Here is a 138,380-nt window from a genome sequence, read left to right as displayed (position 1 = left end):
TTGGATTGCCTGGTTAGCATCCTTATTACTTGTTTACCAGATAAAAATAAAGAATTGATTTTTGATTTTATGCTCGACAGTTACTCTTTAAAGAGACTCAGAGACGAGTCATCCTGCCGTTTTTTTACTTACCTGGGGCTTCCTCCAGCCCCATAAGCATGGATGTGTCCCTCGCCGTCCTCCCGCAATCTTCCATTCAGCCGCAGTCAGCCGCAGCCGCAGCTCAGTTGGGTTCAGTCTGACTGAGAGACGTCAGCCGGTGCCTTCGGCGCTTGCATAGAAGGTCCGCGCATGCGCAGAAGGCCCCCTGCTGACGTCACTGAGCCGCTTACCTGAGCAGATTGCGGCTTAACGGAGGCGCTAAAGAAAAGGTCCCCAACACCATTACACCCCCCGCAGCCTGAACCATTGACACAAGGCAGGCTGGATACATGCTTTTATGTTGTTTATGCCAAATGCAGGTAAAAGCGAGCGTGTCAGACCAGGCAACATTTTTCAGTTACACAAACAGAAAAATAAAAATCTGGGACTGAAAAAGTGGCCACTAACAGTCCAATTTCTAGCGAAAAATCGTTAGAGCGATAAAAAATTCTGATCGGATTAGTTGTAAATAATCTATATTGATGAGCACAGTCTATTACAAATGATTATGAAAAAAAGGTTGGCCGATTGAATTTTCGTCAAACGAAAATTTGGATTTTCTTGTCTGTTGTGATAGATAAGCAAACATTGGTTCGTTGATGGTGTAGTAACAATTTTACCTCCGATAAAAAATTATCTGATCGCTAGTACAATTTTTCACTAGAAATTGGATCGTTAGTGGCCACCTTAACAGACTGTTAGCGTGTTTGTAAAGCAGCATTAATTTACTTGCTCTGTATAGCAGGCAGGGACGGATCTAGGGGGGAGCAAGCGGGTCTCTTGCCCCAGGCGCAGTTTGTTGAATTCTTAAAAAGGCGGAAAAATTTGGATGGGGAATGGCAGTTTAGGCGCCAAAACCTGACCTTGCCCCAGGCGCAACTTGGGGCAACTTGCTCTAGATCCGTCCCTGATAGCAGGCTGAAATAGAAAGGTAGCATTAAACTATAAATAGCCTGTCTTTCAATGATGTTATCTCATAGATGGAAGCGTTGTTACATTTGAATGCATGCATTTGTAGATCAGCTTTCATCCATAGCTTTTCAATTCAAAGCTTTAGTATTGGCTTGATAAAGTACCCATGGAATGAAGGAGGCCAGATTACTGTACAGTGAAAAAAAACAAAACAATCTTTTTACTAAAATACCCATTAAGTTGGGTACAGTCATAGTAGCTAGAAGTTGGTTACCATGGTAATACTGCTTTGTCCCCGTGTCACCCTGGGCTGCATAAACAAGATTAAATAGGTTTTCTGAACTGCATAAATCAAATAAGGGAGCCTGGAAAATAGCCCTTAGTGAGGTATAGACAAAATTTTAAGATAGATTATAATAAGATGTTCATTGTTTCTTCATCTTTAGCTAACATACAATAATATGTAAAAATGACGGCAATAAAATCGCAAAATATCATCTATAACAATGAAAACAAAAATATAGTTACAGTCGTAATAAGCATAGTAAAACATTGGTAATAGAGATGGCCCGAACCTCCGATTTTCGGTTCGCAAACCTCCCGCGAAAGTGCGGTTCACACGAACTTTCGCGAACCGCAATAGACTTCAATGGGGAGGCGAACTTGGAAAACTAGAAAAATGTATGCTGGCCACAAAAGTGATGGAAAAGATGTTTCAAGGGGTCTAACACCTGGAGGGGGGCATGACGGAGTGGGATAGATGCCAAAAGTCCCAGGGAAAAATCTGGATTTGACGCAAAGCAGCGTTTTAAGGGCCGAAATCACATTGAATGCTAAATTGGAGGCCTAGAGTGCTTTAAAACATCTTGCATGTGTAAACATCAATCAGGGAGTGTAGAGTACTTCTTCACACTGACACACCAAACTCACCGTGTAACGCACCGCAAACAGCTGTTTGTGTAGTGACGGCTGTGCTGGACTGGTGCGCACCATGGCCAGAGTGCAGGCCGTGGCGGTTTTCAAGCCCATATGGTCGCCAGGATGAGGTAGCTGAATGACAGAACAGTGACTGTCCACCTGATCAAATTTGGTCTGTCCACAATGAGGCAACAACCTTATTATCTTGGGTGTGCCAAACCGAAAATTCAGGAATCCGCCTGGAGTCCTGGACCCTGTTGGTGGTGGAGGTGAAGGCAGTCAAGCGGCCTGCAGGCAGAGATTCTGTGTGGGGAGTGACTTAGTTTTTAGGCAGGCAGTCACACGGCGTGCAGGCAGATATGCTGTGTGTAGGGACTGACTTAGTCTTCGGGCAGGCCTGAGCGTGCTTTGCAGACCACGTGGTCAGATGGTCCCTTGACCCAACGCTTTGTGCCAGAGATGACACCACTTTCCTTTCAACATCGCGGTACAGTTTGGGTATTGCCTTTTTTGAGAAATAATTGCATATCTTCCACTGCGGTGTGTGGATATGCTTTTGTGTGCCGCTTTACATCAGGTGGTCATCCCATTACAGTTTGTGCTTTGTACTCATGTGCCTTCGTAAGGTAGTTATCCCTAGGCGGGTCTTAGTCTTTCCACAGCTCAATTTTCGGTGGCAGAGAGTACAGATGGCATTGCTCTCATCTGAGGCAGACACACACAAAAATTTCCACACCGCTGAGCCCTGGGGTGATGGCACTTTGTTGGTGGCAGCCGACTGAGTGTTAAGTGGGGTGCCAGAATCAGAGAAGGAGGAAGATATGTCACGCTTCCGTGTGGAACTGAGAAAGATGAGGTGTTCTGTGTTAAATAGTCAACTACATCCTGACAATATTGGGGGTTGATGGCACGTGCCTTCTTCTGAACACTGTACTTTGGTTGCGGGACACACAAAATCACGACAGCGTGACCTCGAACAGGTATGCACTGACTTGACTAATACAATGTGCAGTCAGTCACACAGGTGCAGTTAACAGGTATGCACGGAGTGGTATATCACACTGCGTGCGCTCATGTAGGTAGGTGGGTGCACTGAAGCGAACAACAGGTAGTAGGTATATGCAGGGATGAGTATTACATGTGCACCTGTCACACACAGACAGGTACCGGATAGGCACAGTGACACTACGTGCGCTCACGTAGGTAGGTGGGTGCACTGAAGTGAACACAACAGGTAGTAGGTATATGCAGTGATGGGTATTACATGTGCACCTGTCACACACAGACAGGCACAGTGACACTGACTGACAGGGCTGTATATAATGCAAGTGGGCCACACACAAAAAAATAGATCACAAGAACAAGATTAGCTCTCAAAAGAGCTGTTGAGGGGTGCTTTTTTAACAATAACAATCAGCTAGGAGCAAGCCAACAAGCCTACAAGAGCCTAACTAAGCTTTCCCTATGACAGTCTGCAGCAGCTATCCCTTCATTAATTACTGCAGGCACACGAGTGAGTCCACTGCCTGACGCTGCCTGCCTTTTATAAGGGGGGGGCTCCAGGAGGGTGTGCAGCCTAATTGGCTACAATGTGCCTGCTGACTGTGATGTAGAGGGTCAAAGTTGACCCTCATGATGCACTATGGGGGCGAACCAAACTTTCGGAAAGTTCCCGGTTCGCAGCGATCGCGAACCATGGAAGTTCTCCGGGAACCGTTCACCGGTGAACCGTTCGGGCCATCTCTAATTGGAAATTATCACCAATATTTTACTACAACTACACCTAACCCTACTCTCACAAGGAGTGGTGGTGCCTATCCCTAAAACCCCATTTCTCCACTTCTTAACCCCTTGGCGGTATAATTCTTTCCGGATTTTAGGGTCTAAAAGCGGTACAAATCTTTTGCATGTTTTTAGACCCTAACACCGGGGAAAAAATCATGCTGCTAGGGAAATCAGCAGCCCAGCACTAACTCACCTCACTGGGATCCAACGCTGCAGTTTTCCCTCCGTCCTCCGGGTGGCACTGTAACCCTATAGTGAGATTGTCGGCTGTCATCATGACGACAGAATGCGATCTCACTAGGGGGAAGCAGAGCCTCAGAGGAGAGGATGAAGAATGGCGGCCGATGTCAGGATCCACCAGGAGGTGAGTGAAAAATGCCTGCTGCGTGGATTGCTCTGCATAGACCTCTGGCAGCTACCACGAGTTCAGCTCGGTGTTACCGCTCCTGGCATGTTTTTTCCACCCGGAGCTGCACTCGCGATTACCGCTAAGGAGGTTAAAGTTCAAAATGATAATTTTCAATATTATAATTCTCAAAACTCATTTCAAAATGATATTTATCGAAACATTCATTCTGAAAATGAAACATTTTGTTTGGATGGTTTTGGCAGACACTATTTATCGAAAGCCCAAATTTCTTCTTGGCAAATAAAGTTAATACAAAAAGCGATAACTGTAATATAATGCAGTTAAAATCGATAATTTACAATGTTGTAATTCTCAAAACGAATTTGAAAATGAGATGTATGGAAACACTAATTGTCAAAACTAAATATTTTGGTTGGATGGGCCTGGCACCCGCTATTTATCGGGCGCCGATTTCTTCTTTGGGCGCCCAATGCCCGATATTTTGCATTAGTGCCTATGGGGCACCCAAATAGTCTTTTAGCCCCAGGCACCCAAATTTCCTGTTCCCCTGAACTCTGCTGACAGCATGCCATTTTGGAGCATTTAAAAAGATACCTGAACTGAATCTAACCTTCAAAATAAAGTAATGGTGGGTGCTCATGTTACTTTGAGGAAGCACTTACAACCCGAATAAGCAGTGCCTTTGCCCGATATGGCAGCTGCCTTTACTCTATGGCCACCTTCATATTGGCCTCCTTGCTGTCATCCCCACATAACAACTGATGTCTCTGATGATATGGTGACACTATGAAACAGCTGTAATGTAGGGGGGACATGTCCCCTTTGTTGGACCATCTGTGTAATATAATAAAGGCCGGTAGCGTTGTTAAGAATAAATACATTGTATTTATTCTTTTCCGGGTCAAAGGGTTCACTTCCTGACTTGCGTCAGAGTGAGTGAGTTACAAAACCGCTCGGAAAAAACGCTTAGAAAACCGTGAAGCACAAAAAAGAATCGCCCACCCAAGCGCTGGGAATCGGGAAAAAAAAAGGATACCTAAAAAGAAAACAAAACAAAAAAAACAACGTGGATGGACTCGCGAACGGAACTCAATGTGAACAAGGCCTTAGTGCCGCCTCTATGCGCATCAATCAGCGTATCTCCGCCTCTCCCCCACCCCTCTCAGTGAAGGAAGACTGAGAGGGGCGGGGAAGAGGCGGCGATCCGCGCTGATAGACGCGCATAGAGGCAGAGCTATGCTGCCTCTATGCGGAAGGAGCCCGCAATGTACCCCCGTGAGTTTGGGGTGATTGAGGGGGTTTTCAGCCGCGGTTCTGCGGCGATTTAAGAGGGACAATAATGTTAATGAGGTTTTTAAAATAAAAATCTCATTTTCAGGAGACTTCAGAGACTCTTTAAGAAACTAGATAGGAAGGCTGCATGCAATCATATGCAGTTAAAGTGAAGAGGACCTATACATCATAATACAAGCTACAAAGACCATAATGAGGCCTGCTAACCCCAAAATAAAACTGATTACTATTCTGAGCCTTCCATGATGGGAAAATCATATTGGCCTCAATTGATAGAGCACAGTGCAGTAAATGTAAAGTGCTCGGTAAATCACTGCATTCGGTATTGTAGACTTTTGTCTGCTAATTCATAAAAATGTTCACAGGTGTGGTAGAAGTTCAGTTCAGTATTTACTGGCTTCACTAGACAAAAACTCTGTGCAGTGATGGCATTACAATAGTAAGAGTCATCCCTACATGCCTTTGGATGTACTGTATGTTTGTAATACTGTTTGTTGCACTGCCTCTGCTCCCTCTGGATCTGTCCATTAGTCTTTCTTAACATTTTCTTTTCCACAGCTTAGATGAACTTCCAAGACACTTTAAACGGCGAATCGTTTGGGCCATCTCTACTAAGCAGGGCATCTGCTTAGTAGAGATGGCCCAAACGGTTCGCCGGCGAACGGTTCCAGGCAAACTTCCGGTGGTTCGCGTTCGCCATGTAATGCAGACTTTTCCGGAAGTTCGGTTCGCCTCCATAGTGCGCCATTAGGGTCAACTGTGACCCTCTACATCACAGTCAGCAGGCACATTGTAGCCAATTAGGCTACACTCTCTCCTGGAGCCACTCCCCCCTTATAAAAGGCAGGCAGCACTGGCCATTACACTCACTCGTGTGCCTTCATTAATTAGTGAAGGGACAGCTGCTGGCAGACTCTCATAGGGAAAGATTAGTTAGGCTCTTCTAGGCTTGTTAGCTTGCTCCTGGCTGATTGTTATTGGTAAAATAGCACCCCTCAACAGCTCTTTTGAGAGCTAATGTTCTCCTGATGTGTTTTTTTTTTTGTGTTGCCCACTGACACTGCATTATACAGCCCTATCTGTTGCAGCTGGACTTTGGTAATTGCTATGGCCAGGCCCTGCCTAACTATCTATATTGGGATACCTACCTAACTACTGGGGCACCTACCTATACTAGGGCACCTACCTACCTATACTGGGACTCCTACCTATGCCTAGCTAACTACTGGGACACCTACCTATGCTTTCCTACCTATACTGGGACTCCTACCTATGCCTAGCTAACTACTATACTGGGACACCTACCTATGTCTACCTACCTATACTGGGGCACCTACCTATGCCTACCTACATACAAGAAGATAAAAAGGTAGTTGCTTCATTGTGGACAGACCAAATTTGATCAGCTGGACAGTCACTGTTGTTCTATCATTGAGCTACCACAGCCCGGCGACCATATGGGCTTTAAAACCGCCACGGCCTGCACTCTGGCCATGGTGCGCACCAGTCCAGCACGGCCGTCACTACGCAAACAGCTGTTTGCGGTGCGTTACACAGTGCGTTTGGTGTGTCAGTGTGAAGCAGTACTCTAATTACACTCCCTGATTGATGTATACACATGCAAGGTGTTTTAAAGCACTTTAGGCCTGCAATGTAGATTTCAATGTGATTTCTGCCCTTAAAACGCTGCTTTGCGTCAAATCCAGATTTTTCCCCGGGACTTTTGGCGTCTGTCCCACTCCGCCATGCCCCCTTCCAGGTGTTAGACCCCTTGAAACATCTTTTCCATCACTTTTGTGGCCAGCATAAGTGTTTCTAGTTTTCAAAGTTCGCCTCCCCATTGAAGTCTATTGTGGTTCGCGAAAGTTCGCGCGAAACGAACCTTTCGCTGAAGTTTCGCGAACCAAAAATCGGAGGTTCAGGCCATCTCTACTGCTTAGGTGATTTTCCCACAAGTTCCTCCGCATCTTCAAACAGGAACCTAAGAGGTTTAACTGTCAAAGGAAGGCAAGCAGAGCAGGGACAAGGTCCTCCAGTACCCAAGGCTGAGACACCAAAGTGCGCCCCTCCATCCCTACCACCCCAGCCGTCACACACTGATTGCTATTAGACTAAGAGGGCCACAGAGCCCACAACCTCCCCAACACCTTAATATCTAGTTATCTGGCTTGCAGTCACTGCTATGTATCCCCTTTTCTTATTTATTTCTGCTTCATACACAATTAGGAATGACAACTGAATTAATTGTGCGCCCCCTCCTACACTGCGCCCTGAGGCTGGAGCCTCTCCAGCCTATGCCTCGGCCTGGCCCTGAAGGCAAGGGATGCCTCTTTTGTTCAGGATTTCTCTGCTCGCTGCCTGGGGGGTAGAAAAGCTAAACCAGCCAGAGAAGTCTGGGGGTCCTATCAGATCGATCACAGGGACTTGCAGGAGACAGGCGTTGTTTATATTGTCTTCTGCTCCAGTCAGTCATAGCTTATCCCTCTCTGCTTGTGTGAGTCATGCTGGCTTCCCATAGGCTCGCACATTCTTCACTCTCAGTTCGCCTCACTAGAGATCAGGGACAGATCAAGACCGAGTTGCGCATGGGGCAAGGTCAGGTTTTGGCGCCTAAAGGTCAGGATTTGGCGCCTAAACTGCCATACATTTTGCCGCCTTTTTAAGAATTCAACAAACTGCGCCTGGGGCAAGATACCCGGGTGCCCCCCCCCCCCCCCCCCCCCCCTAGATCCATCCCTGCTAGAGATCCCGGTAAAATTTCAGGCTTTTATCACATGCTGTAGTCTTTAAGAAGTGACATTTACTGACGTGTTGAGGTATTTACCGCACAAGTCGGTAATTTACCTCACTGCTCGGTAATTTTTGCAATAACAGCTTTTATGAATTGAAGTTTTCCAAAGTGCTTGGTAAAGTCAGCTGTTTTCTGCATTACTGTATGCAGTAATGCTTTATGAATCGAGGCCACTCTTTTCACTGTTCCACTACGCTCCTCAGCCAGTGCCTGCATATATTACTAATTGTGTGTACACATTCATATTTTCTACTGCACTTTAGAGTACATTATTCATACCTATCCCTCTAGTAGGTATAGTCAATGAGAATCAAATAATTTTGAGTTGATGCAGGATTATGCAAATTTTGAATGCAAATTTATGCAGGTTCAAAATGGACCCTGACCATCCCTATTAAATAGTGCATACCGTATATTCCGGTGTGTAAGACTTTTTTTAACCCCTTAAAATCTTCTGAAAAGTTGGGGGTCATCTTATACGCCCGGTGTCACTACTTGAATCCAGAATTACAATAAATGACATACCAAATGCTGCAGCATCAGGGAAAGGTTCCAAATGAAAAGTCCGTTAGCCAAAGCTTCCCGGACAACCATTAGCATCATGCGAGCAGCTGCTTGCGTGGGTAACATAGCAGCTTCCTGGTTCGGGGATCAGCTGACTGATGACGTATGCGCTCATGATGGAGAGTGCCAGAGGAGGAACTCACCGAATTGTGGAGCACACCAGTCATGTGACCTAGAACCAGAAAGCTGCTCTGCTACTCACGCGAGCGGCTGCTCACATACGGTTGTGCAGGAAGCTTTGACTGGAAACTGAATTTCAGTGGCTGCAGCATCTGGTATGTAATTTAAAGCAATGTACTATGTGTAATAGCTAATGTGTAGGGATGACTGTGCCAGTTTTGAAAGCGAAGAGCACAGCCCTCTCCCTGGATGATGCAGCACCCAGTAATGCACGTATGTATCATTTTGATGTGAAGTGCAGAGGGTGTATACAGGGGTGGATCAGATGAATGGAGGGGGTAGTCTTATACGGCGAGTACATCTCAAACTCTATATTGTAACTTATGCACGAGAACAGAGGCGCCAAGAAGATAAAAGGAAGCTAAATGAGCTTAAAGTGAACCTCCGGACTAAAAATCGACTCAGCAGCACTGAAAAGGCATGGTGTTTCTTTAACAGTTTCACAGCATCAGAACTTTGTTTCTCTTATACAAGCCTCATTTTTAGCTGTGCAGAAGAAAACTTTTTCCCCTGATGCTGTGCAAAGCATGATGGGATTTTTGATTTTGTTGTTCTCGTTCTGCTGTTTTGGTGCAAAATTTTTTTTTTTTACATTTTGAATTTGACATTCTATTCTAATTAACATAACTAATGTAACTTGATGACAGTATGTTTGTTTAGGCTGAAGTTCCCCTTTAAAAAACAAATTCTTGGTAAATAGAGGAGGTAGTGGTGGACTTACCTCCTCCAAGTAGACACACAACGACTGTAGTAAAGACAGTCAATATATTTTATTTATGAACTCCAAATATGCAACGCGTTTCGCAGGTTTCACCCTGCCTCATCAGGCAATAACAACGGAGCAATAGCATATGTGGTCAGTAGAAGAGCCAGGCACCTCTGAGGAGTTCATAAATAAAATATATTGACTGTCTTTACTACAGTCGTTGTGTGTTTACTTGGAGGAGGTAAGTCCACCACTACCTCCTCTATTTACCAAGAATTTGTTTTTTTAAGCTCATTTAGCTTCCTTTTATCCTTTTGGCGCCTCTGTTCTCCTGCATAATATTGAGTCCACCCTGGGTGGAGGGTTGAACCCCTTTTTCTCATCTACAGAGAGCGACTTCTTCTTCCTCAGTGGGGTCAGGAAAATCTCCCCACCTGCCTTTACAGTGGTTGCCTAATGGTAGCCCTGGTTTGTGAGTATTAATATTTACTCTATCTAGTAACCATTTACCAGTACATATTACACTATTGGGGCTCTTGGTGTTCCTTGTTTTTATCTATATTTTAACTGGAAAAGTGTGTGTGTGTGTGTGTGTGTGGGGGGGGGGGGGGTCTTATACACCGTTACAGTTTGGGGGTGATGCCAGTTAACCTGCCAGTATGTTTTTGGGATCTGGGAAGAAACCAGCGTGACTAAAGAATATGCACATACCATGCAGAGTGTTTTTTCTGAGAATCAAATCTGAGATTCCAGCTTTACGGGGCCACTTTGCTACCAGAAAACTAATAAAACATGATACTGTGGCTTGACAAATGAATAGAGTTGGTGGTTTGAAAGCACTCTGTGTGCAGACTTGGAATAAAGGCCATTTTAAATAAGGATTCTGCAATGATTAAATATAGGTATTCCCCGAGTTGTCTGTTTTTGCAGTTTATTGTGAACACATATACTGTACCGTAGTCCACTCATTTTCATTTTGTTGTCTTGCCCCTAAAAAGTTTTTATAAGCCTGATCCAGAAAGCATCTGTGCGCTCCTGTTGTTCTAGATGGTGAGGAAGGTCCTCTTGCCACAGCCTAGCAATTCTATTGTTCCTCAAGGTGATTCTGTCATCTTTGCACATCAATCAAGCAATCTATCTCTCCCCAAATAACATTTCTTAAAGTGAACCTCCGGACTAAAAATCGACTCAGTAGCACTGAAAAGGCTTTGTGTTTCTTTAAGTTTCACAGCATCAGAACTTTGTTTCTCTTATACAAGCCTCATTTTTAGCTGCACAGAAGAAAACTGCCCGGGCGTTTTTCCCCTGATGCTGTGCAAAGCATGATGGGATTTCTGATTTTGTTGTTCTCGTTCTGCTGTTTTGGTGAAATTTTCATTTTTTTTTACATTTTGAATGTGACATTTGAAGCCTAGCGCATGCAGCTGGGAGGGGTTATCAGGACACAGGATAGTTGGAACTGTGTCTCCTGCTCCTTGTCACCTCCTTTCAACCAAAAAGATGGCTGCCCCCATGACAAAGATGGCAGCCCCCATGAATTACAAACATTTGCCTGTTCTTTTAAAACAAGGTGGGTAAGAGATTATATTACCTATCTATTCTAATTAACATAACTAATGTAACTTGATGACAGTATGTTTGTTTAGGCTGAAGTTCCCCTTTAAGGTGCCCATACACTACGATTTCCCATCAAAATACAGCAGATTGCATCACTATCGAATCTGCTGTGAAATCATTAACGCAAATGTTGACTGATCATTCGATTTCCACTGGAATTCGATTCAGTAGATCTGTCCAGGCGAAAAATGTAGCTAGATCGGGTCAGTAGCAGCATTTGATACGGTGACGACTGACGCAATACATCGCCTGTTCGACCGGCACAAGTTCCTGCACTCTCATTTCCTGTCCTGTGACAAGGCAAAGTTCAAACAGTAGAGGGCGCTGTACTGTTTGAACTTTCTGCTTGCCACAGGACAGGAAGCGAAGATGGAGTACACTGAAAGAAATGAGAGACTGAGGGGACCGGGGGACTCACGCAGGCGGACAGGTGATGCATCGCTGCTGGCCGGGGGAGGGGGTGGCGAGTCACCGTGGCAGCGGCAGTTCCACAGGTTGTGAATCAATTTCATGCTGAAATCGATTCAAAATCTGTGTGCAGTGTGTGGGCAGCCAATAGATCCCTCTGATCAGATTCGATCAGAGAGGGATCTGTTGGTCGATCTGGTGGCAATTGACCAGTGTGTGGCAGCCTTTGAGCACAGCTCCCACATGAGCAGATGCAAAATGGACATGGTAAGCGCTCCCTCCATTTTGCATCGGCTCTGCATCTGCCCATAGCGATTGCCACTCGCCTGTCCCGCCACAGATCGGTCCCTCTGTAGTCAGCCCAGAGGCTGGCAGGAGCACAGGGATCGCAATGGGAAGCAATAGACCAATCCTCCCTAGCAACAGGTAGAATATTCATTGGTCCATCACGAACCAATGAGCATTATGCTTGTTGCGAAGACTTCCCCATTGGTCTTTTGCAGCTCAATGGAGATTTTCCTGCTTCTGCTGGCCAAGCTGCATAAGGGCCCTTTCACACTAGAGCGCTTTTTCAGCGGTTTAACGCCACGGTCATAGTTGGCGGTTTCCCTCAGATCCATTGCAGTGACAACTGTGAAAAGCTCCTATGTATAAAATACAGCACTGTCAGTTTTACAGTGAGCAGAGACCCTGTACTGTCACCCAAGGCTTAATTATTTGTTAATATTTATAGTGCGCTAACATCTTCCACAGTGCTATAAATAGTATATATTGTCTTCTCACTTAACTGGTCCTCAGAGGGGCTCACAAACTAGTCCCTACCATAGTCATATGTCTATGTATGTATCAGTCTAGGGCCAATATTAGGGGGAAATCTAATTAACTTATCTGTATGTTTTTGGGATGTGAGAGGAAACCGGAGTGCCCAGAGGAAACTATTTAGACACAGGGAGAACATACAAACTCAGTGCAGATTGTGCCCTGGCTGGGATTCGAACTGGGGAACCAGCACTGCAAGGTGAGAGTATAGTTTCCTATCATCTGGAGTTCTTGATCGTCATTCCATGGCACAATTTGCTAATGTTTTGCAGATAAGTGGCATCTGAGCAAGAGAGAAAGCTGCAGAACGGTCTATCCAGGCATGGGCAAACTTAGCCCTCCAGCTGTTACAGAACTACAAGTCCCACAATGCATTTGCCTTTATGATTCATGACTGTGGCTGTCAGACTCCTGCAATGCATTGTGGGGCTTGTAGTTCCGTAACAGCTGGAGGGCCAAGTTTGCCCATGCTTGGTCTATCCTAATCTCCCACATCAAATATCCCTCTTTATCAAGGTCTATAGACAAAGAGTTTGTGTTCTGACAAAAAAAAACAAATGTTAAATAATAAAATTGCATGAAATTAAAATGAGTCTGAAGCAAAAAATAAAATAAAAAACAGATACTTACCTAAGGAGAGGGAAGGCTCTGGGTCCTATAGAACCTTCCTGGTCCCCTTCATCCAGCACTGGCTCCCTCGTTAGTCTCCAACAGATGGGCCAAACCTAACCAAAATGGTGTTGTTGGTTAATAAATCTGCACATTCATACCTACACATGCACACTTTGGCTCTGCGTACAACTCCATATGGAATCATCACTCCCAACTCACTAGGAGCTGAGAGCATTGGAAGGCAGTTTTCACAATGAAACATGGAGAGGTACCGTGGAGTGAGCAGTAATCACAGGTATACATACTGAGAGAACCTGAAGGGAGATGGATATGGAGGCTGCCATATTTCCTTCTAAAAAATATCAGTTGCCTGGCACTACTGCTGTTCCTCTGCCTCAAATACTTTTTGACAGTGACCCTGAACAAGCATGCAGATCAGGTTTCTGACAAAAATCTAGATTAGTCGCATGGTTGTTTCAGGTGTGTAATTCAGACACTACTGATGTGAGAATGGTCAGTAGGACTGCCAGGTAACCGTTATTGCTTAAAAGCAAATAAATATGGCAGCCTCTAGATACAGGTACTGATTACTTCAGGTTCCCTTTAGTGAGGTTTGTTTTTCTCTTTGGGAAAGGGGAGAACCAACTGAAACTCAAATAAATATTTGGACAGGGTCTACACTTAGTGGGGAAACTTATTTTTTCCACATGTGCATTTAGCAGTTATTTCAGGAGCACATTTTCAGAGTAGCTGATAAAAGTCAGTGAGAATTTGCATGCAGTGTACGAAGTTATGCTGAAAAAAGTACGTTATTTTCACACATGCACAAACGCGATTCAAACAGAAGTGGGAATCTCCATAGACATTCATTGTATGTGCAGCAAACGAGTTTTTGCAAATTTGCAATTCACAATTTTTTTTTTTTTTTTTTAGAAGTGTGAAAACTGCACTAACACTGTTATTCTATACGCACTGTGCCTAAAGGTCTATAAAGAAAACAGGACTGGCATTCTAGTTTAAATACCATTTGGTTTATTCTGTAAATTGATCACCAAACAGGTAAATGTAGACTTAGATTTTTACTTTACTCGCAATCTTTCACTGCCTTAAAGGAAACCCGAGACGTTTTAAACAGAATCATTTATACCTACCTGGGGCTTCCTCGCTGCCCTCCCCGGCCGCTTCAATGTTAGCTCCGGTAAACTGGCCAGTAGCACTCCACTGCCTATGCTTGGCCCTGTTGTTGTACACAATAGGGGGTAGGCTTGGATCCGAGCCGTGCATGTGCGACTTGCCACCTTACTGGAGCTGACCACAGGAAACCGGCGTAGCCATAAGGACAGCGTGGGAGGCCACAGCCGGCATGGGGCTGGAGGAAACCCAGGTAAGTATAAAGGATTCTGTTTATAACCTCTTAGGTATACTTTAAGATTCACATCCACAACTAAATCCACATGCTGTGTCTGTGCTGCATTACAGTGTCAATACATTAAAGGCTCTTTTCCCCACATGTATTCAGATTACATGGGTTAAAGGAAATGTAGTGATTATTCATTTTATTTAGGCGCTTTTAATCCTATGGGAGGAAAGTGCTTTTTTATGATCAGTATGCTATTAAAAATGAATGTTTTACATGTAATATTTCCAAGAAAAAAAAATGTGGCACTGCTGAAATTCTGCTTCATAATAATACCCCCCTCATCTCATACAACACACGTTCTCTCTTTAATGGTGGCCATACATGGTACAATTTTTTCATACAATCTTACCATGTCTATGTAGTAGAAGGGTAAAGTGAATATACTGAACGGATAATTTAGGCAGTTTCCTTCTATTACATAGAAATGGTAAAATTGTATGAAAAAATTGTACCATGTATGGCCACCATAATAGCGATTGTCAAGGAGACCATAATCTTCACCAGCTGATGTAAATGTTGTTGCAAACTGCATGCAGTTTAAAATTGGGCCAATTCAAATGGGTAGCAGCTGCATTAGATTGGGCAGATCAGCCGGCACTAAATTTGCATCAACTTGGACAATTAGGCAGCGGTCACACTTGAGTCTGCAGAAAAACAGAAGCTGACTGTCAGCGATAGCGAATTGCACACAATGTGCAGGGAAAAAAAGCAACAATGCAATTATTTTTTTTTTCACCGTTTGGGGGGGAGGGGGGCAGGGGTGTTTTCGGGGAAGACAGGTGATTTTTTTTTTTAGTAACCGTGACCCCTGCCTTAAGCGCGAATTATAGGTCGATCACGATCTACCGGTAGATCGCGACTGCCTTCTCGGTAGATCGCGGCGCCTCGTTAAATGTTGCAGCCAGCAGCTAATCATGTTCAGCCGCCGGCCAATAAGGATGCAGGGGAGGAGAGGCAGCGAGGAGAGGCGGCACGGCCGCTACGTCATGGCTGGGGGCAGCGGCAGGCAGTGTGCGACGTGCGTGCTTGTAACGTGCCCGGCACCACCCCCAGCCATGACGTAGTGGCCACGCCCCCTCTTCTCCCCTGCATCTTTATTGGCCAGCGGCCTGCCTACCAGAGCGTTCCAGGAGTCCAGAGGACCCTCAGCCACCAGATTGAGGTAGCCACTACCTCCTATACTGACACATACCTGGCTAACCTATACTGAGGGCACATATACCTGGCTAACCTATGCGCGGGGGGGGGGGGGGGGGGCATGCTTAGCATTAGGGGGTAGCACACCAATCATTCCTGATAGATCTGAAGACATTCCTATTTAAAAAAAAGGAATATATACCAGCGTTTGCAAAAAGAGGCTGGAGGGGAATATAGTGTTGAGCAGATACTTGCAACTGAGGACCTCAGAAGGGGGGGGGGGGGGAAATCACACTACCTTTAATACAAAAATATGTCTGACTTAAAACTAAACATAATACATGCAAGTACCACAACAAGTACACTTCAATCCCTCCCCCCCCCCCCCCCCCCCCCATTCCAACAAGAACTTTCCCTTCTCACCCACAGATACTGGAGGTTTACTGCTGAGTGTTTGCATTATTATTATGCATGTATTTTCTGAAGGCCACAGCATCTGCTATGGTGGGTAATAGCTCAGGATGAATGGGTGAGCACAAGTGCTGGTGAACACAGGCTGTGGCAGGAGGGGGTTAACTCCCCTATTTCACAGCCTCTGGCCACTGCACTCCACCTCCTGAGACTTCCTACCACAGAGAGGAACTGGCTGTGAAGCAGGCAGTATAGGGAGGATGCGGCCATCATGGAGCATAGCAACATAGTGAGTTTACTCTTCCTGCTGCAGCCAGCTTGCACCAGCACTTAGGTCTCAATTTCACCTCAGGTGAACCTGCAATTTACGTATGCCCGCTCATCCTCGGTAATAGTCACTCTATTCACAATGGAGAGGCTGTCTTAAACCCCATCTACACAATACGATTCTTTGTGCGATCTGATTACAATTCTATTTACGATCCGATTAAATCCGACATGTCAGATCGGGATTCTATTCGATATGCCATTGTTTTGCAATGGCAAATCAAATTAAATCTAATCCCGATCAGACATGTCGGATTTAATCGGATCGTAAATAGAATTGTAATCGAATCACACAAAGAATCGTATCTTGTAGGTGGGGGCGTAAATGATAGTAGGACGAGAGATAAAATGAGCCCAGGCTTCTGTACACTGTAGGCCACCAGTACCTCTCAATGAAGCGGGTGGCTGAGGATAGTCGCTAAATGAAATAGTGTAAGGCAGTAGGATTGCTGCAAGTTAAATGGTAATCAGCCTTCACTGCTTAGACTGCAAAAAAAGAAAACCTGAAAACCGATTGGTTGTCAGTTTGCCACTTTGTGTACTGCTTTATTGAACAAGCTGATTGTGTGTTCCAAGTTTCTTGATGGACAGGCTCTTGCCCAGTACCCTGATCCATATCAGTCTTCTATTTCAACCTACAAACTTAAATGTAGATGAAGAGCAAGTAAATAATGATAATAGGCTACACAGATTCCCTGATGATGATGAACCTGCTTTGCTTCCATAGCAGCTGAGATACATACAAGGGCGTTTATGACACTTTCATTACACATAAGACATCTCAGTTTTAAAACCATATTTACTCGTTACACATACATCCAGATCTTTAGCGACGTAATGAATACACACTTTATATTCCCTTAAATATCTAAAAACGGTATTAAAAAAAACCACAAAAGTGTTGCAAAGTTATGATAGGTGGAGTTCTATTCATAAAAAGCCTAATAATCATTACATCTACATGGAGGTCAATACTCTGTGGCATTGTTTTTCCCAACACAAGACTGATAAAGGCGTGATATACGCAATCACAATATATGGCATGATGAATGAAGCACACATACAAAAGCCACAAGGCCACTCCACATTTGAGGTCTTCGCGGTGCAGGTGGCGGCACCCACAATGCACGCTGCTATTTGTTCACAAAGTGCTTGTCATTGGCACTTCAGATATGTATATACACAAAAGTTTACCGCCAAGCCGACGGTATTTTTGCCATCGTATTAAGCAAACATCTTCACTTATAAAACAAGTAAATGCAGACAACCCTATACATCATGGTATATGGATATTTAAAAATAATTCAAAGATTGAACAAGACAGTCTTCTTCCTCCGAGAACAGGTATCCGAGACCGGGAGCCAGCAGCAAGGGTCCCTTCATGGTAACGGAAGGGAGTAACGTTCACACCGGATCCAGGAGGAACTGACCAAACACTGAACACATGGAACCATTCATTGTCAACCCTCACCCACAACTCATAACCGTATGTAACTGGAAATAGTGTGGCAGTGCACAATGTCTGCAATGCGGCCTGCCCAGGGCGGTCAGCATGCCGGCTCTTGGTGTTTATGGCAGTTAGATTTTGTGCAAATGCCAGTGTCACTACTGGAGTGTTTCATGGCAAAAGGGTTATATGAAACTAGAAAATGCCCCCCTCCCATCTTGATAATACTTGGATCAGGACAGTTTGAGACATGTGGGGTGATGGGGTATGTGTGTGTGAGGGGAGGTATGATACACACTTATAAAAAGAGCATATTAGCTTTTCACTGTTTCCTTTTCTTTGCTTTCCGTGTCCTCTGGGTAGGCGTGCCATGTCAGTCTCTCCTCATAAAATGCAATAACTATCTGTGGACATTTCACATTGGCCTCTTTCGCTAGCACCAGATCAGCTTCATCAGAATCTTTCCTATGAGAGAAAAAACAATGTGAGAGTCACTAACACTGTACCATAACAAAACATATCCCCACAGAACCGTATTGCAGGATAAAGCCTTTAGTTCTACAGAGTAGCACCACTAGTAGTGATTAGATGGATTCCAACAGCTATTGTCCCTCACCAAATTATGCCAGGAATCGGTCAACTCAGGCATATTGTCCTGGATCCAGTGGTGATCACATCATTCCAGTGAAGGCCCATATGCAATTAGTTTGTTTCCAAGTGATGTATTCTCTGCTTGTCAATAAAATGGCTTTTAAGCCACCAAGCATGCAGGAAAATACTAAGAATCATTTTGACAGCACTTCTTCACGTACGTTTTCATTTTCTAAGTGCTGAAAAGTTACTTGAAAGAAAAGGTGAAAAATGATCTCCTATGAGAAAACTCCGTAGAAGAAGTTAATTGCATATGGGCCATGAGGTGCGGCAACAGCACCCCGAGCACCTGCAGAATGTGGCTGTGTTTGCTGCAGCTTGAATGGGAACCAAATGGCTGCTTACAAAGTTCATGGGGCTGTGTTAGACATCTAAAGTTAAAATATATAAAAGGCATTGGGTTACTGCTGACTCATGCAGCACTAGCCCATTACTCTTAGGCCTCTATCACACAGAGGAGACTGGAACATGTATGTATGTATGTATGTATGTATTTGTCAGTTAGTTCAGTCTCCTGGCCACAAGCGTTATTATGGTACAATTTAATGTAGCCAAAGGGCAATGTTTGCAGCTCCAGGTGTGTCTGTGCTTGACACGCGGTAGTGTTACCCAGCAGCAGAAAATATCAACTTGTCGCATCTGAACACGGCCGCGCTTACATGCGATTCCATGGAGGGGTACCTAGCAGCACTGGCAAGTGCCGGCCAGCGCAAGGGAACAGCCGACAGGTAGTGTGTTCTCCCCAGGCTCTTTTAGGCGGGTGCTTCTCCCGGCTAATTTTGGTGAACACCCGGCTGTCATCGGCTCGCCTCCTCATCCTCCTATGTTGCAAGTAGAGTTGCACCAGCCCTGCATTCTCCCATCATGCACCACGCGGCTACTTTTTCATGTCACTCGGCTGGAAAAAAAAGTCTGGGGAGAACACTGCAGGTGAAATCACCACCTTCAGCCTGCCATTAGAAGGAGGTCTTAGCATCCTTGGTTCTCCTTTGCATAAGGCAGTAGCAGCATGTGCAGATTTATCTTCACCCCAGCAGCAACATTTGTAGGTGAAACTAGGACTGCAGCACTTCTACATTCACTGATCCTGCTTCCCTATAGACTGTCACTAGCCTAAGCACATGTGTACCTAACAGTCTAAACAAGCTAGGACCACCAGAAACAGCTGTCGGGAACATAGCACCATCTCTGAAGATCACACACACTTCACCAAGTTTGCAAAAGGAAGGCTGAGGGTGGTAAGCGTTATGGGCTATTTCTGAACTAGTAGGCTCAGGTAAACTGCTTTTCGCTGCCTTGTTTCATCTTTAGTTAGCGTACTATTCAATGTATACTGGTGTTTCTGAACTTTATGTAGACTGCCTGAGTAGAACCTTCTCTATTCAGCCAGCCCCACGAACATCACTGCAACACTGTTCAATTAACTATCAGCAGTCACTTGCTTCCCATTAAAGCAGCAGCAAGAACAACCACAGACAGATGACCCATAGCAACAGTTTAACCAATTTCGGACCGACGCAGTTTAAATCTACGTCGGGTGGCGCTGCGGTTCTGAGCGGACATAAATTATGTCCCATTCACTGCGTGTCCCGGCCACAATGTGCTGCCCTGCCTCCTCCATGATGGCAGAGCACTGTGAGCCGGGCAGGAGCAGTTTTCATTGGCTCCTGGCCCTGTCATTACTATAAGCCAATCTCATTGGCTTACATTGAGTGACAGGGTCAAGAGTCAATAAAAGCTGCTCCTGACCAGCGTACAGCGCTCTGCAGTCATCGGGACGGCAAAGAGAGCAGCCTGCGGTGGGGACAAAGCAGCGTGACCTGCGGGAGCGACGGATTATTGCGGTGATTCGTCGGAATGCGGCGTTTTAGCGTACCAGCAGCCTCTGGTCTTTAAGGGGGCAGAGGCTGCTGGTGCCGAAGTGGTTAAATACACTTATGCAGTGGACTTTATCATCTTTATTATGGCAGCTTCTACTGTATATACTTGAATGTAAACCAAGGTGCTTCGTTTTTCCTTCAGAGAAAAGTTTGAATTGAGTATAAACCTAAGGTGGAAACACAGGACTCTACTTTTAAAAATCCTCATATCGCTTCTCTGATGGTCTAGTGGTCCCCCCTCCTTACACTACATGTCCTTCCCTGGTGTATAGTGGTGCTCCATCCCCCATACAACGTTTACTGGTGTCTAGTGCAAACCCCCCCCCCCCCCCCCCCTCCCAACCACATTGGCGGATCTTTAGAGTGAAACACTGCCAGAGGCTCCTCATTCACAAAGGTACACACACATTTGCAACAAGATCTCAGCGCTGTAGCAATAACCGCAGTCTGAGATTCCACACCCAGAACATCTGTTTCATGCAGCCACTCAGTACACAACAAGACTTACATGGCCACCACCACTACAGATAAATAACTTAGTATCAGATAATACATTCCAAGGTCACAGTATTTATTTGTACCTATAAAGGAAATTCAGGAACACAGCTCACTTATATTGTGGGTCTTTGCAAACAGGGCCCTATTGCATGACTTCACATTAGTTTGGAGATTGGGCACAGGAGTCCCAAATGCTAGTTGCTCATCACGTAGGTTACCCAACCCTGGGCCTCTTCATAACCATCTATCCTCACTTTACACTTGTTGGGTAAAACATGCAGTCTACAGCCAGATGCAACTCCCCTAACCCTTGGCCTGGTTTCACTTACCTGGGGCTTCTGCCAGCCCCCTGCAGCCGCCTCGGGGGCCTGTGATGTTAGCAAACGATTCTCTGGTCCCCCACCACGGCTCCGTTACGTTACTGCCGACTTACAAGTCGACGGCTACTGTGCCTGTGCGGCCCTGGCTGCATGCATCCTCGCTCCTGCCGCCGGGAGTGTCCTCTGCACACGCAGTACAAGAAACTCTCAACTGCACCTACGCAGGACGCTTCCGGCGTTGGGAGCGCATACGAGGAGGGTCTGGCAGAAGCCCAGGTAAGTGACCTTTTTTTTAATACTTCAAGTTTCCTTTAAAGGGAATTTAAACTGAGAAGGACATGGATTTTACCTTTTAAAATAATACCAGTTGCCTGACTCTCCTGCTAATCCTGTGTCTCTAATACTTTCAGCTACAGCCCCTCAACAAGCATGCAGATCAGGTGCTCTGACTGAAGTCAGACTGGATTAGCTGCATGCTTGTTTCAGGTGTGTGATTCAGATACTACTGCAACCAAAGAGATTAGCAGGACTGCCAGGCAACTGGTATTGTTTAAAAGGAAACCTCCATATCCCTCTCAGTTTAGGTTCCCTTTAAGGCAACAACCAATTCTAAGATGGTGGCACCCATACAATATATTTTGTAAACTGTATCCCCACCATTGAAGTATAGAACATATAATGACTGGACTTATGTAAATGCATGAATAACCCAATGCACTTGTCTTCCATAGTCTGGGGAGACAATCACCTACGTACCATTTCATGAGGAACATAAGCTCTCCACAAGAATCTGTCGCTCCAATGATCTTTTCAGGCTCAAGACCCCTTTCGAAGCCCCGTGCTATATCATTGCTCTGAGAAAGGAAGAAGGGTCTTTATTACTCATTTATTATCTTTATTACTCAATGCCAGGCAACTGGGTCTTTTTACAGGATTTCAAACATATTTAATAAACAGGTACCCTGAAAAATACAAGCAGAGAAAGATCTCTAAAAGACCGTATTTCGCGCCGTATAGGACGCTCCGGAATATAAGACGCACCCAGGTTTAGAAAAAAAAAAAAATACTAATTATGGTGCGTCCATATTCCAGGAGCGTCTTGTACATGTCCTTTTGTGTGTCCTCCTGTGCCCCCCATATCCCCATGTGTCCTCATGTGCAGGGCTGTGGAGTCGGTACAAGAATCTTCCGACTCCAACTCCTCAGTTTCTGAAACCACGACTCCAACTCCAAGTGCCCAAAATTGCCCCGACTCCGACTCCACAGCCCTGCTCATGTGTGCTCCTGTGCCCGCCATATCCCCATGTGTCCTCATGTGCCCCCATGTGTCCTCCTGTGTGTTCTCATGTGCCCCCCATGTGTCCTCCTGTGCCCCCATGTGTCTTGCTGTGCCCCCTCATGTGTGCTCCGGGGCCCCCCATATGTCCTCCGGTGCCCCCCTGCCTGAGTCTCCTGGCCCCCCATGGAGTGTCAATAGCAGCGGCAACTTACCTTTGGCAGGCTCCTGCGCTGATCCTAGATCATTGCGTTGCCCCCCGCTAGCCTCCTCTGCCTCCCCCCTGCTTATCTGCCCCCCCCCCGGGTGTAGGAATAAGTATCGGTAGCTTACCTCCGCAGTGTGCCTGCGATGACTGCAGACATCCGTCTTCCAGGCACTTCTCGCTCTAGTGACCGGCTTGAACTGATGACGCGCAGTTCAAAGCCGGTCACTAGAGCGAGAAGTACCTGGAAGACGGACGTCTGCAGTCATCGTGGGCGCACTGCGGAGGTAAGCTACCGATGCTTATTCCTACACCCAGGGGGGCCAGATACGCAGGGGGGAGGCAGAGGAGGCTAGCGGGGGGCAGCGCAATGATCTAGGATCAGCGCGGGAGCCTGCCAAAGGTAAGTTGCCGCCGCTATTGACACACCATGGGGGGCCAGGAGACTCGGGGAGGTGGGAGGAAGGCAGGCACAGAAAGGCAGGGAATCCCCAACGTGGCGGCGGGTCGCGGTTCGTATCGGCGGGCGTTATTAAGTCGGTGATTCCTGCCTTTGCCGTACAAGACGCAGGGACTTTTTCTCCCCATTTGTGGGGTAGAAAAAGTGCGTCTTAACGTCCATACACACGCCGGACTGGAGGCAACGACAGATCTGTCGTCACCTCCCGCTGGGTGGGCGTTCCAGCGACAGTCCGGCGTGTGTACAGTCTGTTGGCGGACTGATACGGCTATTCCTGAGCGATCCGCTGGGCGGATCGCTCAGAAACAGCCGTATCAGTCTGCAGACAGACTGTACACACGCCGGACTGTCGCTGGAACGCCCACCCAGCGGGAGGTGACGACATACCCGTCGTTGCCTCCAGTCCGGCGTGTGTACGGACCTTAATACGGCGACAAATACGGTAAGTTCAGTTATAGATAAACCCCTTAATCTTATCTTTTGTGACTTTCTTTCAACTGGCAGAGTCCCAGTGGATTGGCGTACAGCCCACGTTTTCCCATTATTTAAGAAGGGCAAAAATCAGATCCAGGAAATTATAGACCTGTAAGCTTAACATCAGTTGTATGCAAACTATTTGAGGGGTTACTAAGAGATACTATACATAACTTCATAGTAGAAAATAATCTTATTTCTCAGCATCAACATGGGTTTACTAAAGACAGGTCCTGTTTGACTAACATGCTCAGCTTTTATGAGGTAGTGAACGCTAATGTGGATATTGGCAATGCTGTAGATGTGATATACTTGGACTTTGCAAAGGTGTTCGACACTGTTCCACACAAAAGTCTGGTGCAAAAGTTGAAGATGCAAGGACTGGATAGGGAACTGGCTAATGGACAGAAAACAAAGAGTTGTGGTCAATGGATCATACTCAAAATGGGAGACTGTTAGCAGTGGGGTCCCACAGGGGTCTGTTCTGGGTACAGTGCTCTTCAATTTATTTATTAATGACCTAGTAGATGCAGTAGTGAGCAATGTTGCTACTTTTGCAGATGATACAAAATTGGGCAGAATTATCAACTCTCGGGAAGATAGTGTCATATTGCAACAGGATCTGGATAGGATGGCTATATGGGCACATACATGGCAGATGAAATTCAATGTTAAAAATGTAAAGTCATGCATTTTGGTCGTACCAATGGTCTAGCACAATACAAAATAAATGGGATACAGTTGGGGACATCAAACTTGGAGAAGGACTTAGGAGCACTCATCGACAACAAGTTAAATAATCGTACTCCATGCCAAGCCGCTGCAGCTAAAGCTAACAAAATTTTAGGATGTATTAAAAAGGGAAATAAAAACTCAAGATGCTAGCATGATATTGCCCGTTTAACTCTCTAGTAAGGCCACATCTGGAATATGGAATTCAGTTCTGGGCACCACATTACAAAAAAGATATTGCAGTTTTAGAGCAGGTGCAGAGACGAGCAACAAAATTGATATGTGGGATGATTCAGAAACAGCCGCATCAGTCCGCCGACAGACTGTACACACGCCGGACTGTCGCTGGAACGCCCACCCAGCGGGAGGTGACGACGGACCCACCGGTGCCTCCAGTCCGGCGTGTGTACGGACCTTTAGAGGGGATCTAATTAACATGTATAAATACATCAGAGGGTAATATAATAGCTTGGCGGGTGAGCGTTTTGTCCGTAGGCCTCCTCAAAGGACTAGAGGACATGATCTGCGCATGGAGGAAAAACGTTTTAGACATTTAGGAAAGGGTTCTTTACAGTAAGAGTGATTAAGATTTGGAATGCATTGCCACAGGAAGTCGTTATGGCAAACTCTATACCTGCATTTAAAGGGGGCTTAGATGCTTTCCTTGCGTTGAAAGACATCCATGGCTACAATTACTAGGTAATGCCTAATGATGTTGATCCTGGGATTTTATCTGATTGCCATCGGGAGTCGGGAAGGAATTTTTTTTCCCTTTTGGGGCTAATTGGACCATGCCTTGTAAGGGCTCTTTCACATCAGACAACACGAGCAGGAGCCGTTCTCCTGCACGCGTTGTCTGCCTGCGGCGTGTCATCGGGTATCTGCGGTGCGACGCAATCAGCGGTGGTAACTGGTAATTAAACCCAACGGAAAACGCCGGCTCGCGGGTGCGTTGGACGAAAAACTGCGCCTGGGTGCGTCGGAATCTAAACGCAGCGTCGGGTGTGAAAGGTAAAATGAAAGTCTATGGACTTTCATTTTACCTTGGTTAACGGAAACGTTAGCCGTTTGCGTTAATGCAAAAAATCTGCCCTAATGTGAAAGAGCCCTCAGGGTTTTTTCGCCTTCTGGATCAACAGGGATATGTGAGGGAGCAGGCTGATGTTGTACTTTGTTCTCTGGTTGAACTCGATGGACGTATGTCTTTTTTCAACCAAAATAACTATGTAAGATAGAAGTACATTCACAAGAAAAGTTTACTGAATCAGGGCCTCAGTTTACGGTAATTCCCTTAGGACCCGAGGATGCATGCCATCCGGGCCAGGTGCCTTGTCTATTTTTAATTTATTTAGTCTTGCCTTTACTTCTTCCTGCGTTAAGTATTTAATATTACAGTTGGAAGATTGAGACTCTTCTGCCTCTGTAATTTGCAACAGTGATATTTCCTTTGTGAAGACAGAAGCAAAGAAAGCATTTAATATCTCTGCCTTACCTTGGTCATCCACCATTGAGTTCCCACCCTCATCCTTTAGGAGTCCTATACAGTCAACCTTACTTTTTTTTAGAGTTGATCTACTTGTAAAACTTTTTGGGGTTAGATTTGATATCCCTAGCGATTTGATTTCCAGTTTCAATCTTTGCCAGCCTAATTTATTTTTTACAATTTTTATTGCGCTCCTTACAATTGCTTAGTGCAGCCTCGGCCCCCTCCTGTTTTAGAACCTTATAGGCATTTTTTTTCCTCTTCATTTTATCTCTAACCTTTCTATTCATCCATAGAGGCCTTTTTTTATTCCTAGACATTTTGTTTCCATATGGGATATACATACTACAATATTGATTGAGAATAAGTTTAAAAGCTTGCCATTTCCCTTCAGTGTCCTCCCCTTGTAGTACATTATCCCAGTTCACCAAACTTAGTGCCTGCCTAAGTTGATTGAACTTTGCTTTTCTAAAATTCATAGTTTTAGTGGTCCTGCTGCCCCGTGGCCTATCAGTCACCAGATCAAACGTTATGTTGTGATCACTATTTCCCAAATGTTCTTGAACCTGCACATTTGATACATTATCTGGTCTATTAGAAATGATCAGATCCAGTAATGCATTCCCCCTAGTCGGTTCCGTTACCATTTGAGTCAAGTAATTGACCTGTAGTGCTGCCAGAAATCTGCTGCTTTTACCAGAATGGGTAGCCTCAATACTCCAGTCAATGTCTGGGAAGTTGAAGTCGCCCATAACTATGACCTCATTTTTACTTGCAGCTTTTTGAATGTGCTGTAGTAATCGCAGTTCTGTAGCTTCATTAATAAGAGGTGGCCTGTAGCACACCCCAATAAGCAATTGGAAACTTATTTCCACCATGAATATTTACCCAAACGGACTCCACATCTTCGCAATCTTCCTCCATCTCATCGTTGAGGACAGCTGTAAAATAATTCTTAAAGAGACAAACCCCTCCACCTTTTTTCCCTGTTCTATCCTTCCTAAACACATTGTATCCCTCTAAATTAGCTATCCAGTCATTGCTTTCAACCATCCATGTCTCAGTTATTCCCACAATGTCATAGCATTTGTCATTCAGAATGAACTCTAGTTCGTCTATTTTATTTGCAAGGCTCCGAGCATTGGTTACCATGCACTTTATATTTTTACCACCACATTTACCAATTTTTTTTTACATGAAATGGGCTACTTGAAGTATTACCAACCTCCTTACTCTTTACACTGTCCCCACCCCCCTCTCCACCCCCCATAATGTTAGGCTCCCACTGTCTTTTTACCTTATCTTGTCTACGTATTGAGACTTTATCCTCCCGCCAGATCCTAGTTTAAAATCTCCACCAACCGTTTAGCCATCTTCTCCCCCAATGCAGCTGCACCCTCCCCATTAAGGTGCAGCCCATCCCTGCTGTAGAACCTGTAGCCGACTGCAAAGTCTGCCCAGTTCTCCAGGAACCCAAACCCTTCCTTCCTACACCAATTTCTCAGCCACTTATTTAACTCCCCAAGCTCCCTCTGTCTCTCAGATGTAGCACGTGGCACTGGCAGTATTTCAGAGAACACCACCTTGGAGGTCCTTGCTTTAAGTAGCTGAAAATCATTTTTGAGGACCTTCTATCTCCCACTAACTTTGTCATTGGTGCCAATGTGCACCATGACAGCCGGGTCTTCCCCAGCCCCACCCTATAATCTGTCAATTCTTTCCGCTACATGCCGAACCCGAGCACCCGGGAGACAACAGACTGTACGGCATTCACGGTTTCTTCGACAGATTACCCTATCTGTGTGCCTAATACATCTTGTGAATGTACTTTCATCTTGTGAATGTACTTTCATTGTTTTTTCATCTTGCCTACGAAAATACTTTTTCTGCAATTAGATTAGATTTTTTTTTTTTTTACTAAATTCAGGTGTACTTTAATATTTTTTTTCTTTTAACAAAAAGATAATACATTATGTCCCCTGCCACCCAACAGCAATGCCCTTAGTCTTGGAGGATACTTACATAAGAACAATTAATAGTTCACCAACAGTTGATGATCACCAAACAAAGCGCATCCACCTGCATAAACCAGGGGGCCAGAAACTCATCAACCAGCTCGGTGTAAATTAACATCAATAAACCAGTATGAAGGTTCTATGAAGACTACTTCAGTCACATACCTGGGAGACCTAGCTAATGCATGTGATGTGTAGGGGTGGGTTCAGCATGGATGTGTACAAGAACGCTACCATTACAGGAGAGCCAGGCTTTAGCTGTAATTGCACTTGGTGCCATCTCTGGGCCATTGACACTTTATATTAAATTATGCCAGGACGATACTTAGACAAGGCTGCGGACAGAGGAAGTGATTCATAGCTGCGTTCTAGGAAGGTCATGTGCTGATGGTCTCCAGGCACAACTGATCATATGACCCTTACAGAAGGCAGTAGTGAAGATCTTGGGCTTGATTCACAAAGCGGTGCTAACAGTTAGCACGCTGGTGAAAAGCCCTTTATCACGCCTAAACTCAGTTTAGGCGTGATAACTATAGCACCAACTGGGTTTCGCTAACAAAGTCTGGTGCACTTCGCATAGAGTTTAATGACACTGCTTTGCGTGTGGGACTTTGCGCGTGATCTAAACTTATCACGCCTAAACTTATCATGCCTAAACTGGCTTGCCACCAGCGTGGTGCAGTGGTTATCACGCCTAAAGTCTTTTAGGCATGCTAACTTGGTTAGCACAGCTTTGTGAATCAGGCCCCTTGAGCTTCTGCAGGATGTCGCCGGGGAAACTGCTTGTACAGACACTGGAAGAAGCGGTTCACCTCACCTCTCTCCTTCTCTTTGCTTTAATGTCTTCACTTCCAGCTTTTCTTTTGGTGCTTTCAGTCTTGGGTTTGGTTTCACCTTCCTTGGGTTTCTTGTACTTCTTCATGAACTCAGAAATCAGCTCAGGGCAGTCCAGATTCCCCTCTGGCTCCCATGTGTTGTGCTCTCTTGAAGAGAGCAGAAAAAAAAATACCCATGTAATCATTATTATTGATTTATAAAGCACCAGCATAATCCGTGGCGCTGTACAAAGTAAGAAACAAACATGGGGTACATATTACAGACAACACTGTACACCAAATGTATCCATCATTTTGCATTTTGACAGACAGTACAGAGGACTGAAAACAGGTGGAGCGACGCCTGCAATGATCTTGTATGGGCCACTTAACATTTATCATTTTCATGTACTGAGAAAAAAACCTGCTGCGCACATTTTTCTGCACAGGCACCATTCTCAACTCTGGACTGGGACTGGTTACAGCAGCAGACCCTGCGAAGGACACGAGCCCTAGTCTACAGTGAGACCACAAGAAAAGATTTTCTGCAGTGAGGGGTTCATACATATAAGGAAAATTATATGGCCTATTTATAGAAAAAATGGTGGCAATTTAAAAACAGTTCACCACTTTCTTGTTCTAGACAAGACAAAACATTTATATTGCGATTTTCTCCTGGCGGACTCAAAGCGCCAGACCTGCAGCCACTGGGGGGCGCTCTATAAGCAGTGTCAGGGAGTCTTGCCCAATGTCTCCTATTGAATAGGTGCAGGCTTACTGAACAGTCAGAGCAGAGATTCAAACCCTGGTCTCCTGTGCAGAGGCAAAGCCCTTAAAGGACATCCGAGGTGAAAATAATCTAAAAACAAAAATTTAATCTGTCCTTCTAAAAATTACTTTTTTTTTAGATAGCCCACAATTTTATTTTATATTTAAATCTAGTTTTTAAGTTTTTACTGTTTCATTGTCGCTGCTCAATGACACCTTCATTAAAGTATGCCAGAGCTCAAATCTATGAATGATTGGCCATTTGTATCTCCTTCCTGCTCTCAGAAGCCAATTACTGACAGAAAAGCATTTTATGGCTGTAATTACTAATCATTGAGGGTTATGCTATAGTCTGACCCAGTCCGACCCAGACAGAAACTGTCACTTGCATACCTAATATTTAACTTTTTCTGTCAGAGAAAGAAAAAAAAAAGAAACACGGCCTAGTTACTTGTGTGCTAGGCACTGTACCTACCCATATCTATCATCATGTCACCTCGTGTGTCCTTTAACCATTACACTATCCAGCCACTTCCAAGTTGCAAAATATCACTGCGCTCCTATGAGGACAGATTACCAGGGGGGCGCAGCAATGAAAAGGTCACTTCACCCTTTAAACAATATATAGGCAAAATCACTGCGCATCAATACTCCTCTGCAGAAGTTATTACCCTGTAAAACAATAATAAAAAGTGCACATAGTGCCAAGTATTGCCTAAAACAAACTAAAACTTGCACCCCATGCTGCACTCCTGGGGGTAGTGCCACCACCTTGAGAAGGATGAGTCGGACTCCCCCCTATGTGGCCTCACTCAATAGAAGCACACCTTGTATCATAAAGAGCCGGTCAGCCAAGGATGTGCTTTGCTTCAATATGCGAATATCCAGATTTATTGTATAAAACCGCCAGACAGGGGATTGTTTGGTACATGGGACGCTCTGGCCGCGGAACACACAGTGCACGTTACCTCGATCACCCCACTTCCTAATATGGACACGGACACACTCTTTCTTCCCTTCCCTCCCTTTTTATGTGTTCCACCAAAGCTCCACCCCTTACCGCCAATATTGAAGGGGTAAGTATCGGTAAGCACACTATACTTCTTATGGGAGGATATGGATACTTTGTATAGGGCAGTGTTTCTTAAACCTGTCCTTGTGACTCCCCAATGGTGCAGGGTTTTCAGGCAACCTCACCTATGCACAGGAGGGGCAATTAGTGTCTCAGCTACTGTACATGGAATCCACCTAGCGGACACATTAATTATCCCACCTGTGCATAGATGAGGTTGCCTGGAAAACTTGCACCGTTAAGGAGTCAAGGACAGGTTTGAGAAACACTGGTATAGGGGCTAGAAGGGCATGGGTATTTTTTATGGGATGAAGGAAAGAACAAGGCCATATTTGTTATGTGCACAGTGCTGAACATGACTACAACTGTTATACAGAGGCAGACATACCTATGATTGTCTTGAGTGTGCTCGGTTCCAATATTATATCTGGCTCCTGCTGAAATCTGGTGTAATATATAGTGGTGTGAAGTAACATCAAGTAACATCAAGTAGATATCAACCATTTACCTGATCTACCATCAATCTATTTGTGTATAACCAGCATGAGCTGATCCGTATTCTCATTATCCTATATTTAAAGTAACACCTGAGACGACAGGACATAAAAGTTTTACACATACCTTGGGCTTCCTCCAGCCCCCTCAACGCAGATCCCTCCCTTGCAGCCACCCAAAGCCTCCTGGATCCCCCGGTAGAAGCTCTGTTATCTCCGCCAGTCAGGGCGTACTGCGCATGCGCGTTCAGGCTGCACACACCTGCGGCTGGGAGCGTTCTACACTTGCGCAGTACTACCCAGAACACTCCCGGCTGCAGGAGCGTGACGGGGAGCGCACGTGGGCAGACTGCACTGACTGGCCGAAGTTAGTGGAGCGTCTGCCGTAGGATCCAGGAGGCTTTGGACAGCTGTGAGGGGAGCAATCTGCGTGGAGGGGGCTGGAAGAAGCCCAAGGTTTGTATAAAACGTATGTCCTGTTGTCTCAGGTACACTTTAGTTATATTTTATGTATGTTTATTAGGCCTCTTTTACACTCGTTGAATTCACCGCCTGTCAGCTGCTCCCATCCACCGGCCAGGCACTTGCTAGCACTCAGCCCAGTTAACAAATAGGCAGCCCCCACTATGGAGTTGCATGTGAACATGGCATCTGCCATGCTCAGACGCGAAAATATATCTTTTTACCGCCGGGTAATGCCACCATGTGTCAAACGTGACATGCGTGGTTACCAAATTCTGCCGTTCGGCTGCATGTAATTGTGGTAGCCACGTGGCTGACCCGCTCGACAAACGATCCGTGAAACAGAGATCTTATGTTAATTTTTATCCCGTTTCTTCTAGTCCTATACACACAATTTATATTAACCTGTGACACACAATTCACAAAGGAAGGCAGAATGGAGCTCCCCGCCCTAAAGGGCTTACAGCTGTGGAAACTTACTCTGAGAAGCCTTTCCATTTGAGGAGGTATTCCACTTGCCCTTTCGCTACTCTGCGATCCAGGACTTTTTCTACCACATATTCTTCTTCCTCTGAGGAAGAGGACTCATCAGACGCCTTCTTGGTCTTCTTCCCCATTGCACCGATTCTATTCGGCCTTGGCGCTGCAAAATGTTACCCACGTCAAAGGACAAGTCACATGGCGTATTACATGACATGCACAAGAGATGTATATATTGCCCCCAAACATGCTGCACTGTAAAACTCACATTTAGATTTCAATGGATTGTAATGAAATCAATATAAATAATACAACTGCAAGTGAGAATGCACGTGCCATAATTTTGTTATGACACAAAGAAGACGTAAAATTCCATATAAAATAGCTGAGCTCTATGAATGTACACCAGTCAAGCACAGTTACGATTGTCTGGCTTCTTTTCTTTCAAATATCACCCTTTCCCAAAACCTAGTGCAGCCTCTCTCACACACTGCGGCCTTGCAGTACAGGTAGTCCCACAGTTAATGAACGAGATACGGACTAGGTTAGTTCTTAACCGGCTGAATTTTCATTGATCTGTGCTGGGTTGGTTCTTCATCAGACTCCCCCTCCCCCCCCATTTCCCCACTAGGGGGATGGCCTGCTGGGAAGGGGGGGGTCTGATCGCCGCCGATGCCTACTGCCGAGCGCGGGGCTCCTCAAAGCCCCCCTCTGCAGCGCTATTCCGCCCTCCCTCTCCTCCTTACTATGGGCTGTACAGGATGGCGATCCGTCCTGTACCGCCTCTGATAGGCTTCAGCTTCAGAGGCCGGTGTTTGCCGATCTCATTTACCGCCCTGCTGCAACAGCAACGTAAACACCGGGTGTTTACATTTCGCCTGCGAGCCGCGATCGGAGGCTCGCAGGCTGTTCACGGAGTCCCCGCAGTGAACTGACATGGAACTTTCCATGGAAATACCACTGCGACCAGCCGCCGTCGGCGTTGGCTGGTCGTTAAGTGGTTAAAGGACTGAGGAAACAAAAAAAAAAAAAAAAACTGATCTACTTACCCAGGGCTTCCTCCAGCCCCTGACAGCCGATATTTCCCTCACCGCAGCTCCGGTGTCCCCTCCGTTGCAGATGCTGACCTCACAAGGTCGGCATCTTCTGCACCTGCACAGAACGCTCCAGGCTACGACAGCACGATCTCGAGTGGTGTAGCCGTGCGCATGTGCAGGAGGGACATATCGGCTGCCAGGGGCTGGAGGAAGCCCGAGGTAAGTAGATCTTGTTTATTTTGTTTCTTTGGATGTGTTACAACACTGTACCTCTTCAATGTCCCCTTCTGTGTCACCTCTATTCCTCAGAGCAGCATCCTCACCTGTGCACCCCCCCCCCCCCCCCCGTCCCACTTCGGTGCCCCTGTGCCCTCTTAAAATCAATTTTCTCAAAACTTCGAGGTCTTGTTGATTTTTTTTTTTTTTTTTTTTTGGTCCCACAGAACTAAACTTCAAATTTTCTGGTCAGTTTATATCGGCGGGTGGTTTGTAAATCTGGTGTTCCCAAGTTGGGGTCGAACTATACTCCGCAAAAGCATACACTGGCAACTCACTAAATTGTCAGTAATCCATTTTTTCAAAAACTAAAAAGGAACATTCATGGATGTTTGCAAAAGAGAGATTTTGAACCAAGAAAACCAAGTGGTAAATGCTTGAATTTGTCTGCCTTGTAATTGCATTTCCTATCCTTGTAATCCTCATACAGGGGTTTGAAGAGCTACACCACCAAAACTGAACAGGTTTCACAGTATGAAAGTGCACAGGCACTGGCAATATGCGGAACAGCCACCTCTTCAATGTGTATTGGACTATTCAGTGGTCCCTTCAGCTTTTGTCTATCAGGACTACAATAAAGGCTTTCGGCCTAAAGCATGGTACCTTTTCTTTTCAGCAGGACAAAGACAAATGCTGACAATGCAGGAAACCCCTATGACACCCTGTGTGATAATATAACATCTGTTTAGCATATGTGTTATATACACATTGTTTTTACTATGAATTTGATTTAATCTTTTGTGATTGAGATTATATCAGAGCAAATGCAGAAATGATGTCAACTAAAAAGTGAAAAGGGCATGCAGAAACTGTACACAAAGTGTACCCTGATTTACAGTTACATTAACAGGCACAGATACAGGATGACAGAGCATAACAAAATTAACTTCAAATACACTATTATTAGAAATCCTCAACGAGATGCAAATAATTCTGACTTGTGTGCAAACTATGCAGCTTGCAACTCGGACAATCAAAACCTGGCCCAGTTTAAAGCAAGATCCAATCTGTATGAAAGCTTGAATTAAAGGCAGTATGGATACAGAGGCGCCAGAAGGATAAAAAGATTTAAAACGTTTAAAAATGAGGTGGTGGTGGACTTACCTCCTCCGAGCAGACAAGAAAATGCCGATCAATTTTCAGCAAAATAATTCATTTACACTCCCAAAAATACAACGCGTTTCACTGAACTGACCCGCTTCCTCAGGCAATAAGATGGAGCATATACAAAACAGGTCCAAGTGCCTATCATTAAAATTAAAAGTAGTCCCCTAATTAAAGAGATAGGTTCGTTCGTAACTTGAATTGGTTTTCAAGTCGGAACGATGTGCCAACTCTGCCCCCTGTACCTCCTCTGTGCCCTCCTGGTAATCCTAGTGGTGTTCATAATGTGCAAAATTTCACAATTACGATTATGCATAATTATGATTTGGACATTAAACGGATTTCACCTAATCCATGTAGCCTTCTAGAGAGTCCAAGCTGGATTACAGGTTTGCTTTAAAATGTATAAAATGTGTTTACAGAACTCACTATATAGTATAGCGTACCATAAACTATTTTACCAAGTTTACATTTTTTTTCCTATTCATTTTTTTTTTAAATAGATTCTTAAAAACTACATCTTTTAGGGCAATTTTAGTTATTTATTTTTTTACTCGTTCCCATTGTCAGGCTGCTCGTATTGGCGGATCGTTGGTAAGTCTGGGACTACCTTCATTTGACCATCATGGACCAGCATTGGATACCAATACTTTGTATTCATCCAGCTCTGTACATCATTATTGGCCCCGTTTCCACCAGGACTGAAATTTTAATATTTCCAGAAAGCAAAACTGCATTCTGCCTGATAGCAATATATTTTCTATGTACCATTTCCACTAAATCCACATTTTTGCATACTCGGAAAAAAAACGGACAGCCTGCAGCATTTCTTCGGACATCACTTTTCATTGTTAATGATTGTCTGCACTAGACGCATGCAAAAATTCGCAAAAGGCCATTATCACAGTGACCACTGCGTTCCCTGTGACAGCAAGAGCGCAATGGATCGGGAAAGCAGAGCCACATGTTATCCATGGGTTGTGTTGCAGGCAGTCCGTGAAAATAATGCTTCACTGTAACCGCTAACGTGTGCACTTTCCGGCAACAAACTGACAGCCTGCTGCATTTTTGTTTTCTCGTGCCGAACAATGATGATAATTCTCAATGACGCTGCATGTGAAATGGGAAAATGTGCATGTTTTACAGAGGAAACAAGGGGAGAGGAATGTGTCCTATGATCGGCCCATGTGAAAATTCACAGAAAATACATACATTTTTCTTGTATTTTGTGTAAAAAGTCATAGACTAATCCTCACACATTTAAAGCATGCCTGTAGTTGTAATGAGGCCTAAAAGAGGCATGAGGTACATGCAAGCCTGAGATTGAACGAGGCATGAGGAACACCTGAGGCCAGGTCACTATGATGAAGATCAAAAGCTTTGAATAGGTCAGTGGCTGACTCCCCACAAGTGCAATCCATACAATTTCAATTGATATCAGTTTATTGATCAAAAGTGTGACCGGGCGTAGTGATTAGGGATGCTCATTCGGATTCCGCGGAAATGCAATTTCCGAAATTCCGATAGGAAATTGCATTTCCGCATCGGATTGCGGAAATCGGTAATGCAAGTGCGTTAGGCGGATTTCCGCTGGAAATCGCGGAAATTTCCGCTGGAAATCGCGGAAAATCCGCCCAATTTAACATCGATTTTCTCAAAAACTATAAGGTCTTTATGAAAGCTTTTTTTGCATCTTGTTCAGAAGATTCTGTTTAATAAACCCCGAAAATTTGGTGTTTCTAGGACTTACGGGGGCTTTGCACTATTAACCGCTAAAGTTGGCGGATTTTTACTGTAATGTAAAATGCAGAAAATCTGCATCTGCCTATTTTCTGCATTTACATTACAGTAAAAATCCGCCGCCTTTAACGGTTAATAGCAAAGCTCCCGTAAGTCCTAGAAACACCAAATTTTCAGGGTTTATTAAACAGAATCTTCTGAACAAGATGCAAAAAAAGCTTTCATAAAGACCTTATAGTTTTTGAGAAAATCGATGTTAAATTGGGCGGAATTTCCGCGATTTCCGGCGGAAATTCTGCATTGGAATGCGGAAATTGGTAGCGGAAAGCGGAATCGGTATTTGGCAATGGCGGAATGCGGATTTACCGCAGAATCGGAAATTGGCATTTCCGACCATCCCTAGTAGTGATGGAAAGTGAAGTCCACATTGCTCTGTAAGCTGTACAATGCAGAAGTTCAATTGGTTCTCAATCAGATTTCTGCTTGCAACCAATAGATATCCAGCTTACATAGAAGGCAGAAAAGACTAGTGTGTCTAATCTCTAAAAGTATCAACTTACTCCACAGCACTTTTGTTCAACCCTTTTGGGACCGGCAGGCTCCAGTCTGGGGCATACTGCGCATACGTGGCCTGTGTGCATGCCTCCATCGCGTTTCGGTGGCCAGGAGCATTGTATGTCTGCACAGTATTATTATTTATTAGATTTATATAGCGCCAACATATTACGCAGCGCTGTACAATAAATAAGGTTACAGGCAATGATAACAGGGGTGACAGAACAATACAGGTAATAGACAATAGATACAACAATACAGGTAATAGCAAAAAGATACGCAACACAATGCAGACAGTAGTACAATGCCAGATCATAAACTGATGTGGTAGTGGTAACAAGTTCCAAATTCTGGGTAGAGTGCACACAGTCATGTATGATACACAAGGGGAGAGGGCCCTGCCAAAGGCTTACAATCTAGAGGGAGGGGTTGGTGACACAAAAGCAAGAAGTTACAGTACTACTGCACAGGTGCAGTATGCTCCTGGCGATAGGAGCGCGGACGCCTGTGCAGACTGGATGACTTTCTGGGGCCAATTGCGGAAGATCCAGGAGGCAGAGGAGGTTGCCGAGGGAGCGATCAGCCCAGAGGCTAAAGGAAGCCCCAGGTATCAATATCCCCCCCCTCCTCCCAGGTACCCTTTAGGAACAGGCTCAGGTACCCTACTGAGAGGGTTCCTTAAAGGGAACCTGAAGTGAGTAAAATTACTTAAAATAAACATGATGTAGCTGCAAATGAATATTACATACTTACCTCACCGTCAGTTCCTCTCAGAAGCTCACCATTTTCTTCTTAAAGTGATCCCTTCCAGTTCTGACAATATTTTGTCAGAACTGAAATATACCAGTTGCTGTCAGTTATACATCAGCAGCTGTCAGTTACAACTGAATGTGCAAGCTAATGTCCATGTTTCCCTATAGCACAAATGGGTGATATTACAGTTTAACAGTGTGCTGACCAGGAAGCGGTTATGGGGTAATGGCCATTTTCAAAATGGGGGACGGAGAAATCCAATGATCACAGTGGACAAACAGGACGCAGGAGAGGAGAAGGAGATTGAATGGCAGACTACACAGGAGGTAAGTATGACCTGTGTATGGTTATTTTGACTTTTTATTTTCAGTTCAGGCTCTCTTTAACCTTCCTGGTGGTAAGCCCGAGCTGAGCTCGGGCTATGCCGCGCAGGAGGCCATCTCAGCTTCTGGTGGGGCGATTTGCCCCATTTAAAGTGCTGTGCGCGCAGCTAGCACTTTGCTAGCCGCGCGCACAGTTTAATCGCCGCCGCTCTGCGGCGATCGTCCGCACGCAGCGGCGGAACAGAGCCCCCCCCCGCGCTGCCCGGACCAATGAGTTCCAGGCAGCGCTATGGGCTGGATCGGAGGTGTCTGACGTCAGGACGTCGGCTGACGTCCATGACGTCATTCCGATCGTCGCCATGGCGACAGGAGAAGCCAAACAGTTATATACGCGTTTCCCTGTTTGCTATTGATGCCGGCGACGATCGCACTAGAGGGACACATGCGCCCTTCAGTGTTTCATGTAGCTACCACTCTGGTAGCTTTACATGAAACAAAAAAAAAATAATAATAAAAAAAAAAAACGGATTTCTGCCTATTTGGCAGAAAAAAAAATCAGCCGCCAGGAGGGTTAAGCCTGCTTTAAAAAAAACAAAAACAAAACAGTTTTTACCACCTGGGGCTTCTACCAGCCCCCTGCAGCCGTCCTGTGCCCTCACAGTCACTGGCGCATCCTCCTGTCCCCCACCACCAGCTATTTAGTTTTCGGCTGACAGGCTCACTGTACCTGCGCAGGCCTGGCCACGTGTCTCTTCGCGTTCCCGTTTGCAAAACCGTCCTGCTCAGGACGCTATTGCGTACGGGAAGAAGACTACAGGTGGCCAGGCCTGACGGCGAAACAATACTAGCTGGCAGCATGGGACAGGAGGATCCGTGAGTGACTGCGAGGACACGGGATAGCTGCAGGGGGCTAGTAGAAGCCACAGATAAGTAAAACTGATTTATTTATTTTTTTGTAGGCTTAAGTGCTTCTTTAAGTAATGACATCGCTTTGGTTGGCTCACAGTGATCAGAGGGTACGGAGCTCAGCAGTGACAGAGGAGAGCACTTGGCTACAACTGATTGAAATGTTCGCCATGGTTTGCTGGGCCCACAGCTTTGTTGCGTTTAATAACCATAGATAGTTTAGTGGAAATTTTGACAGCAGAGTGCTTAGAAACATAAGCCAGGTGGAGCAACCAGCAAACCAGGATCTGGGGAGAACACTGTTCAGAAACCCATGATGAAAAGATGGCCGAGGGCTCAAATCCACTAGCAGCCTTTTCTAAGAGCTGGTGATCTGAAAAAGCTCTTGTTAATGCAATGCTATGGCGGATTTTTATAAATTCCCTTTATTCAAGTGGGATCACACCTATAGCATTACATTAGCAAGAGCTTTTCAAATCACAAGCACTTAGAAATGGCTCAGTAAGACCCAGTGCACACCAAAACTGCTAGCAGATCCACATAACGCTAGCGGTTTTTGGAGCCGATTTCAGAGTGAATCTAGGTATGTTTAGAGTGGATTTCTTAACATGCCTAGCGGTTTTGGGTGCATTTTTGTGTAGCAGATTACACATATTGTTACAGTAAAAGCTGTTACTGAACAGCTTCTGTAACTAAAACGCCTGGAAAACCGCTCTGATCTAGCGTTTTTCAGAGCAGTTTGCTTCTGAAAACTGCAAACGTGCAGCAGGAGGCACATTTGCGGTTTGCTACAAACCTCAAGCCGCCGGTGTTCACCATTCCATTGAAATACATTAGCCAAGCGGATTTACAGGCAGATGCGGCCGGCAGATCGCATCCAAAACCGCTCGGTGTGCACTGGGCCTAAGTGGGTTCCAGGCCCCAGAGACAGTTGGCAATCACTCAAGGAAATTGGCTCGGCTCACAACACAATGCAAAACACGTTTCGTCCGTTTTGACGGATGGAAAGAACTGATGACAGTCGAATTTTATTAATAGGTTCCGTTCACACTTGTCAGTCCACAATAGATCCAACCTCAATGTAAAAATCCAACATGCACAATTTTTCCTAGCAGATGTGTTTGCCACAAAAGCCTGTGGTGGAAAGGCATCTGCTCTGAACTCCAACCGGCCCATAATGCACCATCACAGTGGAAACTCTGGTTGACTGTTGGCTCTTACAACTAGAAAGCAGAGAAGGGCTGAGCCAGGGTGTCCCAACTTCATGCACTCTCCATTATACACCTCAACTACAGCAGCCAGGGTAGTCTTCCAAGTACAAATGAAATGGCCAACAAGATTTCATTAGTAATGCTGGAGTTTCTCGTCACCTTTCCTGATTAGGAGAAGCTGCTGTAATCAGTTTGCTGTGAGAGATCCTGCTACGCTCACTGCAGCTAGCTGGCTTCCAGACAAGTATGCAAAAATGTGGACTGACAACCCCTCCTGGCTGCACTTCTCTGTGATCGCAGTCAGAAGGTGACAACGTAAACACATACGCAGCAGCCATGTTACATCATTATCTGCATGACCTCTAAGCAGCAGAGGTAGTCAACGAGAGACTAATGCTAGGTACACACCATACAATTTTGTGTTAGATAGATGGTTCGATAGATAATTTCCCTCAGTTCCGATCTTATTTTTGATCGTTTTTCTGATCGATTTCTCAAAGAAATGAATGGAAATAGATAAGAGGTAACAGAATCGAACCGGAAATGGATCGGACGGAAAATCGACTGAAAAAACGCATCGTGTGTACCCAGCATTATATTGCCAGCTTGCGTACAAGTGTCATATAAATTGTATGCAGCCTGATATTGGCCCAATCCAATGCAGTTCCTGGTCATTTTGAGTTGCTCAATTCCAAGCTGCAAATTATTTAATATTTTCATGTCACTGACTATCTCTACTGAGCAAGGCTCCATACACTTTCAGAACACTGGTAGGACAGAATGTCAGCTTGCCTGAGCATGGATTTAAATATGCAGATTTGCACAATGTGGGAGCCAACAAGATACAGGTGTACATAGTAAAGATGCGTACCCACGCACATTGATTCTCGTCTGCAGTCATCGAGCCACTGTTCTGGGCTGAGCACTGTACAGACTCCTCTCTATGGTATACCAGGGAGATGTGGCATGTTACTATGGATGGATAACGCCACACCACACAATGGAGCAGTTTTCGTCCGGTGAGATTGGGAGGGCACTTGGCCAAGATGATGAGTTACTCCCGATCTCTTGGCGATGCATCAGGGCTGCGGTATTCACACTAGATTCTCAGCAGAGATGGCCTTTAGGCCAGTACACATTTAACTAAGGATCACAGTGGTGAGTTGCAGTGCAACAGCTGCTTTGTACCGCACTGTTATGCATCACTTATGTGACGTTCACTGTACAGTGTGTGCGTTGTTGTATAATGTCGTGCAGCAGTGTAGTAATCCTCTGCATGCAGCGTTACTGAAAACCGTGCAAGGTCAACAGTGAAGCATATTTTTAATTGACTGTATGCGACGCAACTAGCAGATAACATGCGACACAGCTTTCCCATTCCGTTGCGTTCCTGCTGTTACAGGGAATTAAAAAGTCACTGCAAAATTGCTTTTGAGAAGCGATTCAAGAGCAATGTTGTAGTACTCCAAAATTTTGCAATCGTTCCAAAAATGCTGCAGGACACGCGATTGCCATTTGGCCAAATTGCAATTGTGGTTGTGGGTTTATCTGCATTCACTTTCATCAGCAATGTACTTTCTGGGATCATGGAGGATCCCAAAATGCTGCTAAAATCGCTCAACTGGGTCCCAGGCCTTAAGGGGAACTTAAACTGAGAAAAACTTAGAAAGATGTGGATTTTTCCTTTTAAAAGAATACCAGTTGCCCGACTCTCCTGCTGATCCTGTGTCTCTAATACTTTTAGCCACAGCCCCTCAACAAGTATGCAGATCAGGTGCTCTGACTGAAGTCAGACTGGATTAGCTGCATGCTTGTTTCAGGTGTGTGATTCAGCCACTACTGCAGCCAAAGAGATCAGCAGGGCTGCCAGGCAACTGGTATTGTTTGAAAGGAAACATCCATATCCCTCTCAGTTAAGCTTCCTTTTAATAAGAATTTGCGCCTTTAAAAACACAGCAAAAATGAAATGACCAGTCACATATACATAGACTGCCCTAAACTCTGATAGTGACAAGCTTGAACTCAAGACACAGCTGCAAGTCATAACGGTTTCAAGATAATCCTCAACACCAATAAAATTGATCGGTGTGTCTTTTCAATCTGCGCAATAGAAAGGGTTAAGTCTGTGCTGCCTCCATCTGGCTAGAAAGCTGTGTAGACAATGGATAGAAGAGCTGTGAAGCAGGCCGGCATCCCATCCCCCGCACTACTGTGGGGGTGGGGAGGAAGAGGAAATGAGATGCAGCCTCCAGTTGAGCACAGAGGAGATAGAGAGAGCTGTAGTCAGCCTGGGTTCACATCTGCAGGAGGGGCTGTGTGCTCACTACTGTGCCATCAAAAATCAGTGAAAACTACCAAATCTGATATGGATGGGCAGGGGCAGACTGGAACCCCAGCCAAATAAAAAAAAATATATTTTCGGTACAGTGTACAATAGTTAAATAGATTTTGGATTTTTTTTTCAACACTCTGATATCATACAATGAGGGCCTGAACACGCTAGCACGCTTCTGTCCGCTTTTCAGCAACGCGCATCAGTCTGTAACATTAATGTGTTGTTCAAAAGCGGGCAGAAGTGCGCTAGCGTGTTCAGGCTCTAAGGATAAAGCTATGTAAAGATGTTAGAAAACGTCACCCCAAACAATCACTGAATTGTTTTGGGTAAGAAAATTAACAATCGTTCTATGGATGTGCTTTCTGACAGGGAGCGTAGGAGATCTCTTGCATAAAGCTACAGTGCCACCTACAATTAGTATTGTCTTTTATCCAACTTGGCAGATTGCTGAAGAATGGGTTATACCTGTACCAAAGCTAGACTGTCACAAGAACATGGCCAAAATCTACAAAAACTTAAAGCCCATCTACACTCCACTTTTTCTTTGTCCTCCTTCCTCCCATCAATAAGTATATGGGAACCTTTACTGCCATTTATGCTGTGTGAGGATCTAACTAAAAGCACTTACCGTAGAGGTTTCAATCCAGCTAATGCTAACACCATAGCTTTCGGTATAAACAGCTGTCCAAAGATGACTCATTTACACATATTTCATCTATAATAGTGCTGGTTTTTGCTTGGCAGTTCTCTGGGTGATGGGATTTTGCGCAGGTCAGATTTTCACTGGCTTTGAAACTGTTGTGTGGCAGAGCTAATGAAAGGACCCATTACTAGTATGTCACATGACCTACTAAAGTGACCACTAAAAACAAACAAACATGGTTAAACTGACATGATTTTTAGCCAATTTATTAATTTTAATCAAATACGACTGAACTCTTCGGCTGTATTCAGAATTGATGCGTGGCCTGAGTGAGGTTCAGATCAAACCAAGCGGCTATTGGGCAAGTTGAAAAAGTTCAAGCACACAGTACGGAACGGTAGAAAAAGGATGTAAGTTTAGCAGATTAAACTCATTCCCACCAGGTCAGTGTATCACTTCTCAGTGGTAGAATTTGAGTGAACCTATTCAACTTGACGAGTCAGTGTTCCCATCCTAGTTTGATTTCACAGAAATATTTTTTTTTCTTTTGAAACAAAATTGCCATATTTTTCAGCATATAAGACGCACCTAGGTTTAGAGGTCTACAACCATGGGGGGGGGGGGGGGGGGAAATATACTAAACCAGGCGCGTCCATGTTCCAGAACAGTCTTGTAAGTGTTCTCCCCCAATTATTGTGTCCCCCTTGTACTTCATGTGTCCTCCTGTGCCCCCATCTGTCCCACGTTTCCCCTTCACTCCACCCTTGTGCCCTCCTCTACTCCTTCGTGTATAGTTATTAGCAGCGGAAGCACGGCTCACCTAATCCATCGGAGACCGTGGTGATCAGAGACCTCTCCTCTCCCTCACCTCACTGCTCCTCTAGTGCTGGCTTCTGCTGATGACACAATCAGCAGAAGCCGGAACTAGGGGAACAGTGAGGGAGAGGTCTCTGATTGCCATGGGCTCCGATGGATTAGGTGATCCGTACTGATACCCCTCTGGCACGTTCTGTTTCTGTTCCGAACAAAGCAAAAAAAAAAAGGAGGTTCGCTTTTGAACGATCATCCCTATATCTGAAACCTCTGCGCTGAACTATAGAACACTACAGAACTGGACATGGCCCACAAAGAGTCTAAGAAGTTAGCCTTCACCACTGAGTACTGCTGGCGAGTTGTGCTGGTTGGTTGAGACTGCTGGTTAGTTGAGTTCTGGACAACCAGGACTCTACTGAATTTACTAATATCTTGCAGAGACAATAGCCCAATTGACATTTTCAGACACAGGACCCTGCACTATTGGTCTTTCTTGAAATATCAGATTGTGAACGCTTTCTTCCTAGTACCCTTCTTTTGTATCTCCCCAAAACTGAGGCCTACCACAATCAGCCCTCTCATGCTACATAGGCTTCAATTCATCAAAGGGTGTTCGATAACAAAATCCCAGTCCTTAAAATACCGCATTCGGTATTTTACACTTCACTGTGCTAATTCATCAATATTCTCACATGTGTGGTAGAGGTTCCTTAAGTTACCGAACTACTAGGCTTCAATTCATCAAAGGCTGTTTGATAACAGCAGAGTGGTGCAGAGCAGCTTGGAATGTCCATGTTGTTACAAGCCATTTACAATAGAAGGCATCCAGACATCCCTTTAGATGTAAACATGTGTTATATTTACTGTTATTTATACTGTCTCTGCTGCTCTGAGTATAAATCAGTCTTTCTTAACATTTTACTTATTTGCCACAACGTAGATGAACTTCCTGGAGACATTACAAATGCCATGCTTGGTGATTTCACCACCAGCATCTTTGCATTTTCAAACAGGGACTCAAAGGGTTACACCACCGCAGGGTATCTGGGGATATCTTTTGTCCTGTTCTCTCTGCTCACTGTCTGGGGGGTCTGGAAGCTTGTGTGAAGAAGCCTGTGACCTATCAGCACCTATCAGTGGCACTTGCAGGAGAACAGGGGCGGTTTCTATTGGCTGCCTGCTCCTGTTAATCATGAAAACATTCACACAAAAGGCTTTCGAAGCCTGTAATGACAGGGGAGAGCTGGAGATAAACACCCAATGTGTTAGCGAATGTGGTAACCTTGATGAATTAACATTTACTGACATTTGCTGACATGTGTTGAGCACATGTCGGTAATTTATCTCATTGCGCTGTCATTTCAGCTTCTCATTCGGTAACAGCTTTGATGAATTAACATTTTCTAAAGTGCTCCGTTAAGTCAGCTGTTTTCAGCATTACGGAATGCGGTAATGCTTGATGAATTGAAGCCATAGTCTCCTGGTTTGAGATTCAGTACCATACTCAGCCAACCTGCAGTCTCCCTACTTGCCACTTTTACCAACCCACTTTTCCCACCAGGTAGAGGCAACCCAGAGGCATTCTCTTGGTGGAGTAAAAGCTCTATCCAAGGTTACACATTTTTTTCCCTCCCAGTGGCATCTGTAAATGCTAAGACCTAAAAGAAAAAATGTCAGGCCCCACGGGGCAAAATCATTCACTATTTACAAATAATGAATTGGCTTTCAACCCGAACTAGGAACAAGGATACTTGGATACTACTTTATATCAAGACATCTGCCTCCGCCATCCCAATACCCTAGGTCCGATCTCAGTGATCTGCTCCTTCCTAACGCGCCCAGACAATCCATCCCTACATGCATGCGCTTCCAGATGGGAGTCTGACCGCCCATCTACCTAATCCCAGCTAGGGGTAGCCAAAGTTTTCCTTACCGCCAACCACTTTTGTTTTAGGGTATGTAGAGTGAAAGGTGACATGTTGCACATTTGGTGGTCCTGTCCTCGTCTCATCAGATTCTAGAGCCAGGTCTACAAACTACTATCCTCCCTTTTCCATATAGCTGTACTAATTAATGCTTAAACCTGTTGCACTGTTAACTTTTATTTGTAATGAATGTACAGTATATGATGATACTTGAATATGACATTTGTCATTGTATGTCACTTTTGTTATCAACCAATAAAACTTTTGAAACAGAATTTACTAAATCTTTCAACAACCCTATGTACTGCTGTGATAAAACGAGGTTGACAGACTAATAGCCAGTAAGTGGAATATAAAGCCCTGGTTTGCTGGCCCTCTTATGCTTTCCAGCTATAGTAATAATGGTAGCCTGTCAGTGTAAGATGCTCATCCTGAGACTCACTAAGGTCCCCAACGCTGATGAACCTTAAAGTGTACCTGAGACAATACCGTAACATACTTACTTGCTTGAGACTTTCTAAAGGGACCCTGGGCTCAGGACAAAAATCACAATTTGGACTTACCTGGGGCACCCCGTAGCCCATGAGGTTGTCCAGCGTACTCCTGGCTCCTCTCCCTGTCCCACAGGGCTCTGTTAATCAGTGACTTCGGCCTGAAGTCGCCTGTGTGCGCCTTCGGTGATGCCGCACACGCTACATCACCACACCGGCTGGTGTAAGTCCTGCGCATGCGCAGTTCAGTCAGAGAACCGTGCATGCATGCATAGGCGCACATGGGCGACATCAGGCTGAAGACTAATGGAGCCACCAGTGGGACCAGGAGAGGTGCCAGGAAGATGCAGGAGTACCTCGGGGGCTACTAGGTTGGAGGAAGCCCCAGGTAAGTCCAAATAGCGATTTTTAGACTGGGCTCATGACCCCTTTAAGCCCTCTTGAGGCCTACCTTGATGTCTCCCCGGGTAGCTCCTGTCCCTAGCTGGATGGCCCAGCCGAGTTGCGCATGCGTGATCTGGACACTCATCCCCGTTGCTGGGATCGTACTGCGCAGGCACAGAACATTCCCAGTCACCGGTGTGCGAGTCAGGCAGTGCGTGCACGTCGAAGCGTGACTAGGCTGAGCAACTGGCCAACAAGTAGGGGACAGGAACCATCGGGGGAGACAGCGAGGGACCAAGCAGCCTCTAGAGGGCTTAAGGAAGCCCCAGGTAAGTATGGGACTTCTTAGGTTCCCTTTAAAGCAAACCTGAACTTAGAACTTCCTCTCTGCTCTAAAAGCTAAGCAACAGCATAATGACCTTTAAAGATTTCTTTGTTAGAGCTGATACAGCTGATACAAATCCTACAATAAATCTGCAGTGTCTACTTTCTTCTTTCATAGAAGCAGATATAGGGTTAACATATTGTGTTTAAAAAATAGTTGCTCTGCTGTGGAAGGAAATTCCTGAGCTGACACAGCTGAAAATCAAATTACAGTGATGATTAAGCACAGATGAAGGGGAATTAGACTAAACTCTCTAAATACACACAGGCTGTATTTCTCTGATTTTTTTCTGTCCTGTGCAAGAGTTCAGGTCCACTCTAATTCTCTTGTCTTTTCACGGTTTGTGCTGAACATTCCAGTGACTCAACCTACACAGGTTACTCCATTATAGCACAAAAACATGCAACACGTCATCCCTACAAAAGTCAATCTGTAACAATGTCATTAAATATCTTTCCACGTCACTCTGCAGCTGCTATAACTTTTATATGGAACTTACTGAGAACCATGGCAACGGTATAAGACAGAGTAAAGGATACAAAGAATTATTTTTTTGTTTACACTACTGGTACATAAGACCCAGGGCTGTGGAGTCGGTACAAAAATACAACGACTCCGACTCAGTTTAGGATTCCACCGACCCCTCGACTCCGACTCCTCTAATTTGCATATTACAATCTTGTTGATTGAAAGTATGTAACATGAAATTCGTCTCATAACTGCCAACGCTTAGGAATTTTAAAAGACAACGGAAGTGAGAAGGATATGTAGACTACTATATTTATTCCCTTTAGTCATAGACTAAAACTAGTCCTTGGTAAGAGTACTTGTAAAAGTACAGACCGGAACAAAGAACATCTAACAGGCCCTAGGCAATGTAACTGTGGGTACAGGTACTCTGCAGGGGAATAAGGAGGTTTATCGGTGATAGACAACACTTCTATGTTCAATGTGCACAACATTCTCAGTGGATTCCCTGCAGCTCTGTGGAGAGTGCATATGTAGAGTGTAGTACTACTGTGTAACAAAGTAAACCTGAGACAGATGAAATTAAAGTTTTATACATACCTAAGGCTTCCTCCAGCCCCCTTCAGGCTAATCAGTCGCTCGCTGTCCTACGCCGCCACCTGGATACCTGGCTCAAGTCCAGGTACTTGAGCCAGTCTGGCGTAGTGCGCATGCATACACTCCGCCGCCGGGAGCGTACTACACCTGCGCAACAGACGGGGATAGAGAACACAGGCGCAGGTCCAAATTTGTAGCATTCGGACTATAAGACGCACTGACTCCCCCCCCCCCCCCCCACTTTTGGAGGAGAAAAAGTGCGTCTTATAGTCCGAAAAACACGGTAAATCTTTTCTTTTCATCCTTCTCAGGTACCATTTAATTCGTAGTCACCAAACCAAATGTTAGCAACCTAACAAATTATTTGATTTCATGAGCAAAGAGTGCGTATATTTGCATAAATCAGAATCAAAGCAGAATTATTTCCATCTCATTGACCATCTCTATTAAGGTGCATACACACAGACTATAGTCTTTGGAAAATGAAAGATCACAGACCAATCTTACCACCTTTCATGTAGTATGAGAGCCATACTCTACACAGTCTTTTCTATGGAGCTGAACTCCACATCAGAAAAAAATCTTTGCAAGATGCTGCACACACAGATGCTGTACAGACACAAAAGTTTAGTATCTGCAAAAGATCTGTTCCTGACAAAAATCCATTCCTGCAAATTGCAATGATAGTCTATAAGATCTGCAGATCAACATACACACATGATTTAACTGACATTCATCTGCAGATCAGATCCACCAGGATGGATTTTCAGATCTGCGGATGATTGCTTGATCTGCAGATGAATGTCAGTTAAATCATGTGTGTATGATGATCTGCATATCTCATAGACTATCATTGCAATTTGCAGGAATGGATTTTTGGCAGGAACAGATCTTTTGCAGATACTGATCTTTTGTGTCTGTACAGCATGTTTGTATGCAGCATCTTGCAAAGATTTTTTTCTGATGTGGAGTTCAGCTCCATAGAAAAGACTGTGTAGAGTATGGCTCTCATACTACATGAAGGGTGGTAAGATTGGTCTGTGATCTTTCATTTTCCAAAGACTATAGTCTGATGTGTGTATGAGCCTTTAGTGACACGGCTACACATCTGGCTTTATACTTACAGCATAGATGTTATTTAGTATATATAAGAGATTCCTGTGTACACATCATATATGAGCTGCTTGGTTACTCTGTTCTCGTCCAAGCCCTATTTCATACAGCCTTATCAATCCCTGCCATGTACTGATGAGGACCAAAAGTCCGAAACAGGCTGTCTACATGTGGGTTTGATATGGCTGTGTAAAACTTAAAGCTATAGGCTTGCTATAAACCAGCGGTTCTGGATGCTTGCTTGGCTTCACAAGGGTGAAAAGGGATAATTTGCATATTCAGTAGGGCATTGTGGGTAACCACAAATGTTCACTTATAACTGAATTATTGCAAATTTCCTTCTGTTTTAAGAAGGCAATTACACCAAGCTTTGCTTTTTTAGTAGGAGGGCTTTTTGGTCCCTTTTATCCCCCTATACATTCCTAGTAGTTTGGGTCACCCTGAGCTGCTTGGTTACTCTATATACAGTCACAATCAGATGTGTATATCTGACTTTAAAAATATGGGGATTGCTTTATTGAAGCAGCACAAGTAACTAATTTTGATTGGTTTATTTCATTTTTGTGGATTAAGCACAGCTATTACTGTATGTATAAATTATTTATGTTGACGATTATCTGAGAAATAGAACATTTTATCATATTTTCTATTTTAATTACAGTTTAAATTCATTAGGAGTCGGAGTCAGTGCATTTTTTCCCGACTCCAGGCACCCAAAATTGCCCCGACTCCACAGCCCTGATAAGACCCCTTTCACACTAGCAGGAACGTAGGTGCACTGGTGCTGCAATCTTTCCTGCAGCAGTATACATTCCCGTTTCACCTTTTATTAAATATAATGTGAGTGAACGCATGTTCATATAACAGCAAGTCTGAAAAACACACTACGGGAGACACAAAATTCCAAGTTGATGGAGACTAAAGGTGCGTACACACATGCGACTATAGTCGTTTGAAACAATCGTTCCTCGATCATTTCAAACGACGATCGTTTGAAAAAAAGCAGCCAACGACCATGAAGTCTAACGAAGGACGAGCTAGATCGTTCAAAACGAATTATCTAGCTTGGCGGATTTTTCCCAACGACGATCGTTTGCAAAAGTAGTATATCGTTGGAGACGATCATTCGTACTAAGCTTGATATGCGCATTTCACTATTTCTCCATGGAACTTTTCATTTTCATGCGCAAGCGCAATCGTTGCTTTATTTGTTGTAACGTTCGTTTTAACGATCAGATCGTTACACACCTTTTACAACTAACTTTACTTAGGTCGTTCTTTCTTCAATTAAAAGTTCGTTCGTCGTTCATAACGAACGATCGTTGTCGCATGTGTGTACGTAGCATTGGATTGGCCCAACTATAGACTGTATACAATTTGCATAATCCTGCAATTTGGAATTATTTGCATTTCTCATTGACAGTGCCAAATTGCCCATCTGTGTACAAAAATGTCCAAAAAGTGTGAAAATAAACCAAGCCAGCACAAAGCAGGAAGTATAATGGACTACATCCCTTAGCACCTTGAAAGCTCTGGTGGCCGATAGCAATAACACCTTACACAGGGTAGATATTTTCTATACATCTGGCAGCATGCTGACTCTGCATATACAGCATTAGAAGTAAGGCTCCTTTTCCCCTTGCAAGCGCAAATGCGTTTGTGCTTGCAAAAGCTTTTACCACTCGACGCAATTGCGACTTTCACCATCGGCAGCAAAATGCAATCACAGCAATAATCGTGCAAGCACTACAATTACCCTCAGGGAAAAAAATGAAACACTAATGGAAAAAGTGCATGGCGATTTACAAATAAATCATGGTGCACTAGTTATCCTCAAAGCGCCGGCGATCCGCTTGTTCTAAAGGAAAAGGGCTATTCAGCATGTCTACAGCTGGACATGCATTATACAGATGCAATAACCAATCACTATCTACCTGATATCAATAATTTACCACCATGGGCATCACAGACATGCAGCACTGGTTTTGAATCCCAGTTGGGCACTACCTGCACAGAGTTTGTATACTCTCCCTGTATCTATGTGGGTTTCCTCGAGGCACTCCGGTTTCCTCCCACATCTCAAAAACATACAAATAAGTTAACTAGTTTCCCCCTAAGCTGGCCCTAGACTACAATGGACATAGGACTATGGAAGGGATTATATCGTAAGCACCCTGGAGGGATATTTAGTTACAGGACTACATACTCTGTAAAGTGCTGCAAAAGATGTCAGTGCTATATAAATACAAAACACTAATTTACCACCTGATCACACTGCCCCCTTTAGATATCAGATCCTAGTAAGCACTTTAATTTAAAGGACCACTATCACAAAACAGAACTTAAAATCCATGTATAAAATGTGCTTTATATTGTAAGCTCGCAAGGGCAGGGTCATCCCACTAATGTTAACGGTTTTTGTTGCAATATTGGTGCTGCTTGAGACTCTGCTGTATATTTTGGTTGTTCCTATGTTCCCTGTGTTGTCTTACTGTGTTTTGTAAAACGCTGCAGAATATGTTGGCGCTATATAAATAATAATATGTTAAGTTTTGGAATAAAAAGCACCATAAATTACTTGTTCCTATGTTGCTGCCATCTCCAGGAGGCTGGAAAAATGACAGGTTTTGGAATATTTCTATCTCCTCATGGGGGATTCTCTGGGTTTTCTTTATTCCCAAAAACCCTTAAAGAGACTCCGTAACAAAAATTACATCCTGTTTTTTATCATCCTACAAGTTCCAAAAGCTATTCTAATGTGTTCTGGCTTACTGCAGCACTTTCTACTATCACCATCTCTGTAATAAATCAACTTATCTCTCTCTTGTCAGACTTGTCAGCCTGTGTCTGGAAGGCTGCCAAGTTCTTCAGTGTTGTGGTTCTGTGATGCATCTCCCCCCTCCTGGCCCCTCTATGCACACTGCCTGTGTATAATGATCTCTTGAGATACAAAAGGAAGGGTGTATACAGCCTGCTTGTGTATGGATGTATTTTCTATGTGTGAACATACTGTACATCAACCTACTTCCTGTTTTGGTGGCCATTTTGTTTGTTTATAAACAAACTTTTTAAAACTGTTTTTAACCACTTTTAATGCGGCGAGGAGCGGCGAAATTGTGACAGAGGGTAATAGGAGATGTCCCCTAACGCACTGGTATGTTTACTTTTCTGCGATTTTAACAATACAGATTCTCTTTAAAGTGAATGGGAACCGCATTTAAAAAAATGAGACAGATACTTACCCAAGGAGAGGGAAGGCTCTGGGTCCTATAGAGCCTTCCTGCTCCTCTCCTGGTCCCCTCGTTCCAGTGCTGGCTCCCCCGGTACCAGTATTTGACTAAATTAGTCAAATACTGCTTTATCCGGCCGAAGGAGGCTTCAGAAGTCTTCAGGGAGCCAGAGTGCTCCTGAAGAAGGGCGGCCCTGTACTGCGCCTGCGCAAGCACGCTCTCTTGCACGCTCACGCCTATGCAGTATGGAGCCCAGTGTTCTCCCCAGAGCCTATTACCCGGGCGGAGCGCCCGGCTGGTCTCAGCTTCCCGCCCGCCTGTGGTTACAGCGTGCATCAGATTTTCTTCCTCCACATTCAATGCAGTGAGCAGCGGCTGTGTTATTGGAGCAAGCCGCTGTCACTTACACTATCTCCGCCCTCCCCTCAGCTCCTGCATAGCCGTGATGTAGAGGGGCGGGGAGAGCCTGGTAACTGAAGTTACAAAGGCACCGCGGGAACTTCAAAGGAGCTGGAGCTAGTGAATCCCATCCCGATCTGCATGACTATTATGCAGAAGACGGGCTCTCTTTCTTCCTCCAGCAAGTCTTCACATCGCAGCAAACTTCCCAGCATGTGCTCCAGCCTCACCTCCAGCCTCGCAGGTCAGATGTCAGAGCACAGGGAAGAGTGTGGCGCAGCGCTCGCTCATGCCGGGGAGACAGCATTGCAGGGCAGATGGTTATCTGTTAATCCCTGGTAAGGTGGTGACTGATAGCCATTAGCTGCCTCTGCTGCTGTGCCTGGTGTAGCGTCACCTCTATGCCCCCCTTTCAGATGCACTTTGCTGGGAGGAGAGGAGACAGACATTTTTACAGCTCCTATTGCTGTCCTTCCCCCAACTGCTCTGCTCCGAGATGTTACATTGATGTAAACCTGTCTGCAGACCTGCAGTGTGCTGTGCAAGTTACAGGAGCTGTGAGAGTGCTGCATTCTTGTATTACATTCATATTTAGATGGTACTGCTTGCAATCCTCTCCTCTCTGACCCACACATTGTTTTTTTTATTGCCCCCCCTTCCTTTTCCACACTGATATACATAGGTTTTCTTCTACCTTTAGTCTGTCTCTCCCTCTCACACATTTCCCTTTGTCTCTCACACATTCCTCCTTGTTTTTTCTTTCCCAGTCCTTTTTTCCCCTCTGTAGTACACGCTGTTTAGCACATAGACAAGCAACAAGCATGTGTACATCATGCTTGTGTGCATGCGAGATCATCCAGTGTAACTTCTTATCAGTAGTTCCCAGTGTGTTTCCTCCTTACCCACTTCCTCATTCAAAAGCACCCAGCATGATCCACCTACACTCCTTCCTACCAAGTAGCACCCAACACGATCCACCCTGCCCCTCCCTACCTAGTAGTGGCACCCAGCATCACCCTCCAACTCCACCCAACGTGACCTTACTTCCCCACCCGGCTACTTTTTCATGCCACCCGGCTGGTTAGAAATTCTGGGGAGAACACTGGAGCCGCACGTCTTCGGGAGGACAGGGCTCCCGAAGACTTCCAAATACCCTTTCGGCGGGGGATTGAAACGGGGGGGGGGGGGTGTAGGGTATGCCAGCACAGGATAGAGAGCACCGAGAGAGGAGACGGAAGGCTCTATACGACCCAGAGCCTTCCCTCTCCTTAGGCAAGTATTTGCTTCATTTTTTTTTAAGATGCGGTTCCCATTCACTTTAACGGCAGTTGTTCACACCAACTGCAAACATAGCGTGCAAGCGAGTAGGGAGGCCAGCTGGCATGCTTATATAGATCCATCTATAGCACGTGTCGAACTCCAGGCCGGGAGGGCCAGATCCATGCCAGTGTTTAGGATGGACTGAGAAAGAAAGGAATGTGTTCTACCTGATGGACCACACCTTTCCTGATTCAGACCCATCAATTCATTTGAGCTGTATAAAAAATGTGTGAGGATCTCGGCCCTCGTAGGACCAGTTTGACATACCTGATCTATAGGGTGCTTTTCTAAAAAAAACAAAAACAAAAAAAACAACAACAAAAAAACAATACTGAGAATCTGTTATGATCGCTTCTGCAGCGTTTACTGCTGACTGCAGTGGTATTGCAAACCAAGCAGTTCTAATGTCATTACATGCATTTGCTTGCATAGTTTGGTTTGCACTTAAACTAGTTGCTGATTCCATCTGCAGTCGCTCTGAAGTTAATGACAGTTTAATATGCTTTTGTGTAAACAAACATTGTCTGCTGCAATGGAGGGGCAATCCCTTTCCTGCAGGCTGCATATCATTGTCTGCCTTTTCCTGCTATCAGCCTGTGATTAATTACCATTCACTTGTGTGGGAATCTGCAGGTCTGCTCCCATTGGATGACCTCAGTATAAAGAACTGCTTCCTGCAATGCCTCATGGGCTACCATAGTCTCAGATTCTGTCTGTTACTCTGCTCGTGCCCCATCTCGTTCCTGGTCCGTGTGGACTGCGCTGACTCCTGCGAAGGGGTCAGCGAGTCCTCCTAGTTCTGCTCTTGTTCTAGAAGTTGTTACTTGCTTGTCTTGTGTCATATATTGGTTCATCGCCAATATATACGCATACTTGCGCATTTTGTTATTTTCCTTGTATTCGTGTTACGTTGATACATCAGTGTCGCTGATATATACGTACACGAACTGATTATTTCCTGTGTTCAGTTAGTCAGCCTTCCAGCACGTTTTGGTAGTTTGCGCGTATCGTGAGCACCCGTGCTGAGCTAGTATCCTGCTCCTGGTCCTGTTTGTGGATTGCGTTCATCTCTGCGAGGAGATAACGAATCCTTCTGAATCCTGTTCCTGGTCCTGTTTGTGGATTGCGTTCATCTCTGCGAAGAGATAGCGAATCCTTCTGAGTCCTGTTCCCTGTATTACTCCGGTCTTAGTCAGAGTTCCTGCTTATGTCATATATCGGTTCCTTGCCGATATATACATATGTTAGTCAGACGTTACAAATAGTTTCATTGATAGCTGTAATTGTAATACGCTAGGAAATCATACTTATTGTATATTTATCTGTGTTACGTTCATCTATCTTGATCCTGCTATTTCCTGACTATCCTGTCCTGTCTTGGTGAGGCACGCCATTGCTGCAAACGCATTGGCTACCTCATTCCAGTCTGTTTTATTGTGGACGCTTGCTGTCACTAAGTAGTGGCTAGTTAAGCAAGCGTTCATTCTGTCTACCTGTCCTGATCTCCTCAGTCCTGGTTTATGCGCTCAGCGCTACTTTGCGCTGAGACGTTATTACGAAAGTGTTGTTTGTGGCTGTTCGGATCTGCACCGGCTCTGTGCACCACAATCTCCTATTGGAGTCAGTCCTCTCCTCCACTAAACTGGGGATATCCTGATTCCTTGTGCTGGTGTGTGTACCTCCTTCACGTCAGCTTATGTGTTGTATGCTGACTGTGGAGATTACACCTCCAAGCTTAACAGAATCTCCCGAGAGAAGATGGAGTAGTCCAAAACCTGTCAGATCTGGCAGTTTTACTGCCTACTGTAAGTAATATTTCAATTCCAACAAAGATGTTTTTTTTTTTTTTTTAGAACCAAAGTTCACTTTGGTTCTAAAAAAAACCCATCTTTGTTGTTTGTTGGAATTGAAACATAGGAGAAAAATAGTTTAAAGCAGTACTTTAAAGCGGGGGGAAAAGAGTTGAACGTACCTGGGGCTTCTAATGGCCCCCGCAGACGTCCTGTGCCTGCGCTGGGAAAAGAAAACAATTCTCCTGTCCCGTCCCCCTGCAGCTCACTTCCTGGTTTTTGTGACTTTAATCTTGCAAGCCACTGCACGCGTCCTCGCTCCTGCTGACATCACCGGGAACTCTAAAGGCCCGTACTCACGGGCTGCAAAACTCGCCTGTCGCCAGCACACGTGAGCGTGTGGGCGACAGGCCGGCGACAGCTTCTCGCCAGGTCCCTCCGCGTACACATGCGGAAGAGGGACCAGCGGCAAGGCGGAAGCTGTCGCTGACGTTCCTCCTCCCCCCGCCGGAAGCTCAGTGAACCTCAATGGAGGTTGCTGTCGCTAGTCCGCGTACTCACGCGGACTAGCGACAGTTGCGGCGGGGGGGCAGCGGCGACTGTCGCCATGCGATTGAAAGTTTCAATCGCATGGCGACATAGCGACGGGCGACAGTTCGGGGGCGCGCGCGCGTGCGACGGCCCATACTCACGGGCGACCTGTCGCCGCAACACGCGCGCGCCGCGTGTTGAGGCGACAAAAGTCCCTCGTGAGTATGGGCCATTAGGGTGGCCACTAATGATCCAATCTTTTTCATCCAATCTTACCAAATCTATGTAGTAGAAGGGTAAATTGAGTGAATATATTGAATGGATAATTTAGATAGTTCCCTTATATTAAATAGAAATGGTGAGATTGGATAAAAAAAGATTGGATCATTAGTGGCCACCTTAACTCTGTAGTGAGATCAATGACTGAGCTCTCACCAGAGCCTCAGAGGACATGGCTACGGACATCTGCATCCCCGGGAGGCGAGTAAAAACTACCGCTGCTCGCTATACTCTGCATTGAGCTCCCAGCGGCTAGCCCGAGCGCTCAGGATTACCACCAAGGAGGTATTGTATTTTCCTCTGGTAGAAATTAACTTCTTATAAGTCTGTATTTTTAATTTAAGAGTTTTTCAAGAGAGGTCCTTTATTACCCATCTGTTCACTGGTTGCAGTACACAGCTTTGCAGCCTTCCTCTTGAGCCCCTCCTGCCCAGCTGATCCATAAGCCAACTGGCAGATCATTACCAATGAAATTCTGTTTTTTTGCGGTCACAGAAGCCGTAACTGAAGCCCTGAACCTCTGATTAAACCAAACATCTTTCTTTTACCAAATGGACGTATGAAGTCTTTGTTCATAAGAAGCCTTTCTAGATCCTTTATGGGGCCAACCTCAAGTTCCAGCACTGTAGACCAGCACAGTAGGGAGGAGCATGCTTACAGCTCTGGTGCTTCTCCCCTAGGGTGTAGTAAATACCTAGACTTTAGGCATGTTTAATGCTGGGAATACACAAGTTGTTTTGGCAGATTTACTGGCTGATAGATTCTCCAATCGATTTCCATTCACTTATATGAGAAAATCAATAAAAAATCATCAAAATCAGACCGTAGCTGTCGGAAATTATCCATCTGTCAAAAAAATTCATTGTGTATTCCCAGCAAAAAGGTTTAAAAAAAAAAAACAGCATTTTGCAGCACATGTGTGAACTATTTGCCTATCTACAGTTCCTGTTTATTTAGTTTGCAATTGAACAATGCAGTTTTCTTGTTGGGTTTCAGACAGTAAACAACAAAGGATAGAACAATTTAAAATGCAAAACACCTTAATTAACACTTGGGAAAGCAAATCATGTTAGAAAACAATCATTGTGCAGCCAGTCTTGTACCTGGAGTAGTCTCAGGGATGTCCATTATCTACTTCTGAATTGGGTGGAGCCGGAAACATTTTGTAAGAAAAAGAGAGAGAGTTTTGACTGATACATATGTAGCTTATAGCCGAGACAATACGTTGATATGATAGATAATGGACATATATGCAAGCATGTCTGCCATCAGCACAGCCTACAACACATGAACAGCAGAAAAGAACCAGAGACATTCAAGCTTTTAAAGAACAACTGAAGCGAGCGGTATATGGAGGCTGCCATATTTATTACCTTTTAAAACAATACCAATTGCCTGGCAGCCCTGCTGATCTATTTTGCTGCAGTAGTGACTGAATATCACCAGAAACAAGCATGCAGCTAATCTTGTCAGATCTGATAATCATGTCAAAAACACCAGATCTGCCACATGCTTGTTCAGGGCTTATGGCTAAAAGTATTCGAGGCAGAGGTTCAGCAGGATAGCCAGGTAACTTTTAAAAGGAAATAAATATGACAGCCTCCATAATATATCTTGCTTCAGTTGCCCTTTAACTAACAAGTCACAAGTTTGGCTTCATGGGAGACAGGTCACCAACAGACAATACCAGATGAAACAAGCTAGTCACTCTATAAACCCCACAACATTGAAGCAAACTTAAAGGGATACTGTAGGGGGGGGGGGGGGGGGGGGGGGGGGGTTGGGGGAAAATGAGCTGAACTTACCCGGGGCTTCTAATGGTCGCCCGCAGACATCCTGTGCCCGCGCAGCCACTAACCGATGCTCCGGCCCCGCCTCTGGTTCACTTCTGGAATTTCAGACTTTAAAGTCTGAAAACCACTGCGCCTGCGTTGCCGTGTCCTCGATCCCGCTGATGTCATCAAAAGCGCACAGCGCAGGCCCAGTATGGTCTGTGTCTGCGCAGTACACTCCTGGTGACATTAGCGGGAGCGAGGACACGGGCGTGCAGGCGCAGTGGTTTTCTGACTTTAACCCTCTGGGCGATACAATTGCATCGCCCAGGAGGGTCAATTGCAGTCCAAAAGAAAGAGGAAATGATGGGCATCAACTGCATAAAAGACCCTTTATTGTGGTGGGTAGACACAGTGGTTACAGCAGTGGGGGGAGGACAAAGATGTCTGACAGCTGTTTCGCAGAGATAGACCCTGCTTCTTCTGTCTCTGAAGAAGCAGGGTCTATCTCTGCGAAACAGCTGTCAGACATCTTTGTCCTCCCCCCACTGCTGTAACCACTGTGTCTACCCACCACAATAAAGGGTCTTTTATGCAGTTGATGCCCATCATTTCCTCTTTCTTTTGGACTGCAATTGACTGTATCTGGAGCACACTGCAGGTAAGACCATTTGTGGTTTAATCCTCCCTGCTGCATTTTTTGGTGCCAGTGCTTTTTTTCTCTCCAATTTTGCCCAGGAGGGTCAGCGGCACTTTTTTTTTTAATCTTTTATTTTTTTAAATCATGTAGCGAGCCCTGGGTAACAAAAAAATTATGCAAATCGCAAATCGGCCCACCAGGGCCTGAGAAATCCTCCTGCGCGATATACTCCGAGCTCAGCTCGGGATTATCGCCGAAGAGGTTAAAGTCAGAAATTCCAGAAGTGAACTGGAGGCGGGGCCGGAGCATTGGTGAGTGGCTGCGCCAACACAGGATGTCTGCGGGGGACCATTAGAAGCCCCGGGTAAGTTCAGCTCATATTTCTCCGACCCCCCTACAGTATCCCTTTAACTACAGGAAATACAAACAAACACAATACAATCAAGTTATAAAATAAAAATACTAAATGTATTTTTCAGGACATCTACTGTATATCTACATGTGTTCACATTCAAATACTGTACAAGTCAAACTTGGCCTCAGGTTTGAAGGTCTGAACATTTTATGCTGCTCCACCAATCAGCTGCGCTACTTTCTGTTACTAGGGCAGATCAGATGAGGCACTGGTTGCTAGGTGAGGAATAGAAACTGTTCTATAATCAAACCCACCATAATGGAACTATTTATTTTCCAGGCTGAGCAAAATTATGTCTTAAATCTTTTGGTAAGTGTAATAACTCACAAAACCCCTATTATTCGCCTGCTTGGAGCTCAGTTTTAAGTAAACAAAATAACACAAAGCAAGTTGAGGCAAATGTTATGGTAATTGTATGCAAATTTATGCAGAGTGAAAAAATGCACTAAATGCCACAGGTGATATGTTTGGTACAGTATCAGGCTACATACTTTTGCGTAAAACTTAAATTTGGCTTTGGTCAGCAACACTTCAGAGGCTGCTAGTGGGACCCGGGAAAAGACTTAGGGTCAGTTCACACTAGAAGCGTCTTTGAGCGTTTTGCGATTAATTAGCGTTTTTAAAATCGCGGTAAAAAGTGCTGCGATCACGTACGCGAAAATCGCCGTGATTATTCCAATGAAAGTGAATGGGAGCAATTTTAAAAACCGCTAATCAATCGCAAAATGCTCAGAAAAGTGCTTCTTGTGTGAATGGGCCCTTACTGCAACAAGGGACACATGTGACTTCTAGGGGCTGAAAGAAGCCCCAGGTAGGTAAAGCTAGATTTCATCACTATTTCCCCTCCCAGTCATAGCAACTCAGAGGGAGTAGTAATTTGGGGTTCAGCTATAGCTGGCACCTAAACTACACAAGTTTATACCGCTTCATGGCCACAGACATAATAGTACATCTATGGCCGCGTCCAGGTCATCAGGCACAGCATGCAGAAGAGCACACGCCGAAGTGACCTGCGTCACACAGCACACTACTGCAGCTCGGGAGAGGTCTGATTAATGGATATAAAGTACCACAGTCCATGTGGGATTAAAACTGAGCCCCCTTCCCCAATCTACTCTTAGGCCCCTTTTACACAGTTGCTCTCAGTTATAACTGAAAGAAAACTGATTTTCAAAGTAATGCCCATGTTTTCCTATGACACCTTTCACACTTAACGCGTTTAACTGAAATCTTCTTCCCAATGCACTGCTATGGAAAAAACGCGCACTAACGCATACCAACTGATTAAGTGTAAACAGGACCTTAAAGGCAACCTAAAGTCTAATGAAAATAGCCAGTTTTACTTACCTGTGGCTTCTACCAGCCTCCCTGTGCCCGAACTGGTCCTCAACAATCCTCCAGTCCCCGCTGCAGCTCTGGCTGTGCGCATCCTTGTTCGTGCTCCCGTCGCCAGGATTGTCCTGCTCAGGCGCAGTGGCCAGTGACAGGCTCAGTCAGCAATATGAAAACTGAGCCAGTGGGGGACTGCAGGGTGCTGGTAGAAGCCCCAGGTAAGGCCTCTTGCACACTGCAAGCAATTCAGATTCAGATTCCGCTTTTTAATCTGTTTTTACTTCCGATTCAGATCCAGATTTGCAGTTTGCTCCTTGCACACTGCAAATCTAAATCTGAATCGGAGGTAAAAACTGATTAAAAAGCGGAATCTGAATCGGAATCGCTTGCAGTGTGCAAGAGGCCTAAGTGAGGCCCAGTGCACACCAAAACCGCTAGCGCAGGGCTCCCCAACCCTATCCTCATAGCCCACTAACAGTACGTTTTGCAGGAAACCACACACATTCACAGGTGAAGGCAATTAGTGTCTCAGCAGAGCTGATAACCTACCTGTGTGGATTTCCACAAAACAAGCACTCTTGGTGGGCCTTGAGGACAGGGTTGGGGAACACTGCGCTAGCAGATCCTCAAAACGAGTTTTTTGGAGCAGATTTCAGAGCGATTCTAGGCATGTTTAGAGACGTTTTCTAAACATGCCTAGCGTTTTTGGGAGTGTTTTTTGTGTAGCAGATTACAAATATTGTTACAGTAAAAGCTGTTACTGCCCAGCTTCTGTTACAAAAATGCCAGGAAATAGGCTCTGGAAACGCTAGATCAGAGCGGTTTGCGTTTTTCCTATACTTTACATTGAGGCAGAAACGCTTCTGCAAACCGCAAAAGTGCTGCAGGACCCACGTTTGTGGTTTGCAAAAAAACCTCAAACCGCTGGTGTGCACCAGCCCCTTGAGATACATTAGTCAAGCGTTTTCACAGGCGGAAGCAGTTTGCGGATCGCTTCAAAAACCGCTCGGTGTGCACCAGGCCTAAAGCTGGCTTTTTCCATTAGACTTTAGGTTCCCTTTAATGAATCACCAAGGCCTGGGACCACTAGCAGCACTTTAAGAGCTTGGGATTTGAAGCAACATATGAAGCAAAATCTATGCATATGTGACCGCAGGTCTACAGTCTCATATGCACTTTAGAAATTTCTCACTCAAAACAATTGCTTCCAGCAGCAGTATATGAAAAGTGCTGTACTGATACCGTATGCTGTCCAAGGGCCCTTTTCCACTACCTTGCATTTTGCCATCTGATTCAGATTGCCAACAGATCGCAAAATGCAGGCTATAGTAAAACTAATGAAAACGGCAGTAGCCATTACCATTAGTGCAATCTGATTGCATTGTCATTTTGGCCCAAGCACAATTGTCAGCCTGATGCATTTTGTATTGGATTGAGCTCTACTATACTGAGCATAGTAGCTCAATCAGTACATAGCAAAGAAATGAACAGCGCTACTTAAAAACAGACAAGTGCCTACCTGCAAGAGAGTGCAAGCCCCACTTGTGGGATAAAATACACACCTAGCATCCACATAACCTGTCTACCACTGGAGGATGTTGGTTTCCTGTAACAGCTTGCATGCAACTTGTTAAGTACTTGTCCCTCCCACTGCGGAGAAGTCATCCTCTTATGGGAGGGGACCTAACACTAACTAAATCCTACCTATGCATATGCATAGCCTGGGTGTGCTACCAAGTAAAATCGAAAATTGAAAATTGCGCAAAAGGTGGATCAGCACATCACCAGGCCGCTTCCGAATGGCCAACAATCAGAGGTGCACTGAGCCCCCCCAATGGGAGGGACGAGCACTTAAGTTGCATGCAAGCTGTTACAGGAAACCAACATCCTCCAGTGGTAGACAGGTTATGTGTATGCTAGGTGTATATTTTATCCCACAAGTGGGGCTTGCACTCTCTTGCAGGTAGGCACTTGTCTGTTTTTAAGTAGCGCTGTTCATTTCCTTGCTATGTACTAGTTTAATTCATTTTTGGTCAGCTGCTCCCACTTAACAGCCTTGCTTTTGGTGTATATGCAGAGCTTCTGTTTGGGTTCAAGGTGCGTTTGCAGTTTCTGGGGGGGCTCAGCGCACCTCTGATTGTAGGCCATTCGGAAGCGGCCTGGTGATGCGCTGATCCACCTTTTGCACAATTTTCAATAGTAGCTCAATCGCATTAGTGGCAATTAGATTGAAATGCGATCGCATTTCATAGTGGAAAAAAAGAGCCTCAACTCCCTTGAAAGCAGTATGGTCTGTTATATGGCAAGGAGATGGGACCAGCAAGCGACACCCTACTGTTGGAATAAAATAAAGCAGCAAAAAAACCAAACTTCGATGTCTAAATTTTCAGACACTATGATCACAAACGATTGTTTCAGCCAAGAAGAGGATAATTGTATAAGTAGATATAGTAATACAGGCAGACCTGGTTGGAGTACTGTCAAGACAGTCTGGAGTACTTTAAGAGCCCTTTCACACTTTACATAGGCAGTTCTGTCACCTCGCAAAACCACACGTCTTCGTCAACTGAGGAGCCCAATAAAGACCACCTCAGCCAATAATCAGGTGTGTGTACAGGCCTTAAAGGAATACTGTAGGGCGGTCGGGGGAAATGAGTTGAACTTACCCGGGGCTTCTAATGGTCCCCCCCGCAGACATCCTGTGCCCGTGCAGCCACTCACCGATGCTCCGGCCCCACCTCCGGTTCACTTCTGGAATTTCAGACTTTAAAGTCTGAAAACCACGGCGCCTGCATTGGTGTCCTCGCTCCTGCTGATGTCACCAGGAGCGTACTGCGCAGGCACAGACCATACTGGGCCTGCACAGTACGCTCCTGGTGACATCAGCGGAAGCGAGGACATGGCAACGCTGGCGCAGTGGTTTTCAAACTTTAAAGTCTGAAATTCCAGAAGTGAACCAAAGGCGGGGTCCGGAGCATTGGTGAGTGGCTGCACGGGCACAGGACATCTGCGGGGGACCATTAGAAGCCCCGGGTAAGTTCAACTCATTTTCCCCCGACCCCCCTACAGTATTCCTTTAACTCTTTCCCAGAAAACAATAATGTTGGTTGATGGGATAAGGAACTATGGGAAAATTAAACCTGTCTGGACTGAATGCTGAAATGCATTTGTGATGAATACGTTTAAATGGTTTAAGGTTCTAAGTTTCAACAACTTTTAGGGCTTGTTCACACTTAAAATCACTAACCACCAGCGATTTGCATAAGCATTTTCCGTGGGGGATTTTAAATCGCTGTACAAATGTGCGTTTTTGGAGCGATCATGATTAGCGTTTCTATATAAGCTAATGGCAATCGCTACAAAAGCGCTGGAAAAATGCTGCATGTAACACGTTTGCGATTATCGCTAATCGCTCTAGTGTGAACACTGACATAGACTAAAAACGCTGGCACTTTAGCAATTAGCGGGAATTGCATGATTCCCACTTAGGTGTGAATGAGTCCTTAGGCCCTTTTCACACTACATTTATTCATGCAGAACAATCGTACCGTAACAGTCCCAAAAGATGCCACTGCACGTTACTGATGCGGAGCGACTATTCAGCACAAGCTGGTGGTCTTTTAAGATATTTTCCTAGAAGTGACACCTTTTTTATTTGAGATAATTAACTTACAAATGGTAATGATGCATTTTTACTCTCTTGCTTCTCTATTCCTTGCTATAAAAAGGACAAAGAATAATTAACAAAATAAACCAAAACATCCCTCAAGGTCAGTAAACACTATTTTCAGTGGAGGGAGCCATTCAAAGCAATCTCTGCCAAGAATCTAGTATGTCCAGCCGCTCCGATATGTTGTAGAGATCCAGAGCGCCGGATACACGAAGTTCCCCTCCTTGCCTCTTCTGACCTAACCGCTGTAAGGTGTGCTGCAGTCATCCTTCCTCCACACGCCATAGCAACAGAACGCATTATGAGGCTATAGCATCATGAAACGTCTATATGGCACTGAGCCCCGAAACATGTCAAAATGACCATGCCTTAAACTGAGGGGTCGGATGATTTTTGTACCGACTACCAAGCCCTGAGAATGATCACTGCACTCTGTACAGACAATTCTTGGTTCCTGGCTGAACATGAACTGCTCTATGAAAAGGAGATGCAGGCACATCAAACAGAACTTCCATAACCTGGTGTTCCAAGGGTACATAACAGGCACCAGTAGAGGTATCTTTCCTGGCAGACCTCAGAAGGCTGGCAACATCAGGGGATGCTTGTACACACGTTAGATTTTACAGTGAACCACCTAAACCCCCCCCCCCCTCCCCCAAGGACACTGCAGTATTGAGTTGCTAGTAAATGACCCCCAAACTCCCCTGAAACCAAAAGAAAGAAAAGAAACAAATACAAAAATCTGTAAAACTGTAACCAGCTTTATTATTCAAATGTTTAAAAAGGGTCTTGGAATAACCAAAAGATTCAGAAAGATGAAGTACCGGTAAATCATAGCGGTGGATAATTTCTCCCTGTGAGCTGCTCCTGATGGACACAGAGAATGCTGAAACAAATCAGTAACGCTAACTTGGTGGCAAACTTGCATGGAAATGAAAAATTATTAACAAAACAAAATTGATGCAATACTCTAACAAATAAATTGCAAATTACTGAGTTCTGATCGGGTCATGTTTATGTTCTGCGCTAATGCTTGTACAAGACGTACAAGTGTTCATTATAGTTCAGATGTCGCCACAATCACTGTACAGAACCATATGTAGGGCTGCATTGTACCATGCGCACGGAACTACACTGATCATGACCAAAAAGGTCCACATATAAACACATTGGCACTTCTGTTGTGCTACATTGCAACATAGTGAATGCAGTGTGATCTGACCCCAATTAGTGTAATTGTGTTTTCAGCCTAGGAATACATATGCACTAGTTGCACACAAAAGTTAAAGGTACTTACATGCCCTCCTGGACATATGCAAGGTCTGAGCACACCCAGTAGAACGCAGCCGCTTGTGCTGGCTGACAATTACAGTGGTTTGCAAAAATATTCAGCCCTCTTGAAGTTTTCCACATTTTGTCATTACTGCCACAAACATGAATCAATTTTATTGGAAGTCCACGTGAAAGACCAATTTAGGGCTGGTTCACACGGGCGTCTGCTGAGCTTTTGCTTGGCATTGCGTTCAAACGCCAGCGTTTAAAAGCTAGCTTTTGAAAAGCGTTCAAGGCTAGCAGTTCTGGTCTCTGCTATTGTTTCCTCGCGTTTACTGCCTCTGAAAGCAGCATGTTGCTTTTGAGACTAGACGCAACGCTGGGATCTACTGCCAGGCTTTCATGAAAGCCTGCAAAAGCCAGCTCTAAACGCTCCCATTCACTTGCATGGGATGGCAGTAGATCCCAAAAAACGCTGCGTCTGAAACGCTGCGTTAAACGCCACAAAAACGCCCGTCTGAACCAGCCCATAAAGTGGTGTACACGTGAGAAGTGGAATGAAAATCATACATGATTCCAAACATTAAAAAAACCACAAAAAACTGCAAAGTGGTGTGTGCGTAATTATTCAGCCCCGAGTCAATACTTTGTAGAATCACCTTTTGCTGCAATTACAGCTGCCAGTCTTTTAGGGTCTCCACCAGCTTTGCACATCTAGAGGCTGAAATCCTTGCCCATTCTTCTTTGCAAAACAGCTCCAGCTCAATCAGATTAGATGGACAGCGTTTGTGAACAGCAGTGTTCAGATCTTGCCACAGATTCTCAATTGGATCTGGACTTTGAATAGGCCATTCTAACACATGGATATGTTTTGTTTTGAGGGCTCGTTTCCACTATCGCGAATCTGCATGCGTCCAACGCATGCAGATTCGCACATGTAATGCAAGTGAATGGACCTGTTTCCACTGTAGCGTTTGCGTGGTGCGTTTTTATGAGCGGTGAAAAAACGCACAAAAGAGTTAACGAATTCGCCTGCTAGTGGAATGCATGCGAATCGCCGCTAATGTATTTAATAGGGAAATCGCATGCGGTTTTTTACGCGTTATTTTACGCGATTACGCATGCAATTCCGCATAGGAACCAATGTAAATTAACACAGGCAGTGATATGGTTAAAAACGCACATAGCCTAACCTATGCGAAATCGCATGCGTAATCGCGTAAAATAACGCATAAAAAAAACGCACCTGCATGCGATTTCTTCTGCGGTGGAATCCAGGCGATTCCGCACCGCTACAGTGGAAACGAGCCCTAAACCATTTTATTGTTGCCCGGGCTTTATGTTTAGGGTCGTTGTCCTGCTGGAAGGTGAACCTCCACCCCAGTCTCAAGTCTTTAGAAGACTCCAAGAGGTTTTCTTCCAGGATTGCCCTGTATTTGGCTCCATCTTCCCATCAACTCTGACCAGCTTCCCTGTCCCTGCTGAAGAGATTCACCCCCCGAGCATGATGCTGCCACCATATTTGACAGTGGGGATGGTGTGTTCTGAGTGATGTGCAGTGTTAGTTTTCCGCCACACATAGCGTTTTGCATTTTGGCCAAAAAGTTCAATTTTGGTCTCATCTGACCAGAGCACCTTCTTCCACATGTTTGCTGTGTCCCCCACATGGCTTGTGGCAAACTGCAAACAGGACTTCTTATGCTTTTCTGTTAACAATGGCTTTCTTGCCACTCTTCCATAAAGGCCAACTTTGTGCAGTGCACGACTAATAGTTGTCCTATGGACAGAGTCTCCCACCTGAGCTGTAGATCTCTGCAGCTCGTCCAGAGTCACCATGGGCCTCTTGGATGCATTTCTGATCAGCGCTCTCCTTGTTCGGCCTGTGAGTTTAGGTACATGGCCTTGTCTTGGTAGGTTTACAGTTGTGCCATCGTCCTTCCATTTCTGAATGATCGCTTGAACAGTGCTCTGTGGGATGTTCAAGGCTTTGGAAATCTTTTTGTAGCCTAAGCCTGCTTTAGATTTCTCAATAACTTTCTCCCTGACCTGTCTGGTGTGTTCTTTGGACTTCATGGTGTTGTTGCTCCCAATATTCTCTTAGACGACCTCTGCGGCCGTCACAGAGCAGCTGTATTTGTACTGACAGTAGATTACACACAGGTGCACTCTATTTAGTCATTAGCACTCATCAGGCAATGTCTATGGGCAACTGACTGCACTCAGATCAAAGGGGGATGAATAATTACGCACACCCCACTTTGCAGTTATTTATTTGTAAAAATGTTTGGAATCATGTATGATTTTCGTTCCACTTCTCACATGTACACCACTTTGTATTGGTCTTTCACGTGGAATTCCAATAAAATTGATTCATGTTTGTGGCAGTAATGTGACAAAATGTGGAAAACTTCCAAGGGGGCCGAATACTTTTGCAAACCACTGTAGGTGCTGGCAGTCTATGGCAGATGATGCACGCACTTCAATGCGCACTAAAAGCACAAAATTGCTTTTTCCGGACACAAGTGTGGTCCCTCCTTACTGAAATCTATGTTATATTCTGATCAGCTTGGATTGTATACCTATATTTAGTTTGCTTGCTGGATTCTTGCGATCTCCTCACTTCGAGTACTATGGATTCAGACAGCAGTTGGCTCCCTGCACTGTCCCCCTCCCTTCTGTGGAGGAGAAGTTAACTGTTTAGATTCATAAAAAAGTGAAAGAAGATGCAGGTAAAATCATTTTTAGAATGTGCAGATTAAAATGGCAGCCCCCATGACACGGACAATACATTCTGCAGCTCTAGCCAGCTGAGTTGGATGGCAAAATCTGTGAGGAGAGAAATGTTTGAGAACTAAGCATGCTCAGTTCAGAACCTCCCTTACAGGGAAGTTAATTTAAAAAGAAATGTACATTGGTGCTCGGTTCCCTTTAAGATTCTTATCCAATTAGTGGTAAGCCTCTGGATACACTCCAGATTCTTTTGCGAGGCCACCTCTACTACCCGGGGCCTTCTTCATTGTGGCCGCACTCCCAATTACGTACAACCATGGTCTTACTGCACATGTCCATTAGAATGAAGCTGACCATGCACAAGCAGCTTCGTGCAACTGGGCATGTGCGGTTCAGTTCTCACACATGCTCAGTACGGCCACACTCATACAGGGACGGGAGCACAGCCATGAGAACATATTCAACAAGCTCTTGTCAGATTTGTTCAGAGGAACCTAGCACTGTTACAGGAGGCCTGAGGTGGATCAGAGAAGCCTCTGGTCTAACCTAACTTTTAAAGGGAAGGTCCGAGGTGTCTAAACAACAACTTACCCGGGGCTTCTAGCCATCCTGTGCCCTCGCCGCAGTTCCAGTGGCTCCTGGTCCCCTCCGGTGCAGAAGCCAACCTCGTCAGATCGGCATCTTACTGCACTCCAACCCAAATGACGTCAGTGCGACTCTGTGAGCCGTACGCTGGTGCGCAGTAGATACCGGGCCATCGGCTGGGAGCGGAGCTGCGGCGAGGGCACAGGATGGCTGCAAGGGGCTGGAGGAAGCCCCAGGTAAGTAGATTTTTGATTTTTAAACACCTCGAACCTTCCCTTTAACACACAAGCCTCATCAGGTATGCTTTCAGGTACATACACAAAAAGGCACAGATGTGTAGCTCTGGTATACCTGAGGAATAGGGGGGAGGCTTCAGGCAGGAAATGCAATGGTTGAGGAGGGAATCAATACTCGCACTCATCGCTGTAGTTTGTGGTAGATTTTTAAGCAACTTTTTGTTTAAAGATCTAGCCAGACAGCTGCAACTCCCGAGTTTAGTCTAGCACATGTTCAAGGTTTTAGGAAAACAGCATGGTTTAGATATGCAGAACTCAGCAAGGATAACTTTCAGTGAATGAAACTTTTGTTCAGGCCTTAATGTATCCAGAACTGCTTGGATACCCTAGCAAAAGAAAAAGGGCATTTAGAGCTCTCCAAACTATAAAGCCCCATCTACACGATACGATTCTTTGTGCGATTCGATTACGATCCGATGAAATCCGACAATTCGATTTGTCATTGTTTTGCAATGGCAAATCGAATTGAATCAAACCCCGATCGGACAGGTCGGATTAAATCGGATCGTAAATAGAATCGTAATCGAATCGCACAAAGAATCGTATTGTGTAGATGGGGCCTAAAAGATAATAGATTTTACTAGACTGGCTATGCTGTTAAGGTGGCCATACACTGGTCGATTTGCCATCGACCAACAGATCCCTCTCTGATCTAATCTGATCAGAGAGGGATCGTATTGCTGCCTTTATTGCAAACAGATTGTGAATCGATTTCACTATGAAACCGATTCACAATCTGTGGAGTTGCCGCCGCCCCCCCTGCATGCATTACCTGATCCAGCCGGCGCGAGTCCCCCCGGTCTCTGCTGTCCCTTCTCCGCTCTGGGCTCCAGCTTCACTTTACTTCCTGCCGGGGAAGTTTAACACAGTAGAGGGCGCTGTTTAAACTTCCTGTTGGGACAGGAAGAAGTGAAGCCTGCCGGAGCGCAGCGCAGAGGAGGGACAGGGGAGAGAGCGGGGACACATGCTGGCGGAACAGGTAACGTATTGCCGCTAGCGTCGGTCGGCCATGCGAACTCAGATATCAGCGCACTCCCGACCCGCTGGCGATCGAGCGAAATCTCCTGCACGGACAAATCAACGGGAACGATCGATTTTGGACGGAAATCGATTGTTCGGTCAGTGTTTGCGCAATGATTTCACAGCAGATTCGATCACAGTGATCAAATCTGCTGTATATCGGCAGGAGAATCATTAAGTGTATGGGCCCCTTTAGAAAGAAAAAAATGACTACTGAAAATCTGCAGAAGTTACAGTTAACATGCATGAAATAAGAAGCAATTAATTCAAAACTACCTGCCTCAGGATTGAAAAACTGTGTCTGAAATTACTACAAAACTACAACTGTATTTACTGGTTTAAAAATAAAGGATAAAAGACTACTGTAGATTTTTTTTATTCTTTAAAAGCAAGGAGTTTTGAATCAGGATGATACCATTTATTGGCTAACTTAGAGATGTTAAAGGGTTCTTAAAGTGGAAAGCTTCTTCTAGCCCCCTGCAGTCCTGTGCAAAGGCATCTTAAAACTGGCCAACTAGGCCAGTCGCAGACTACTGTGCATGCACAGCCGGCTCCCTTTGCTGGCAGTGTTCTGCCCATGCTAAGTAGCAATTTTTACATACTGTGCAAGGGCAGAAAGCACCCGTCCACAAGTATGCGATCAAAAGGTGCACAGCCTTGGAGCCACGTGTGCAGCTGTGCAGAAGAGCGCAGGATGATGGCAAGGGCACAAGAGGACTGCAGGGGGCTGGAAGAAGCCCCAGGTAAGTTAAAGAGAACCCGAGGTGGGTTTGAAGAATATTTTCTGCATACAGAGGCTGGATCTGCCTATACAGCCCAGCCTCTGTTGCTATCCCAAACCCCCCTAAGGTCCCCCTGCACTCTGCAATCCCTCATAAATCACAGCCACGCTGCTGACAAACAGCTTGTCAGAGCTGGCTGTGTTTATCTCTATAGTGTCAGTCTGCTGCTCTCCCCGCCTCCTGCAGAACTCCGGTCCCCGCCTGCATCCCTTCCCTCCCTGCTGATTGGAGGGAAGGGGAGGGGGCAGGGCCCGGAGCTATGCAGGAGGCGGGGGAGCAGCTGAGACTGACACTACAGATGTAAACACAGCCTCACAGCACGGCTGTGATTTATGAGGGATTGCAGAGTGCAGGGGGACCTTAGTGGGGTTTGGGATAGCAACAGAGGCTGGGCTGTATAGGCAGATCCAGCCTCTGTATGCAGATAACATTCTTTAAACACACCTCGGGTTCTCTTTAAACTGGCAACTTTTTTCCACTTTAGGTTACCTTTAATGTTACGTTCACACTGGGACACTGCATTCCCTGTAAAAACAGAATCACAACTCAAAGGAGGGGAAGTTGCATCACAGGTTTTGACTGCAGTGCAACACACATATTGGGCTCTATTCACAAAGAACCAAAATTACCGCAAAATTTTACTGCTAAATTTCCGCCAGCGGTAAACTCCGCATTTTTTCAGCATTCACTAACATTTACCGCATGTTTTCCGCATGCGGTAAAAAAGATGCGGAAACAGCCAACAAAAGTCTGTTCAAATTTAGTAAATGATTATGGGCCTGATGCACATACCGGCAGGAATATTGCTGTGCGCAGGCAGCACAATTACCGCCACCTGCGATACACACATAATGGGCTCTATTCATAAAAAATGTGTGGTGAAAAAACTCGTGGAGGGAAAAGACCGCATCGGTATTTTAGACTTCTGGGTGGTAATTGGCAGCTGCGATAGCAGTGCGGAGATTTCCCGCTGTAGGTAGGTTGGCGGAAGGCTTGCGCAAACACATAAGCTGCCTGAGTCCCTCCATGCGCTGCTCTCTTTGCTGCTTCTTGGGAGGTCTGTCCCATTCACTTGCATGTATTGCGCACACTTCTCGCTACATCGGAGGAAGTGGTATTTCCCGCCCGCATACCGCTTCCTCCAATATTTATGAATTGACATTTTGTTAGTTTTTCTAGATAAATCTAGAAAAACACCGCACAAGGCGGAAATTTATCGCTCTGCTGGGGAATTGTAACTTTTCATGCGGAAACAGCTTTTATGAATCCCCACTTTGCTAAATGGTCGGGAAAGTCAGCTGTTTTGAGCGGTAAACTGGCGGAAAAGTTTTATGAATAGAGGCCAATGAGGACTACAAAGCTTCTGAACATTTGAATGCAAACGCCTCATTGAAGTCAGGGAAATAGCCATTTCAGTGGACCAGTGCCCCCATAAATACAAAAGACAGTGTTCTCCCCAGGCTCTTTTAGCCGGGTGCTCCACCCGGCTAGATTTGGTGACCACCCGGCTGTCATCGGCTCACCTCCTATGCTGTAAGCAGAGTTGCCCTGCATTTTCATCTCAACCCACCCGGCTACTTTTTCATGCCACCCGGCTACTTTTTCATGCCACCCGGCTGGAAAAAAATTCTGGGGAGAACACTGAAAAGAGGAGCGCAGAAATGTGGGCACCAGGTAATATTGATAGAATATTGGTAATATTACAGATATTCTACTATTGTAGATTACAACTACTCTGTAATTTTACAGCTATTCTAGTATCGCCTTCCATACCCTAAAGCCCTGTTCAGACTATGTGCATTCCTAGCCGTTTTGAGGGAACGCGTACGGGTACAATATATGCATAGAAACGCCTATCAATGCTTTCCAATGGCCTCGTTCACATGTATGCGTATGAGACGCATCTGTTTCTCATCCGCATTGCTGCACGCAGTTGTGCGTCACGCACAGAAACGGACGCAATGAAAGTCTATGGACGCGTATCAAAACGCGTACTATTGCGTTTTAAGCGCAAGTTTCCCTCTGCAGTTCCCATAATTTTTTTTCCCCCGGGTCACGTGTGTGTGTGCAAAACGCAATAGAAAACGCATTTGAACGCAAGAAAACCGCATGCGTTTTTCAACTTGCGTTTTTGAATTTATACGCGTTCTACAAACGCTGACAGTCTGAACAGGGCCCAACTCTCATACTCACCTTCTGCTATATTCACCTAAGAGCAACCTCCTACCTGTAGGCTAAATCCATGCACCTTCCACGGTTAGGGTTCATAGTACCTGAACTCTATGCGCCACAACCAACTGGTTCCCAGAGCTTAGCTGTAATATAAATTTGGTTGCCAGAGCTCAGCTGTAATATACCCAATATTACAGCTGGGCTCTGGAAACCAAATTATCCTCTATGTACGCAAATTGCCAGTGCCCACCAACAACTAAGATATCTGTTTACTTCCAGTGAAGCTAGGCCATACACAACCACTGGTTAGGCAAGAGGTCAACAAATTAATATGGAATTCAGTTGCCAGTAGGAAATTTTTAGGAGTCAGTTGACGGGCCTCATTTACACTGTTAGGACTGGTTTCCACTTAGTGATGCGAATGCGGCTACCTAGCCGCATCACTTCCGCTGCCAGCTGCATCACTTTCGCATCTCCCAATGCGGAAGTCAATTGAGGAGATGGGACGCGGCTGTGGCCGTGCGAGAATCTGCAGCATGCTGCAGATTCTCGGATCGCTCCACACAACATGCACGCAGTGGAAACTCTTCCATTGCCATGCATGTGTTTCAGGACATCTGCGGTGATCGCACCGCTCCTAGTGGAAACGGGCCCTAAGTTGAAAAACGAATGCCTTTTCATTGATCAGTTGTTCCACAGAAATGGATTGTGAAAAAGATTTAGTTTTTTTAATGTTCAGTGTGAAAGAGGCCTTAGGGAAAGATGGACAAAACCTTGCACATTAGTTGTCCTTTCAGTTAGGGCTGGTTTACACCGAACGCTGAAAAACTGATGCATTTTGATTAATCAGCTGTCCTGCAGCAGAGCATTGTGAAAAAGCTTTAGGCAGGGGTCACACTTGTCAGCTTTCATGTGAGTTTTCTGCGCAGAAAAACTGATTTCAACTGGGAACTCATGTTAACCTCCCTGGCGGTAACCCTGAGCTGAGCTTGGGGTAGGAAAAATGTGCCCAGTGCGGTAATACCGAGCTCAGCTCGGGATAGGCAAATACCTGCGTTCTGCTGCACTGTGGAGTCCCATGCGCAATAGGCACTGTACAGTGGGACTCCATCCTCTGTCTCCTGGCCACCGGAATCCCCATGTCCCCGCTCTTCTCCCGGAGACCCGGCGGCCAATCATGCATGTTTCCCTACGGGTCAGTTCACATCTACGTGTTTTAACTGTAAAGGTGTCCACACCTAACAATTTTTTTAGATTTCTGTTCAATTCAAGAACAGCAATCAATCTTTCTGACTATAATGCCAGGTACACACTATGAGATTATCTGGCAGATTTACTGTCAGACCAATTATTTCCAACATGTCGGATCTGATTTCCGATTGATTTCTGATCATTTTTCGATGGAAGTGAATGGAAAACTGTTGGAAATTTATCAGGAAATGTTCGGAAATCAGATTGGACATGTTGAAAATAATCGATCTGACAGTAAATCTGCCAAATAATCTCAGTGTACCTAGCATTACAGTGAAAAAATTGGTTATTCTTGAATTGAACAGATATTTAAAAAAACTGTATGGTGTGTGGACACCTTTACAGTTAAAAACCAGATGTGAACTGACCCATACGGAAACATGCCAATTTCCTTCAATTGGGCTGCACAGAAGTTGTCCATTCAGTTATAACCAAAAGCAACTGATTTAGTGTAAACCAGCCCTAACTGAAACCAGACACACTCCTAGGAGTTCTGGTTCACCATGAGATTGCTCATTAGTCTGCGACTCATATTCAATAAAGCGAAATGCAATTCTGGGTACACACAATGCGATTTCCCATTCAATCGAACAGTTATTTCCATCAGGTCAGATCTGCTCCCGTTCAATAACTGGATCAATTTTCCAAAGTTATCACTGGAAACTTGATCCATTACCAATCAGAAGCAGTTTAAACATTTACCTACAATTCAACTTCCGGTCATATTACCCATCAATCGGACGGAAAACTGCATGGTGTATAACCAGCATAAGAGCACTGCAAATGCTTTGAATTGTTTTGTGTACCTTCCTGAAGGAAAACCTATATTTCAATTACTGATTGAAAACAAAGATGAGCATTTCCCCCATCTAAGTGGTATGTTATCTGCAACTTGACAAAGGCCAAGTTATGGCCGAAACAGCAGTCTGTCATTGCGATTGGATGACAGAATAAAGTAATTGAGCTATAATACTCTTCGTGTGGTGCCGGTCATTGAAGATATCCATAAAGCTGGCCACTAACGGTCCAATTTCTAGCGAAAAATCGTTCGAGCGATCAGAAATTCTGATCGGATGAAAAATCGTTCACTACACCATCAACTAACCAATCATTGCTTCATATCTATCACGATCACCAAGAAAATCCAAATTTTCGTTCGGCGAAAATTCATTCGGGCGACATTTTTTTCCACTCGTTCATAATCGATTGTGTCCACCAATGGAGATTATTTACAACCAATCCGATCAGAATTTCTGATCACTCGAGCGATTTTTCGCTAGAAATTGGACCGTTAGTGGCCAGCTTTGTGACCCCTTGGTACTGGGGTGGGACCGTGGCACACTAAGTCTGGAAGCCAGCATTGGTGCTCCTGGGTCTGTGTTTTTCCCCATCTAAGTTAGTGGATCCCAGAATAAGAACTCTTTATTGTAGGGTGGCCAGATATGTATACATGACAAATGAGTTGCTAATGTTCTCATTTCATGCAAATTCACCTTTCAATTGTACGCAAACTGAAATCAGCCAATCAAAAGCATCATTATTTGGGTCCAATTTCAATTTGCATACAATCTGCAACCAAATATACATGAAGTAAGAACAATTAGCCATTCACGGATCATCTGACACAGTTAAGGTATGGAAAGGGTTAGGGACACACACAAGTGGCTGCTTTACACGTTGTATGCCATAAGCCACAATACATGTATGAATACAATTCACACAGCCTGACAAGCTTCACGACCTAGCGAGGTGTGCTGAGCCTTGTAGTCCTCCTACACTATAAGCTCGCAGCCTATTCCTCATGCCTCGCATGTATATTCCATCCTATAGGTAATATCCCTTCACCATCCGCTCTCACGTGACCTCTACAGTAAGAGGACCTGTCCCCCGTTACCTGGCACGGCTTCCTCCAGTGCTGCCCGCTAGCAAGGCCTCGGTAGCCGCACTCCTGCTACTTGGCACCGGCGGCTTCCCTATGTCCCGCCCCCTCCACCGAGCTCCGCGCTCTCATTGGCTGCTGCCGCTGATCAGTCAGCCGCCATTCTCCCGCTAAGCCCGCTATACTAGCCTCTCACAATGGGCCGTCAGCCGGTGTGCTCTTCGCGGGGAGAGGGGGTGTCAGTGACAGAATAAGCGGAAAGCGCGACTCACCTACCCGCCTGAGACAGTCACACGCACCGGCTAGACGTAGCGGGGAACACTCTGCGCACAGACCAAACCCCGCCAAAACATCGGGCAGCTGCGCATGCGCAACTCCACCCTCCGCAGCCCTCTGCCTTCACCTAGTACTATAGAGGAGAAGGCATGTGGAAGCACAGCGGGCGCTGCCTTATGCTCCATGCTTTGCTAGGGTCACCACCAGCCCAGCCCCACTCCCCAGTCATATGCCCATACGGGCTCCTTCTCCACACCGCCTCACACAAGGAGCCCGTGGTTTCATTTCAAACCTCCATTATTGCCCAGTGCCCACCCTAAAATCCAATCACAGCCATGCACGTAAGCGGCAGGGGCGGGGCATTACCACAGGCGTGTCTAAAGCATCCGTTATGATTCAACCAATCAGCGGCGGATGGTCACGCCCTTTCACCAATCAATGACGCAGGAAATGACTTGATCGCCAATCAGGGAGTTCGCTGGGCGGGGTCTGACGTGGTAAAAGGGCGGTGGACGGTGATCATAGCCTTGTAGCTGCGTTGAGTTTTGTCTTTGTGGTTGTCGGTGCTGCGGAGGGAACATCGTTGGTAGAATCGCCATCATGCACAAGTCTGAGGTGAGAGCTGCAGATATAGCAGTCTGCGGGGTGCGCTGTTCTCTGGGGCTGCCTATGTGCGCCTTGTTAAAGCGGAGGCGCATGTCGTTTCTCTATAGTGAGGAGTAGTTGCTCGGGCATGTGACTCGGCAGTCATCTTGTGTGATGGGGGAGGACGAGGCCTTTGTCTGCCGCCATCTTGTCTCTCTGCGGCCTACCTCGCACGTGTACAGCCTGCATCTTGATTTCTTGTAGAAATCGAATTATTACAATTCGTTATTTACTCTACTCTATAAAGTCAGACATAGACTATTGTTAATATCGATGGACGTCAATGGGTCGTTGCTTTTAATATAGGTTTGGATTTGTAGGATGAGGCCTGGTGCAGCCTGAAGACATTATATTTAACTTCTATATAAATGCTTCTAGTTTGTAGTTTAACATGAAATGTTAGGTCTTAATGCTTTAGTTAAATCTTTTTGTACGTTTTTGTGGACCGGTTTCCACTGAATGGAGATTGGATGCAGAAAAACTGACTCCAATGAATGCCTATGGAAAGATCTGCATCATAAAATCCTGTTTGTGGCGACAGGCCCATAGGCATTCATTGGAGTCAGTTTTTCTGCATCTTGTGGTGGTTAAAATTGCTCCTATTCACTTTCATTAAAATCATGGAATAAAATTGCAGCTATTGCTTATGTGAAAATTGTGGTTATTTTTACCACAATTATGAAAGTGAATTGGAGTGATTTAAAAAAAAAAAGCTAATAGCATAAAGCTCAGAAAAGTGCTTCTAGTGTTAATGGCCCTTACTTACCTGGGGCATCCTCCTGCTCCTGTAAGCCTATGTGACCCTTGGTGCTGCTCTGAGCTGGTTGTCGGGTGTCCCCTGTGCTGCAGCTGTTGGCCAGGCCTGAAGTGCTGCACAGTTTTCTTGTGCACGCATACGGTAGATGCTGTAGAGCTGACTGGATTGGTGGCTGCTATGGTAGTGAGATTGCTTGGATTGGAGCTGTGGAGATATGCACAGCCTTCAGGTGCTGGAAGAAGCACCAGGTAATTTTGTCAGTTTCCTTTAAGCAGACTCTACATGTGTCCCCTTCTGTGTCCAACTGGGCAGGGTGGAACACTGTCTGGGACCAGGGCTGTGGAGTTAAAGTAATTTTGGGTACCTGGGGTCAGTTTCAATAGATGATTTTTGAACCAAATCCAGCCTTTGTAAAAATTAGGCTAATGAGTTGGAGCAATTTGGGGCACCTGGAGCTTGTCAGTAGTTAAACTGAGGCTGATTTTTGTACTAACTCCATGGCCCTGCTGGGGACAGGGGCCTTAGCTGATAGACAAAAGATTTCATAATCCTTATATGCATTGCTGATTTAGACACACAGCAGTGGAATTGTGTACAGTGCTTCTCTTGTTTTTATGTACATTATGCTATTGTATTAGTACTTGTGTTAAAGCAGATATAGAGAAATGCATGTGAAAATGGGCGGTTAAAGAGTAGAATCCCTTTATAGTAAAATTCAAGGTATCAGGAAAAGTACGTGATTGGTATTAGTCCTTAGTCATACCTTGTATATTTATAAAAATGCAATTCCTGGGTCCTGTGGACTGAGTTTATGATAGCCAGAAGTTTAATTATATTCTACTATACTAGTACTTTTTTTTTTTTAAGCCATGGAACTTTTGTAGAATAGTTTTTAAGGTGGTTAAGTTTTTATTGTAGTAGTCTGTCTTGTGCTATTACCTTTATATACAAGTAATGCTATTTCTTTATACACTTAAGGAACCCGAGCAACTCCGCAAGCTGTTTATTGGAGGCTTGAGCTTCGAGACCACAGATGAAAGTCTCAGAAAACATTTTGAACAATGGGGAGGCTTAACAGACTGTGTGGTAAGTAAAATGTTTCAAATTCTGGATTCGATACTGTAGCAGATGTTAAAAAAGGTTACCTTATTCTCCCCATTTTTTTTTTTTCCCTGGGTTGCATGCAAAGTAGCCAGGTGGGGCAAAATGAGAATGCAGGGCCAGTGCTTCTGTTCTCTGCTTACAGAATAGTAGGTGAACTGATGACAACCAGGTGCTCACCAAAACAAGCAGTGGGGCACTCTGCTAAAGGAAGGGTTCTGGGTAACCTTTAAAAAAATAAAAATCCATATCCACTTACCTGGGGCTTCCTCCAGCCCGTGGCAGGCAGGAGGTGCCCTCGCCGCTGCTCCAGAGGCTTTCGGTTGTCTGCCAGGTCGGGCTCTTCTGTGTCCCACGCGGGCGCGCTGACGTCATCGGACGTCCTCCGGACTGTACTGCGCAGTAGTTCTGCGCCTGCGCAGTAAAGCCCGGAGAACGTCCGATGACAGCACGTCCGCGTGGGACGCAGAAGAGCCCGACCTGGCGGCTGGCCAGGTCGGGTCGGCCACCGAAGGCGACCGGAAGCCTCTGGAGTGGCGGCGAGGGCACCTCCTGTCTGCCACGGGCTGGAGGAAGCCCCAGGTAAGTGGATATTGATTTTTATTTTTTTAAAGGTTTCCCTGAACCTTCCCTTTAAATGTGCTTGGTAAGAACACTGGGCTACTCATGTGATCGAATATGCCCTCTCATACATTTATGGTGGCCACAAGGCACCCCCACTTGGGCAGTGTATTGTGCTATACTGTATCTAATCTGTCTGCTGAGACATGGCTATATTTAGATGGTGCAAACTGGGTTTTCCCCTTTCCAACTTATAGTGCCTTAAAGATGTGTCCTAGAAAAAATTGGGCTTGCCACCAAAAGGCATGTGCTGTTCCTGTAGTGGGTGGTTTTGTTTAAATCTTCGTGGTTTTGAATTGCCATGGTTGGGATGGGTTGGTTGGCTTTTTTTTTCTTCCCTGAAAGTGGACACTCAATGTGGTTTTGTTTTATAGGTCATGAGGGATTCAAACTCAAAACGGTCCCGTGGCTTTGGTTTTGTTACATATTCAACAACTGAGGAAGTCGATGCTGCTATGAATGCAAGACCACACAGGGTAGATGGCCGTATGGTGGAACCAAAGAGAGCAGTTTCTAGAGAGGCAAGTATAGTGGACAAAGACTAAACTTGGTGTTGGTTCTCACTAACTTTAAACTGCTAATCAGTGTTTAACTGCTTAAAGAGACTCTGAAGCGAGTTAAAAATGGCTTTTTAGCTTATAATCAACATGGGCATGCTTGCCCCAGCTAAAACACAGCTATCCTGCAGCAGAACGAGGCGTCTTTACCCCCAAATCGCCCTGCAAAATCCACAACTAACTTGATCATAGATTTTGCTGCTGATGGAGGCAGAGCTAACGGCTATCGCCCTGCCTCCATGCACATCTTATCAGCGGCGGATCTCCGCCTCTCCTCACAGTGAAGGAAGACTGAGGGGTGGCGATCAGCTCTGATAGACACGCTGAGGCAGGGCTACAGCTGTGTTAGCCCTGCCTCAAGCAGGAAGTGATCCCTGCACAGCACTGAGGGTATTTGGGGGGGGTAAAGACCCCATTCTGCCACGGGATAGAAGCAGTTTAGCTGGGGCAAGCATGCCCATGGTAAGCTAAGCGACTATAAAATTTGGCTGCCTGCTGGTACAAGACTTGGCATCTGAGTTTGGCTTTGTTTCAAGTCAGAGTCAAGCTTATGGCAAAATGTATTAAAGTTAGTTGGTGCTGACTTTTTTTTTTTTTTTTGCTTTTAGGATTCTCAAAGGCCAGGAGCACACCTAACAGTTAAGAAGATATTTGTTGGTGGTATTAAAGAGGACACAGAAGAACATCATTTAAGAGACTATTTTGAGCGATATGGGAAGATTGAAGTGATTGAAATAATGACAGACCGCGCCAATGGCAAGAAGAGGGGATTTGCATTTGTTACATTTGAAGACCACGATTCAGTTGACAAGATTGTCAGTAAGTGCAAGATTCAAACTATGGTGCCTTGTAGCACTTTCATTGAGCCTTACCAATAGCAATTAGCCTGTAAATCTGAATTAATGCTATTATGTAAGACTGTTACATAGGTTAGTTGGGGGAAGACAACCAGAATTTTTGTTTATGCACACACATCCCAGTGCAGTGATCCAGGGGCAAAATCTTTACAAGGCTTGGACCAGTTCACCTTTGGGGGGCACAGGTTCTGAAATCCAGATGGCAGCTAGATAAAATCCCTGTCAACTGCTTATTATAGTTGTCCTTACAATGCAAAAAAAGGGTATCCAGACTTTCCTTTTAATATGGATCACTTGATGTTGTAGCACTTTGGGTTCCTTACAAGCTCACACCCCTTGGTTGTCACGGCTTCCTAGCACGGGCATTGGAAAGAACTCCTATAGCGTTTCAGCTAAGTAATGCTTTGTGTGCCTTGGTAAGTTAGATTACACTTGTGGGGTCAACACCGCAACAAAAGGTTTCAAAAGCGCAACTGGAAAAGGGCATGGGTTTGTTTTTTTTTGTTTTTTTGTGTGAACTTGTTATTTGCATGTCAATTGCTAGTGAGCCATAATTTAAATGACATGCAATTCTGTTTTCTCAGTTCAAAAATACCACTCCATCAATGACCACAACTGTGAAGTAAGAAAAGCTCTATCTAAGCAAGAGATGTCCACAGCATCCAGCCAGAGAGGTGGTGAGTATTACTGTTGGAATAGAATTCCTGACCTATATAATGGGTTATGTCCAGTTTATCTTGTGCCACAAACTAGTTTAGTCTAAAATTAAACCTAAATCTTGGTTTATTGGATCCACATGAATGCAGGCAGGGTACGCGCAGAAAAGGCGATCCAGCAGCTAATCGAGCTGTCGGATCGCTCCGTCTAGATTAGGCTTAAAAGTTGTGCTTTAAAGTAGACCTGAACTCATCCCTTCCCCCTTTTCAAAAGAGAAGCTGCTTATTTGTTACAGCTTAAAGCAGATCCAAGATGAAAAACTATAACAAGTAACTTGTCTATATATCTAAAGTTGGTTTACACAGCAAATCTAGCTGCAAAGAGCTTTAATAGAATAGGATTTCTTCCTGTGATAGTGACAGCAACTGTTTGTAAACATTAGAGGCAGGCTTATCTGCATCTTGAGCAAAAAACCTGATCTCCCCTCTGCCTCTAAAATTTCTGGCTAGTAATGCCTCCCCCTCTTGCCCAGACTGAGCTCCCATGAGCCCTTGCTGCTATCAAAGTGCCTTGGCTCTCTGAAAACCTGTGGGCGTGGCTTGTTTAATTTATAGGGAATTGAGTATTAATACAAAAGTATTTGGTTTGAGGAATGCCCTATAAACAGGAAAGGAACACAATTATGCAATGAGAAAGTTAATCTCTGGTCCACTTTAAGGAACTCATGCAGTGCCTCTTGCTTTTATGAAAGCAGAAGGGTTTCCATCCGGTTTACATATTGTATGACTGCCAAATTTTAGTGCTGCAATCAAATTACATTGTTTTTCTTGTCCTGTGCAGGTCTAATTTACTAGTGAATTTTTAGTACTAGAACAGAAAGCCCCTTAGACTTCACGACCTGCCCAAGTTTACTATACATGAGGTGGTCATTCAATGCATTTGTGTACAGGCATGTGTCATTATTCAAACAATGCCCCTGTTTAATTTACAGGCATTTGAGACTCTGTGACATATTTCATAAGCACTCATGTCCCAAGTGCTTCTGAAGTTGGGTGCACATGAGGCTGGATTTGTGCATGCACAGTATACTTCGTGTTAGTTTTCTTTAAAGGGAAGGTTTGTGCAGACTAAATAAAACTGCACTTACCTGGGGCTCCTTCCAGCTCCTGGCAATCTGTGCCCTCGCCGCAATTCCTCTCCCTCCTGGCATCCAGTGGTGAAGAAGCTGACCCCACCAGGTCTGCTTTTGTGCACACCACGGGGGGGGGGGGGGGGGGGGGGTTGGGGTCGGGTCACGTGGTGTGAGGACATCAGGTCTACTGCGCCTGCACAGTAGAGACCAGATGACGTCACTTACACCTTGTGACCCACGTCGTGGAGCGCACATGAAGCAGACCTGGTGGTCTGCTTCACCGCTGGATGCTGGGAGAGGAGCTGCGGCAAGGGCACCGATTGCCAGGAGCTGGAAGAAGCCCCAGGTAAGTGCAGTTAGTCTGCGCACATCTTCCCTTTAAAAGCTTGCAGTAGTCCCAAGGGGGGGGGGGGGGGGAGAGGAGCTCAGATTGAGCACTACAAGGTTATATAATTCTTGGGGTCTCACTTCCTTGTGATGGTACTTGGGGCTAAATTTGCCCATCTTATAAACCATGCTGATCTCTTCTACAGCTCGTGGTGGTGGTGGTGGAGGAAGCTTTGGTGGGCGTGGTGGATTTGGTGGTGAAAGCTACGGTGGGCGTGGAGGAAACTTTGGCGGCGGCAGCAGTAGCCGAGGTGGTGGTAAGTCATACCTAATCTAGAAGTGTGTAATGAAGAAACACTATTGGTTTTGGTTCTAATAACCTCTTGCTCCTAGGTGGATTTGGTGGACGTGGTGGATATGGAGGTGGTGGAGATGGCTACAATGGCTTTGGCAATGAAGGTTATGGTGGTAACCAACCATATTCCGGTGGCAGTCGAGGATATGGCGGTGGACAGAGTTATGGAGGTAGCCAAGGTAGTGGCTATGGCGGAAGTAGTGGAGGATATGATGGCTATAATGGTGGCGGAGGCAGTGGTGGTGGTGGATTTGGCAGTGGTGGAAATGGTAAGTTGGTTAATATGTGGTGTTTGGTTTGTGTGTCACTACCAGACCTTTTCCTAACAAGTCCCTCTCTTTAGGAAACTTTGGTGGCAGTGGAGGAGGTGGATATAACGACTTTGGAAACTACAACAGCCAGTCCTCATCAAACTTTGGGCCAATGAAAAGTGGAGGTGGTGGTGGTGGTGGAGGAAGCTACAGCGGAAGGAGTTCTGGACCTTATGGTGGTGGTAAGTACCTATCAAATATCCACTGAAGCTTTCCCAATAGTTGCTGATCTATTAAATTAGACGTGCCTTTTAAGAACATGGTGAAGGCTGGTCTAGGATAATCTGCAAGAAAAGGTATAAAGCAAGCTGGATCAAGTAATTTTACTGCTGTTCCAGTTTACTTTTTTTTTTGGGGGGGGGGGGGCTTGAGGGTAAACTACACTCCTCTGAACATGAAGGGGGTGGGGGAGCCAGTGAGTTGGTAAAGTGGTTCCTTAGCAGGCACTCAAAGCCACTTTACCAACATGGCAGTTTATTTGGGAGTAGCTAGCATGGCAAGAGGATGAAAACATGCCTCTGTCCCATTTGTGTCATGAACTGCCTTAGGTACACAGTGACACTGAAGCAAAAAAAATTGTTGTGAATTGGTATGTGTAGTGCAGATAGTTCATAGAACACGAGTAGCAAAGAAAACTCAGCTTTAACTGAAAATTAAAATATTAAATCATTCTCTATCTGCAGTTTACGCACTAATCGATTTTAAACCATGAAATAGCAATGGTTAGTGATACTTTGAACTTCTTGTAGTAAATCTTAAGCAGTAAGACAAGTTGTGATAAGTGCTTCAGAAAACTGCACTGTAGCTGACCCAAGTTGGGTCAGAGAAGCATGGATGACTTAAGTTTTCCTTCCTGTACTGGGATCAGTATGAGATTAATCTGTGCTCCTGATAGCTTGCTTAGCTGTACTACACCTCATTATACCATGAGTCTTTTGGGTTTTTCACTTCAGATTCCTTTTAAAATCAGATTTGTCCATTAGCTGGCCAGTTTTGTAGTTTAAATGGATATTCATATCAGACCAGTCTGGTAATATAGTGTGGGCAAAATTGAGTTTAATTCCACCTAAGTGTCTGTGCAGGTTTCAGTTGAGCTTGAATTATTTGAATACCCACAATCACTAATTTAAGCAGTGATTCATAGATCCATGAGGTTGTTACTACATCCTGCTTTAGTAGAAAACAGTCATGATCTAGCTGCTAGCATGTTTTGCTTTAAACACTGTTTAATTCCTATAGGTGGCTATGGAGGTGGAGCCAGTGGTGGTGGTGGCGGCAGCAGTGGCGGTTACGGCGGTGGAAGGCGATTTTAAACCAACTTGAGGTATATTGCAGCAAAAGATATAATGGTTTTGTTAGAACCATCATGCAGATAGGCAACTGCCATTACATTTTGGCCATTGACATGTTTAGATTAACACACTTATTCCATATTATTCAACAGGAAATGCTTAGCAGGAGAGGACAGCCAGGCAAGCGACAGGTTACTACACAAGTTGAAATCAGCCAAGCACAGTTGTGGCAGGGCGTAGCTGCTACATGAAGAAATATTAGCAGAACTTTTTTTTTATACGTGTGAGGAAAACACAGGACGATTTGAAGACTTAAGTTTATGTATTGTGGAAGTGTCAAGCATTCCTAGTACTGGGCTTTATTGTATAGGACATTTTAGTTTGTTTTCGTGCTCTTGAACTGTAAAAAAATCATCCTTTACTCTTAATAAATGTGTCCCTTTTTTTTAGTCTGGTGGTCCATATTTTTTCAAAAACATGGTTTGGTTACTTCCCCAAATGCCTAGTTTTGGGTTCTTAAAAAAAAAAAAAAAAAAAACTTGCTTGTTGCATTGTTCAAATCTTGTGCTAGGCTTGTAGTCAATGGCCTTTTCTGGTAGGCTGTTGCACAGCAGATTTGACTAGTGTGCACTAGTGAAGATTCAACAAGCAAAAGGGTCCCGGTTTGGAGAATTGGTATGCGGGTACTGGCCTCTAGCAATAGCCCTTTGGCTAGGGAACATCCTTTCTTCAGGACTCTATCAGCACTGTCTGTTCCAGTGACCTGACTTTATCAGCATCCATGATTTCTGTAGCAAATCTGACCCCTATCTTGGTGGTCAGTGAAAATTTGCACAACTTTCTAAAGCAGGGGGTTCTTAAGCTGGGTGCTGCCTCAAGCTACTCCCTCCTTTGTGCATTGCCACCACTTTAATATACAATGGGTGGGGCAGTGACCCCTTGGAGGGATGCTGTCTAATGGATGCCACTGTACTTTGAGGGGGTGATCCCTAATTATAGCTAGCTATTGCCCAGGGGTGCCTTGGAAAATTGTCAAGGTGCCATCACCCCAGAAGTTTAATGACCACTGTCCTTACATAAAAGTCCAGGTTCAAATACTGATGGGATGGGCAGGCAGCAATCTGCATAGCTGTATAGGCGTTAGCTGATTTGACAATGACTATTCAATCAAGGGAGGCTGTTCATGAAAGGTCAGGCAATGGATAAGGTGCTATAAAAGTTTAAAACTTCAGATACCCAGTTGAGTTCAAAATGGGCTTATAAAACTTGAGTCTGGGTGTTTGAAGCTAAAAAGCATTACTTCAGCTTTGAACATGGTACTGTAAGTCATTCACTATGAAGTACACATGCTTGGCGGCTTTACACTCTTGTGAGATGGAGGTCTTGAACTCTGAGCATACCAGTTTGGGGGAGAAACTTGCAAAGGAACAGCTAGCAAGGTCCTGCTGAGGATGAAGACAGTCAGGAACTGAGCCTAGATATAAAGCTCCAGAGTCTGCTAGCAAGGAAGATGTATTCAGCAGCTCAGACCAGTGTTGCTACAACAGACTAGCTGATCATCCAGTAAAGCAGATAAGCTGACATGTAAAACATCTAGCAAGAAAAACTTCAGCTCATCGGAAGGAGTCAGACCAGAATACAATCTTCATGTTAAGCCTAGCATGCAATACGAGCCAGGAGGGGCAGTTATGTTACCTTGTAGGTAAGAACAGAATTTTCTTTGTCCTGAATTGTCTTGTGATTTGATCTCTTCAGTTTGTTAATCACTGTAAAAATCTCCTTGCTTTAAACCTTTTGTAGGTATCCTTAAAATGTGCCTGAGACTTAGTCTGACACCTCTCAAAGCATGTTTTTACATTAATTCCCCCAGCTGAAATGCTGCATCCCTTCAGCTGAAAACTCAACCACCCCAAACTCTTGGGGCTAATAGCAGGGCTCTTCCATGTAGTGGCAGAGCTTTGCGCAGTAGCTCTGCCTCTTCTCACCAATATGCATGTATCTCCGCCTCCTCCCCGCAGTCTTCTTTCAGAGGTGGCAATTGGTGCAGATGGACATAAATGGAGGAGCTACAGCCCAAAGCTCTGCCTCCTCGGGCAGCAAAATCCATGACCTTGAAAGCTGTGGCTTTTGCCCCAGGAGTTTGGAGTTCAGTTTTCAGCTGCAGGGATGGGGCATTCATGTTAGACATATTTAAAGCAAAAACATTTTCAGGAGGCTTCAGTCTAAAGTGTCAGCGTTTATACTTGGGCTCCCTCAACCCCTTTTTCAGGGTGTTGCACTTCTCACCATGCACTGACTTTGCCAGTACTAGGGGAGACTTTGAGAGACCAAACACCCTGAAGGGGCTGGAGGAAGCTCCCAGGTAAGCATTAATCCTGAGACTGTTTCAGGTACACTTTCAGGGGGGTGGCAGGGGTTATAGTACATTATCCCAACTAACATTGCTAAGCAAACTAAAAGCTGTTTTGCATGTAGCCTAAGTGGTTGAGATGCCTTTCTGGTTTGTGTACACCTGCACTTTTCCCATTCATCTGTTGCCCCATGGTCCTCAGTTATAAATTCACAAAATGGGAAATGTGTTTCTCACCTGGGGTTAATGGAAAAGGATAAAGACTACTTTACTTCAAAAGATTAACTTTTTTAGCATGGCAACACAATAACAAGTTCAAGCCAGTGCTGTAGACAAGTCTCGTAGCTTGTCAGATAAAATGAAGCTTTATGCTGGCCCAGGTAGCAGGCCAGGGTGAGACTGTCTTTAACAGCTCCAATGTGCAGTAGTGACCCCAAGGTGCTGATTGGAAGCCATCAAGTGAAACCAAACTATTCTAGGTAACTTAAGTTCCATGCATGGATCAGCCCCACAGTGGACAAACAAGGTTTTCATGTGACAGTGACCTATATTGCTTTAGAATGGCTGAGATTCAGGAAAATCAGAACAGGTTAGTTATTTATTGCTAGAAAGCATGCAGTCAGTTAAAACATGAATAGATGTTGGCACTAGTCTATCACAGCTTATACAATTTTTTTTTTTTTTTTTACTACTTCAGTAGCTGGCATCAATCGGTTGCTTTGGTGCATGTAAAAGTTAGACTGGAGGGTTAACTTCTGGTTTGGTTTTTTTTTCTCACAGGTTGCTGCTCAGATTTTTAACATTTGGACTGAATGGATGCCATTCCTGGACTTAATGGATGCCATTCCTATACAGATGATTTTTAAGGTAAATAGTTTTTAAAGGGTACCTGAATCCAGGAAAAGAGTAGATTTACTGTCAAGGGCTGCAGTATATATGGTCTGGCATGAGGACTGCTCTCTCAGATTAAATCTTAGATACCTGAGCCCAAGCACCTAGATATAGACATGGTATGCTGTCAGGAGGGTGTGAGACCTCACTTACTGCTCCCTCATTTGCAACATTTGTGCCCCCATTCTATACCCCATTAGCAGCTCTTGACCCCAGCATCCACTATGGAAATACTGTGCTGCGCAATATTTCCTTCCCCTCCCTTTCTGTTGCGCATACATCACTAGACAGGGCAATGACTTAGGCAGGACACAGAGGGAAGGAAATGGTGCATGGTATTTCCATAGTGGATGCTGGGGTTGGGAGCTGCTAACCATAGAACGTCAGTGCAAATGTGGGAGCTGTAGGTGAAGGCTTAGACCCTTCTGACAGTGTACTTGGGCTCTGGTATCCTTTAACCCAGGATCTCAGGACTGGGCCTTGTTTCCCAAGTTTACCATGGGTTTAGAACATGCAGGCCATTACTTTAAAGAGAACTCTAGGTGGGCAGATGGGACAGAGGCATAGTCTCTACGTCATGACATGCCTGTCTGCTCATGCTATAGCCCACTGAGATTAGCAACAAGACTTGTCACTATCTCAGAGGTAATTATAAGGGAGGGATTCCCTGTTTAAAATGCCTGCCAGGGGTATTCCTGCAGGTTTTCTAGAGCTGCAATTGGGCAGCTCTCCTTGACCACACCTCTGCCCCTCCCTGCACACTGGATGAGTGAATTTTCATACCAGTGTGGCCCACGAGCCATGGCAATTGTGGGTACCTGAAGTTGAGTCAGTGGTTCAATAAACTCAAGAGATTCCACAGCCCTGATTGGAAATGGCATTTTTTTTGGGGGGGGCTACCTGATCCACTCGGCCCCATGGCTCAGGTATGTTTTTACCCACCTTGGGCTCTCTAAAGGGAACCAGAGACTAACTCTTTAAAAAAATGAAAGTTATACATATCTGGGGCTTCCTCCAGCCCCATAAGCCTGGATCACTCCCACACCACCATCCTCTGCTGCCTCTATCGCTGGTACTAGGTCCCATCACTTCCAGCAGATGCAGCTATTTGTACACAAGCGCAGGGACTCTGTATCTTTACACATGGGCCTGCACGGAGGGAGTGCACTGCGCTTGCGTTAACTGGCCAAAATGATGGGACCTGGTACCGGCTGATAGAGGCAGCAGAGGACGTGGGAGTGATCAAGGCTGGTGGGAGTGATCAGGGCTGGAGGAAGCCCTAGGTATGTAGAACGTTTTTTTTCTTTGCCACAAAGCAAGATGTGTTTTTAAATATGCATCTCTATTTTATATACTGAGTTGGCCTTTTGGCTTGATGACACAAGTGTACTTGAGGTGGGTAATTAGAAAGTGTACATGGTGCATACTCCAGCCTGATCACTCCTACAGCCTCCTGCCTCTATTTACCTGTAACTGGCCCTTGAAAATCCTCCAGTCAGTGCAGTCCAGCTAGGTGTGCTCCCATTGCCAGAAGCATTCTGCGCCTGTGCAGTGCACTCCTGACATGAACATGGTGGGAGCACGCAGCTGGGCCCCAAATGCAGTTAGCCCTAAAGCAGAGGACTTTCCAGGGCCAATTGCAGGTGACTAAAGATGCAGAGGACTGTGTAGGAGCAATCAGGCCTGGAGATTTGATGCCCCAAATTTTTCTTTATAATCCCCATCTAGGACTCTTTCAAGGGGTGCAATTGTGAAACTAGCATTGTTTTGGGCTGAGAATTGCACCCAATTTACATAGATATCTAGATCTATCTGAAACTCATGAAGTGTTTAAAGCTGGATCCACACCATACAATTTTTCAGCCAATTTACCTGCCTGATTAGTTATTTCCAGCATGTTTGATCTGAGGATTGAGCATTTTTATGACCAATTTCCATTCATTTCTATGGAAATCTGTCTTGAAACCTGTCTTAAAACCTATCAATCCTCAGATCAGACATGCTGGAAATTGGTGGGGCATGTAGATCATCAAATTGTATGTGGCTCCTGTATAAGGCCAGCAGACCAGTGGAGAAAACCCCAAGTTTTTGAATGAACTGTAATGCCCATGTGAAGTAATGGGTAAGCTGCTGTGGCTAGTTCTGCCATTCAAATCAATGCAATGTCTGAATCTGCACAGCTGTGTAATGAAGTGGATGGTATTGATTGCTTGAGTTGGCAGATCCAGTTTGCATTTAATTGTCTACCAATAGTCAGTCAATGGTTTGACTTTAGAACTACTAGAAGTGTTGCTCATAGAATTCATAATTGCAGATAAAGCTGAGGCTTTTTGTTCCCTTTTATGTAAAGTAACTTCAGAACTAGCTAAACTTTATATTTTTGTTTCTACAGGTGATTTGGTGTGTCTGGGTTTGACCTTCAGCCAGATGGCATGCCTACTAAATTTAATGTTTACACTTCAACTTGAACTTCTGATACTTGACTGTTTTTATACAATACTACCTCTGGAACCCAGTTTTTTAATAAAGCTTTTATTTTTCTATATGACTTGTTTTTGACTTCAGCTGTGTATTTACTGTATAACTAAAAATCCCATGATTTTCCTCAAGTGTTCCCTTGCTTCCTCATGCATTGGGACTTCATAAAAGGGAAATCTGAGTGGCCAGTTTCCATACCAGCTGTCATTAACCCGCTGCCCTCAACACAAGCTCTGAACCCCTAGTGATAGAAATGAGGACAAGACCCCTGCTGACTGCACTAGGTTTGGTTAAAGTTGATGGGAATCCTTACAAAACTTGGAACACTCTAGGTCTTCTGGGGGTTCCCATTTACTTTGAATTCCTAGTGTTCATGCCAGTTTATGCTACTTAAATTCAGTTTGCATATGGTCCATCAAATCCCACCTCTGTAGCTTTCAACTGGTCCACTTTCAAGATGCATAAACTTGGACCACTTATAAACAATTGCCACTCTTCAAGTTTAACCCTCCTGGGGCTTCCTTCAGACCCCTGCAGTCCTAATCTTTCTTACTGTTAATCTGTGATTTTCAGCTGCAGTGCCTTTCTGGTGGGTTCTTGTGCATCATGATCACTCTTGTAGACAGCAGCTTGTGAATTTAAAAAAATGCATGATCAGGGAGCTGCATGCAACTGAGTCAGTTTTCAGAAGGGTGCTGATTCATAGAGGCATGGGATGACTAAGGGACCAGGAGTACTTCAGGGGCCTGGAAGAAGAAGCTTTAAATTTTAGGTACCCTCTAAAATCTACTTGCCAATGTCAGGCAATGACCAGCTTTATGCATTTGAGACTGGTCCAGATGATACAGCTTTGAGGCTCTAGAAATCTTCCTGGAACCCATGGTAACAGAATCCACCCCTGAGTTGTATGATGTTGCAGTAGATTACAGCAAGCTTTCTAGAAACTTAAAGCTGCCATTGAAAGGTTAGGACTGTTGAATAAAGATGGTCAATGAGATGCTAACATCTTAAAGGGGAACTTCAGCCTAAACATACTGTCATTAAGTTACATTAGTTATGTTAATTACAATAGACAGGTAATTTTTTTACCCACCCGGTTTTAAAAGAACAGGCAAATGTTTGTGATTCATGGGGGCTGTCATCTTTGTCATGGGGCAGCCATCTCTTTGGTTGAAAGGAGGTGACAAGGAGCATATAGGCCCACACACACGTCGGATTTTTGCGAACGACCTGTCTGAACGTTCCGTCCAGTCGTTCGCACGTCAAATCCGACGTGTGTACAGACTATCGTTCGGGTGATAAGACTGGTTTTCAGCGATCCGCCCGGTGGATCGTTCAGGACCAGTCTTATCACCCGAAGGATAGTCTGTACACACGTCGGATTTGACGTGTGAACGGCGGAACGTTCAAACGACGAGTCGTTCGCAAAAATCCATGTGTATGGGCCTTAAGGTTCCAACTGTCCTTTGTCCTGATAACCCCTCCCAGCTGCATGCACTAGGCTTCAAATTCAAAATGTACCAAAACAGCAGAACAAGAACCTCAGAAATCCCATCATGCTTTGCACAGCATCAGGGGAAAAGCCCAGGCAGTTCTTCTCTGCAGCTAAAAATGAGGCTTGTGTAAGAGAAACAAAGTTCTGATGCTGCGGAACTGTTAAAGAAACACCAGGCCTCTTCAGTGCTGCTGAGTCGGTTTTTTTTTTTTGTCTGGAGGTTCACTAAAGTCCAAAACTCAGTACACCAATGTTTGCAAGTCAAACCACATGCTTTGTGCTTCCACTGTACAAATTGTTTTGGTGCCACAGGAGCCATATACCTTGATAAAGGGAGACCTGGTGTCAAAGAACTTGCATCTCATCTGTAGAAAGGTATTTTGAGGCATAACATGCCAAGATGAATCACCCAACCCACCTCTGATGTAGTCAAGATCAATGAAATGTGAAGTCTGAGCAGCAACCTAACCAGCTTGAAAATGTTAAAGTGAACCTCCAGACTAAAACTCGACTCAGCAGCACTGAAAAGGCAGTTCCACAGCATCAGAATTTTGTTTCTCTTATACAAGCCTCTTTTAGCTGCGCAGAATACTGCCCAGGCTTTTTTCCCCTGATGCTGTGCAAAGCATGATGGGATTTCTGATCTTGTTCAGTTGGAACTGTCTTATGCTCCTTGTCACCACCTTTCAACCAAAAAAGATGGCCGCCCCATGAATCACAAAAATTTGCCTGTTTTAAAGCCGGGTGGGTAAAAAAATTATATTACCTATTGTAATTAACGTAACTTAAAGAGGAACTCCAGTGAAAATAATTTAATATAAAAAGGTGCTTAATTTTTACAATAATTATGTATACATGATTTAGTCAGTTTGCTCATTGTAAAATCTTTCCTCTCCCAGATTCACATTCTGACATGTATTAAATGGTGACATTGTTACTGTGGGCAGATTATGTAGCTGTTCTGGCTTTAACAGACAGCTATAAACAGCCATTTCCTGTGTGTGTCATTGTTACATTGTGGCAGTTTGCCCAGAGTACCGTACGGTACCAGAGCCTCTTGTGGGAGGGGTTTCAGCACAAAATCAGTCATACAGCGCCCCCTGATGGTCTATTTGTGAAAATCATATTTTTCATGTAAAAGTGGGTATCAGCTACTGATTGGGATAAAGTTCAATTATTGGTCGGAGTTTCTCTTTAATGACTGTTTGTTTAGGCTGAAGTTCCCCTTTACTTTGACATTGCATATGCTGCATCAAGTACCTGGCTGATTGAAGAGTTGCCCAAGGGGTAAAAACATAAGGGCTCCACATGCTACTTTTGATCTGGCTTGCTACAGTTTTGGGTTACATTACATATGAAATGTTGGTTAGGAGGGATTTGTCTCCCTAGCATGATGATTTCCAGGTTCTAAAAGCCATGCAACTTTTTTCATAAGCTTTTAGACCCTAAACAAGAAAACATACATCAGAGTGCTGCAGCAGCTCCTGCATGAAACCCACTTGGGCACTGGATTACCACCCTGTTCTGTGGCTCTTAGTCCCAAGTCTGACCTGGGATTACTGCTAAGGAGGTTAAATGCTACATGATTTGGCATCCTTACACTAAATGTGAAACACTTTCCAAAGCCTGCCACCATGGTAAATATTTTCTGCCTTTATATTCATCTTGGATAAGCATTTTGAGCACCAAAATCACTTTTTTTTACCACTGAAGTGAGTAGACTATGGAGGCTTCCATGGTCTTTTAAACAATACCAGTTGCCTGGCAACCCTGCTAGACTCTTTGGCTGCAGAAGTATCTGAATAACAAGACCAAGATGGCGCCGTAAGAGGTGCCTCGGTCACATGGCTCCGTGACTTTTTAGTTAGTTTTAGCCTTAGTTTTAGCCTCTTACTTAAAGAGGAACTGTAACGCCAAAACGGCCCCTGGGGGGTACTCACCTCGTGTGGGGGAAGCCTCAGGATCCTAATGAGGCTTCCCACGCCGTCCTGCGTCCCTCGGGGGTCTCGCTGTAGCCCTCCGTGCAGTCCGGGCAGCGGTGACGTCATTATTTACCTTCCTGGCTCCTGCGCAGGCGCTCTGATGCCTCTCGGCGCCGAAGTAGGTGGAAATACCCGATCGCCGTCGGGTCTGCTCTACTGCGCAGGCGCAAGTTTCTGGCGCCTGCGCAGTAGAGCGGACCCGAAGGAGATCGGGTATTTCCGTGCCGAAAGTTGCCACAGCGCCCCCGCTGGAGCCAGCAAAGGTAAATATTGAAATGACAGTCGGCACAGTCGCCGGCTGTTCGGAGGGCTGCGGCGAGACCCCCGTGGGACAGAGGACGGCGTGGGAAGCCTCATTAGGATCCGGAGGCTTCCCCCACCCGAGGTGAGTACCCCCCAGGGGAGGTTTTTGTTGTTACAGAGTCTCTTTAAGTCTTTCAGTGTTTAGTTTAAGCTAGCATTAGTGGAGTTCTTAGTTTAATGTAGCTACAGTGCAGAACAAGGGAAGGAGGGAACCCACCTAATCGGGTGACCACAGCTGCTCCACGCTCCAGATCAGCGGCTCCATCCTCAGGCCTGCACTGCAGGGCACCCGGACCGCAGCATCGTTACCGGTGAGCCTCCAGCTCCTCATCAGCAGGCCCCCCACCGCCTCCCGGGCTCCACGCGCTGCTTCTCCAGGCCACCCGGACCGCTGCATCTGATCCAGATCCCCATCGGAAGGCTCCCTCCTGCCTGCCGGGCTCCACGCGCTGCCTCTCCAGGCCCGCACGATCCCCAGTCCAGCGGCTCCATCTACAGGCCCGCACTGCAGAATCCGCCACCAGCCCTCATCGGCAGGCTTCTCGTGCTCCATCTCCGGGCCCGCACGCTCCCCAGAGAAGCGGCTCTCCATCCCAGCGGCTCCAGCTTCAGGCCCGCACGTCCGCACTCTCCCGGACACCCAGACCGTAGCCATCAGCTTTGCTCGGCAGGACCATCAGGCCGGCACAGGTTGCCCCTACAGCAGCCGAGGACTGCACCGCTCCGCTCAGGCTTCTGGCCCGCTCAACCAGCCCTCTCATCAGAGACAGGAAGCTCCGGGACACTGTGTGCTACAGACCCAGTTGAGCCCTGCTGGCACGCCGAGACCATCACTGCCTGCATCCAGCCGACCCACCATGTGGCAGCCACGTGGCTGCCCGGTTCACCCACTTATCCCAGCATCTAAGTGAGGGGATGCTCACCTGCCGCAGCACACCCTGGAAACTGCTGCCTGCTGCCACCACCGGAGCCCCCACTCTTAGGAAACTGTCGCGTGCTGCCACCACTGGAGCCCCCGCTGCCCTGCCTGCCTGACACAAGGGTCTGCAGCCCTGCCTGACACACTCCTCTGCGCTGCTGATGCCTGCAGCTGGATCCCCCTACCCAGGACAGGATATGAGGAACGGTGAGACTATGCTATACTTACATCATTCTTCACTGCTGTTACTGTGATGCATTGCTCTCTGTGCCCGCTTGTCACCCCGCTACTAGCCTACCCAGCCCACTGCTCCCTATGTGACTGTCTGCTCCTGCAAACACATGCCTGCTGACCGCAGTGACTGTCTGCTCCTGCAAACACATGCCTGCTGCCCGCTCTGCTCTTCCAGGCCCCCCCAGGCATGAGTGCAGAGAAACTGCCCCCTCGGAACGCAAATCCCATCCGCTTCCTATCCCGTACTGAACTCCTGAAATGGGAGCCCCCTGCTTGTTGCGACCGACCCTCTGATTCTTCCCTGTGGGAGACAGTCAGCGCCCACATCGTGCACCTGACTAGCAGCGACAGGGGCCCTCCAAACAAACGTCGCCACAGGGGGAGAAGGGCAGGGGCTCGGGTGAGACTGAAGAGAAGGGGACTACACACTCCTATACCGGCCATACTCCTAGCGAACGTTTGCTCTCTTCCAAACAAGGTGGACGAGCTGCTCCTACTGCTTGGCCGCAAACTCTCGCTAAGCAGGAACACCCCAGTGCTCTGCTTCACGGAGACCTGGCTCAACAGAAATGTCCCAGACGAGGCCTTACAGATGCCAGGCTACTTCCTCTTTCGTGCAGATCGGGACCAAGAACTCTCTGGGAAAATGAGAGGTGGTGGCATATGCTTCTACGTAAACTCCAACTGGTGCACCAACATAACACCCCTCGGCACATTCTGCTCACCAGATGTTGAACTCCTAGCCATCAACTGTAGGCCCAGATACTCACCCAGGGAGTTCTCCTCCTTCATTCTGGTGGGGGTCTACATCCCCCCGGATTCCAACACCAGAAATGCCCTAAGAACACTGAGCGACTATATCTCGGGGTGGGAAACCACTTTTCCTGAGGCCCTTATCGTCATCTTAGGAGACTTCAATAGCGCAAACCTGCGACAGGAGCTGCCCCACTTCCAGCAGCACATCACCTGCCCCACCAGGAATCACAACACCCTGGACAAATGCTACACAGCCCTCAGAAATGCTTACAAGGCCACCAGAGGCGCTCCCCTAGGGAACTCAGACCACTGCGTGATCCACCTTATCCCCACCTACAGGAGACAGCTTGAGACGACAAAGCCCATCACTAGAACCGTAAAAAAGTGGACTGAGGATGCAAAACTGAAGCTGCAAGCCTGCTTGGAATGCACTGACTGGTCGGTCCTAGAGGCACCCACCTTGGAGGAATGGTCAGAAAATGTCCTCTCCTACATTTGCTTTTGTGAGGACGCATGCATCCCAACCAAGACCTTCAAAGTCTTCCCAAACGAAAAGCCCTGGTTCAACAGCAACCTATGACGCCTACGGAAAATCAAGGAGGAGACGCACAGGTCGGGCACCCCAGAAGAGTTCAGAGAGGCCAGAAACTCCCTGAATAGAGAACTGAAAGCTGCAAAGAGGACCTACTCCAACAAGGTTGGCCTCAGCCTCCAATCCAGCAACCCACGGGAAGTATGGAAGGGTCTCAGGGCGGCCACGAACTTTAAGCCCCCCCCTCAACACGCAGCCCCCAGCTCCCAACTGGCAGAGGAACTCAATGAGTTCTACTGTAGATTTGATCTACAACCCAAGCAGCCCACGGCCCCAGCATCCCAGCCAGCACCAAATCCCTCGGCATCCGCGAAAAAGGATGCCCGGGGCCCCCCTGTGGCCCAGGGCCCTCCAGTGACCAGTGGCACCCCCGCTCTGACCACAGTGCAAAAGGAGGATGTGCTACAACACCTTCGCAGACTCAATCCCAGGAAAGCCTCAGGCCCGGATGGGGTGTCCTCACATTGCCTGAGAACCTGCGCAAACCAACTAGCTCCCATCCTCACCTCTCTCTTCAACAGATCCCTATCAGAGGGGGGGGGGTCCCCGCCTGCTTCAAAAGTCCCTAAAAAACCAGGGAACATGGAGCTCAACAACTTCAGACCCGTAGCCCTGACCCCCGTCATCATGAAAGTATTTGAGAGGCTAGTGCTGGCCCACCTGAAGCACTCCACCGGCACCCTCCTTGAACCACACCAGTTTGCCTACAGGGAAAACCGATCAGTTGACGATGCAATCAATGTCAGCAACAATGTCAGCATACATCTTGGAACACCTTGACAGACCATTGGCCTACGCTAGGGTCCTTTTCCTGGACTTCAGCTCGGCCTTTAATACCATCTGCCCGGACATTCTGATCGACAACCTTGCGCACCTCGGGGTAGACCCCCTCCTCTGCAGGTGGGTTAAGGACTTTCTCTCCAACAGAACCCAACGGGTCAAGCTTGGCAGTCACATCTCCAGCGAGAGAACCACTAATGTCGGTGCACCGCAAGGCTGCGTGCTGTCTCCACTCCTGTTCTCCCTGTATACCAACAAATGCACCTCAACCTCTGACTCCGTCAAAGTCATTAAATTCGCAGATGATACCACGCTTATCGGCCTCATCGACCGAAACGGGGAGGACTCCTATCGAAACGAAATTGAGAGGATCTGTAATTGGTGCAAGGACAACAACCTCGTTCTCAACACGGCAAAGACCGTGGAACTGATCGTGGACTTCCGGAAACTCTCCCCTGCCCCCCTCCCTGTGCTCATCGACGGGTCCGAGGTCTCCAGAGTTCAAAGTGTACGGTTCCTCGGCACAACCCTAACAAGCGACCTCAAATGGGAGCAGAACACTACAAAAACTCAGAAGAAAGCACAGCAAAGGCTATTCTTCCTGCGCCAATTGAAGAAATTCGGCATGTCACGGGAACTACTCACCAGCTTTTACACCTCGACCATCGAATCCATCCTCTGCTGCTCCATCATCGTCTGGTACGCCGGTACATCTGCTAAGGACAAATACAAACTCCACAGAGTGATAAACGCAGCAGAAAAGATCATCGGCGCCCACCTGCCCTCGCTGGATCTCCTCTACACCATGAGAATGAAGACAAGGGCCTCCAAGATCCTACTTGACCCCTCCCACCCGGGCAGACGCTACTTCGAGACCCTTCCGCTGGGACGTCGGCTCAGATCCATCCCCACCAAAACCACTAGGCGCATGAACACCTTCTTCCCCCAAGCAGTCCAACTGTTGAACTCACTGAACTCAAGACCCCCCCCCCCCCCCCCACCACCACCGGGACATTCTATCCCCTAGGGCAACCGCCCCCCCCCCCCCCCCCCACTGCTGTTAATTCTGACCCCTCGAAGACTCTAACTGTGTTGCTCCATATATCTGCATGCATGCTTTGCTTTGCCTTGCTTATGTTTATATGTTATGTATTTTATATGTTATGTATTTTATATGTTTATATGTTTATATGTTCTTGAACTGCCACTTGCCATGTGAACCACAAGCAATTCCGGGCTCACCAATCGGTGTGCTTGGCGACAATAAAGATGATTCTGATTCTGATTCTGAGCTAATCTGTCAGATCTGACAATGTCAAACACCTGATCTGCTGCATCCTTGTTCAGGGTCTATGGCTGAAGGTATTAGAGGCAGAGGGTCAGCAGGGCTGCCAGGCAACTGATTTCTTAAAAGGAAATGAACATGGCAGCCTCCATATACCTCTCTTCAGTTGTCCTTTAAAACTCATGACATTTTGAATAGTTTTTTTAAGGCACTTTTGCAAATGCTGTACTAAGTTTGTCAGGCAGTAGTGCCTTTTGGCTGCAGTTTAGTACAGCTGAATAGCGGTGTTTGTGTATCTGTATTTGAACAGGCAATAATACTATAATAAAGTAAAATACTATGGAGCAGGAAGGCTCTGGATCCTGCTGAGCCTCGCAGTCCCCTCATTACAGCTGTTTCACCAGCTGGTCACTTTACACCTCCATGAGCCTTTGAAAGCCCGCCTGTCTCCAAGTGCTCCCAAAGATGGACAGCTCTGTATTGTGCACATGTACAGTACAGAGCTGCATGTCTTTGGGAGCATTCAGACACAAGGGCTCACGGATATAGTGTAACTTCACCAGGGGGATAGCACTGGGATGAAGGCACAGGGAATGCTGACTAGAATCCAGATCTGACTTTTTGTTCTCTACAGATTTGCTCTAAGCTGCAGTGCTGCTGAACACCACAGTATAACCCAGTGCTTCTTAAACCTGTCCTTGTGGCTCCACAATAGTGCATGTTATGCAGGAAACCTCACCTATGTACATCTATGACTGTATGGTTCGGCTCCTGCTCAGCATTAGAAAAGGGGAGGCTGCAGCGCATCATCCGATCAGCGGAAAGGATAATTGGCTGTAGCTTACCTTCCCTGCAGGATCTTTACACTAGCAGGTGCAGAAAGAGAGCAACCAAAATTGCCTCTGACCCCTCTCACCCAGCTCACTCCATCTTCCAGCGCATGCCTTCAGGAGTAAGATTCCGGTCAATCGCTACCAAAACCTCTAGACACAGGAACAGTTTTTTTCCTCAAGCGGTAGCCATACTTAATGCTGAACCACGTTAGAGCTGCTAGGACTGAAAGTAATCAGCACAGAACTAAACATGAACAATTCTCACATTGCTTACTGCCACTATACTTATAATGTCCTTAACTTGTAATATTCACACTGTCTGTCCTTGTATTGTTTTTGTTTGTGTTTGTTAAGCAACTGCCAAGACAAATTCCTTGTAGGTGCAAACTTACTTGGCGAAAATAAATTGATTCTGATTCTGATTAAGTGTCTAAGCTAGGTGGATTCAATGTAGCTGAGACACCAATTACCCTACTTGAGTGCGGCTGCCTGCAAAACATTCACCGTTGAGTCACGAGGACAGGTTTGAGAAACAATGGTATAACTTCATCAGCTAGTGGGGGAAAAAATGCAAGTTTGGTTGCAGATTGAAACTGAGCCAGTCAAATGTGGGTGCAGCAGACCGCTCATTTTTCAGCCTGCAACCAAATTCAGGTCACATTGGAAAATTAACAGCTAATTCATCCTTTACAGTAGTAAGATGGCTTCGGGTTAAAGTTATGCTAGTCAATTCAGCAGATTGTGCTGCAAAGACTGCATTTCCAGTAGTACATTGTCTGTGCCTTCATAGAAATTTAACTTTACCACTTAAACAAATACTGCCTCCTTTGGCAGAGATGGCAGATAAAAGTTCCAACACTTCCAGCATTGAGTTCTGCATTGACCTGCAGTTCTGTTTCACATGCAAGAACCACAAACTGCCAGTCTGTCACACTTTCACTTCACATTTGGCGAGCCTTGTGTAAGGGTACATGCCAAAATTGCTTCATTTTTGAGACTTGACAGGTGTAGGAAACTTATTTGTCCTCCATGACTGGACAATGAGAGCTCCTCCTAGGGCCCGTTTCCACTGGCGTTTAGGATATGAGGCGATCGCCACATTGCCTCACATCCCTAAGGCTCGGTTCACATTAGCGGTCGCTATCCGGATTTTCCAGATCTGATCCGGACCGCATACTGTACAAACGGAACGTATGTTCCGCATAGCAATGTAAAGGCTATGCGGACGTTCACACGTGTCCGTTCCGTACAGTACGGAGCCGGACTCTTTTCCAACATGCGCTATTTTTTCGGTCCGGCTCTCCGGCCCACGCACCCGGACCTGAGCCTGACAGCACCATCAGGAACACAGAAACCAATGGGGAATGGAAGACACAGAACAAACTGCCTACAAAAACCTGACGTTCTACCCCACTTCCTATGCGTATCCAAGCGGCCATTTCGGATGGGGACACATGGGCCAAGCATGTCTAGAGTGGAGCAGCAGTGACAGACATGCTGGAGCTGTTTGGCAGTATGTCGGGAGGTGGAGGTGAGGCCTACAGTGGAGGAACCTGATTCTACACGTGCACCAGGTGCACCTTCTGCTGACCAACATTTTTTTTTTAAATTTCGCTATTTTTTGCCCACGAATCCGGATGGCAGCCTGATGCATGCCTGATACAAACGGACCGGATCCGGATCGGAACCGTACGGTTCTGATCAGGTCAGGATCCGGTCCGTTTACTTGCCAAAACGCAAGTGTGAATGGGGCCTTAGCGAGCACTTCTGGTTGTCTTCTGTACAACCGGATGCGGCTTCCTGTCGGCGGCTGTGGGGACTCTGAGGCGTGTTGTGGAAAATTGCAGCATGCTATCCATAATTTCCCGTGTTGCATCACGCCGGATCGTGTAGGTAAACTTACATCAATGGAAACTGCTCCATTGATGTAAATTGGTTGCAGTTTCCTTGTGTTGCAGAGCGGATTCCGCATAGCAATGTGTCTAGTGGAAACGAGCCCTTAATCTGGAAAGGGAGAGGAGTGTAAACATGCTAAAACGGCACTGGGGAATTTGGGTGCAGGGCAAAGTCAAAAAATGGCTCCTGCAAAAGTCCTGGTGGTGTTCATTTACTATTCCTCCTCCAGGCCACCATGGGCATGCTGAATGCCACTACAGGCTGTAATGTGAATTGCAGCCTATGGTGTCCCCACATATCCCCTGCTCTGTCTTCATCCCTGCTGCCTTCCTCTTCTCCATGACCCAACCCTGGATATTTATGTATAACATGCCACATGGAGAAGAGGAAGGCAGTGGGGCTGTAGATAGCATGGGATAGAGTAGCACACCAGAACAGATGTTATTACAGTGCTGCCACACATTGTGCAGAAGCCCCGTGGAGCAATCTCGGGGAGACCGGGGGGTATATTGACAGCCAACTCATGAGTCAGCTTTGGGGTGGAGGGAAGTGTCCCCCATGCCACTTAAAGGGGAACTTCAGCCTAAACAAACATACTGTCATTAAGTTACATTAGTTATGTTAATTAGAATAGATAGGTAATATAATTTTTTACCCACCCGGTTTTAAAAGAACAGGCAAATGTTTGTGATTCATGGGGGCTGCCATCTTTTTGGTTGAAAGGAGGTGACAAGGAGCATAAGACACAGTTCCAACTGTCCTGTGTCCTGATTACCCCTCCCAGCTGCATGCGCTAGGCGTCAAATTCAAAATGTAAAAAAAAAAAAAAAATTGCACCAAAACAGCAGAACGAGAACAACAACATCAGAAATCCCATCATGCTTTGCACAGCATCAGGGGAAAAATGCCCGGGCAGTTTTCTTCTGTGCAGCTAAAAATGAGGCTTGTATAAGAGAAACAAAGTTCTGATGCTGTGAAACTGTTAAAGAAACACCAAACCTTTTCAGTGCTGCTGAGTCGATTTTAGTCTGGAGGTTCACTTTAAACCAGCCCTGCTGTGCTTTCTGTTTGCAATTTAATGCAGTTGAGGGCCAGTGTTTTATACACAGTGCAATTACCTGGCAAGGACACAGAAAACTTAACTGTCCTTCACAGATCGGGGTGTGTGGCTCCGCACAAGATGACAGGCAAAGAGGAGAAAGCTGAAGCATGTGCAGAAATACTTCCACTATGACTGGTAGCAAATGGAGAGGTGAGGCGAAGCCAGCACTGCAAAGGGATTATTTATTGAAAAAGTTGGTAAAATCACAATCAGCATACAGTGGGCGCCAGGTCTGTGTCCCCCTGCGGACGTCCGTTTCGCGCTAACAGCGCTTGTTTACCGCAATGGGGAGAGAGGAACTGTATGCTGACTGTAAGTGATTTTACCAACTTTTTCAATAAATAATCCCTTTGCAGTGCTGGCGTCGCCTCACCTCTCCATTTGCTACAAGACTGCTTTCTGCTATACAGCCTGTGCACGCTACTTAAAGGAACCTGCACCCTTACAGCCTATAGCCAATTACAGTTAAGTCCAGTCCCCTGCTGCAATCTAAAAAGAGTGCTGGTACTCCGCTTTCTTTGTTTTGAACTGACAGTATGACTCAGACTCCAGTCCCCACTGTAACAATGTTAAAAACTGGGAAAGTGGGAGGACCAGAAAACTAATAGCGTGGTGAGTCTCAGCAGATGCCCAATAATACACGAGTACGCTTGAATACAAACTCAGAAGTTCAGTTCAGGTGTGTGTTAAAGTTGTGCTCTAAACAAGTGTAAAAACATTTCAAGAATTATAACTGGATATTAAATAGAATAATAAATCCAGCCTTGTTGGTCTCAAAAGCCTGCTTTTCTCAAAATGTGGGTGGAAGGGTAAGGGGGCAGAACACAACGGACATGTTCATTGCTTTGTACTGCCTCGAGTGGTGATGCGATTAATGATAGATGTAAAGTGGTACAAAGATGAGGTAGATGGCACAATGTATAGCCACCTTAAAGTGAACCTCCGGACTAAAAATCGACTCAGCAGCACTGAAAAGGCTTGGTGTTTCTTTGACAGTTTCACAGCATCAGAACTTTGTTTCTCTTATACAAGCCTCATTTTTAGCTGCACAGAAGAAAACTGCCCGGGCTTTTTTCCCCTGATGCTGTACAAAGCATGATGGGATTTCTGATTTTGTTGTTCTCGTTCTGCTGTTTTGGTGCAATTTTTTTTTTTTCATTTTGAATTTGACATTTGAAGCCTAGCGTGTGCAGCTGGGAGGGGTAATCAGGACACAGGACAGTTGGAACTGTGTCTCCTGCTTCTTGTCGCCTCCTTTCAACCAAAAAGATGGCTGCCCCCATGACAAAGATGGCAGCCCCCATGAATTACAAACATTTGCCTGTTCTTTTAAAACAGGATGGGTAAGAGATTATATTACCTATCTATTCTAATTAACATAACTAATGTAACTTGATGACAGTATGTTTGTTTAGGCTGAAGTTCCCCTTTAAGCCTCGTACACACATATGAGGCATGTCACTAGGCAGGGATTGGCACTCGATCCCTAAAGCAACATTGCAGGGCTGAGGCTGTACAGATCTTTTGCCATCCTGAAGGCATTCAGTTGCTTGTGGTGGGGAAGGGGGGACATGCGAAGTGGCACGCGAGTAACATCACGAGGTAGAAGGCATGAGTGGGGAGAACAATACTCTCAGCCAGCACCTGGCAGAGTCAAACCGCCGCTGGACGAGCCATTGGGAGGTATCAGGGGTCGCTGTATACATGCTACATTCTGATCAGAGACGGACATTATTGCCCACTTCAGACAACTTTTATATATGGTGCGTACACAACTTAAAGAGACTGTAAAAAAAAAACCTCTGGGGGATACTTACCTCGGGAGGAGGAAGCCTTAGGGTCCCAATGAGGCTTCCCTGTCCTCTTTAGTTTGGGGGAATCCAATGCTGGCTCCCCGAAACTTCCCCGACAAACATATCAAGTGGCGCAATATTTACCTACCGTGATCCTGCGCAATAGCAGCTCTTTGTTCAGGCTAAGGTGGAAATAGCCGAGCCCGATCGTATCCGCTCTACTGCACAGACGCGAGTCCTTTGCGCCTGTGCAGTAGAGTAGATATGATCAGGCTCGCCTATTTCCGACTTAGCCCGAGCAAAGCTGGATCGCGGTAGGTAAATATTTACCTTGCCACTGTTCCGGGGCTGCAGGGAAGCCTTGTTAGGATCTAGAGCCTTCCCCCTCCAGAGGTAAGTATCCCCCAGAGGGGTTTCTTTGTTACAGGATTTCTTCAAAGAGGAACTGTTGTGAAAATCCTACCTAATAAAAGGTAGTCGCTGCGTCCAGCAGATTTGTCCATGTGTCCCAGGATTTTTGTTACTGCGCATGTGCGCAGTAACGGACAGCTGGGACCAGGGAGGTGGGCGGGCAAGTGCCTGCGTCGAGCATGCCAGTCGTGCGCGCTTGCGCACTGGCGGCGGCCGTAGACCTAGAGCCCGTTTTTAAACGGGCTGGGTCTACTAGTAATGTAATAATATTGCTTATATTTTACAATGATTCCTGACTCCTGAGCAAAGCCAGATTGAATTCTCAGCCGTGGATTTTATCAGGGCTGATAACAGGCAGACTGAGCAGAGAAGAATGAAACAGAAAGCAGGGTAGGTGTTTTCTCTAATGTTCCCACTGATATGTATGGTAAAATACATGAGGGTGCTTCGTCTCTGGTTCACTTTAACCATGGAACTTGAACGCATGCAGATGAGATGATTCTGACTGAAGTCTGACTGGATTAGCTGCATGCTTGTTTCAGGTGAATGATTCAGCCACTACTGCAGCCAAAGAGATGAGCAGAACTGTCAGGTAACTGGAATTGTTTAAAAGGAAATAAATATGGCAGCCTCCACATCCCTCTTCTCTCGAGCTAATTTTAAGGCCACAATTCTGCACACTGGGAAATCCATTCATTGAACCAAAGACGGCTCAAGGTTAAATGTGGTCCTAGGTCAGATAGCAACTTTGGCCATCTCTTGTTTTTTTGTAATATTTGATGAGGGGTAGTGTCAACCTGGACCCTGGTCTCACTCGAGACCCCCGGCACCTGCTTAAATTACCATGTGGATAATCTGGCTCTGGATTTGAACATAAAGATTGCCATGGCAGACTGTCACAACAAGTTTACTGACAAAGGTCAGAGGTGACAATAGGTTCAAGAATTTGTGATATTGTCTGATGACAGGCTTTAAAGGACCACTATTGCAAAAAAAAGTAGGCAGTTAAAAAATGTGACAGATGACAGGTTTTGGGCCAGTCCATCTTTTTAAGGGGGATTCTCAGGGCTTTCTTTGTTTTCAACAGAATTTCCTGAACAACAGTTGCAAAATCTAACTGACATAATAGTGTGCAAGTGATTAGGGAGGCCGGCTGGTATCTTGCTATTTTGGCAGTTAAACTGCTGTTCAGGAAATGCTGTTGAAAACAAAGAAAGCCCTGAGAATCCCCCTTTAAAAGATGGACTGGCCCAAAACCTGTCATCTGTCACATTTTTTAACTGCGTACTTTTTTCGCGATAGTGGTCCTTTAAAAATTTTGTAGGATTGTGAAGGATCACTGGAAGTTTAGCTTTCATATCGTTTGTGTTTTAATATTTGCCAAACTTAGAGTTGACCCGAACTCTTGCACAGCACACAGTGAAAAGTGTTTATTTCACCTATAGTTGCTGAAGAATTTCACCTTTTTGTGTTCTATGTTTGCTTAGGCAGAATAATATGTCTTATTAGTTCTGTGAATAGACTGCAGGAGAGCTCTGCCTAGGCAGCTCTCCATATAGAAATCACAGAGGCTTAACCCTTTCAGTGCCTTCTCCAAAACTGAAACCAAGTAAAACTTTGCCTTCTTAAAAGAAAAGGTATTTACAATTATTCAGGTTAAAGTGAGTTCTGTGATATCTCCCAGCAGGGCCGGCCCGCTCATGAGGCGGGGTGAAACTTTTGCCTCAGGCGGCACATTTCTAGGGGCGGCATCCGCCCATCGGTGGGTGCGGGGAGCCGGCCGCCCAGCTGGAGGGGTAGCGGGCAGGACGGGGGTATTGGGCCTAGCGGCGGGGAGGGGGTCCGACCCCCCCCTCCCTCGCCTGGGTCCCCCGTCCTCCGCTCCCCTCCAGCCTTAAATAGATAAGAAGCGCAACTCGTAAGAGGCAGTGGGCGGGGAGGACTCACCTCTTCCTCGCTCGATCCAGCGTGCGCTCCACTGACGTCACTTCCTGCAACGCCGCCCACTGTATTGTAAGTGGACGGCGCTGCAGGAAGGGACGTCAGTGGAGCGCACGCTGGATCGAGCGAGGAAGAGGTGAGTCCTCCCCGCCCACTGCCTCTTACGAGTTGCGCTTCTTATCTATTTAAGGCTGGAGGGGAGCGGAGGACGGGGGACCCAGGCGAGGGAGGGGCGGTCCGACCGCCCTCCCCGCCGCTAGGCCCAATACCCCCGCCCTGCCCGCTACCCCTCCAGCTCGGCGGCGGTGGTCCCCCCCACGGGGGGGCGGCGGCAGCAATCATTTTTTCCTCAGGCGGCAAAAAGTCTAGGGCCGGCCCTGTCTCCCAGTGAATAACTGTTGAATATGCAAATCATCTCTTTGATGTCCCTGAAAGCTAAACACACCTCCAGAACTGCTGGCATGCAATGATGTGTCAGCTTGGGAGTTCTGGTTCACCATGAGCTTGCTGGGTTCTCTGATCCGCTTTAAATATCACATTTACTCATCGTTAATAACACAGAAAGAAAACAGTTTTAAGAGAATCTTTTAGTAAACACAAGTTACCTGCAAAGATATATGTATGTTCATACACTGATACATGTTTACATTAATGCACAGATTGTTTGTAGCAATCATTCCTGCCATTACTGCAGAGGCATAACTACTGGGCGAGCTGGGGGTCCACACGTGTGAAGGAGGGTGGAGACAAATTCTTACTCTCATTCCCCCCAAATTAGGCTAGGTGTTGAGGCCACACTTGTTATGGCATGGAGGAGTCATGGAGGCCTCATTTGTTGTATGACTCCAGTCATACATGTATGACTCCCTGGTTGTGGGGACCACCATGTGGGGTGAGGTAAGAGAGTATGAATGTGGGGGGGAGCCCCATCAGTGATTTGCCTTAATAGGGATGGCTGTGGATATCACCTTGTGGGCAGAGGTAAGAAAGTAGGAAAGTGGGAGAAGCCCCCATCAAAGTCCCATGATTTTCAGTTACATTACTTAATCAATTAATCGAAATTAAGCTTTAATATGATTAATCAACCAAGTTTCTAATTTGCAGTGAAGGAGGTATTAGCATCCAGTGTCTGTCTGCACAACAGATCCTCTTGGTAGAGTTGTCCACCCTGATTTTGTAAAATGTGGTATACTTCTTGTTGAAGTGCCTTCAGATTGTCTTTCACCTCTCCCATAATCCTCTCTACCTCCTCTCGCTCTCTGCACAACCCTTCTCGCTCTGCTCTCAACAGTCCTATTTCTTTTTCCAAGACTGCAATGTTCTCCATCTTGCGTTTACGACAGTTCTGAGCAGCTACCTTATTCTTGCCACGTCTACGAATGTCTCTGACCAAGGCCAGCTGTGGTTCTGTTAACGTGTAGCGAGACAGGAGCTCGTTGAAATCCTCCACTGGTAGGTTGACAATTCTCTCAGTGGGGAAAGGGATTTGCAGGGCAACTGCTCTACGCTCATCTCTGCTGCAGACTAGGTCTAGTGTTCGAGACACAACGTAGGGTTGGACCTCACAAAAGTTCTGTTCCCCGAGAGACTGCACCATGTTTGCTGTCAAAGGATACTGGCCTTGATAGGCGTGGGGTGGAACAATCTCCGTATATTCTGACTGCAACCTGTGTGTATCTATGTTCTCAATTTCGATCGACTCACCATCACTAAAGTTCAGAGATAAACCAGAATCCGATTCAAAATCCTCTTGACCTTTGCAGGGCTGCTGCAGGGCGCTGATGCCACTTGGACAAGCTGCTGGCATAGGAATATGGTCCGGGGCATCGATTCCGCTTGCAGGTACCCGTTTTGAGGGATAGTGATTTATTCCACAGATCTGAGTAATGTTAGATGTTGGCATTTCTGTGTAGGACATAGGGCCATATCCAGGAATCAAAGTGAGATTTGGCACTTGCTGAGCTTGAGGAGAAATTGGGTCCAGGTAAAGTCGATTGTAATTTTGCATGCTTTGGCTTCCATTGGGTACTGTACCATCTCTTGGGTAACTGGCAGGGCCACATCCAAAAAGAGGTACTGTGGGTTGCTGACATACATAATCAGGATTACCATATGTAGAATTTGGATGCATGTCCAGGCCCTAAATAAGACAAAATATTGAATGTTAAAACTAGTCTTCCTCTAATGTGAGGGCAATATAACTGTTAGATTTCCGTTCTTATTGAACTTTGTTTACATACTACCCCTTTCTTCCGAGTGTGCTAAAGAATGACAGTTTAGGAGCAGCAAAGAAGCATCTGGGCTCCTCTCCCGGTGCCCGGTCCCGTGCAGGATCCCCCGTGGCAGTATTCGACCAGTTCGGTCAAATACTGCCACTTCCGCATGCCGAAGGGACCTTTCGGAAGCCTTCGGGAGCACTCGGGCTCCCGATGACGCGACCGCTCCATACTACGCATGCGCGAGCGCCCTCTATGACGCGCTCGCGCGTACGTAGTATGGAGCGGCCCGTCTTCGGAAGCTTGAGTGCTCCCGAAGACCTCCGAAGTCCCTGCGGCGGCGGACGCGAACGGGGGAGCCAGCGCAGCACCGAGGGCACCGGGAGAGGAGAGGGAAGGCTCATTAGGACCGAGCCTTCCCTCTCCTTAGGTGAGTATCTGACTTTTTCTTTTTTTAACCGGTACCCATTGGCTTTAATAACTCTTCTGAGCTGTTTTACAGTTATCACCATGGTGATATAATTGTGATAACTGTAAAACAGCTCTGAAGAGTTATTAAAGACAGGAGTTAAGCTTAGTGAATTGAGCCCAATAACACTACAAAAATAGGGCCTGTACACACTGCTGCGCTTGCGCTGCGTTTTTCAAATCGCATGCGATTTTTAAATCATAAGCCTTCATGAGAATATAAAAAGCGCATCGCACCAGTGTATACAGGTCTCCACGATTTTCATTATTTTTCAAAAGACCTTGTGATTAAAAAACACAAGTGATTTGAAAAGCACAGCAGTATGTCTGTCATCTTTCTAACTGCATCCACCCTCAGTTGGTGATGACATAGGAAAGCATTCTGGGCTTATGGGCATAAGGGTTTAAAGGCAATTTGTATTTGACCAGCAAACTTTTCACAGGGTACCCAGCAGTGGTGTAGCTAGAGATTATGGGACCCCATAGCAAAACTTTCATGGGGCCCTCAGATGTAGACACTCTTAAGCAATACCACTTGCCCCTGCCATATGATATGAGTTTATTGGGCAATTTACATTCTTATGCAATGTACCCTGCATATAGTCAATGGGTACTGAGACAAATGTGAGGGTAAGGACCACAAAAAAGTAAATGGTGAGTACATTAAGAACCACCAGGGGCCCCTATACACCAGGGCCCCATAGCAGCTGCTATGGCTATTGCTACGCCCCTGGTACCCTAGACACCTGAGCAACATCACTCACCTCCATAGATATGGATAAAAAGAGCACCCACTCCTAGCAATTTTCCACTTGATTTTCAGCTTAAAGAGACTCTGTAACAAAATTTTCATCCTTATTTCTGCTATCCTATAAGTTCCTATACCTGTTCTAATGTGCTCTGTCTAACTGCAGCCTTTCCTATTTGCACAGTGGCTGTATTATCTCTGTTATATGATCTAATCTTCTCTCCTCTGTCGGGTCTGTCGGCTTAGGCTGGAATGTGCGGAATGTGCTGCACTGCTTGTCATTGGCAGAAGCTATACACACCCTCTCCAGGCCCCCTGCACACTCTGTATGACTCACACACTAAGTTTACTTTCACCGTATCTCTTGCTCTGTCTTTTGTTTGTAAACACTGGATAAAAACTGCAATTACAAGCCAGGAGTGCAGCAGGGAGTGGCAGAAACAGCAAAGAGGGGCCCAGGAGAACATAATGAATAGAATGGTATGCTTTTTATTGTAAGAATTTTAGAGTACAGATTCAGGCTGGGGTGCTTTTTAATATATGTTGTGTAAAATGCAGTACACATAAACCATTTATTTACATTATTCATTTCTTTTGGCTGGCTGGGCTGCACTGCTAACTTACTGTGCAAGTTTCAGCTACTGCTTAAAGGGAACCAGAGATGAACGTTTCATACAAAATAAACATATCAGTCGATAGCTTGTTAAGAATAAATGCTCTACCTGATAATTTCGCCGCTCTGGTGTGCCTTTTTAGTGTTTTTTATCCATTATTGCTCCAGAAAAAATCAAATATGGCCGCCGGCTCATATCCCTTCTGCTTCCGGGTTATGAGTTGTTCTGGATGTGCTGTCTAGGCCAGTGTTTCTCAACATTTTATTGGTATGTACCCCTTTAGAAACCCTGTACTCCCCAAGTACCCCCTAGCATAGTAAACATTATCACAAGTACCCCTTGACAAATATATATTTAATCCTAGTACATGATAATTGGTTCTAAACCATTTCCAAGTATTTACTATTGCTTTTAATTAGCTAAAATACTAATTTGGTGTTGTTTAAATAAGATATATAATTTTCTAAAACTCTACATTTTTTATTCTCGGTTAAGTATATCAAGCCAGAGTACCCCCTGGAACCATCAGAAGTACCCCCTGGGGTACGTGTACCACACGTTGAGAACCTCTGGTCTAGGCTATATGAGACTAGGCTGCTATCTAAGCTATATGAGAAAGGCTGTTGCAGCCTTTCATCTGTGTGCTTTCATTTTGGTATGATGTGCAGCTGCCTGTAAGAAGTGTCTCTCATAGGAATGAAACTGCAGTCATCATCATTATCTATGCTGAGAGCACACAGATCATATTGAAGCCACACTTGTCTGTTTCAGAGATTCTCTCTCAGCAGCAGCAGCCCCTCCCATGTCATCACAGCTCTCAGTATGCAAAGCAGGAAATCTGAGCCAGGAGGTGGCAGGCTTGGGCTTGAAAAGACTCCACAGAAGAGTGACTCAGCTATAATGATTCCAGGTCAAACCTAGACTGAGCCAGTCGGGGATTCTTATCACAGCTGCTAATAGACTAATTAAGCAGATAAATAGAACCTGTGCTGAGTAAAAATATTTAAAATAAACACATGAGGTAACTTCAAATGAACATTAAATAGTTACCTTGCCATCAGTTCCTCTTAGAAGCTCACCATTTTCTTCTGACAGTGATCCCTTCCAGTTCTGACAATATTTTGTCAGATCTGAAATATATCAGTTGCTGTGCTAAAAACCAATTCTTGGAATAATAATCTGTATCAGTTTCTTGCAGTGATATTCTCTCACTGGTTTAAACTGCCTGGCTTACCACCTGCTCTGATTAAATGTGTAGCTGCTGATAAGTCAGCTGATTTTTCCCTTCCATGCAAAACTTTTCAGTATGACAATCAGTTCAATGTGTCGGTTGCCACTTCAGGTTTTAAACAGCAGACATGCAAAGTGGCTAAAAAGAGAAAAACTAAAAAACGCAAGCATCAGAATAAAACACTCCCTATTGATGTTTATAATGATGTTGTTCCGTCTCCGGCTTTTTTGCCCCAATCCAAAGCTTATGTGGATCCTGCTATAGGTAGGATCGCACACTATATTAAAGCAGTTAAAAAATCTGTTCTTGTCCCTGATCTCCACCCATATGGAGATTTTCTGGATACTGGCCTGTTTGAACCCCCATTTGCTTCCTGGGATGTTGGGGCCTTGCTGGAGGAATTCGATTTTGATTGGAAAGCCTTTTGCGATTTTTACATCGCAAAAAGCGAAGATGTCTTGAATGCTTGTCTCGATTCTATATACCTTCTGATTGATTCTGATGAATGTGACAAGGATGATGTGGATCTGGTGATCTATGTATGGCAAACCATTTTGGATGAGTTGCACACACACCAACCAATTGATTCCAATAAAAAGACATCGTTCTCGGATGATTGTTCCTGCCTTTCTGGGGTAAAGCATGTGAGTCTTGACTTTGTGCAATCTGAAATGAATGAGTGTGCCGCTGTGGTTGATTCCTGTGCGAATCCTGAAGGATTCGCTCCTGACAGTGTGCAGTTTGAATCTGTGCGATCTGATGCCTGTTTCTCGGATGTTCCTGCAGATTGTGATCAGCATGAGTCTGCCGGTTTCCTCAAGGATGTGTGGGATCCTTTGTCATTTAGTAACAGATCTCTGAGATCTTCCGTCTGTGACCCTGCTATGGGGAAAATTTCTCGACTAAGCAGCGTCAAAAGTAAAATTAATATGCCTAATAAAGTTTATCCTGTTGATGTCACTATTTCTTCTGAAAATGAGTCTCTGTCTCACCCTGTTCACACCTGTAAGGACCCGTTGCCTGATGACAGTTGCTCCAGTGTTTCGATCCTAGATGCCTTGCAGTCTGCTCCGTAGATCGCGGAGGTTTGCGCTATGGAAGCATCAGTTTCACAACCTAAAGTGAATTTTGATTCGCAGGTTTTGCGTTCTGATTCCTCAGATTCGACATTGTTAGCCGAATCTAAGAGTGAGACAGCGCTTCGGTTTTGCTAATCTGATGCTGAACCTTCTTTGCCTTATTCAGAGACGTTTTCTCTGAACCTGCCCTGTACCATGAATGAAAACATGTTTTCCTTTCACACTGACGTTTGTGAGACCCTTTCTTGCTCTGAGGGAAGTTCTGATTCTGCACCCTGTACTCTGGATGAGTCAATGTGGCCTTGCTTAGAATCCCCCGCAGTGTCCATAGAGGCTCGTCTAGGTATTGCCATTATACTCACCTGTTTTTCTGCAGTTTTGGAGTTACAAGCTAGTTTGACTGGCACACAGAATTCTGGGTACAGTGAGAATGAAGTTAGGGAGTCAGTGTGTGTTCCAGTAAATATTCCTGTACATCCCGCTAATTATGATGAAGTTCAGTCTCAGGTTATAGTGGAACCATTCCTGGGACATCTGCCCTGTCCTTAAAATAAAGTTCCAGTTTTGCCCTGTAACTTGGATAGTTCAGAATCCTTCTTAGAAAACCTGGAAAATGATGTTCCTGAGGTCTTGTTTGATGTTCTGGAGGTCTCCGAGTTCCTCCCAAAGGGAGCAGAACTTGTAGGAGATGTCTCCTGCCCCCCAAGTCCTTCTGAGGTGTTGCCCACTTCAGTAGGCATTGCTGTTGTGCTGACTACCTTTGCAGCTCTGGTGGAGCTTCACTCATATGTAGTCAATGATGATATTACAGTCACAGAAAATTCTGAATTTATGTCCGAGTCTTCTTTTGAAAGGCCAGTACCTGTGACCTCCACTCATGATGATTCTCTGCCCGGTACTGGTTTTGGTCTTGTCGTGCCGGACTCTGAGGTTGGCAGTTCCCCGACATGTCCTGAGGTTTCTCCTGTGCTGGTGTACCCCAGTGTGCTCTGTGACCCAGAAAGCCCAAGTGTGCCTCGGTTACCAGCGTACTCAGATGCTTCCTCGGTGGAGACATGTTCTGATTTAGCCTGCCTGCTTGCATGCCCAGAAGTGGTCCCTGAAAGTCTTGATCTTGATGGGTGTCCTCGTAATTCTGAGTCTGGAATTGTCATTGGTTCCATAGGGGTTCTTGATAGTTCTCCATGTGAGCCTGGTGATTGTTCTGCCCTCTTGGGATCTCTGTGGAGCTTCAAAAGGTTCTGGGAGATTCCGGGAGAAATTTTGCTTGGTACCCTGGATAAGATCAACGGTGGCTTTTGTGTTGTAAGGGACACTTCGAACAGGTTTTGTGGCAGATTCGGTATGTTCGGACGCTCCTTGGAGGGTGGTGGGTATTGTCTGGAGGGTGTCGATGGCTTCTTCTCTGGTATCCACAGTCCTGATGGGTGTTACGCTGAGACTTGTAGTACTGATGGGCATGTTTCGGTGGCTTCTGTTTCCGATGAGGTCGGTTTCGGGTGGACTGACTCTGGAATTGGACCTTGTTGGGCTGTCCCGACCTTCATGAGTCTTCGGTTGGAGTCTTTTGCTAATAGCAGTTTTGAGGGTCGTCTGGAATTCGACCCTGGAGGGGGGGGGGGGGGGTACTGTGATGATCTGCTCGGCTGCCTGTGCAGGCAGGCAGTTTTTTAACCATTGTTTAGGTTTGCATGCTGCAGGACTCTGGAAAGAAGAGCTTCTGTCAGTTTTGCAGCTTGTGCTTGCAGAGGAATTTGCATACATTGTCATGCAAATTGCCTGGCCACATTCATTGGAGGCGTGTACTATAAGTACTATGTCTTTCCCACAATGCTTGGCTGGTCATAAGGAGTCTTCCTGTGAAACACTCTGGAGAGTGTCAGCCATGCTCTTTGTTTGAAGATCAGCTTAGAGTAATTCCTGGAAACTGTGCTAGGCAGGTTCCCTAGTGCAGTTGGGATTGTTTATCTGTTTTGTTTGTCGGTTGCGATTGTCCAGTCCCAACGGTGGTCGACAGGAAATCGTTCTGATCTCTGTTCTTGGAGTATAGCTGGTGCAGCGGTTGCTACCAGCTATCTCTTCTGTTCTGTCTCCTTGGATCGCGCTAGCCACTTTCCGCTAGTGCTGTGGATCCTTCTGTTCTGCTACTCTGTACCTGGATCGCGCTAGCCACTTTCGCTAGCGCTGTGGATCCTTCTGTTCTGTCTCCTGGGATCGTGCTAGCCACTTTCCTCTAGTGCTGTGGATCCTTCTGTTCTGCTACTCTGTACCTGGATTGCGCTAGCCACTTTCGCTAGTGCTGTGGATCCTATCTCTCGCTTGTCCCTGTTTTCGTGTGTCTGTCTTGTCTGCTACGAACGCTTGCTGGAGGCTCGGTGAGGTAACCGTTAAGCAAGCGCTCGCGTCCTCTGTTTCATGTTTGTCTGTCGATGGTTAGTTAGGCGTGCTTGTCTCTATTGTGCTTATCACGTGGAGACCGCGCATAACCGCGTGCACTGTTGCGAATGAGTGCGGTGTTCGCGGTTAGCTAGCGTTTGTTATTTTCTGCATCTCCTCATTGTATGATTTGCTGTGCCTTTGCTATCCTCGTATTCTGTTCTGATCTGCCTTGTGTCACTTCTGGCAATCGCCTTTCTTGCGGTTGCGTTTCTGTTTCGTATCTGCTGTTGTGTGTGCGCGGTCGCGGGGTGGCGACTAGATTGGCGCACACACATACAATCTGTCCCTTTGCTCGTTCTCATTCGCAATCGCTTCTCTTGCGATTGCGTTCTGCGCTTCGTACAATTCCTGTCTGGCATTTGTGGAGGTACAGAGGATTGGTTCCTCTGCACTCCCCAGCGCCATCTGCCGACAGGAATTCCCCTCTATAGGTGCGTAGCACCTTTTGCTGGGTGCCTGCAATTATACGCTTGTGGAGGATTTCCGCCGTATCAGCGCACGCATTGTGCGCTGCTCACGGAGAAAGTTCCTCAATCGTTACAGTTTGGTTTGGGTCCGCTTCAACTGGATTAAACAGCAGTAGTTGGCTGAACTAAACTCCTCCTCCATTCCATTATCACCCAGAGGAAGTAATCAGAGAGGAGCTGGGAGGGGTCACCCTCCACACCTTTCCTGTGAACACACCCCTCCCACTTCTTCCTTGTACCTCACTAAAGGGAGCAGGAAGTCAGGTGATTGCTCTGTGCTGTCTGTTCTATACTTTGTGCACAAATCTTGGGGTCGTGTGACTGTCTTTTCCTAAGGGAATTTTTTAAGAAGAGCTGAATCAAATATGAAAAATGTGTCACCTAAAATTGGGCCACCTAAAATGTTTCTCATGAAGTATCTCTCATTAACTTACGGTAACGCTTACCTGTAGCTCACACAAGATCTCTTGCCAAGTTAGATCCATTGTTCCTTGGGTGCAGTGTTCTCCCATTTATGACAGGTGTATTCCAGATCTGGATCATACATACAATACATATAGCATTGTAAGGGTAAACAGCCAGGAGAGCTTACAATATTTCCATTCAATGTACTCTATAAATTTAAAATGAGAAACATTAAATATGTTTAGTTATTTTCTCAAAGTAGATTTTTAAATAATGCTTTTTCACTCCCTCCACATACACACACTAACACATTCTCATGCACACAGTAGGAGCATATATTATGATGATGAATGTGCAAAAAATAAATGTCTCTTTTATCAAGAATCTTTGTGGTCATGTGATCACTGACCCTGTCTCTTTCAAACCCTGGATGTCCAGACAGATACAAGTGATCACTGATTTGGCTGCTGTTTACTGTTCAGGAGAGCCAGGGCTGAATTTGACTGCTGTTTGACTCTTTGACCTTATTTGCATGCATAAAAGCATTGATCTATGAGCTATAAGTAGAAGAGAGTGACAGCTTATGATCGCGCGCGCATCCTTGCTTGAATGAGCTCCGCTCCGTCATCAGTCTACAAGTCGCTAGAAGACTGTTAGATGGCAAAACCGTCTATTTACATTGTAGAAAAAAAAATAGTAAAATTTATTTTTAAAAAATGACAATTAAATTAATAAAACAAAACCAAAAGCCTGCAGCAGCGATCAGAGCCCACCAACAGAAATCTCTGTTGGTGGGCAGAAAAGGGGAAAATATTCATTTGTGTGCTCAATTGTATGGCTCTGCAGCGATCCATTATAGCTGCAGAGCACCAATTAGTAAAAAATAGCCTGGTCACTAGGGGGGTGTAAGCCTGTGGTCCTTAAAGAGACTCTGAAGCGAGTATCAGTTCTCTTTTCTAACCTGTATTAATGTTAAGCCCCATAAGCACAGCTAAACCGCTGCTATCCCGCTGCAAAACGAGGGGTTAATACCCCCCAAATCCCCCTCAGCAAAATCCACAACTTTCTTGGTCGTGGATTTTGCACTTCCTGGAGGCAGAGCTATGAGCTGTAGGTCAATCTGCCGGCGAATCTCCGCCTCTCCTCGCCCGTCTCTGTGAAGGCAGATGAGAGGGGCGGGGGAGAGGTGGCGATCAGCGGGGATTGACGCGCTTGAGGCAGAGCTTATGGCTGTAGCTCCGCCTCAAGCAGGAAGTGCTCCCCGGAGGTAGGAGAAGGGATTTGGGGGGTATTAACCCCTCGTTTTGCCGCGGGATAGCGGCGGTTTAGCTGTGCTTATGGGGCTTAACATTAATATAGGTTAAAAAAGAGAATTGAGACTCGCTTCAGAGTCTCTTTAAGTGGGTTTAATACAGAGAGTGCCGCACATCTGCTGTTTTTGCATGAAACCTATTTAGTTATTTTGTACATTCAAATAATATGTTGCTTAAACAACAGACAAGCGTACAATTAAAGGACACCGGAGGCAAAAATAAACTAATGAAATAAACGATTGTATCTATCCTCCTTCTCCTAAAAATGACTTGTTAAGATATTCCACAGTTTTATTTTATGTTTAAATTTACTTTTTAAGTTTTAACTGTTTTATTGTTTTTGCTCAATGACATATTCCTTGAAGTATGCCAGAGCTAAAATATATGAACTATTGACCCCTTTTTTCTCTTTCCTGCTCTCAGAAGCCATTTTCTGCTAGGAAAGTGTTTTATAGTTGGAATTTATCAGTGAGGGTCATACTGTAGTCACTTCCTGTCTGAGTCAGGACTGAGTCAGCCACTCACATACCTGATATTTAACTCTTTTCAGACAGAGAAAGAAAAAAGGAACACAGCATAGTTATTTGTGTGCTAGGCACTGTACATACCCATGTCTATCTCATCGTGTCACATGTCACCTTGGGTATCCTTTCAAAGAATAAAACTCCTGCTTTACAAACTGTAAAATGCACAGAAAGAACACAATCAATTTTCCTGTGCACTTGCACTTTATTTTGGTGCAATTACAAAGTCTTATTAAACAGGGCTAAAAGGCATCACTCCATAATTACAGCATACAGTTTGTTGATTGCACAGAATCGTACCGCACTAGTGGGAACACCATTGTACAATTTACACACACAGGTGTCCTTGTTGCTATTAGCGAATTGTATGTGATCCGATAATTCGATTGTATTGCATAAGGTGTGACAGGAGCCTAATGCACACTTTTCTGCTGTGTAGCTGTACAGTCGGAGAAGGCCAGTTTTTTATGTTTTGTAAGTAGGCTGAAATATGCTTGTCAATAATCTTTGAAATGTATAAACTGAAATGAAGGGTTTGTTTTTCTTTCAACGAAGGAGGAATTTTCTTTTAAAGTATGAAGACGTGTGAAGAATAAAGGTTGCTGTGCTAATAACACTGTCAGAGTTTTGATGGTTTTGGTAATGCGCTTAAAAAGATGGTTGTGTTCCTAGTTTCCCTTTTGTAGCCGGTGACGCTTCCCTCCCTTCCTTTGTATGTGCTGCACAGAACAGATAACACTTGCCATGTTATCGGGACATATAAGCTGCTCTAGTCTCTGTCTGCAGGGAGCACGTAGCTTCACATGCTACGGCATTTCATTTTTACAAAGAAGGTGACTTCTATAGACTAAACTGAATTTGTATATTTTGAGCAGAATGGCATGCGTAAAATCGCACAATGAGTAGAGCAGAATGCAATACATTACATGCAATACAGACAAACAAAAATGACAGCGCTCACAGGCTGCAACTGGCTTATAAACCATCAAGGGGCGTGTACAGACCCCCAGCGGCTAAATACATGCCTTGAATCCAAATCAGATGCAAAATTATGCAAATTAAGTGCAAATTTATGTACTAGTCCCTAATCTAAAATTTGAATGCAGATTGGATGCAGGCTACCACAAGTATACTTAGAACATTTTACATAGAGAAGAGAGTGTAGGCAGCGCTTCCAAATACAGAAGGCTGCACCTGAGTTGATTTAGCTGCAAAGAAGTGCAGAGCTCCAATGGACTATATTACACAACATGCATTCAAACAGGTACAGCAATGGAGGGCTTTAGCTTCAGCAATATATTACACACACCCCTTTATCACTATCAGGAACAGGTGTATAATGGTTATCAGTTCGAATCCCAGCCAAGGTACTATCTACATGGAGCTTGTATGTTCTCCCTGTGTCTGTGTGGGTTTCCTCTCTCTGAGCACTCAGATTTCCTTTCCACCCGCATCCCAAAAACATACAGATAATTGCCCCCCCCCCCCAATTGGCCCTAGACTACAATATATACACTTCATGAAATATACAGACATATGACTATGGTAGGGATTCTAAGGGATAATTAGTGGCAAGACAATATACTCTGTCCAGAGCTGTGAATGATGTAATTGCTATATAAATAATAATAATAATAATAGGTACAATTAGTATGATTCAAGAATTCTAAAAGGTGAAAAATATTTGTTTTTTTATATGGGAAGTTATTTAGAAGAAGCAAACATCCTTGTTTTTAGATCCAAACAAAAGAAGGCTGTTATTTTCATTCTGAAATACACAGTAGTCAAAGATGTACAAATGTACAGGTTTTAAAGGGAATGTTTAGAGCATTTTAATTCATTAAAAACAGTTAAAGGGAAAGGGATGAAGTGGCTTTTCTCAATGATGACAATTCATGTGAAAAATTAATTTTATTATGCACTGCCAACGCATTTCACGAGACCATGGCCGCTTCCTCAGACCGATTAAAGTGCCAAAGGGTGCAATGAGCCAAAGATTGAGCACCCTTTTAAGGATATGTTTTATGTCTTTAGTGTGCTTAGGCGAAAAAAAAAATAAAGTAAATATTAAACCTATTATAATAAAAATAAGCCCAAGGCCATTTTTATTTTCTTTTATTTTCCCTTAGACTTCCTCGTTCCCCCCCTCCCCAAACCAAGCAGATGAATGCAACCTCCAGCCACCTATACTCACCTAGCAGAATTTTCTGTTCTCCCCTCTCTTCACCTGTCATTCTGAGTCTTCCATTCCCTGAGCTATGCCTCCCTCTGTACACAAATACTGGAGGTGGGTTTAGTGGAAAACAACACCAGCCTTTTTGCAACCCCCAGTGCCACATCTGATAATGTCACACCATGACACTCCTATTCCCCCACCCTGTCATGTCTATTAGTCTGGTATAAGTGCCTATTGGCTTACATTTCTTTTTAATACTTTTAACACTTGGGGCATCTCCTACCCTTTAAGATTCATAGCATTTGAATACATGCCAGGAGATATAGTCCATACATGAGAGTACAGAGATGTATTCCCATCCACGGACTACATCTACCGGCATGCATTATAGTGACTTGCATGCACAATGCTACCGGGAAGTTATAAAACGCAGTTGCAGTCAATCGGGTGGTATAGATGGCACATCCCATATGGACAAGGGGACCAGAGGAACAGCACCAAGTAGGTATTAGTTACAGTAAGTAATGATGCTTCCCCCAACGGCACACTTAGTTAAGAACCTCCCTTACAAAGGGTTTCATATTTAAATAAAACATTTCTGTGGTGCTCGGTTTACTTTAAGGACTTTGGTTGAGACAACCCCTACAATAAATTTTCCTTTCCAAACAGACTGTTATGCATTTGATTCTGTTACAACTGTTGATTCTGTCTCAGTATGTTTGAGGTCAGGGCTCTATGCAGGCCAGTCATGTTCCTTCACACCAAACTCAATTATTCATGTCTTTATGGTACAAAGTCAGGGGCGTAGCAATAGGGGTTGCAGAGGTAGCGACCGCATCGGGGCCCTTGGGCCAGAGGGGCCCCATGGGGCCCTTCCTAAACCAAAGTATAAGCTGTTTATTGGTCCGGTGCTGGTAATCACCTCTATAGATGCTTTGAATGATAGTAATCATTATCAAGCTGTTCCCCATCCCCTTCTTACACCTCTGACACTGTACATGACCTTGGCAGGTTTTGTTGCGCCGTATCAATTGTTACGTATAGATTGCTAGGGGGGCCCAATGTAAAACTCGCACCGGGGCCCCGAGCTCCATAGCTACGCCACTGTACAAAGTCATGTGGGAACAAGAAGGGGCCACCCCTAAACTGTTCACACAAAGTTGGGATCATGAAATTGTCCTTGTATCCTAAATCATTCGTAGTTGTTCACTGGAACTAAGGGGCCATGCCCAACCCCTGAAAAAACAACTCCACACTATAATTACCCCTCCACCAAACATTAAACTTAGTACAAAAAGTACTGTCCCCTGGCATCCCTCAAACCCAGACTCGTTCATTGGATTACCAGATGGAGAAGTGTGATGCATCCCTCTAGAGCAGGGCTTCCCAACCCTGTACTCAAGCACCACCTACAGTGCATGTTTTGTGGAAATCCACAGAGGTAGTTAATCAGTTCTGCTGAGACACTAATTACCTCACCTGTTAATGTTTGTGGTTTTCTGAAAAACATGTTCTGTTGGTGGTACTTGAGGACATGGTTGGGAAACCCTGCTCTAGAGAGCACTTCTCCACTGCTCTAAAGTCCAGTGGCAGCATGCTTTACACCACTGCATCTGATGCATTGCACTTAGTGATGTAAGCAGGGCCGTTTCTTGGACAGTGCGGGCAGGGCGACTACCCTGGGTGCAGACCAGCAAGTAGAAGAAGGGGGGCGCAGGCACAAGGACATAACCACTAATGAGCTGATGAAGCGCAGTGCAGCCAAATGGAAGAAGAAAGATGATTACCAGCGCGATCACCTTCCTTGATTCCAACTGGGCTGTCTGCGTCCGACGTCAAGTCATCATCACGTCACCACCGCGTGATGACACCTGATTTCCTGTAGCGGTACTGCAGGCTGCCAGTGATCAGCGCTCATGGAGGAGTTGGCTTTCCGGGCTTTCTTCGCCTGTGTGTTTTCCTGGTTCTTGCTTCCTCCTGGATGAGCGGCTGGTCACTAGTAAGTAGGCAGATCTACTTGTGACCTGTGGCTGTGTGACTGTCCCTAAAGAGTAAGGATTCACAAGTCCACAGGGTGGGGGGTAAGGGGGCGCAATTTTTACACCCTTGCCCTGGGTTCAATTTATCCTAGAAACTGCCCTCAATGCAAGGCTTGGATGTAGCCTCTCGGCCATGGAAAACTATTGCTTGAAGATCTTGATGCACTTGTTCTTGAAATAAGGCCATATTAAGTTTGAAGGTCTGTACCTATTGACTCTGCCGAAAGTCGGCAACTTCTGCACAATGGCCTCAATTCACTAGGCAGTTTAGACTAGTCTACTGATGTGCTCCTCAGTATGCATGACCCCACTCTGTAATTTGATGTGGCCACCACTTTATGGCTGAGCTGCTGTTGTTCCCAATTGCTTCCACTTTGTCACAATACCAATAAGGGTCGGGCCACACTAGATGCAGTTGCAGAACGCAATCCGCGGTCCGGGATCCAGTTTTCTAAAAACGGAACGCAAACGGATCTGTGCTGCCCTTTTACAGCATACGTTTCAGATCTGTTTGCATTTTTAAAACCGGATCCCCAGCCCTGGCCATGGGTGGAGGGGGGCGCTGAACTGGAGGGGGTAGCAGCCAGGAAGAGGGGCAGCGGGCACAATGGCGGGGAGGGGGGGTCCCCCACCTGGGTCCCCACTCCCCCTACAGCTATTTGCGCAAATGTAATGGTTATGCAGCGAACGGGGAAGCCATTACCTTCCTTCCTTGCGTTCCACCACTCACCGCCTGACTTCCTGCAATGCCACCCTCTATACTTCAGTGGGCGGCATACAATGGGCAGCTTGATGAATCGGGCCCATTGTATATAATAATGTATCCCTAATAAATTACATTTTTTAATTTCTCTTATTTTAAACTGCTCTAAAGTTGATTCTGGTTGAAAGATGCTATAGGCTGCTGTGCTTGCCACATTGTAATTTTTCTGGCCACTGAATTATTATATTACATAAGCTTGACTGTCTGCACTTTACAAAACTGACCTTTCTTGTGTTATTTCACTTTGCTCTGTTTTTGTCTTGCAATAGACGTCTCACGTCTCCTTATTACTCCATCTCCTTTCCTAATTTCACACTGACCATTTTACTAAAGCAATTGCAACACCTCTGGGAACCTACACCAGCAAGGACGTGACAGAACAAATTAAGTAAAAGCTATATACCGTACCTGCATTAAATAATAGTAATATGGTGGATGAAACACAAAACTCCATGAATTATCTCACTTATCTTATTAACTCAAAAAGTACCTCTCCACGGAAATAACTTTTCATCACCTATTAACTTACTAAAGTACTAAAAAGTGGGTAAGGAAGTAATACCAAAATTACAGTATTTTCAGTATTTATTTGCGTGCTGGGAGCATGAGATGGGGATTGAAAGAAAAAATATACATACCTGGGGCTTCCTCCAGCCCCCTCCAGCCTTCGTGGTCCTCAGTCGCCCTCTGGTTCATCCACAACTGGCCCTGGTAAGTCGTCCGGTCAGGGCCAGTCGGCACAGGCGCAGTCCGGCTGTGCGTGCTCCCTTGCCGCGCTCCCACTGCTAGGAGCTTACTGTGGCTACGCGATAGCTGTGCCCAGGCGCATCAAGCTTTCAGAGGGTCCCAGAGAAGTGCTGGTCTGCAGGAGGTTGTGGGAAGCCTCTGGGGTATCCATAGGCTCCCCTTTACTGAGGTAAGTATCTATCGTTTGTCTCCATTTTTGGGTGGTTCTTCCATGAAGCAACGCGGATCACTGGCTTCGGGGCAGCAAGAGGCGGTTCCCCTCCCCAAATGTCCCTCTCCTCGCACTCCCCGTCTTCCCCTCCTTAGCTGCACAATGCCGCTTAACGCACCTGCTCTCAGGATTCCAGGGATGGGATCTCCATCCACCTGTGCATCGTCCTGTATCCATGGCTACAGCGGTGCCTCATGTCACCTGTTACATGCTGCCGGGTCACATGAGGCACTACTGTAGTCAGAGAGGAAACAGGACTTTACGTGTGGCTGGTGATCCTATCGCTAGTCTGCTGAGAGCAGAGTGAGTGATGCGGCGCCGTTGCAGCACATGCCCGGCTTTCGGGTGATCAGAGCTGGGATGCTGCGAGCAGCAGGGAGGAGATCCTGTTTTGGAGGAAGCGATGCACAGCCCAGTGTGTTTCTCCTCTCCAGTCAGAGCCGGATCATCCACAAGGCAACGTAGGCAGGTGCCTAGGGCCTGTAGAGAGTCTAGAGGCCCAATTTATGCTAGCCCCTAACAAATCTTACCCAAAGAGCCAGGTGGCCATCAAGAGTGGGCCCAAAGTCGTTACTTGCCTAGGGCCTCATTACACCTTAATGCATCTCTGTCTCTGGTCCAACTTTGCACACACACATTGAGGGTTTAGGCGTCCTCACATTGTATTGCTTCAGGTGGCAAAAAGTCTAGAACCGTCCCTTCCACCATTAAACTCACAGGTTTGCTTTAAAGCGGAACTGTAGATAGGTATCACACTGTTTCACTTACCTGGGGATTCTGCAAGCCCCCAGCAGCCGCCCTGTCCCTCACCAGTCCTCCACGAGCCGTCGTTCTCCCGCCGCCAGCTACTTTCGGTTTCGCCGCCGGGCAACTGCGCCTGCGCGGCTCTGGCCACGCATATCCTTGCGAAGAAAATATCCGCTTGGCAGGGCTGCGCTGGCCTTACAAGTCAAGGAACGGAGCACGGCGGGAGAACGGAGGCTCGTGGAGGACCGGCGAGGGACAGGACGGCTGCTGGGGGCTTGCAGAAGCCCCAGGTAAGTGAAACAGTGTGCTTGATACCTATCTACAGTTCCGCTTTAAAGCATAAATAACTCAAGCTCAGAAAGGAGTCAGACACTCAGAAGACACACTGACCAAATAGGCAGTCATTAAACTGACTACAGGTTTTATGTCTCTGCTATGTCTGAATGGGTTTCCTGTAGATGTTCTGGTTTCCTACCACAATCCAAATCTGTGTAAATGGTTATAATCTAAGACTGTGCCCCATTGCATCTGTGGGCTTGTGTGCCTGCAGCCAGGACACTAGAAAGTAAGTTTCTGGGAGGAAAAGAGTTTTGTGTCTGCACAAACAAGCAACATAAAACATCTGGATGGCGAACCAATGGCTTCAATGCCTGTACATTTTCTTGAGGTCAGGTTACCACATAACTGAATGTAGTACAGCTTTGCTTCACTGCGCTACTAATTTGTCAGTTTACCACAAAGAGTTATGTGGAAATATTACCACTAGCAAAGAAAAGCTGGTTTCACTTATTCACACTGCAAACTCAAAGGCAAATTCACAGACTTTTGTCTGGAAGTAATTTGTTCAAGTTAATTTTCTAAATTTGGGCTTACTTTAAAGCGCAATCATTAGTGTGCGCAGGGCTAGATTTACCATAAGGCACTGTAGGCACGTGCCTACAGGCGCCTGATGATGGAAAGGCGTCTCTCTCTCCTCCTTGAGCGCCTCCCTCTCCTTCCCTATGCAGAGTACTCTCAGCATTCCACTAATGAGGACTCCCTTCAGTCAGCCAGCGGCACCTCTAGCTACTTAATATTGAGGATCCTATAGCTACCTAATATTTTGGGGCACCATTAACTATTTAAAATTGAGGTTACTTCTGGCTAAGTAATACTTAGGGGCACCTGTACCCACCTATGACAGGCAAGGGAAGTAAGGGAGAAGTGACAGCTGGGACAGCCTGCACACTTGTGGTGTGGTGCAGCGAGAGTTTGTAGGTTCATGTAGGGCGGAGTCTAAGGTGCCAGGGCATCTGTGCCTATAGGCTCCTATGAGGTAAATCCGGGCCTGAAAATAACCACTGACTAATCAGCTTTCTATAGTCAGTGAAATCAATTAACTTATCAGTATGTTTTTAGCATGTGGGATGAAACCAGATTGCCTGATAAAGACCTACGCAAACACAGGACAACATACAAACTTCATACAGATCATGTTCTCTTTTCCCAGATTTAAACTGGGTACCCCAGTAACACAAGAATGCAATCCACTGTGCCATTATGACCACTTCAATGCGTGGTCCAGTAATGTCCAGTTTTGCAAATATTTTTATTGTTTATTCTAGGGTGGTATATGTTTTTTTCATCTTGGCACCACTTCTAAATTTGTGCTGCATATTCATTTCTGATTGGATCCCATGTGCTTACACACAACAATGCTGCTGTATAATGACACTGTTTAAAAGGCAGAGATGCCTGAACAGAAATGCTGTCTGTGTACTGAATACAAAGGTTTCAGTTATTGCATAACTTTCTAGGAAAATGGTGAAAGAGAACACTTGGCTAATAATTGCATGTCTAGATCATGTCTTAACAAAGAAAATGCTAAGTAGGTATAACTATATTTTTTGTGTTAATTTAGTAAACAGCAGAACAGGTCTACAATACTTTATATTATTTGATACAACAAAGTGAAATGACCTAATATGCCTAGATATTATACACAGTATAAATATACTAAGATTTCTGTGTGTATGGGATTTTGACTAAGAATTCAAGACATTTTTTTTTCAACCTGTGTTAAGCGATTCTTCTTCTTCTTTTTTTTTTTTTCTTTTTTTTTAAATATACTGAAATATTACTTTTAAAAAAGGGAAGGTGGGAGGAGGAGTGGTTATGAGCTACATTTGTTGACCATGGCATATTTGGTCTCTCATACCTCTGCCTTTTAAGCAATCCCACCACGGCGGGTGGCAGGCGCGTGCGCGGCGGGTGGCGTGCGCGAGTGCGCCCAGAAACACAGACCTAGAGCCCGTTTTTAAACGGGCTTAGGTCTACTAGTTGCAGAATAATTCTGCATGTCATTTCACTGCCCATACAATTCAATGGGGCTGTTCACAGTACTGCATTGTAACTGATCGTATTATTCTAACTCGCTGCATGCAGGCTTTGCATTAAAGTCTATGTTCAGTCTCCATTGAAGTTCATACACATTTGAACGCATTACAACTCATGCATAATGCAACTGACCGCTGTGAATCCAGCCTTAGGAAAATGTGCTGACTGCTGTGGTACTGAGATGCACTGAAAGTCACGTTGCTACTAGGCTTATCAGCCAATGAAACGACTGATGGGAAAGTGGGTGGACCTTCACAAAGCAGTTTGGTGATTGGTTATACATGGACGTTATGGATAGATTACTCATTGCAAATACCTAGGAACTGGTCACTGACATTAAATGTAATAAAAGCTATTGAATATACTACTATATACATATATATACTGTGTAGTGCAGATTATTTTATGCAGCATTTCCCAGCTATTTATTTTTTAGCAGTTTGATATAGGAAGCCAATTTGTTTATGTGTTCATTTTATCCAAGCATATTTGACAAATGCCATTACAGCCAGAATTCACTTCATGCAGCCATTTGATTGGCCAATTTTACCACCCCCGTGTAGTACGATGGTCAACAGATTTTGAATACAAGGAGCAGATTCTGTAAGTAAACTCTTATGGAGGTGCTAAACTGGTAAGTGATTGTCCAATTATAATTGAAGGTGTGTACCTATGCAGGCGCAGAAGACTTGCGCCTGCGCAATAGAGCGGGCCGACAGTGATTGCAGATGGCTGATGGTGTAATGGTTAAGGGCTCTGCCTCTGACACAGGAGACCAGGGTTCGAATCTCGGCTCTGCCTGTTCAGTAAGCCAGCACTAATTCAGTAGGAGACCTTTGGCAAGTCTCCCTTACACTGCTACTGCCAATAGAGCGCGCCCTAGTGGCTGGTGCTCTGCTCTGGCGCTTTGAGTCCGCAAGGAGAAAAGCGCAATATAAATGTTATTTGTCTTGTCTTGTCTTGTCTTGTCTTGTCTTGTCTTGATTGGCTATTTCCGCCTATCTCCGAGTGGAGAGCCGATACTGCGACTGCGCTGGGAAGGTAAATATTAACATCCCCTCTATTTGGAGGGGCACAGCGAGACCACCGTGGGACACAGGAGGACGGGGGATTCGGTGGCTTCCCCCTACCGAGGTGATTACCCACCAGGAGAAATTTTTAAAGTTACAGGTTTTCTTTAACTACAAGGGTTGTATCATTGTTTGTAAGCATGGTAACCCCCTCATTGCTAGTCATCTGTCACCTACAATGACTCTGTTTTTTCAAGTAACAGTTTGATGTCTGTACATGCATTCTCTATTCTCTGCCTCTGGCCCATAACCTTTTCTCCTGAGTTTTCTCCAAAGAGAGATTTTCAAACCTTACTCAAAATAAGTTTGATGTTACTTATTTTTACTTACTTTTTAGTACTGCAGAGTGCTAAAAATATATTTTTCGAGAAAATCAAAAAATAATCTTCTGGGAGAAAACTCAGGAGAAAAAGTGGTCTTTGGCCCTTATTCAATTCACTTTTTTTCCTGAGTTTTTTTCCTAGGAGATAATTTTTCCTCTTTTCTTTAAAATAACAGTGTAGATGGTGGATTCCGATACTCCAATGCAGGGAAACTTTATTCTTTAAAATAACTTCTCATCACTTTGCAACTGACAAAGTACCAAAAAGTAGGTAAAAGAATACTATTCAAAAGTATTTTAAGTATTTTTTTTACCTTTCTGGTGGCTTAAAAGGCAATTTATTGAGAAGTGTAAAAATATCACCTAGGAGAAAACTCAGGAAAAAGTGAATTTAATATGTTTTCTCCTAGGACATACTTTTCAGCACTTTGCAAATGGAAAAGTACCACAAAGTAGGCAAAAAAGCGGTATCAAAATTATTTTGAGTATTTTCTTGTTTCTAGGTGGTTTAAAAGGCATTTTAGTGACAAGGGCCCATATGCAAATCACTTTTTCTCCTGAGTTTTCTCCTAGGTGATATTTTCACACTTTGTCATAAAATGCCTTCTAAGTCACCAACAAGCAAGAAAATACTCAAAATAATTTTGATAGTTGCTTTTCACCAAATTTTGGGAACTTTTTCATTTGTAAAATTGTGAAAAGTTAATTTAGAGAGAAGATGAAGATTACCTCCTAGGAGATAACTCAGGGGGAAAAAAGTAATTGCATATGGGCCAAGATGTGAACATATCACTTAGGAGAAATGTTTGGGGAAAAAGTTGACTGCATATGGACCTAGAAAAGATCTGTACAAAGATACAGACTGCCCCTCGATCTGTTTGCACACTATTTGCAGAGTTGGACTGTGCAAGTGCCATTTAGTAAGTGATTTTGAAAATAAACAAAAACCCTGAGAATCCCCCATGAGGAGATGAACTAGTCCAAAACTTGTCAGATCTGTCAGATAATTACTACCTACTGTGACAGCAAATTAGGACAAAAGTAATTTATAGGTCATTTTACTCTAGAAGAAACATACTTCTTATTAGTTTGTGTTTACATGTATTTTACATTTTACAATTTTTTTCGCAACAAGATAGTCCGAATCAATCCAAAGTTTGTATGTCTACGGGTGTGAGCATGCATCCCAAACATTCATTATCACCACTCAGGTAGGATCCATCAGCAAGCATTCGTTTTCCCAAGATAACATCTATGGGGCCTAATCCAATTTGCTTTTTCTCCTAGGAGATGATCTTACCTGGTTGTTGCAGTGGTCAGATGTGGACATGCCAATGATTGTCTCCATTCACATGGCTCCTTTGCCAGTCAGCCGTCTTGGTCTTTGAAAGTTCATTAAAAGTTGTATTGAGATTATTCTGTAGGGGTTCCATGTATACTTTTCATCCTTTGTAAAGTTAAAAGCAGTTAAGATCTTCTTCTGCAGCTTCTCTTAATTAACTATCTGTACCATTTAAGCCCTGGCTTCCATTAATTTCCTCCTATTAAGGTCCTCTTCCCAGATCAGTTTACTTTCTTTCAATTTTGTGTTCTTCTCATTTTCGTGTTCTTAAAATGATTAGCCTCTCTCACTCTACCACCTGCTTCCCCTTTCACTGTCTATATCAGACTTTCACCCACCAGTCATCTAAGAAGGTCTAGATTTAATATTCCCTCTCTTACCTCTCTGGTCCCCTCATTGCAGGGCAATGGCCGGATCACCAGAAGTGTTCCCTGTTTATAGTCCTATGTGAACCTTTGCTGGTTGTATTAGCATGTAAAACCACAAGCCTGCAACAGGGGCATCCTCTCTCCACCCTTATTACTCCACACCCTTCTGATCACTACTCCCTCCTCCACAGGCACTGAGGTCCCTAAGTAAAGATTAGGGACAGTTGTTTCAGCCAGATAAAAATGTGCTCACATTTCTTCATATGTTCATGTGGCTTACTGTTTCTGTAAAGAAAAGCTCTTATATTACAGGTACGCACCATACACAATATTATTGTATTCTTAATTATATTTTTTAAAATTTACAGTGTGCAAGAAAAAGTTATTAAGTGGGTCAAAGAACAGTATGCAGTAGCAATAAAAAGTATGTGAACCCTTTGGAATTATATGGATTTCTGCACAAATCGGTCATAAAATGTGATCCAATCTTCATCAAAGTCATAACAATAAACTATCACAGTCTGCTTAAACTAATACCACACAAATAATTAAATGTTTCCATATTTTTATTGAACACGCCATGTAAACATTCACAGTGCAGGTGGAAAAAGTATGTGAACCCCTTGGATTTAATAACTGGTTGCACCTCCTTTTGCAACAATAACTTCAACCAAATGTTTCCTGTAGTTGCAGGTCAGATGTGCACAAAGGCCAGGAGTAATTATTGACCATTCCTCTTTCCAAAACTGTTTCAGTTCACCAATATTCTTGGGATGTCTGGTGTAAATTACTTTCTTGTGCTCATGCCACAGCATCTCAATCGGGTTGAGGTCAGGACTCTGACTGGGCCACTCCAGAAGGCGTATTTTCTTCTGTTTAAGGCATTCTGGGTTTCGGCCTGCCCACTCAACCGAAGCAGCTATTAACAAAGTGGTCAATGACCTTGCCTTAGCTAAAGGTAAAGGCAAATACTCCATTATCCTCCTCCTTGACCTTCCAGCAGCTTTTGACACAGTGGACCATCCCCTACTCCTCCAGTCCCTCCAGTCCATGGGCATTCACGACCTCACCCTGGCCTGGCTCTCATCCTACCTCTACAACCGCTCCTTCACGACCTCCTTCAATGAGTCCTCATCCACCCCCAACCACCTCTCGGCGGGAGTCCCCCCAAGACTCGGTCCTTGGCCCTCTACTGTTCTCCCTATACATATCCTCCATTGGCAAAGTTATCTCCTCCATGGGTTTTAACTATCATCTGTATGCAGATGACACCCAGATCTATCTCCACATCCCTGACCTATCCACCACTACCATGGACAAGGTATCCTCCTGCCTATCAGCCATCTCCTCCTGGATGTCCGCTGGGTTCCTGAAACTAAATCTGGACAAAACAGAATTTATGATCTTCCCACCCCAGTCATCTCTGAACCTCTCAGAGGTGCATGTCACTGTTAACCACACTACCATTCCCCCTACCTCTCAAGCCCGCTGTCTCGGTGGCACCCCGGACTCCGCACTCTCTTTCACTCCTCACATCCAAAACCTCACAAATTCCTGCAACTTCCACCTCCATAACATCTGCAAGATCCGCCCTTTCTTGACCTCTGCCACCACCAAACTTCTCATCCATGCCCTCATAATTTCCAGCCTTGACTACTGCAATGCCCTTCTGTCTGGTCTATCTATGACCCGAATTACCCCGCTGCAGTCCATCATGAATGCGGCAGCCAGAATGATCCACTCCTACCATCGCTCCACCACAGCGGCTCCCCTCTGTGAATCCCTCCACTGGCTTCCTATCCAGTCCCGAATCAGATTCAAGATACTGTGTCTGACCTACAAAGCTGTCCACAAAACCTGTCCAACCTACATTTCCGATCTTACTCAGAGGTACACACCTAGCCTGCTCACTTCGCTCCTCCAATGAACTTCGCCTGACTGCCCTTTGCATCACCCAGTCCCATGCACGCCTCCAGGACTTTTCAAGAGCTGCTCCAACACTATGGAACTTACTACCTCCATCCATTAGGGCAGCCCCCACCTTCAACACCTTCAAGAAGGCCCTCAAAACTCACCTTTTCACTCTGGCCTACCACCCCTTACTAGTGCTCTAAACCTGCAGCGGAACTCTGGTCCCTCACCTTTCGTGTCCCTACCTCTAGATTGTAAGCCTTCGGGCTTCAGGATTGTAAGCCTCCTCCTTTTGTGTCCTACCTGATTATGCACCTCCATTACTGTGCACACATGCTACGCATTTGAGTGAACTCAACTTGCCTAATCCCCATGCTCCCATCCAGTGACTGGCTAAGCATTACCTTGTACTCCTACTGTGCTGCGTGATCTGGTTTTTCTTGTATTCCTGTATTGTCGTATTGCTGTATGTCACCCCTAAATATTGTCTGTAACCTTAACTAATGTCCAGCGCTGCGTAATATGTTGGTGCTTTATAAATACAATAAATAAAACGTGCAGCAATGTTGTTTTTTTTTGGGACAGCAGCAGCTTCCTCTGTGGTATCCCCCCATGAACTCCATTCTTGTTTAGTATTTTACATATCGTAGATTCGCTAACATGGATGTTAGCATATGCCAGAGACTTTTGTAAGTCTTTAGCTGGCACTCTAGGATTCTTCTTCACCTCACTGAGTGTTCTGCGCTGTGCTCTTGCAGTCATCTTTACAGGATGGCCACTGCTAGGGAGAGTAGCAGCAGAGTCGAACTTTCTCCATTTATAGACAATATGAGCTTGATTCACCAAGACAAATAGCATGCCTTATCAAAGTTAGCACGCCTTATCAAAGTTAACACGCCTTATCAGAGTCGCATAGCAAGCGCTACGAACCAGCAGGGGCTCAGGGCAGGATGAGTAGAGCTCTCGTCATTGCCATTTAGCAGGCATAAGTTCGCTATGCTACTCTGATAAGGCATGTTAACTTTGATAAGGCATGCTATTTGTCTTAGTGAATCAAGCCCTTTTTCAGCTTTATGCAAGTCAACAATTCTTAATTGTAGGTCTTCTGAGAGCTCTTTTGTGGGAGGCATCATTCACATCAGGCAATGCTTCTTGGGAAAAGCAAACCCAAAACTGGTGTGTTTTTTTTATAGGGCAGGGCAGCTGTAACCAACACCTCCAATCTCATCTCACTGATTGGACTCCAGCTGGCTGACAGTTCACTCCAATTTGCTCTTGGAGATGTTATTAGTCTAGGGGTTCACATACCTTTTCTACCTGAACTGTGAATGATTACATTGTGTAGTATTAGTTTAACCTTTTCGGGACCGCGTGCAGTAGATTCTACGCCGCACTTGTGGCTGTTCTAGCCTGATGCGGCGTAGAATCTATGCCGGCCCGCAATTTCCGCTCCCGACGCGATCGTGCGCACCCGGAGGGGGAGATTAAGCTGTCATATGACAGCCGACATCTCCCCCGAGTGATCAGCAGCCATCGCGTATGGCTGCTGATCACACGATCACTACGATCGCCGTCGGATCGTAGTGATCTGTTTGACAGCTGCGGCGGCAGGGGGGGAAAGAAGAGGATCCACTCACCTCCCTGCCGTTCCAGCGACGATCGGCGCCCCCCTCCGCTCTGGCCGGCATCTCCGCTTCATCTGACATCAGTGCCGGGTCCCGGCTTGATGACGTCATCAAGCCGCGACCCGGAACTGCTCGTCAGACAGAACGGAGATGACGGCCGGAGAAGAGGGTCCCGTGCGGCTCATCGCTGGAGCCTGGAAGGTAAGTGAAGGCTGCTGGCAGAAGGGGGGGCCCAGGCCACCAAGGGGGGAAACAATGCAAGGCAGCCACAGACGGGATCCGGCCGCCTGACCCCCCCCAAACGCGCGCACCCCCTTCCCGCGCAAAATGCCTGGTCCTTAAGGGGGGGTAGGTGGCCGGTCCCGAAAAGGTTAAGCAGACTGTGATTGTCTATTGTAATAACTTAGATGAAATCAGATCACATCAGAGGCAGCCTTAGAGTACACGGGGACTGCGGCGAGTGTCATATGTGGGACCTAGAGCCATAAGTGTAGGCCATATACCGTACCACCACACTCACGGGCTTGTCCACCTCTAATGCAGTATGCCTTATTATTGTTTAAAAACTTGTTAGCATAGGAACATTTACAATACGTAATGTAATGAAATAGGCAATGATACTACCATTCGCCATTTGATTACATTAAGTATTGTAATTATTCTTATATTGGTTTAGTGGCCTTTAACCAACGGATGGGTTCTAGACTGGCCTGAATAGGTGCTAGGCTGAATGGGGAGTCCAAAGTTTGAATTTCTATCCAGACACGCTCCCCAGCCAGCCTAGCACCCATCTCCAGCTCCTCAGCCAGCCTAGCACCCATCACCAGCTCTCCAAGGCAGCCTAGCACCCACCCTCAGCTCCCCAGCCAACCTAGCACCCATCCCCAGCTCCTCTACCAGCCTTGTACCAATTCCCAGCTCCTCAACCAGCCTTGTACCCATCCCCAGCTCCTCAGCCAGCTTAAAACCCATCCTTGTTTCCCAACCAGCCTAGCACCAATCACCAGCTCTCCAAGGCAGCCTAGCAGCCATCCCCAGCTCCCCAGCCAGCCTAGCACCCATCACCAGCTACCCAGCCAGCCTAGCACCCATCCCCAGCTCCCCAGCCAGCCTAGCACCCATCACCAGCTCCCCGTTCAGCCTAGCACCCATCCCCAGCTCCTCGGCCAGCCTAGCACCCATCAACAGCTCTCCAAGGCAGCCTAGCACCCACCCCCAGCTCCCCAGCCAACCTAGCACCCATCCCCAGCTCCCCAGCCAGCCTAGCAACCAGCTCCCCAGCCAGCCTAGCACCCATCCCCAGCTCCCCAGCCAGCCTAGCAACCAGCTCCCCAGCCAGCCTAGCACCCATGCCAGCCTAGCACCCATCCCCAGCTTCCCAGCCAGCCTAGCACCCATGCCAGCCTAGCACCCATCCCCAGCTTTCCAGTCAGCCTAGTACCCATCCACAGCCAGTGGCGTACCCATCCCCAGCTCTTCAGCCAGCTTAGAACCCATCTCCAGCTCCCCAGCCAGCCCAGCAACATTCTCCAGCTCTCCAAGGCAGCCTAGCACCAATCCCCAGCTCCCCAGCTGGCCGGGCACCCATCCACAGTTCCCCATCCAGCCTAACACCCATCCTTAGCCAGTCTAGTACACACCCAAAGCTCCCCAGCCAGCCTGTACCTATCCCTAGCTCCCCAGCCAACCTCTACCTATCCCTAGCTCCCCATCAAACCTAGCACCAATCCCCAGCCAGTCTGGGGTCACCAGCCTGAGCCCCCTCCAGCTCATCCAGTCCATGCTCAACTGTTCTAAATGCCCCTGGGCCCCGCAGGCTGAGGTTCTTGCATGTTACCTTAATCTGATATTTGGCAAGCTTTATGTCAGTGCAGAAATTCATGACAAAAATGCAAACGACATAGTACAGTAAAGCATGCTGAAGATGAAAACCTAAGCAATAAAAGGGAGGTCGGTGCAAAATATAAGGTGCATAAAACAAAATAGGAAAATCTGAGTATATATAAATGACACACTGCTCAGAACACAAACAGCTAGACTTCTGTAGACCTTTCCTACACCACCACAAAAATGAGCATTGTATGGCAAGCATGACATGCGGGGCCCTCTTCAGGTACGGGACCTGGGGCCCCACTTGCCCCCCCCCCCCCCCCCCAAAGGCCGCCTCTGGATCACATTTTATGACTAATTTGTGCAGAAATCCATATAATTCCAAAGGGTTCACATACTTTTTTTGCTACTGTATAGAGTAAAATGAGTTTATATTTCTTAACGACCAGCTAACGCCGATAGGCGGCAGCTGGTCGTTTGTGGATTTCCATGGTTCCATGTCGGTCCACGGCGGGGAGCTCCGTGAACAGCCTGCGAGCCTCCAATCGCGGCTCGCAGGCGAAATGTAAACACGCAGGGAAGAAATCCCCGGTGTTTACGTCGCATGGTGCTGCTGTCACAGCAGCTCCGTAAAGGAGATCGGCGATCCCCGGCTTCTGATTGGCCGGGGATCGCCGCCGTCTGATAGGCTGAAGCCTATCAGAGGCAGTACGGGACGGATTGCCGTCCTGTACCGCCCATAGAGAGGAGGAGAGGGAGGGAAGGAGTGGGAGGGGGGAATAGCGCTGCGGAGGGGGGCTTTAAAGAGTAACTGTCAGGCTACAAAAGCTAATTTAAACCTCTATTCTCCTGTGTTAAACAGTTTAGAAGGAAGCCAAAAAGGCATTACTGAAGATAAAAATCTCTCTTACATTTGATGTGTGCTTATCAGCAAAGCTGTTATTCCCAAGCTCTTAAGAAGACGCAAGCCGCATACCACACTGCAAAGCATTCTGGGGCTCTCCCCTCGGCTGCTAATGAGAAGTTACAGGGTCAAGTAACAATAGCATGTAACTCAGTCCAGCCCACAGCACTGATAAATCTCCTGGCAGAGTACTCTGCAGGAGTCCCCTATTGTTCCTAGCCACATGGCTAATTAATATTCACTGCACACTGTGTTATTCAGTAAGAGCTTTTCTGTGATCAGGAATCAGGCAGGACATGAAGACACATTTGGCTTCATAGGAGACAGACAAACATGGAACCTGCCATGAGCTGTCAGGAGCATCATTCTCTGCATATACTATATAAAAATTCTGTGAAATCCAAACGTGGACAGTGAAATGCATATGTAATGTAAGTACAGCCTATATTTAGCTACTGCGCGGCGATCAGACCCCCCCACCAGGACATCCCCTAGTGGGGAAAAAAGGGGGGGGGGGAGTCTGGTTGCCCTGCCTGAAATCTGATCTGTGCTGGGGGCTGTAGAGCCCACCCAGCACAGATAGAAAAATCATGAGGTCCTTAAGTGGTTACATTTATAGTGCTAAAATCTTCTGTAGCATTTTACATAGTATGTAGTATTATCATTAGAGAAGCTAATTATCGAATCCCTAACATAGTCTTATGTCCATCATAGTCTAAGGCCAGTTTATGCTGTGGAGGGGAGGAGGGAGGGATGATGCTTAGTGCCTGATGGAGTGGCTCCCGGCAGTTGGGGTAAGGAGGAGTACAATCCGCTTAAGGTTGATTGGTTGTCTGTGTTAGCTAAGAAAATAATGTTTAATGTTTTATTGTTTCTTATGCTGACACAGTCTTTCAGTGTCCCAAAAACAAAAATAAATGAACTATTGACCTTTTTTTATCTATCCCCTGCTCTTAGAAGACATTCTCTGCTTCCCCTGGTCGGAGCGGAGTCTTGTTCACTAGTGGGTATGGATTGGTGGCTCGATTTTTCCATTCTGGATCCAGAGCGGTCGGACATACCATAAATTATAATTTTGAAAATTATGGTTTCGACCTATTGATCTGAGAGTAAATAGCTTTGTGTTTACCAGGCATCAGGAGAATAAGT

At 45.5% G+C, this 138,380-nt stretch overlaps 3 protein-coding genes across 12 annotated transcripts; 1 reads left to right on the top strand and 2 right to left on the bottom strand.

Annotated features, from left to right (window-relative positions):
• Window positions 1-17,192: 17,192 nt before the first annotated feature.
• On the bottom strand, window positions 17,193-76,858 carry CBX5 (chromobox 5). 6 transcript variants are annotated; one of them, XM_068267169.1, is made up of 7 exons: window positions 76,640-76,857; window positions 68,232-68,327; window positions 57,655-57,688; window positions 31,944-32,106; window positions 28,670-28,835; window positions 21,964-22,061; window positions 17,193-18,323 (listed from the first exon to the last, which is right to left on the bottom strand). In XM_068267169.1, exons 3-7 carry the CDS (start codon window positions 57,677-57,679, stop codon window positions 18,173-18,175), a joined length of 603 nt encoding a protein of 200 aa, XP_068123270.1. In that variant the 5' UTR covers window positions 57,680-57,688; window positions 68,232-68,327; window positions 76,640-76,857; the 3' UTR covers window positions 17,193-18,172. The 6 variants fall into 6 exon arrangements, with proteins under 6 accessions (XP_068123270.1, XP_068123271.1, XP_068123269.1 ...); XM_068267170.1 differs by having other exon boundaries at window positions 76,644-76,857; XM_068267168.1 differs by lacking the exon at window positions 76,640-76,857 and adding an exon at window positions 76,383-76,490.
• Window positions 76,859-77,134: 276 nt separating this feature from the next.
• Window positions 77,135-85,704, top strand: HNRNPA1 (heterogeneous nuclear ribonucleoprotein A1). The gene is made up of 10 exons (XM_068267167.1): window positions 77,135-77,258; window positions 79,024-79,131; window positions 80,142-80,288; window positions 80,933-81,143; window positions 81,766-81,858; window positions 83,504-83,614; window positions 83,691-83,921; window positions 83,996-84,145; window positions 85,203-85,287; window positions 85,408-85,704. The coding sequence occupies exons 1-9, from the start codon at window positions 77,244-77,246 to the stop codon at window positions 85,274-85,276; spliced, it is 1,140 nt and encodes a 379-aa protein (XP_068123268.1). The 5' UTR covers window positions 77,135-77,243; the 3' UTR covers window positions 85,277-85,287; window positions 85,408-85,704.
• A 22,164-nt stretch (window positions 85,705-107,868) lies between these two features.
• NFE2 (nuclear factor, erythroid 2) lies at window positions 107,869-131,076 on the bottom strand. Of its 5 annotated transcripts, none has more exons than XM_068265071.1 (4): window positions 130,552-131,076; window positions 118,885-118,955; window positions 117,005-117,171; window positions 107,869-109,436 (listed from the first exon to the last, which is right to left on the bottom strand). In XM_068265071.1, exons 3-4 carry the CDS (start codon window positions 117,068-117,070, stop codon window positions 108,390-108,392), a joined length of 1,113 nt encoding a protein of 370 aa, XP_068121172.1. In that variant the 5' UTR covers window positions 117,071-117,171; window positions 118,885-118,955; window positions 130,552-131,076; the 3' UTR covers window positions 107,869-108,389. The 5 variants fall into 5 exon arrangements, with proteins under 5 accessions (XP_068121172.1, XP_068121175.1, XP_068121174.1 ...); XM_068265074.1 differs by having other exon boundaries at window positions 117,005-117,092; XM_068265073.1 differs by lacking the exon at window positions 118,885-118,955 and having other exon boundaries at window positions 130,552-130,698; window positions 130,974-131,073.
• Between the last annotated feature and the right edge of the window lie 7,304 nt (window positions 131,077-138,380).

This window comes from Hyperolius riggenbachi, chromosome 2 (genome assembly GCF_040937935.1).
Source record: "Hyperolius riggenbachi isolate aHypRig1 chromosome 2, aHypRig1.pri, whole genome shotgun sequence".
Lineage (NCBI taxonomy): Eukaryota > Metazoa > Chordata > Amphibia > Anura > Hyperoliidae > Hyperolius > Hyperolius riggenbachi.
Note: the sequence above shows the minus strand (reverse complement) of the source record. Positions and strands in the feature narration are given on the sequence as shown.

Coding starts and splice junctions, on each gene's coding strand:
- NFE2 (XM_068265071.1), bottom strand. CDS start 117,070: ATGGGAGAACACTGCACCCAAGGAACAATGGATCTAACTTGGCAAGAG. Junction 109,437..117,004: donor AGATCTTGTGTGAGCTACAG/GTAAGCGTTACC, acceptor TGTCTTATTTAG/GGCCTGGACATGCATCCAAA.
- HNRNPA1 (XM_068267167.1), top strand. Junction 79,132..80,141: donor GAGGCTTAACAGACTGTGTG/GTAAGTAAAATG, acceptor TTTGTTTTATAG/GTCATGAGGGATTCAAACTC. Junction 81,859..83,503: donor AGCATCCAGCCAGAGAGGTG/GTGAGTATTACT, acceptor TCTCTTCTACAG/CTCGTGGTGGTGGTGGTGGA.
- CBX5 (XM_068267171.1), bottom strand. CDS start 57,679: ATGGACATCCCTGAGACTACTCCAG. Junction 32,107..57,654: donor CATCCCTGAGACTACTCCAG/GTACAAGACTGG, acceptor AACATTTTGCAG/CGCCAAGGCCGAATAGAATC. Junction 28,836..31,943: donor AAATGGAAAGGCTTCTCAGA/GTAAGTTTCCAC, acceptor GCTCTCTTCAAG/AGAGCACAACACATGGGAGC.